Source organism: Trachypithecus francoisi, unplaced genomic scaffold (assembly GCF_009764315.1).
Source record: "Trachypithecus francoisi isolate TF-2019V2 unplaced genomic scaffold, Tfra_2.0 Lachesis_group8, whole genome shotgun sequence".
Taxonomy (NCBI): domain Eukaryota; kingdom Metazoa; phylum Chordata; class Mammalia; order Primates; family Cercopithecidae; genus Trachypithecus; species Trachypithecus francoisi.
In genome coordinates, this window is record NW_022681473.1 from 106,603,814 (window position 1) to 106,723,418 (window position 119,605).

General features: G+C 42.9%; 5 protein-coding genes across 9 annotated transcripts; 4 read left to right on the plus strand and 1 right to left on the minus strand.

The window, feature by feature from the left end:
• Window positions 1–8,949: 8,949 nt before the first annotated feature.
• On the plus strand, window positions 8,950–20,512 carry CD3E (CD3e molecule). Its single transcript, XM_033206275.1, has 9 exons — window positions 8,950–9,176; window positions 9,294–9,401; window positions 11,688–11,708; window positions 12,817–12,831; window positions 16,547–16,564; window positions 17,006–17,227; window positions 18,072–18,239; window positions 18,805–18,851; window positions 19,809–20,512. The coding sequence occupies exons 2-9, from the start codon at window positions 9,353–9,355 to the stop codon at window positions 19,863–19,865; spliced, it is 597 nt and encodes a 198-aa protein (XP_033062166.1). The 5' UTR covers window positions 8,950–9,176; window positions 9,294–9,352; the 3' UTR covers window positions 19,866–20,512.
• A 22,847-nt stretch (window positions 20,513–43,359) lies between these two features.
• On the minus strand, window positions 43,360–48,491 carry CD3D (CD3d molecule). Of its 2 annotated transcripts, none has more exons than XM_033206276.1 (5): window positions 46,791–46,977; window positions 44,608–44,826; window positions 44,006–44,137; window positions 43,702–43,745; window positions 43,360–43,513 (listed from the first exon to the last, which is right to left on the minus strand). In XM_033206276.1, exons 1-5 carry the CDS (start codon window positions 46,843–46,845, stop codon window positions 43,448–43,450), a joined length of 516 nt encoding a protein of 171 aa, XP_033062167.1. In that variant the 5' UTR covers window positions 46,846–46,977; the 3' UTR covers window positions 43,360–43,447. The 2 variants fall into 2 exon arrangements, with proteins under 2 accessions (XP_033062167.1, XP_033062168.1); XM_033206277.1 differs by lacking the exon at window positions 46,791–46,977 and adding an exon at window positions 47,154–48,491 and having other exon boundaries at window positions 43,361–43,513.
• A 39-nt stretch (window positions 48,492–48,530) lies between these two features.
• Window positions 48,531–57,924, plus strand: CD3G (CD3g molecule). The gene is made up of 7 exons (XM_033206273.1): window positions 48,531–48,698; window positions 53,577–53,600; window positions 54,289–54,513; window positions 55,085–55,216; window positions 56,195–56,238; window positions 56,957–57,040; window positions 57,680–57,924. The coding sequence occupies exons 1-6, from the start codon at window positions 48,560–48,562 to the stop codon at window positions 57,020–57,022; spliced, it is 630 nt and encodes a 209-aa protein (XP_033062164.1). The 5' UTR covers window positions 48,531–48,559; the 3' UTR covers window positions 57,023–57,040; window positions 57,680–57,924.
• Window positions 57,925–63,381: 5,457 nt separating this feature from the next.
• UBE4A (ubiquitination factor E4A) lies at window positions 63,382–107,829 on the plus strand. 4 transcript variants are annotated; one of them, XM_033207012.1, is made up of 22 exons: window positions 63,424–63,475; window positions 65,667–65,858; window positions 69,379–69,404; window positions 69,743–69,904; window positions 73,349–73,522; window positions 74,147–74,259; window positions 76,224–76,376; window positions 77,222–77,381; window positions 77,801–78,003; window positions 78,209–78,418; window positions 79,660–79,993; window positions 81,386–81,506; window positions 84,625–84,929; window positions 86,620–86,752; window positions 87,738–87,925; window positions 90,119–90,219; window positions 90,316–90,429; window positions 91,901–92,075; window positions 97,868–98,048; window positions 98,660–98,807; window positions 100,820–100,977; window positions 104,928–107,829. In XM_033207012.1, the coding sequence occupies exons 4-22, from the start codon at window positions 69,784–69,786 to the stop codon at window positions 105,052–105,054; spliced, it is 3,219 nt and encodes a 1,072-aa protein (XP_033062903.1). In that variant the 5' UTR covers window positions 63,424–63,475; window positions 65,667–65,858; window positions 69,379–69,404; window positions 69,743–69,783; the 3' UTR covers window positions 105,055–107,829. The 4 variants fall into 4 exon arrangements, with proteins under 4 accessions (XP_033062900.1, XP_033062904.1, XP_033062901.1 ...); XM_033207010.1 differs by lacking the exon at window positions 65,667–65,858 and having other exon boundaries at window positions 63,390–63,475; XM_033207009.1 differs by lacking the exons at window positions 65,667–65,858; window positions 69,379–69,404 and having other exon boundaries at window positions 63,382–63,475.
• A 2,190-nt stretch (window positions 107,830–110,019) lies between these two features.
• Window positions 110,020–119,173, plus strand: ATP5MG (ATP synthase membrane subunit g). Its single transcript, XM_033207014.1, has 3 exons — window positions 110,020–110,342; window positions 116,585–116,745; window positions 118,972–119,173. The coding sequence occupies exons 1-3, from the start codon at window positions 110,291–110,293 to the stop codon at window positions 119,068–119,070; spliced, it is 312 nt and encodes a 103-aa protein (XP_033062905.1). The 5' UTR covers window positions 110,020–110,290; the 3' UTR covers window positions 119,071–119,173.
• Window positions 119,174–119,605: the final 432 nt, after the last annotated feature.

Sequence of the window (119,605 nt, forward strand, 5' to 3'; positions counted from 1 at the left end):
GAGGTACTTACATATTTTGAATGCAAGTCCCCTGTCAGATACACATATTGTAAATTATTTCTCCTAGTCTGTGACTGACCTTTTCATTTTAACAGAGTCTTTCAAAAGACAGAAAAGTTTTTAATTTTGACAAAGTATAACTTATTCTTTTTTTCCTTTTATGATTACTATTTTTGTATCCCAAAATATCTTTGTCTACTCCAAAGCTATAGTGATATTATCCTATGTTTTCTTCCACAAGTTTTATAGTTTTAGCTTTTACATTTAGGTCCTTATTTCAAGTTCTCTCTCTCTCTCTCTCTCTCTCTCTCTCTCTCTCTCTCTCCCCCCCCCCCGCATAGTTTGAGGTAAGGATTGAAATTCATTATTTTCCTTACGGATTTCTATCTAGCTTTTCCTAAACCATTTGTTGAAAAGACTACCATTTCTCCCATTGTATTATCCTAGCACTTTCCTTGAAAATCAATTGTTTATATATGTTAGGGTCTTTTTCTGTGCTATCTACTGTGTTTTATTGAATTATGTCTATCCTTAATGCCAATTCCAGCAATACACTTCAAAATATCCCAAGAGTCAAAGATAAATCAATGGAAATTAGAATGTATTTTAACTGAATAAGTAAAATACAACATATTAAAATTTGTGGAACACAACCCAAACAACAAAGTATAAGATTTGCAGACACCTAATGTTGACCAAAAGACACCAAACACAAAGTATGAGTGATTTCATTTACATAAAACTCACCAAATAGGAAATGGAAATCAGTGTTTAGAGATGCATGCTGTAGCACCTGCATGCTGTAGCAGATGTTGTTGGCGCCCCATCGCATCCCCTTCACCTGCTCAGTGCACCCATCCCCTGGCTTCTGTGAGTATTGACTGCTAATAGCTTCACAGCAGCACTCTTCACCTGAGAATTGCCCTCCACCTCCAGGAAGCTGCCTTACCTGGCATCCTGCAGCCAATGACTGACAGATAGGGGAATACAGATTTTTAGTCTCCTGCCTCTAGGTGGGACAACTCAGTGGGGGCATTCTTGCTCCAGAGCTCCCCTGGAGATCAGATTAGGGCTAGACCTCAGCTCAACCCACATTTTGAACTAGCTTTTTCTCCTCTTCTAACGTGCCATCCAGTGCCATCCTTACTCCCTTACAGAACTCACCTGAGGGCGCTCCCTCACCAAATCACTTGAACAAGAACTGCAATCCCAAACTCTGCTGCTGGGGGACCAATCCTAAACTAGTTGGTTCTAGAAGTGGTCCTTAAAAGTAGATTTTAAAGATGGGATTCTGGAGTTGAATATCAGATGGCAATGAAGACCCCATCATCAATGGTAGGAGTAGCTACAGTCCCTGTGGTGAACTGGGCCAAGATTAAGGTGGAAGGAATACACTGGCTTATGAAATGCCCCTGGTATGGGAGAAGTTCAGGTAAATAGTAACTATTAAGATTCTGAAATTGGGTGGCCATTGCTTAGAACCACTGACATGTTAAAGAGAGAAAATGACAAGCTCATATCAATTAATCACCAATTTAAAACAAAGTGAGCCGGGCGCGGTGGCTCAAGCCTGTAATCCCAGCACTTTGGGAGGCCGAGACGGGTGGATCACGAGGTCAGGAGATCGAGACCATCCTGGCTAACACGGTGAAACCCCGTCTCTACTAAAAAGTACAAAAAACTAGCCGGGTGAGGTGGCGGGCGCCTGTAGTCCCAGCTACTCGGGAGGCTGAGGCAGGAGAATGGTGTGAACCCAGGAGGCGGAGCTTGCAGTGAGTTGAGATCCAGCCACTACACTCCAGCCTGGGGGACAGAGCGAGACTCCGTCTCAAAAAATAAAATTAAATTAAATTAAACAAAGTGAATCAGAGGCTGGCTTCCTTAGCAGGATTTAAAGAGGACCTCATCTCCTGCAGCTAGAGGCCACTCTCCATAAAAGTGGAAGAATTTCAGAGGAGGAATTCTTAGCCTAGGTAAGTTGCTTACGCCAAAATCAGGGTCATGATAAGGAAGATATGGGACCCTGAGGCTGAGCAAATGTGATCAAGACCACTGAACTTCCAGTTTCCCCTGAACCCGCTGGACCTAGGCTTCATATAAGAAGGTACCTTACAAGACAACATTATTAGCCTGTCTCAGAATCTGCCCTCACCTCCCCTCCTGGCCATCAGCTCAATCACTAGTCAATTCTCAAGATGACCCAACTGAGGAAGTGCTGGGGCTGCTGAGACAAGAGAGAGATTGATACGCCAAGACCACTGCAGGACCCCACTGATGTGGACTGGCAAGACCTGGGGCATTTGCCTGTGGGCGGCATGTGGATCAAGTTGGGTAGAATGTAAAACTGAATGGAAGAGGCTTTGTCAATGTGGGGGCACTCTCATGACACGAGATTTAATACCTGGTATGCGCCCTAGGAGTCTGATTTAATCTGCTGCTAGGAAGGCTCTTGAAAGTTTGGTAAAAGTGGTGGCCCACATTAAATGAAGTAGAGTGTCTGAAATGCTGTGGCAGACTATGGAGAAAGGACTGAAAAGGATCAGAGAGTGAGCATGCTAGAATGAATCTACTCTCAAATACCAGAAAACCCACCAGCTGACTCTGTCCCTCAGGAGGGCCTAGAGGATTTGCCAATGCATTCTAATAAATGAGCACCAGCATTATTTTTTTAAGTTTTTTTTTTTTTTAATTTTTGTGGTCACATAGTAAGGTATATGTTTATGGGGCACATGAGATGTTTTGATAAAGACATCCATGTGAACAATAGCAAAGACTTGGAATCAACCCAAATGTCCATCTGTGACAGACTGGATTAAGAAAATGTGGCACATATACACCATGGAATACTATGCAGCCATAAAAAAGGATGAGTTTGCGTCCTTTGTAGGGACATGGATGCAGCTGGAAACCATCATTCTTAGCAAACTATCACAAGAACAGAAAACCAAACACCGCATGTTCTCACTCATAGGTGGGAACTGAACAATGAGATCACTTGGACTCGGGAAGGGGAACATCACACACTGGGGCCTATAATGGGGAGGAGGGAGGGGGGAGGGATTGCATTGGGGAGTTATACATGATATAAATGATGAATTGATGGGTGCTGACGAGTTGATGGGTGCAGCACACCAACATGGCACAAGTATATATATGTAACAAACCTGCACGTTATTCACACGTACCCTAGAACTTGAAGTATATAAAAAAAAAAAAAAAAAAAAGACATCCGTGTGAAATAAGCACAGCCTGAAGAATGGGGTATCCATTCCCTCAAGCATTTATCCATGCGTTGCAAGCATTTCAATTACACTCTTTACGTTTCTGCTTTTTGGTTTCGATTTTTGTTTTTTTGAGACGGCGTCTCACTCTGTTGCCCAGGCTGGAGTGCAATGGCATGCTCTCAGCTCACTGCAACTTCTGCCACCTGGACCCAAGCGATTCTCCTGCCTCAGCCTCCCAAGTAACTGGGATTACAGGTGCCCACTGCCATGCCCGGCTAACTTTTGTATTTTTAGTACAGACAGGGTTTCACCATGTTAGCCAGGCTGGTCTTGAACTCCTGACCTCAGGTGATCCACCCACCTCGGCCTCCCAAAGTGTTGGGATTACAGGCATGAGCCATCACGCCCGGCCAGGTGTCCTTTTTAAGAGTGCAAGGTCTTGGACCATCCAGGCCATTTCTTCCAAAGTAGAGGCTATGTTATTGTACCTTGCACCATCCCCACCATTAAGAAAGACAATGCCTTATAGGCCTCTTCATTTCCAAGTGACATAAAGCTCTTACAACTTTGAATGGAGCCCAGAGCAGTAAAGCGCTCTGCAGCAAGTCCATGCTGTGGTACAAACAGCTCTGCAATTTGGGCCACATACCAGCAACCCTGATGGCAGTTAGAAGTATTCGTGGTGGGAAAAGATGGCTTTTGGAATTTATGGCAAGTTCTAGTAGGAGAATCACAATGTTGATACCTAGGGTTCAGGAACAAGGCCACTCTACCTGCAGCAGAGAATTATATGCCATTTGAAAAGCAGCTCTTGGCATGCTACTAGAGTAGATACACAGGAAGAAGTTGAGTAACTGACAATGGGACATCAACTGACCATTAAACTTTATCTGCCCATTATAAGCTAAGCAGTATCAGACCCTCCAAGTCATGAGGCTGGGTGGGCGCAACAATCCACTGCAAGATGGAAGGAATGCAGTCTGGCTGAGGCATGAACAGTGACAGAGGACACAAACAGCAACTGCAAGAGCACAGGGCCCAGACTCCTCCATCATCCACCACTACTACACTAATACTTCACCTTCAGTTCAACCTGTGGCTGCCTGGTGGGCTATTCTTGAAGACAGCAGACAGAGGAGAATAAAGCCTGAGCTTCCTTGACAGATGTCATCTTAGTATGTGGATGCAAGCCAAAAATGGAATGCTGCAGTCCTGCAGTCCTGCATTCCCACTAGGGGCTGACCTTGAAAGAGTAGTAAAGGGAACGGGGTGTGGTGGCTCATGTCTATAATCCCAGCACTTTTGGAGGCCAAGGCGGTGGATCGCCTGAGCTCGGGAGTTCAAGACCACCCTGGGCAACATGGTGAAACCCGGTCTCTACTAAAATACAAAAAAAAATAGCTAGACGTGGTGGCACGTGCCTGCAGTCCCAGCTACTCGTGAGGCTGAGGCACAAGAATTGCTTGAGCACCGGAAGCAGAGGTTGCAATGAGCCAAGATGGTGCCACAGCACTCCAGCCTGGGCAACAGAGTGAGACTCCATCTCAAAAAAGAAAAAGAAAGAGTAGTAAAGGGAAATCCTCTCAAAGGGCAGAGCTTCTGCCACTGTACATGGTCATTCGCTTTATGTGGAAAGAGAACTGGCCTAATATCAGAATATATAGAGATCCATGGGCAGGGGTGAATGGCTTGATTTATTGATCAGAGGCCTGGAACAAGTAAGAATAGAAGATTGGGGACAGAAAGTCTGGGGAAGAGGCATGCGTATGGACCCACGGGAGTCATTACCAGGTGTAAAGATCTTTGTGTCACAGTGAACACCAAGCAGAGAACATCCGTCTTGGAAGAGGCACCACAACGCAAAGTAGAAGAAAATGACTTGGCCAGTTAAAGTCAACTAGCCTCTGTCCATGGCCATCCCAGCACTCAAACAGTGGGGTTATGAATGTAGTAGCTATGGTGGCAATGGTAAATGCTAGACCTGGGCACAACAGTGTGGGCTCCCACTCACAAAGCTTGATCCAGCTACTGCCACTGCCAAAACAGAGTTCAGTGCTGAGCCTCCAATTTGGCATCGTCATTAAAGGAAACCAACCAGTCATTTCTTGGCAAGTGGATTACATTGGACCCTTTTCAAACCAAAATCTGGAAAGGGCTCATTCGTTGACAGGACAGATCAATTCCTTTGACATATTCTGGGTATGAATTTGATTCTCTTACCCGCAGTGCCTGAGCTAGCCGTACTATCCAAGAGTTCACATAGTGTGTGACCCGTCAGCATTGGATCTTCCATAGCATCACAACAGACCATGGGACCCACTTAAAAGCAAAGATGTGTCAGTGGACATATGACCATGGGATCCACTGGCCCTATCATATACCACACCACCCAGAAGCTGCCAGCCTGATGGATCTGTGGAATAGTCTTTTGAAGACATAGCTAAGGTATCAACTTAGAGATGACACCCTGCTAGGATTGGGCGCTATCCTTCAGGATGTGTGATATACATATTAAGCCAATGACTGTTATATGATACTATGTCTCCAAAAGGTATGCATGTGTCCAAGAGCTAAAGGTTAGAAGTAGGGATATTCATGCTTACCATTACTTCCAGTGACCCACTTAGGAAATCTGTGCTTCCTGTCCCGCTAACACTAGGCTCTGAGTTTCCAGGGGCCATGGTTTCCAGAGGCAGAACACTTTCACCAGAGCACCCATTAAACTTTAAACTACACCACTGCCAAGAGACCAGCGTGCAAAAAAAAAAAAAAAAAAAGATCTGCTCCCCCAGCAGAGTGAATCTCTCCATATCTGATGATAAGGAGGAGGCAGGGCTGCAGAGACAACTCAGATAGAATCCAAGGGATCCCCTGGGGCATCTTTTAGTGCAATTTTGATGGTAAATGGGCAAGTGCAGCAGACGCAGCCTGAAAAGACCACACGGCCAGGGGCTCAGACTCCTCAAGCTGTGTCTTCCCTGAGGTCAGCAGAGGTGCTAGCTGAGGCTAGGAGCAATCCGGAGTAGGGAACAAGGGTTGCCTATCAGATGTGCCCTGGGACAACGGTGCTAATGGGGCTGTAATTTGTCCTGTTAGGAAACTTTCCTTTTTAAAGCTTCTCCAAGAAAACAGATAACCAGAATCCTGAAAAGGCTGTTTAAGGATGGGATGAAATTATTATATGAAGCAAATGGATCCAAGCAGTGCAAGGGTTAAACTGCATGGATACTGTGGCTGCACCCAGGTCACCACCCCAGGGCTGCTCCCTCCCCCAGCTGCTGGGATTCTTGTACTTGAGGACTCACAGTTGAGGTCTTTCAAATGCATTGCCCTCAGCAAAAGCAGCTGCCTCACCCAACTTCACAGACCCTCAATTCATAATACCTAAATACCAGTTCAGGTATTTTTCATGGTCCCTTTGCTCAATTTAGGATAACTTGGGAAGGTGATCCCAGGCTGAGAACTCCCCATGGCTCTGGCTGAGGCTCCTGATATGTCTCATCGCAGTTCACCTCTCTCTGCCCGATGCGGCCTCTCTCTCCCTTACAGATAATGCTCTTGTGCTTCCTCAGAGAGCCACCTGCACAAATCTCCATCGTTGTTTCCCAGAGAACCTGATGGATAGCAATGCACATTTACAGACACGAAGGTAACCACCAGAAAAAAAAAAAGTTGAAAAACTTAAAAGTTGTTTTCCCTAGGGAGAAGTGTAGGGGTGAAGTAAGGTAGAACAGGGGACTATTGTTATACAGCCCTTCTATATTCATTGTTTTTAACATGCACGTATTACTTCCGTCATTAAAACTTTTTTCGTTTTGGCCAGGCATGGTGGCTCACGCCTGTAATCCCAGCAATTTGGGAGGCCAAGGTGGGCAGATCGCTTGAGCTCAGGAGTTCAAAATCAGCCTGGGCAACATGGTGAAACTCTGTCTCTACCAAAAATACAAAAATTAGTTGGGCATGGAGGCGGGCACCTGCAATTCCAGCTACCTGGGAGGATGAGACAGGAGGATCGCTTGAGCCCAGGAGGGGGAGGTTGCAGTAAGCCAAGATCACATGATTGCATTCCAGCCTGAGCAACAGAGTGAGACTTCGTCTAAAAAAAAACCCAACTTTTTCCATTTGAATATTATAACAATTTGATACTGTCACTATTTGAATACTTCCTACAGCCCTAAGAAAATCCTTAAGAACCCCTAACATAGCTTGCAAATCCCTTCCCATCTGGCCCCTGCTGAGTTTCCTATCTCTCTCTCTCTCTTTTTTTTTTCTTTACAGGGTCTCACTTTATCGCCCAGGCTGGAGCGTAGTGGCATAATCATAGCTGACTGCAGCCTCAACCTCCTGAGCTCAAGTGATCCTCTCACTTCAGCCTCCCGAGTAAGTGGGACTACAGGTGAGCACCATCACACCTGGCTAATTTTTTGGTTTTTTTTTTTTTTTTTTTTTGTAGAGATAGGGTTTCACCATGTTGCTCAGGCTGGTCTTGAACTCCTGGCCTCAAGCAATCTGCCTGCTTTGGCCTCCCAAAGTACCACATCTGGTTAATTTCCTGTATCATTTCTTACATTCCTCATTCTCCCTGTTACCTGCTGTTCTGGACTTTCCATTTCTCTTCCTCATCTCTGGGCTTCAAACATGCTGCTCCCTCTGTCTGGAATGCTTTCCACTCCACCTGGTTCATTGCTGTTCCTCTATCAGACTTCAGCTTAGATGTCACCTGCTCAGGGGGACCTTCTCTTCCCCACCCCACCCCAGACTATCTTAGTTCCCTTCTATCACTCCCACAGCACCTGAACGTCTTCTTTCTTAGCATCAATCTCCTGAAGTTATCTGGGAGTTTTTTTAGAGCTGGAGTCTCATTATGTTGCCTAGGCTGGAGTGCAGTGGCTATTCACAGGCACAGTCACACTCACTACAGTCTCAAACCCCTGGACTCAAGCAATCCTCCTGCCTCAGCCTCCTGAGTAGCTGGAAATACAGGTGTACACCATCATGTGGGGCATGGTTATTGGTTGTGAAGTTATCTGTTTAATCTCCACATTTCCTTTTTTATCCAAGAGAACTATTTATCTTGTTACTCCTGTATTACTAGCACCCAGCATATAACTACAGTACAGTAGACAGAAAATGTGTATTAAGTAAGTGAATTTCATCAAAATGATTTCTAGAGTCCCAGCTCTGTAATCTGCAACTTAGATAACCTGCCTGAGCCTTAGTTTACTCAAGTATAAAATGGAAATAAAAACAAAAATAATACTTACCTTCGAGGGTCGTTTTGAGGATTAAATATGTCAGAAAAGCTCTTAGAACAGTGCTTGGATATAGTAAGCATTTGATTGACACGTGCTTAAACATAAAGAAAAGTTACATCAATTCACACTCATACCAGCAGACTTTGACACTATCACTCCCTGTTCAACATTGAGTCTTGTGTTTTTAAATATTTTTGTAAAATTATAGGCAAAAAAATGGCATCTTACAGATTTAAGTCAACATGTATTTTCAAGCCAACAAGTTTTGTTAATAAGATGGCTGCACCGTGCTGCTCCATGCCCAATCCACCATAAAGAAAGCAAATGTTCAGTGCATCTCCCTCTTCCTGTCAGAGCTTATAGGGGAAGGAGGACCCCACAATGTGGAGGCATATTGTATTACTATTACTTTCAATGGCAAAAACTGCAATTACTTTTGTGCCAACCTACTACATGGTCTGGACAGCTAAATGTCATGTATTTTTCATGGCCCCTTCAGGTTTTGTCAGAGTCCTTTTGTTTGACCTTCTAGGAAGGCTGTGGGACCCAGCTTTCTTCAACCAATCCAGGTGGAGGCCTCTGCCTTGAACGTTTCCAAGTGAGGTAAAACCCGCAGGCCCAGAGGCCCCTCTACTTCCTGTGTGGGGTTCAGAAACCCTCCTCCCCTCCCAGCCTCAGGTGCCTGCTTCAGAAAATGGTGAGTCTCTCTCTTACAAAGCCCTCCTTTTTCATCCTAGCCTTGGGAACAATGGCCCCAGGGTCCTTATCTCTAGCAGATGTTTTGAAAAAGTCATCTGTTTTGCTTTTTTTCCAGAAGTAGTAAGTTTGCTGGCCTCCGCCATCTTAGTAAAGTAACCGTCCCATGAAAGAAAGATGCAGTCGGGCACTCGCTGGAGAGTTCTGGGCCTCTGCCTCTTATCAAGTGAGTAGGGTGGAGTGGAAAGGGTGGTGTGTCTCCAGACCACTGGAAGGCTTACAGCCTTACCTGGCACTGCTCAGTGGCACCAAGGAGCCTCATTTACCAGATGTAAGGAACTGTTTGTGCTATGTTAGGGTGGGGGATGAGAGCTGGGGACTAAAGAAAAAGATAGGCCACGGGTGCCTGGGAGAGCGTTCGGGGAGCAGGCAAAGAAGAGCAGTTGGGGTGATCATAGCTATTGCGAGCAGAGAGGTCTCACTACCTCTAAGAACGAGCTCATTCCAACTTACCCAGCTCTCCAGAACTAACCCAAAAGAGACTAGAAGAGCAAAGCTCCACTCCTTGTTTTGGGGAGACCCGATAGTTGCACCCAAACTCTGCACAGGGCATATATAGCAAGTTCACTGTCTTTGAGACCATAAAACGGCTCGTAATTTTTAGTCCTTTTCAAGTAACCAACTTTCAGTTTATTTAGTTTTTTCGAAGCAAGATGGATTATAAATTGATATATAACCAAGAGCATTTATATATCTCATATGAAATAAATAATACAAAAAAGTTGCCATTTATTGAATGTCAGATACTATGTAAAGAAAAAATTATTTAGACGTGTTAACTGGTTTAATCCTACTTCCACCTGGGAAGAAAGGTGTTATATTCTCTTTTTAAAATTCTTTTTAACTTTTACTATGTAAACTGATAAGTCCTCTACTTTACAGATTAAGAAATTGATACTCAAAAAAGTTAAGTAACTTGTTTTAAAGAATATAGTAAGTGATGAAGCTGATCTGTGAGACCAGGACTGTTTGTGCTCTAAATGGCTGCACCACATGAGGCAAAATGGCTCCTGATGGTTTTATTTCAAAGACCTAGAAAACGCTATCACAGCTGGTGCCCCGTCTCAGAGCCACAGCCATGATGTCTCCACTTCCTGCTTCATCTTAGGTTTCTCACATCTTGAATGTGCACACAAATCACCTGGGGATCTTGTTAAAAATGCAGCTTCTGTTTCAAAAGACCCGGACTGGAGACTGAGATTCCACATGTCTAGTACGCTCTCAAGTTTATTAATCTGCTAACTGGTCCTAGGAACACATTGAGTAGCAAGTGGCAGGATGTGACTCCTGTAGGGAATGGCCAGGCATATTCTTAGAGATCTGTGTTATAAAGTATGCTTTTCCTTAAAAATAGAAGGAGGAGGAGGAGGAGAAGGAGGAGGAGGAGGAGGAGGGGGGCCAGGTGCAGTGGCTCACGCCTGTAATCCCAGCATTTTGGGAGACCAAAGTGGGAAGATCACTTGAGCTCAGGAGTTCAAGACTAGCCTGGGCAACATAGTGAAACCCCATCTCTACAAAAAATTAAAAATTAGCCAGGCGTGGTGGCATACGCCTATAGTCCCGCTACTTGGGAGGCTGAGGCAGAAGGATCACTTGAGCCCAGGAGGTCAAGGCTTCAGTGAGCCATGATCAAGCCACTGCACTCCAGCCTGGAGTGTCTCAAAGAATATATATAAATAAACAAACAAATAAATAAATAAATAGAAAATAAAAGAGAGAGTATCAAAGACCCAATCACCCCTAGACGTCTGGCATCATAGGAATGTGTCCAATCTGCTCTGGGGATAGGAAAGTGGGGATCCTATCTCCCCCTGTGTAGAGGTTTCAGTAAAAGAAAGGCCTAGGTGTGCAGAAAGCTTTCAGGCAATGCCAGGGAAACTGATCATTGTAATGAATCCAGGGTATTGCTGAGTGAGGGCATCCTGGAGGGCCCGGTGGAAATGTGGTCAGGCTCTTCAACGCACAGGCCCTAGATGATGAGTAATCAGGGTTTCAAATATTTCCATCTCTGTCTCAAGCAGAAAACAAATGGAAAAACTGAACCACCAGAAAAGCAGAGCCAGAGATGGAACAAGAATCCCAGTGTTTGTACCCAACCAAAAGTGTGTTTTTCTTCCACAGAGACCAATGTTCAAAATGGAGGCTTGAGGGCAAAATTCTTTTGCTATGTCTCTTGTCATCCAAAATTATGGTCCTAACTTTTTCTGACTCCCACTTGTCAGAAATTGTGGACTCGTAGTTAATGCTAGATGCTTCCTTCCTCTATTTCCTCCCAAATTTCCTGGGAACCCCTGGTCAATACCAGCAATAAGTTCTACTGTTCTACAGCAACTGGGAAGGACATCAGATGTCGTCAGTGGTCATACTGCAACACAGCCCTTTTTCTGTTTAGGAATGCAGGTACCCACAACATTTACTAACACTTTTTTTTTTTTTCTTATTTATTTTCTAGTTGGCGTTTGGGGGCAAGATGGTGAGATATGCTTTCTTTCTTTTTTATGAAATCACCCCATCATTGTTTGTAGTTATGAGTGGAGCTTTCTCTTAGGCCTCCCACAGAACTTCCACAGAGGTCAGGAAAAGGAGTTTCTGCCATCTACCCCTTTGACTCTCCTCACAAGTCTGGAGATATTTCTAGCCCAGAAGGGGGAAGTAACAGAGGGAGAAAATAATGAGTCTTAACTCTACAAAAGAAAAATTGAGGCTTAAATGCAGTTGAAAGCACGAACAGTTTTCTTTTGTCTGCATCTCATATTTGATGTGAGATTCTGCAGAGGAGATGTAGCCAGAATGCATGCACAGGGTTACTCTGGATAAGCTGCTGGGGCAACATCTGGGTGTGTGTTCAGAATCACATGTCTGAATGCATGTGTGTACACGTGTGTTTATGCGAGTGCACGTGCATATGAGTGTGCATGGCCTGAACTTACTCTCTCAATCACAGCAGTAGAGTCAGAAGTGTTCCAACATTGGAAGCCCCTCTATTCAATCAGCTCTTCCAAACGGAGTGAACCAATGTTGTATTTAATGGCAACCGTGGCTGGACATCGTGGCTCACACCTGTAATCCCAGCACTTTGGGAGGCCGAGGTGGGCAGATCACTTGAGGCCAGGAGTTTGAAACCTGGCCAACATGGCGAAACCCTGTCTCTACTAAAAATACCAAAATTAGCCAGACATGGTGGTGCACACCTGTAGTCCTAGCTACTCGAGAGGCGGAGGCAAGAGAATCACTTGAACCTGGGAGGCAGAGGTTGTAGTGAGCCAAGATTGCACCACTGCACTCTAGCCTGGGCAACAGATTGAGACTGTCTCAAAAATAAAAATTAAAATAAAGGCAACCACTATGCCAGCCTAGATTCTGCCATGCTGCCTAATTTGTAGTGTCCTTAGGAGCCATTTTTGTAAATAGTCGTTAGATAAGACGTAAGGCCCAAAGCAGCTTTTTATATGCAGCCAAGGAAATTGGAAGTTCCATTGTTTCCTAAGGGTTGAGGGAAGAGTCCCAACCCACAGGAGCAGGGTCTGATCTTCGTTGCCAATAGAAACATTACTAATGGCTTCTTACCGTTTTCTTTTCAGGTTATGAAGAAATGGGTAAGAGGATTTCCACTCTATCTAGCAAAAGTTTTCAAATGTGGAATGAAATGGTCATAGAGTACAATCACCATTAACAAACACTGAGAACTAAAACTATTAAAGGGAAAATACAAGTATCTTTCAATGAGATCTGTATGAAACGTGCCTGTATTTGTTGCTAGCTGTCATGTCAGATTATAGCTGTGCATATATGTATCTCTGATCATACACTTATGGGTGTGGGTTGGAGCTACCATGTGTTTGTGTATATGTTTTTGAAATCTTTCAAGGCAGAAGTGTCTCACTTACCTAGCCCAGCGTCTGGCACATAGTAGGTGCTCAATAAATATTTTTTGAATGAATAAATGAACAAACGTATGAACACATTGCTAATTACCTCCCCTCAAGAAGCTGATGGTCTTGTGTGAGACACAAATAATTGAAAATATAGTGAGTTGCATGTTATAATATGGGTAGATACAGAGTAAAATGAAGTGTAAAGAGGGGAGTGATCAACTCTACCGAGTGTCGTTGGGAAAGATTCCCTGGGGGAGGTGATCCTTGAGCTGAATTTTAAAGGAGAAGCTTTTGTTTTAGGGAAGAAAAATATTTTATGCAGAAGAGATAAAGCTCTATAGTATGAGGGCAAGAGTCTAACTGAGCTAGACCAGAATGTTTGAATCTTGGCTCAACTCTCTACTTGCTGGGTGTGTTTGAGTAATTTACCTAACTTTTCTGTGCCATAGCATCATCATGGTATGATGGAAATAATAGTGCTACCTAACTTGTAGGGTTATTACGAGGACCAAATGAGTAATTTATTTAAGGCACTTAGAACATCTGACACAAAAGGCAGTAGGTGGGCCGGGCATGGTGGCTCACCCCTGTAATCCCAGCACTTTGGGAAGCCGAGGTGGGAGGATCACCTGAGGTCAGGAGTTCAAGACCAGCCTGGCCAACATGGTGAAACTCCATCTCTACTAAAAATACAAAAATTAGCCAGGCGTGGTGGCAGGTGCCTGTAATCTCAGCTACTCAGGAGGCTGAGGCAAGAGAATTGCTTGAACCTGGGAGGCGGAGGTTGCAGTGAGCTGAGATTGTGCCATTGCACTCCAGCCTGGGCGACAGAGCGAGACTCTGTCTCAAAACAAACAAACAAACAAACAAAAAACAGGCAGTAGGTGAATTTTAGCTATTAATACATGAAAAGCACACTGACTATAGATGATAAGCATTAAAGTTTACTGAGCACGTATGTTTTAGGCATTGCTCTAAATACTTTACTTCAATATCCTCATTTAATTCTTCTAACACTCCTATTGTGCAGTGAAGGAAACAAAGGCTCAAATAAATACAAAAATAAATAAACAGTCCAGTCCTAGAGATATAAATGCAGATTTAGGCCAGGTGCCGTGGTTTATGCCTATATTCCCAACACTAGGAGGCCAAGGCAGGAGACTCACTTAAGCTCAGAAGGTTGAGGCTGCATTAAGCCAAGACTGTGCCACTGTACTCCAGCCTCTGTGGCAGAGAAAGACACTGTCTCTGAAAAAATTAATAAATAGAAATTTAAAAATAAAAAAGTTTTAATGCAGATTTATATGATACTGAAGTTCATTTTCTTAACCATTATGAAATACTATCTCTGGATGTGTATAAAATCTTTGTGAGCACACATATCTTTTTTTAATTTAACTTGCATTTTAAATTCAGGGGTACATGTGCAGGTTTGCTATCTAGGTAAACTTGTGTCATGGGGGTTTGTTGTACAGATTATTTCATCCCCCAGGCATTAAGCCTAGTACCTATTAGTTATTTTTCCTGATCCTCTCCCTCCTCCCACCCTCCACCTTCTGAGCGGTCCCAGTGTGTGTCATTTCCCTCTGTGTTCATGTGTTCTCATCATTTAGCTCCCACTTCTAAATGAGAACATGTGGTATTTGGTTTTCTGTCACTGTGTTTGTTTGCTAAAGATAATGGCCTCCAGTCCCATCCATGTTCCTGCAAAGGACGTGCGTGATCTCATTCTTTTTTATGGCTGCATAGTATTCCATGGAATTCCATAATATTCCATGGTGTATATGCAGCACATTTTCTTTATCCACTCTACCATTGACAGGCATTTAGGTTGATTCCATGTCTTTGCTATTGTGAATAGTGCACAATGAACATACGCGGAGCACATTTCTGTCTAAGCATAGACATCTAGACCCTTGTGTGAGCATGAGTTAAGTCTAAGCTCTGCTACTGAATTTGTGCCAATAAAAGTTGTGAGCAATTTTCTTTACATTTTTTTCAAACAAACACACCCAGCAAAGTATAATGTCTATGTACTTTATTGATGACTTCTAGTTCATTTAACATGTCTAAGAAACATCTGTGTTGAAAAATTATTTATAAATTAAAATAATATAAACTATTTACTGTCCTTTTACTCAGCTCCCAATTATAAGCAGGTGGAAAAACCTGGAGAATGATTTGTTTACATTCTGTGCAGTCTTTGTCAGAGGGCTGCCTGAGCAACTGGGTCAGAGTTCAGTTCTGTGCTGGGAGCAGCAGGACCTCAAGAAGGAAAGGAGGAAAGGAAGTAACTTTTTCTTGAGCAACTGCTATGTGTCATCCACTTCCACCTTCATAATCCGTTTAATTTGCACAAAGACCTTGTGAGGTTGCTGTTTTATCTCCATTTCCCTGATAAAGAAGTTGAGGTTCAGCGAAGTTAAAGGACTTGCCCTGGGTCACACAGACTAGGGCAGATCTAGGATTCAAACACAGGGCTTCTGATGCTTCAGTCCAGAGCTCTGTCCCTAACAGCCGCACCACCGCCTCTCCTCTCCTCCAGCTGTCATGTCCAGGCTGTAACATAACCCAGTGTTCCAGCCACAAGTTTTCCAGGAAATAAGAAAGGACTCCTAGCTCCACCTCCCAGGGCAAAAATGGCTGCTGTGGGAAACGTGGCTGGACCTGCGAATGGCATTAGTGGTTTATTAGTTGATTTCAGTTGTCCACACTGATGGGCCTCTCTCTAACAAAAATAATTGAGAGCTGATTATGCTCAGATACAAAGTAAAGTGAAACCACTTTTTATTGGAAGAAACATTCCCTCAAAATGTGTAGAGTATTTCACATTATTTAAAGACAAACAGAGAAAATTATATGGAATAAGAATAAAGGTGTTTCTTCTCTATTATGAGGACTCAGTTCTGAGAAAGAATTTCTGAATTGTAAGAAATAGGTAAGTCCACGAATCAGTGATTCGGTGGAGAGCTTTATTTCTGAGAAAGCCAGTAGTGCTCCCTTCTGACAAGCAAATCTAAGGCCTGAATGACAGATGACTTCCTACATTTGGGTGGTTCGTTTGTCATTCATACCTATCTGTAATACAGTTCTGGCTAATGTAAGAGGATAAGCTTGAAGATCTCTGGAATTTTTTGGCTTTAGGACTTTAAGGCTTTCTGAGCTTCAGTAGATCTGGATCTAGGAGCACACGCTGGTATATTCTGAATCCAATGTATCTGGGTTACATCTATGAGCTATTTAAAAAATATATCTACGAGCTACATCTCATAGGCTAAGCATGAACCTCACCTCCAAGACTCAGGGCTTCTAAGTGGATGAGACCCTCTTTGGGAAGTCTTGTGGGCAGTGTCTAATTCCACTAGAAAACTTTTACCTACAATTTCAACTTAAACCAAGATGTTTTCTTACTGCTGTTTCCTTTTTTCATTTTCAGGTAGTATTACACAGACACGTGAGTTTATTGGTCTTTTATTTATGCCCTGTCTGAGGATGCAGATTGGTGGGTAGACAAGAAGGAACTGATTGAGAGAAATTAACCCCAAGAATCTTCCCAGCATTGCATTCTCAACCCCATTTTAGAAAGTTTCCAAATAGGGACTTTTATGGGTTTTTCTTTATATCCATCTTACCTTTCCCAAGTCCCCATGTCCCTGCGTAAACCCTAAAGCCACCTCTCAAAAGGTTCTCTAGTTCCCTTCAGGTTCTCCAGTTCCCTTCATTCCACATATCTCCTCTTCCACACCCTCCAGCCAGTAGAGCTCCCTTTTGACAAGCAAATCTAAGACCTAGATGACAGATGACTTCCTGCATTTGGGTGTTTCTTTTGTCACTAATTTGCCTTTACTAAAAATTGTCCTGGTTTCTTCCATCAATTTCCCTTCTTTCTCCCCAGCATATAAAGTCTCCATCTCTGGAACCACAGTAATACTGACATGCTCTCAGCATCTTGGATCTGAAATACAATGGCAACACAATGGTAAAAACAAAGAAGATTCTGGGGATCAGCTGTTTCTGAGGGAATTTTCAGAAATGGAGCAAAGCGGTTATTATGTCTGCTACCCCAGAGGAAGCAATGCAGAGGACGCGAGCCATCATCTCTACCTGAAGGCAAGAGGTAATCCAGGTCTCCAGAGCAGGCACCACCGGCTCTTTAGGGAGGACCATTCAAAAGGGCATTCTCAATGATTTCCCCTAACCCAGCTCACAGTGCCCTGGTGTCCTTGTGCTTCCTCCCACACTCAGTCCTGGACTCTCTGGTACCACACAGCATCAGTGTTTTCTGGAATATAGATTAAACACAAATATGAGGCTTTGGGGTAACCCCAGTCTGTGCAAGATCTAAAATAGCAACTCCCTAAGAGACAGGACTGGGTCATTTGCACTGCATCACACCCAGGTTCATGGCATACCAACATGAGTTTATCTAATGCTTCCTCCAGAAATAAATTTTTCAGAAAAGTTTGCAAAAAAGACTCAAGTCCACTCTGATAAAATGGCATAAGCTAAGGTATAATAATAAAATAATAACATTAGCTAACATTTATTGAGTGCTTATTAAGTATCACTCAAGCACTGTCTATATCCAACACTTACCAAGGATTTTTTTTTCATATAATCCTCTCAACAACCATATGGGTTAAATACCATTTTATTCCCATGAGTAAAGGGATGAGGAAACAGAGCGTCTGTGAATTGAAAACACATTTCACGCTTCTCACAGCTAGTGAGTAATAAAACTGGTACTCAAACCCAGGGCTGTTTGACTCCAGTGCCTCTACCCACAGCCACCACTCTTTGCTTGTCGATGTTGTTCTAAACATATTGAAGCGGGGGCTCTGGCCGTGGCAAGTGTGTGAGTAGTAAGGGGAGAATGGCCTTCACGCACTCCCTCCTCACCTCCAGCGCCTTGTGTTTTCCTTGCTTAGTGATTTCCCCTCTCCCCACCCCGTCCCTGACAGTGTGTGAGAACTGCATGGAGATGGATGTGATGGCGGTGGCCACAATTGTCATAGTGGACATCTGCATCACTCTGGGCTTGCTGCTGCTGGTTTACTACTGGAGCAAGAATAGAAAGGCCAAGGCCAAGCCTGTGACCCGAGGAGCAGGTGCTGGCGGCAGGCAAAGGGGTAAGGCTGTGGAGTCCGGTCAGAGGAGATTCCTGCCAAGGGGGACGACCAGCCTGGGCCAGGGTGGGTGGCAAGTCCACAGCTAGGTCAGAACAGCTTCTCTAGAGCTTCTATGCACAGCTTCCAGTACTGTGATGACAAGATCTCAACAGAGGGTTTCAAATCTCATGTCACTCCCCTCCTTCCATCCAATAAAAGTGCAAAAAGGTTGATGAACGTGACGGGCTTCCTCACATGCCTGTCAATGCCTGCAGTCATCCGATTCTGTCCCTAAGCTGGGGGAAGAGAGACTTTGATATATTAGCTCCTGCCTTTTCCTTTCCCTTCCCCGTGGAGAGAAACAATGGGAGGACCTTGAGCTGAGGAAAGTCACAAAAGGATGAGAAGAGCGTAGGGTCCTTAGAGATAAATGAAAGAAAACAAGAAGAGAAAGAACGTAAAAGGGAAGTGGTCGAGGAGAGAACAACGGGGCTTGCCATTCTCTATCCGGGTCTCACTGGCACAGACAGTGCTGCAAGGTTGGTTCCCTCAAGGGAATGAAACGTTTCCCCTCCTTCCTCTGCAGGACAAAACAAGGAGAGGCCACCACCTGTTCCCAACCCAGACTATGAGGTAACGGGGGATAGAAATGGGCCAGGAGGCTGGAGGGGATGCCCCTCCGGGGGGAAAGGGAACAGATGGGATGGCCCATCTCGTCTGCCAGATGCTTCAAAGCCCCTCACTCAGGGCTTCCATGATGACCCTCTATGTGCCACCTCTGCCTCCTTCATGGTAAAACAGGACTGTCTCAAAGGCTGCATGGCTTCCATAACCATGGAGAGGAGGAAGCTTGCGAGAGATATACGCCTCTTTCTCTGGCTTCTTCATTATCTGGGATACAGCCATGGAGAATATCATATGTGCAAATTCTAACACAATAAATTCAAGGCTGATATTCCACCAGCATGTACCAGTATAGCCAAATGAGTTATTGAAATATTAAAATTATATAAATATTATACAAAAGCTATTGAAATATTAAAATACTTCATTGGAAAATGGCCCCAAACTTTGCTCACCCCAACCCACGCTTACACGCACACACACACACACACACACACATGGCCAGGCATCCCAGTCCCTACCAGGCTGTCTCTTGAGTTGGGGTAACTAAAGAGTTGATGCCTGGCATGGCAGAGGATCACCAGGATTGTTCTTGTTGATTGGTATGTGTGCACTACTAGTTGTTAAATATTTTTACCCTCACACCTGGATATACTCAACAAATATTTGTTGAGCACCAGCCAAGCACGTAGTATTTACTTTAGCATAAGTGAATTATTTAGCCCCGACAGAAGCCCTGGAAGGTGGGTCTTTAAGTTCCTATTTTTGAGATGGGAAAGTTGAGGCTCACGGAAGGAGGTGATCAGTTGAAGTCTCCTACCATCCGAGCCAAATTAGAATTCCAGCCTGCCTCCTGACTTCAAGTCCAAAGCTCTTTCTATGCACTAAAGCTAGATCTTCAGCGTCCTTTCTTAGGAGGTACTTCCTCCCCCACCACTGACCACCCCCTCTCGACTTCACTCCCAGCCCATCCGGAAAGGCCAGCGGGATCTGTATTCTGGCCTGAATCAGAGACGCATCTGACCCTCTGGAGAACACTGCCTCCCGCTGGCCCAGGTCTGGCTCCTCTCCAGTCCCCCTGTGACTCCCTGTTTCCTGGGCTAGTCTTGGACCCCACGAGAGAATCGTTCCTCAGCCTCATGGTGAACTCATGCCCTCCAGCCTGATCCCCAGCTCCCTCCTTCCTGCCTTCTCTGCTGGTACCCAGTCCTAAGACACTGCTGCTGCTTCTTCCTTTGAAACATCATTAGTAGTCACATCCTCACAGCTGGCCTGCTCTCTTGCCAGGTTATTTATTTCTGCTATTCACTCCCTTCCCCTTGGATGTAACTTCTCCGTTCAGTTCCCTTTTCTTGCATGTAAGTTGTCCCCCATCCCAAAGTATTCCATCTACTTTTCTATCTCTGTCCCTTTTGCAACCCTCTCTGGGGATGGACTGGTAAATATTGACAGAGGCCCTGCCCCGTTCACAGATCCTGGCTCTGAGCCAGCCCTGTGCTCCTCCCTCCCCCCACACTCCCCACCAACCCCCCAACCCCCTAGCCCTCCACATCCCCACCTCCCCCCGCCTTGTCTCCACTGTAAGCCACTGGATGGTCATTTGCATCTCCCTAAATGTGCTTGGCTCCTCTCAGCTGAGAGAGAAAAAATAAATTGTATTTGGCTGAAAGGGTTGCTGTCCCTCTTTTCTGAGAAGCCCTGAGAGGCTGCCTTAATTCCCAAGACCATTCAGGTTCTCACTACCTTTGACTAAATTCTCAGCTATGACCCCAGATGCGAACACTCTCTGTTTCCACAGCTGGTAGGGCCGTTACCTGAAGCTCTCTTTAGAGAGGGCATAAGGGAATAAGAAAAAAGAAAAAAAGCCCAGGCGCTGTGGCTCACGCCTGTAATCCCAGCATTTTGGGAGGCCGAGGCGGGCAGATCACGAGATCAGGAGACTGAGAACATCCCCATCCTGGCTAACACAGTGAAACCCCGTCTCTACTAAAAATACAAAAAATTAGCCAGGCGTGGTGGCGGGCGCCTGTGGTCTCAGCTACTTGGGAGGCTGAGGCAGGAGAATGGCGTGAACCCGGGAGTGAGCTGAGATCACGCCACTGCACTCCAGCCTGGGCAACAGAGCGAGACTCCATCTCAAAAACAAAGAAGAAAAGGAAAAAGAAAGAAAGAGTAAAGGGAGGAGAGAGAAAAGAAAAAGAGACGGAAAGAAAAATAAAAGGAAAGGGAAAGAAGGGAGGGATTGAGGAAGGGAAGAAAGAAAGAGGATGGGAGGGAGAGAAAGAAAGGAAGTTTCACCAACTTCTCTCAGAGGAAGACATCAAAGGTGGCAGAGAATGACTGATGGCTCCCTGATGGAGTGGTTGGTAGAAAATGGGCAAGACAGAACCAGGCCTTGAAAAACAGATGAAGTTACGGAAGAAGACGGTGGCGGTGGAAGCCCGGCTTGGGGATGGGACACAGATTTCCACAAGTTGCCAGGAAAAGCTGCGGAGCCAGGGCTGGAGAAGTGAAGGAGGGAGGTGTCTCAAGCAGGCACACCCCCACCCTAAGGCAGCCGCCTGCAGCCAGAGGCGGGCTGTGGTTAAGCAGCGCAGGATGTGGGCTGCACTGCTAAGCGTGGCTCCTGGGAGTGAGGGTGGGAGAGGTACAGCGGCAGCTGGGCGGAGGCCAGTGTGGGAGTGCTTTGTTCTCAGTCTCCCACAGCACACTCTGCTTGCAGAGAGAGGAGGCCGGAGCATCCAGGAACTGTCCTAATCCAGCTCAAACCAGCGGGCTCTATTCTCTCCCTCTCTGCACTGACAGCAGGGCTATTTACGAGTGCGACCACCACTAAAAAGGCCGTTTGTGACCAGCAGCCTCCACATACTGTTCCCCCTCAGTATGGGGGAACATAGCTACAGCTATGAGCTATAGCTACAGCTTCTATTTGTTTTTGGTCCCTGTTGAAGAGTCACTTCCTTCACTCTAAGCATCAACACTTAGGCTCAGAAGACGCCTCCATGATGTTGTCCATCACTAGCTTCTGATCAGCAGGCTAGCCCAGGGATGGCAGTTTTGTCCCAAGTATACTTGATTGTGCCCTGTCAAGGGGAGGCATGGCTCAGTGTAATACAGGCAATCACAGCTAACATGTATTGAACATTTACTCAATACAGGCTTCAGAAATTGTACTTAGCACTTTACCTGCATTATCTCATTTAATCTTTATGTTGACACAGCAAGTTAGATGTCAGCCTCACTTTACAGATGAGGATACTGAGGCTCCGAGAGGTCAAGTCATTGCCCAAGTCACAGATGGGGTGGGGCAGAGCTGGAACTAGCAGCCAATTCTAATGGTCAGAGCATCTATTCATTACTGACTGTGATCATAAAGAATGCTCCCCATTGTCACACACTGGGGCCTGTCAGGGGCATGGGGGGCAAGGGAAGGAAGAGCATTAGGACAAATACCCAATGCACGAGGGGCTTAAAACCTAGATGATGGGTTGATAGGTGCAGCAGATCACCATGACACATGTATATCTATGTAACAAATCTGCACGTTCTGCACATGCATCCCAGAACTTAAAGTAAAATTTAAAAATAAAAATTTTAAAGAAGAATGTGTCGGGCACGGTGGCTCACGCCTATAATCCCAGCACTTTGGGAGGCCAAGGCAGGCGGATCACGAGGTCAGGAGTTTGAGACCAGCTGGCCAACATAGTGAAACACTGTCTCTACTAAAAATACAAAACATTAGCCAGGCATGGTGGTGGGCGCCTATAATCCCAGCTATTTGGGAGGCTGAGGCAGGAGAATCACTTGAACCCAGGAGGCAGAAGTTGCAGTGAGCGCAGATCGTGCCATTGCACTCCAGGCCAGGTGACAGTGCAAGACTCCGTCTCAAAAAAAAAAAAAAAAAAAGAATGTTTCTCATTGTCATGACTTAAAAGCTCTGTATTTAATTGTTTATGCATTCCTTCAATTAGTGCTTTTCTAATCACTCATGTGGCTATCAGCACTATGCTAACTGCTAGGAGGATATCAATAAACAGTTCCTGTCTTCAAGGAGCTTGCAATTATATAAGAGTAGTCAAGCATGCAAAAAGTTAAACAGCAACACAAGGACAGATGATGCGATTAATCACTCATGCGTGCTACAGACAGTGTTGCAGGTATTCAGAGGCAGAGAAAGCTCCATGGAGGAAAGACTTTATCTAGGCCTTGAAGGGAAGGACGAATAGAACTTGGAGATAAAGAAGGCACTCCAGGCCGGGCATGGTGGCTCACACCTGTAATCCCAGCACTTTGGGAGGCCAAGGCAAGTGGATCATGAGGTCAGGAGTTCAAGACCAGCCTGATCAACATAGTGAAACCTCATGTCTACTAAAAATACAAAAATTGGCCGGGCATGGTGGCATGTGCTTATAGTCCCAATTACTCGTCTCTCCCACGCTAAGATAAGCTATCCCTTGACCCTGCATGCCTCCTGCCCAGATACTTCCCTTTCTCTCTCTACCTTTTTAAGCCCCAAAGAGAAGTCTACTAGGCCAACTTCCTCATTTCCCTCCGATCCTCAGCCCTCTACAGTCAGGCTTCCTCCTCTACCACTCCAGAAACTCTCAAAACATCACAGTGCCCTCCTTCTTGCCAAATCAAAGAAGCATTCCATGAGCCTTTCAAGAGCAGACCTCTCAGAGGTATGTGAAAGATTGACTGCTCACTTCCTTGGCTTCCATGACATCATCTGCCCCTCCTTACCTCTCTTGAAATTCCTCCTCCACCTGCTCCTTAAACATTGGTGTTCCTGGAGGTTCTGTTCTCATTCCAATACCCTTCACACTTCACCTATTTTTCTTACTTTCCCATATCTCTATCCCCAGACCTAACCAGATCAGATATCCTCTTAGGCTTCAGACATATTCTGGATGTATTCATTTGGGAGCCCACAGACTTCACAGACATTTCAAATTCAAGATGTTCAAAATTGAAGTCACCATTCCACCCCCCACCCACCCTCAATCCCTCAAACCATCTCCTCCACCTGCCTGTCCGTCCCCAGCAAAGGGTACCACCATCTACACAGTGCTGCTGGATCAGAAACCCTGGAATTGGCCTGGATGCCTCCTGCACCCTCATTTTCCACATCCAATTAGTCACCAAATGGCACTCCCTAAATAGCTCTTCAAACTGATTTCTCTCTGTTTCTGCCTCCAGAATTAGGTGTGCCATATCACTTCCTGCTTGAAGCTCTTCAAGGATGCGTAACCTCATACAGGAAGAAGCCCATACCCCCTACTTAGCCTTATACTCCAGGTCTTCTGCCTTTGGATCCTTACCACCTCTCCCTTATTGCTAACACTCTGCAACTTGAACTTCATGCTCTAGTAAAACTAAATCTCTTGAAATTCTCCCTGCTCTCCACCTCTGTGTCTTTGCTCATGCTTCCTTCTCTGCCTGGACTGTTCTTTCCTTGCCTCACTTTTCTTTTTTTTTTTTTTTCTTTTCTTTTCTTTTTTTTTTTTTAATTAAGCAGACTTTATTTGAGCAAAGAAAATTTATGAATTGGGCAGCACCCTGAACCAGTAAAGGTTCAGAGTGCTTCACCCAGCAACATGGGCAGGCCGAATTTATTGGAAGTAATACACACAAACAGTTTGATGGGGTACAGCTCAGCATTTGCCTTATATGGACATGGTCTGATCAGTTGGCAGCCTGTGACTGGTTAAAGTACAGCAGCTGTGACTTGCTGAGATTCAGCTGTTTGTTACAAGAATATGGTCTCAGTTGGGAGGTAGCTGACTTAAATACTAAGTTGGGTTGCAGTTCAACAGATACGCCAGCAGCTTTGGGCCAAATTTAATTTAAACATTTCTGCCTTTTGGTCAGCATCTCAATTTTGAGAGATTGACCAAAACTTTGGCCCTTGACCCCATTTTCCATCACCATCATAATGGACTTGTTTTGTTTTAATATTGAACTCACAATTCACAACTTCACCTTAGTTGGATGATTCTTTGTGCTGCTTTCTTCATGTTTTTGTTATTCTAACCCTAATAGACCAGTTGATGTATAAAGAATGACTGCATAGGAGCACTTAAGACTTCCCAGGGGAAGCAACACATCAGAGAGACTATTATTGTTATTATTATTTTTTATTATTTTTAAGATGGAGTCTCGCTCTGTCACCCAGGCTGGAATGCAGTGGTACAATCTTGGCTCCCTGCAACCTCCACTTCCTGGGTTCAAGCAATTCTCCTGCCTCAACCTCCTAAGTAGCTGGGATTACAGGCGCCCAAAACCACAACCGGCTAATTTTTGTATTTTTAGTAGAGTTGGGGTTTCACCATGTTGGTCAATCTGGTCTTGAACTCTTGTCCTCAAGTGATCTGCCTGCCTCGGCCTCCCAAAGTGCTGGAATTACAGGGGTGAGCCACCGCACCCAGTCAGGGAGACTATTATGATGACTATGAGTGGACAATGCCAAGAAACTGAAGTACGCTCCTTATCAGGAGTTTCCACAAACAACTAGTCAAAATCAAACAACTCAGTCCATGCAATAAACATAGTTCAATAGCATTTGAGTCCAGCTGGTCAGTCTTGGTTCAGGAGATGATGTTGATTAGGGCTACAGTTCACTACAAAAAGACCTGATTTAAACTCACCTCATTAAATGAGAGAGCTATATTAGAGAGTCTCAGAGACCTCCACCCAGCAACAGTGGACAAGTAGTGTTTATAAATAGAAAAAGGAAATGGTATTGGATATAGCCTGATCGGTTATAGATCAGCCTTTGCCTAATTTAGACACATCTGATCAGTCTACAGTCTGCCCCTGACTGAAAGCTGGCTGCTATGATTGGAGGAGACTTCCTTTCTTCTTACAAAAATATACTCTCAGGTCAGGTTGTAGTTTGTTTACATATTAAATGAGGTTACATCCCAGTCAAATCCTCCCTACAAAGTATCCCCTATTCTGACCTCTATCACCATAGACTAGTTTTGCTAGTTTTATAGCTTTAAATAAATGGAATCATACAATTAAAAAAAAGAAGAAGAAGAAAAGAAAAAAGGAGGTTGCAGTTCACTAAATTACAGCATTTTGGAGCAAATTTAATTTTTTTTTTTTTTTTTTTTTTGGACAGGGTCTTGCTCTGTCACCCAGGCTGGAGTGCAGTGGCACAGTCTCGGCTCACTGCAACCTCCACCTCCCAGGTTCAAGTGATTCTCCCCCTTCAGCCTCCCAAGTAGCTAGGACTACAGGCACCCACCATGACCAGCTGATTTTTGTATTTTTACTAGAGATGGGGTTTCACCATGTTGGTCAGGCTGGTCTCAAACTCCTGACCTCAGGTGATCTGCCCACCTCAGCCTCCGAAAGTGCTGGGATTACAGACATGAGCCACCGCGCCCAGCCTGGAACACATTTAATTTAATTTAGCAGAACTTACTCCTTGTGCCCAGAGGAAGTGGGGGCAAGAGTTGCTTCCCATGAAGAGTGCACCTGATGAGAAGGCAGCTCCAGATGACTCAAAGGAAAACCAAGAATCAGGAGAGAAAGAGAAGTGCAGTTCTTGCCTACTTCAGGAGAGGACCCCAAACTCCTGGTTAATAGTAGGGACCTACTTCCCTGTGCACCCCGGCTCCCTCTCCACTGTGCAGTTGCCTCCTGGGCCTGGCGACCACAACTTGGGGCCTCCTCTAAGGCCCAGAGTTCACAAAGTCAGATGACGCCCAGCTGAAGTGGTCTGGGCCTTGTGGCAGCACCAGATCCAGGGCGAGGTCACACTGCTGGTCCTCAGAGTACATAGGCCAGTAGCCCTGCAGCTACAGCGCGCTGCCACATACATACTGCATGCGCAAAGGGCAGTAGGTGGCAAAGACCTTGGTGAAGGGCAGCGCGTGACGCCGGGCCTGAGAGACGTTGAGCTCATTCCTAGACAAAGTCTAGAAGGCCTCAAGTGGCCAGCCTATCCCTGATCTATGGGTGATGTTGTGGATCCAGGCCTTGAGCTGTGGCGTGACTCACCTTGCCTCCACTTCTCACGTGACTTCTATTCACGCATCAAAACTAAACAGATGATGATTTCCTCCAGGAAGCTTTCAAAATCCCTCTCAGATGAGGCTAAAAACTACTACTTCTTGGTGCCAAACAACTCTGTAACTCTGTTTATAACTCTGTCATATTCCTACCATCATATTAGATGTATCTGTATGTTTATTGAAAGGATGGATGATAATGGATGGCTGGATGGGTGAATGGATGGATGGATGATGAGTGGATGAATGGATGAATAGATGATGGATGGATGAATTTTTTCACTACTAGATATGAGGACAGAATCTGCATTTTTCTTTGATGTACTAGCTCCTACATAGTTCAGAGCCTAGTTCATAATATATCCTCAATAAATGTTGACATGAACTGACCTTGAAGATGATGCTGATGGAACTTCCACAGAAGACCAATAAGATATCGATGGGAAATACAGATATTACTAACATAGATAGAAAAATAATCAAAATGAACATACTGAAAACTTGCAAGCACAGCGTCCCTACTCAAAGGAACCTGCTATTCCTCCAACTGTTTGGCTTGGATTGATGTCTAGGAACAGCCAGCTAAAATCAACCTCATCCTAGGTAAAGGTACTTTGATTTGCAGTAGAGAATAAGAGAAAAAGTTTGGTGTGGAAAGAGAAGAGGTAAGAGCTTTCTTTACTGGGTGAATCCATAGTTATAGATTATTCAGAAAGGGATGCTGTCTGAAAACCAAGCGTCCCTTTTCAGATATGTTGACTCTTAGTTCCTTCAGACATCCCTGGTACAAGTCTTGGCCCCATCCCAGAGCTGGGACATGATTAGGAGACAGAGATTTGCCCTCCTGGCATTTGCCCATTCCTTGGTCCTGTAAAGTACAAGCAACTAGATATAATGACAAAAATATTTCCCAACTTTTCTCAATGAGTTCTCGAGCTATTTAACCCTGAACACTTATTTTATTTAAGAATACCTCAAAATGGAAGAATTGGAGATGATGCTGAGAAGCCAGGGAAACCCTAATAACTCAGAGACAATTCCAACAATGCAGTATAACTATCACTGCATCATCACACCCTGTTCACTCAACAGGCTATGGACTCAGGGGTTCTATTTACCCTAATCCCATATTCCTCCTCCCAAATTTAGAGCCGACCAGAACAACAGGTCTCTTAATTCCCTCTTTAGCTAAGAATTTCTAGCCCTGAGAAATGCAAAGCAAAACCACAATGCATTACCACCTTACTCCTGCAAGAATGACCATAATCGAAAAATTAAAAAAAAAAAAAAAGATGTTGGAGTGGATGTGGTGAACAGGGAACACTTCTACACTGCTGGTGGGAATGTAAACTAGTACAACCATTATGGAAAACAGCATGGAGATTCCTTAAAGAACTAAAAGTAGAACTACCATTTGATCCAGCAATCCCTCTACTGGGTATCTATGCAGAGGAAAAGAAGTCATTATATGAAAAAGATACTTGCACATGCGTGTTTATAGCCGCACAATTAGCAACTGCAAAAACATGGAGGCAACGCAAATGCCCATCAATTAATGAGTGGATAAAGAAACTGTGGAGTATGTGTGTATGTATGTGTGTATGTGTGTGTGTATATGTATATATACATATACATATATACATATATACACACACATATACATGTATACATATATATACATGTATATATGTACACACACATACATATATATGATGGAATACTACTCAGCCCTAAAAAAAATGAATTATGAATTAATGGCATTCACAGAGACCTCGATGAGATTGGAGACTATTATTCTACTCGATGAGATTGGAGACTATTATTCTAAGTGAAGTAACTCAGGAATGGAAAATCAAACATCATATGTTCTCTCTCATAAGTGGGAGCTAAGCTATTAGGATGTGAAGGCATAAGAACAACACAATGGACTTTGGAGACTCAGGGTTGGGGATAAAAAGACCACAAATTGGGTACAGTGTGTACTGCTCAGATGATGGGTGCACTAAAATCTCACAAATCACCACTAAAGAACTTACTCATAGCCCGGCATGATGGCTCACGCCTGTAATCCCAGCACTTTGGGAGTGGATCATGAAGTCAGGAGTTCAAGACCAGACTGGTGAAGATGATGAAACCCCGTCTCTACTAAAACTACAAAAAATTAGCTAGGTGCGGTGGCAGGCGCCTATAATCCCAGCTACTTGGGAGGCTGAGGCAGGAGAATCGCTTGAACTCAGAGGGTGGAGGTTGCAGTGGGCTGAGATCATGCCACTACACTCCAACCTGGGCAACAGACTCCGTCTCAAAAAAAAAAAAAACAAAAGAACTTACTCATGTAGCCAAACACCACCTGTTCCCCAATAACCTATGGAAATTAAAAAATTTTAAATAAAGAATTTCTAGCCCTGAACATTGGTCTTATTTATGAAGTCCGATCCCACAGGTACCTGTTGCTTACTGACATCATGGGCAGAGATGTCCTAGCAAATATCCTTGGAATGACAGGTGGAAGAGTTGGAAGTGGAGTTGAAATCCTGAGAACGTTTCCTACTTGGACAGAGGCAGAGTAGTGCAGGATAAATGTAGATGCTGAAGTGAGAAAAATAAGCGGATGAGGAGACTGTAGATTACATATGGGATGCAGAGGACAGGAGGGATACACATCATAGAAGGAACACCACATTGCAGTTGAATGCAGTGTATGGGGGGAAACAGTGGAAAGGAGGAATATAGAATAAAGGAAAGATTAAGAGTATAGAAGAGGAGCTCAATTTCTGCCTCTGGCCTAGTTGGAGTATCAGGAATTGAATTTACCCTTCTGCACGAAACAATTAAGACGAGATAAAATAGATGAAAATAATAGGTTTTAAGACATTGGATTTCAGGCAAAAATAGACAGTGATCTCTGAGAGGTGGGAAAAAAACAAGGGAAGCCCTAGGGTTGCCCCAGCTTACAGCCTGGAGAGAGTTCCCAGCCTATGGTTCATGGCAGGAGAACCCAAGCAGAGCAGAGATGAGCAGAGTACTGAGGTGAAGAGACAGAGATTACAGGCCAAGGTTTCTAGAGTTTATAAGAGTACAATAGAGGACAGAGACGCCCTCAGAGACAACTCCAGAGATCTGCAGAGGCCCCTCAAATCTTCAGCTAAGTAGTGAGCAGTGTGTGCATATGAAAAAAGTACAAGATGCCAAATTCAAAAACCACTTGAAAAGATTAGAGAGAATAGTCCTTGGAGCTCACACAAGGCCAGAAAGAGTTCCTGTGTGGCCAGGCGCACTGACTCACACCTGTAATCCCAGCACTTTGGGAGGCTGAGGCAGGCGGATCACCTGAGGTCAGGAGTTCAAGCCCAGCCTGGCCAACATGACAAAACCCTGTCTCTACAAAAAATACAAAAATTAGCCAGGCGTGGTGGCAGGTGCCTGTAATCCCAGCTACTTGGGAGGCCGAGGCAGGAGAATCGCTTGAACCCAGGAGGCGGAGGTTGCAGTGAGCCGAGATTGTACCACTGCACTCCAACCTGAGTGACAGAGCAAGACTCTGTCTCAAAAAATAGTAATAATAAAAGCTCCTGTGCCCTCATAATTCATGGAGTGTGGGGAAGAACGTTCAGAAGGGTTTTGCCTCAATAATGAGGACAAATGAACCCTGCATAAACGTTGTGCTGGTCCTACCTAAGGAAGCTTAAAGGCAAGGCCCAAAAGATCAAACTCTTTCCAAGTGAGTAATTGCATCTTAGAACAAAGCTCAAGGAAATGTATAGGAACACAAAAATATGTAGCATCTTAATTTTATGATTTCTGGCATTTAACCAAAACTTACCAGACAGGCAAAGAAACCAGAAAATGGGACTTGGAATGAGGGAGAAAAATCAATTCATCAAAACCAATCCAGAAATAATATAGATGATAGAATTACTAGGCAAAGACATTAAACAAGTGATTCTATATGTTGAAGAAGCTACAGTAGTCCTCCCTTATCTATGGGGGATACATTCCAAGACCTTCAGTGTATGCCTGAAATCAGATTATAGCAAACTCCATCATATACTATGATTTTCCTATACATACATACATACAGTAAAGTTTAATTTATAAATTAAGAACAGTAAGGGATTAACAACAATAATAATAAAACAGAATAATTGTGATCATATGACAGCATCACTACTCCTGCACTCTAGGGTCATTATTAAGTAAAATAAGGATTATATGAGCACAGCACTGTCACAGCACGACAGCTAATCTGATAACCGAGACAGCTACTAAGTGAATAAGGGAAGGTAGTATAGACAGTGTGGATATACTGGAAAAGAGGATGATTCACTTCCTAGGTGGGACAAAAAAGGGCAATGGGAGATTTCATCATGCTACTCCAAGTGGCATACAACTTAAAACTTACAAATTGTTTGTTTCTGGAGTTTTTCATTTAATATTTTCAGATCTCAGTCGACCATGGGTAACTAAAACCAAAGAAAGCAAAACAGCAGATAAAGGAGCACTACTGTAAAGGAAACATTGAACATGTTAAATAGCAACATGAATAACATTTTTTAAAAGGCCCAAGTCAAACTTGTAGAGATGAAAACTATGATATCTGAGAGGGGGAAAAAATGCATTGGCCATATCTGGCCGGGCATGGTGGCTCATGCCTGTAATCCCAGCACTTTGGGAGGCCAAGGCAGGCAGATCAGGAGTTCTGGAGTTCTGAAATCAGGAATTCAAGACCAGCCTGGCCAACATGGCAAAACCCCGTCTCTACTAAAAAATACAAAAATTAGCTGGGTGTGGTGGTGAGTGCCTGTAATCCCAGCTACTCTGCAGGCTGAGGCAGGAGAATTGCTTGAACTTGGTAGGCGGATGTTGCAGTGATCCAAGATTGCTCCACTGCACTCCAGCCTGGGCCACAGAGGGAGACTGTCTCAAGAAAAAAAGAAAAGAAAAAAAATGCATTGGCTATATCTAACAGCAGATTTGATATTACAGAAGAAAAGATTAGATTAGTAGGCTTGAAGATATAACAATAAAAACACAAAGATAAAATGAAACACAAAGAAAAAAAATAAAAGAATAGAAAAGAACATACCATGCTAACACTAATCAAAAGAAAACCATAATTAACATCAGACAAAGACATACTTCAAAGACCAAAGAATGTTACCTGGAATGAAGACAAATACATGTCATGTCACAATGACAAAGGAGTCAAGAGAATATAGCAATTCTAAATGTTTATGCACCTAATAACAGGGATACAAAATTGGCAGGCATGGTGGCTCACACCTGTAATCCCAAAACTTTATGAGGCCGAGGTAGGCAGATCACTTGAGGCCAGGAGTTCAAGACCAGACTGACCAACATGGTGAAACCCTGTCTCTACAAAAAATACAAAAATTAGCCAGATGGAGTGATGGACATCTGTAATCCCAGCTACTTGGGAGTCTGAGGCAGAAGAATCACTTGAGCCCAGGAGGTGGAGGTTGCAGTAAGCCGAGATCACACCACTGCTCTCCAGCCTGAGCAACAGAGCAAGAGTCTGTCATCAAAAAAAAAAAAAAAAAAATTAAAGCAACTCACCACAAATCAATGATAAGTATTTGAGGTAATGTTTATATTAATTAGCTTGATCTAGCCACTCCACACGATATACATATTTCAAAACATCATCATGCTGCACACCTTAAATGTATACAATTTATATTAGCTTGTTAAAATTAAATAAATAATAAATCTTTAAAATAAAAAACCCCAATTACACAATTTAAAAATTGAAGCAATCCCAGCACTTTGGGAGGCCGAGGTGGGCAGATCACTTTAGGTCAGGAGTTTGAGACTAGCCTGGCCAACATGGTGAAGCCCCATCTCTACTAAAAGTACAAAAATTAGCCAAGCATGATGGCGGGCACCTGTAATCCCAGCTACTCTGGAGGCTGAGGCAGGAGAATCGCTTGAACCCTAGAGTCGGAGGCTGCAATGGGCTGAGATCATGCCATTGCACTCCAGCCTGTAACAAGAGCGAGACTCCATCTCAAAAAAAAAAAAAAAATTAAAGCAGAAACTAATGAAACTTCAAGGAATCATATACAAAAATCACAATTGTAGTTACAGATTTCAACATCCCTTTTTCAAAAGGTAGTAAAACAAGTCAAATCAACCCTCTCTGTCTGAGGGTTTCACATCCATGGATTTAATCAACCATCAATCAAAAATACTCAGGACAAAAGTGGATGGTTACATCTGCACTGAATGTTTATGAACATTTTTGTCATTTTTTCCTAAACAATACAGTATAATAGTTATTTACATGGCATTTACATTGTATTAGGTGTTATAAATGATGTAGAGACGATTTAAAGTACATGAGAGAATGTGCATAGGTTATATGCAAATACTATGCCATTTTGTATAAGAGACTTGAACATCCATGGATTTTGGTATCTGAGGAGGATTCTAGATCCAATCTCCTGTGAATACCGTGGTACCACCATAGACCAAAAATCAGTAAGATACGTAAACCAAATTCACTTGATTAACGTTTATAAAACCCCACACCCACCACCAACAGAATACACAGCCTTTTGAAGTGCATACAGAACATTTATCAAAATTGATGATATTTGGGGTCATAAAACAAATCTCAATATATTTTAAAAGGTTAGTCACATAATGGAATTAAATAAGAAACAAATAACAGAAAGATAAACTAGGGATGTTAGTCAGAATAATGCTTCCCCCAAGTATGTCCACATCCTACTCCCTAGACCTAACAAGAGGTCACCTTACATGACTGAAGGGACTTTACAGACATAATTAAAGTTAGAGACTCCGTGATGGGAATATTATCCTGGATTATCTGGGTGCACCCAATATAATCATATGAGTCTTTAAAAGTGGAAGAGGAAGACACAAGCGTGAGTTGCAGAGAAGAAACAAAAGAAGAAAAAGAAAAGACACAAAGTGTAAGAAGGCATCAACTCACCATTTCTGGCCTTGAAGATGGAGGAAGGAGGCCATGAGGCCAAGGAATGTGGGTGGCCTCTAGAAACTAAAAATAGTTCTCATTTTACAGCCATTGAGAAAACAGGGACTTCAGCCATACAACCACAATGAACTGAATTCTGCCAACAACTCAACTGGGCAGGAAATGGAGTCTCCTCTAAAGCCTCCAAAAAGGAATGCAACCTGCTGACACCTGAGTTTTAGCTCAGTGAGATCCATACTCTACTTCTGACCTATAGAACTATAAGATAATAAACTTGTATAGTTTTCAGCCACTAAATCTATGGTAATTCATTACGGCAGTAATAGAAAACAAATACACTGGGAACTCTCGAAATATTTGGAAAGCAAATAACACACTTCTAAGTAGCCCATGGACAAAAATCAAATCAATGGAAAAATGGAAAGTATTTAAACTGAATGATAATGAGAACAAAAGGTATCAACATCTGGGGGTTCCTGCTAAAGCAGTATTTAGAAGGAAACGTATAGACAGAATTAAATGTATCTTAGAAAAGAACAAAGGTCTTAAACAATGAGCACAGCTTCCACCTTAAGGAACTAGAAAAAGAAGAGCAAATTAACTCAAAGTAAACCCCCCCAAAAAAGAAAGAAAGAGTGAAGATTACTGTTCACAATAGCAAAGACGTGAAATCAACCTAAATGGCCATCAACAGTAGACTGGACAAAGAAAATGAGGTACAAACACACCAGGGAATACCATGCAGCCATAAAAAAAGAATGAGATCATGTACTTTCCAGCAACATGGATGGAACTGGAGGCCATCATCTTTAGCAAACTAATGCAGGAACAGAAAACCAAATACTTCATGTTCTCACTTATAAGTGGGAGCTAGATAATGAGAACACATGGACACAAAGAAGGGAACAACAGACACTGGGGGCTATTTCAGGGTGGAGGGTGGGAGGAGGGAGAGGTTCAGAAAAAAATCTATTGGGTACTATGCTTAGTACCTGGGTAATGAAATCATCTGTACACCAAACCCCCAAGTCACAAGTTAACCTATATAACAAACCTGGACATGCACCCCTGAACCTAAAATAAAAGTTAAAATTTTTTTTAAATAAAACAAAACCACATATAAATGAGAAAATAATTTTAAACAATTACAAACAAAGTTTAAACAAAAATAAACAATATGAGAATAACCATGAAAAATAAAATAAAATAAAGATCAGAGCTGACATCAATAAAATAGGAAACAGAAACGCAACAGAAAAAGCAATGAAACATTTCAGAAATAAATAATCCATAAGTAAAAAAAAATCAATGAGACCAAACGATGGTCCAGAGACCAATAAAACTGATAAATTTCTAGCCAGATTGATCAGGAAAAAGCAGAAAATATATAAATTATTAATATTAGGAATGAGAAATAACATCACCGTTCCTACAGGTATTAAAAGAATAAGAAGTCAGGCACTGTGGCTCACGCCTGTAATCCCAGCGCTTTAGGAGGCTGAGGCAGGCAGATCACCTGAGGTCAGAGTTTGAGACCAGCCTGGCCAACATGACAAAACCCCGTGTACTAAAACACAAAACTTAGTCCGACCAGGTGGCTCATGCCTGTAATCCCAACTACTCAGGAGGCTGAGGCAGGGGAATAGCTTGAACCTGAGAGGTGGAGGTTGCGCTAAGCTGAGATCATGCCACTGCACTCCAGCCCAGGCAACATAGTAAGACTCTGTCTCAAAAAAAAAAAAAGAATAAGAAAGGAATGTTATTGTCTTAGTCCATTCACCCTGCTGTAACAAAAATATCATAGAATGGGTGGCTTGAACAACATTTATTTCTCAGTTCTGGAGGCTGGGAAATCCAAGATTTCCCAGATTTAGTATCTGGTAAAGACCCACTTCCTGGTTCATACCTTCTTACCATATCCTCAAATGGTAGAAGGTGCTCTCTGGGGCCTCTTTTGTAAGGGTACTAATGCCATTCATGAGTGCTCCACCCTCATGAGCTAATCACCTCCCAAAGGCTCCACCTTCTTTTTTTTTTTTTTTTTTTTTGAGACTTGCTCTGTCACCCAGGCTGGAGTGCAGTGGTACGATCTCGGCTCACCACAATCCTCGCCTCCTGGGTTCAAGAGATTCTCCTGCCTCAGCATCCTGAATAGCTGGGATTACAAGTGCACACCACCACACTCAGCTAATTTTTGTATTTTTAGTAGAGACAAGCTTTCATCCTGTTGTCCAGGATAGTCTCAAATTCCTGACGTCAAGTGATCTGCCCACCTCAGTCTCCCAAAGTGCTGGGATCACAGGCGTGAGCCACCATGCCCCACCTTCTCCCAAAGGCCCCACCTTCTATCACCATCACAATTCAAGGTTAGGAATTCAACATAGGAATTCCGGGGGAACACAAACATTCAGCCCATAACAGTTATGAATAATCGTGCCAATAAATTTCACAACTTGGATAAAATGGACACAGTCCTTGAAAAAGCTCACTGATGATGAAATAGATATCCCAAATAGCTCTTTATCTATTAAATAAATTGAATTTGTAGTTTAAAAAAAAATTCAGACCTAGGTAGCATCACTGGTGAAATCTACCAGACATTTAAAGAAGAAATAATACCAATTCTACACAAACACTTCAAGAAAATTGAAGAAGGAATTATTTCAACTCGTTCTCTGGAGACCAGATTTAACCTGTGTTGATTACCCTGGTTAATTTTATGTGTCAACTTAGCTAGGCCCAGATATTTGGCTTAATACATCAGTATGTTGTTATGAAAGCATTTTTGGCCGGGCGCGGTGGCTCAAGCCTGTAATCCCAGCACTTTGGGAGGCCGAGACGGTCGGATCACGAGGTCAGGAGATCGAGACCATCCTGGCTAACACCGTGAAATCCCGTCTCTACTAAAAAATACAAAAAAAAAAAAAAACTAGCCGGGCGAGGTGGCGGGTGCCTGTAGTCCCAGCTACTCGGAGGCTGAGGCAGGAGAATGGCGTAAACCCGGGAGGCGGAGCTTGCAGTGAGCTGAGATCCGGCCACTGCACTCCAGCCTGGGCGACAGAGCGAGACTCCGTCTCAAAAAAAAAAAAAAAGAAAAAAAAGAAAGTATTTTTATTTATGAGATTAACATTTAAATCAGTAGACTTTGAGTAAGGTAGATTACTCTCCATAATGTGAGTGGACCTCATCCAATCACTTGAAAGCTTTGAGAGAAAACAGACTGAGGTCCTGTGAGTAACAGGAAAATCTGTCTCTAGATTGTTTATGGACAGTTGCAACAGCAACTCCCTTGGTCTCCAACTTGCCAACATACCCTGCAGATTTTAGACATGTCAGCTACATAAGCCAATTTCTCTAGAGAAACAGAACCAATAGGATACATACACAGTTGTCCCATCCCTTGGTGGGGGATTAGTTCCAGGACCTCCCCATGGCTACCAAAATCCACAGATGCTCAAGTCCCTTACGTAAAATGATGTAATATTTGCATATAACTTGCACACATCCTCCTATATACTTTAAATCATCTCTAGATTACTTGTAATACCTCATACAACATAAATGCCATATAAATATTGTACTGCATTGAGTTGTTTTTTCTTTTTTTAATTATACTTTAAGTTCTAGGGTACATGTACACAACATGCAGGTTTGTTACATATGTATACATGTGCCATGTTGGTGTGCTGCACCCATTAACTTGTCATTTACATTAGGTATATCTCCTAATGCTATCCCTCCCCCCGTCCCCAACCCCACAACAGGCCCCAGTGTGTGATGTTCCCCACCCTGTGTCCAAGTGTTCTTGTTCAATTCTCTCCTATGAGTGAGAACATGTGGTGTTTGGTTTTCTGTCCCTGTGATAGTTTGCTCAGAATGATGGTTTCCAGCTTCATCCATGTCCCTACAAAGGACATGAACTCATCCTTTTTCATGGCTGCATAGTATTCCATGGTGTATATGTGCCACATTTTCTTAATCCAGTCTATCATTGATGGACATTTGGGTTGGTTCCAAGTCTTTGCTATTGTGAATAGTGCCACAATAAACATACATGTGCATGTGTCTTTATAGCAGCATGATTTACACTCCTTTGGGTATATACCCAGTAGTGGGATGGCTGGGTCAAATTGTATTTCTAGTTCTAGATCCTTGAGGAATTGCCACACTGTCTTCTACAATGGTTGAACTAGTTTATAGTCCCACCAACAGCGTAAAAGTGTTCCTATTTCTCCACATCCTCTCCAGCACCTGTTGTTTCCTGACTTTTTAATGATCGCCATTCTAACTGGTATGAGATGGTATCTCATTGTGGTTTTAATTTGCATTTCTCTGATGGCCAGTGATGATGAGTATTTTTTCATGTGTCTGTTGGCTGCATAAATGTCTTCTTTTGAGAAATGCCTGTTCATATCCTTTGCCCACTTTTTGATAGGGTTTTTCACTTTTTCTTGTAAATTTGTTTAAGTTCTTTGTAGATTCTGGATATTAGCCCTTTGTCAGATGGGTAGATTGCAAAAATTTTCTCCCATTTTGTGGGTTGCCTGTTCACTCTGATAGTATGTACTGTATTATTTAGGGAATAATGACAAGAAAAATTCTGTATATGTTCAGTACAAGTGCAGTCATCCTTTTATTTCCAAATATTTTTGATCTTCAGTTGGTTAAATCCACAAATACAGAACCCATGGATTCAGAGAAACAGACAAACTGAACCAATGGGAAATAGATATATTTTTATATATTTATATATATATATATATATATTTATATATATATATATTTATATATAAATGTATATATATAATATATAAATAATATATATTTATATATAAATGTATATATTTTATATATAAATATATATTATATATAAATGTATATATTTTATATATTTATATATAAATATATATTTATTTATATATTTAAAGTAGACAAAGAAATAATAAAGATTACTATTCACAATAGCAAAATGGGATACACACACACATACGTATGGATTATATATTGTATATATCACATTGATTCTGTCTCTCTGGAGAACCCTAAGATACTGATACCAAAAACAAAGACATTACAAGAAAAGAAAACTATAGACAAATTCTCTTATGACATAGAGGTAAAACTTCTTAATAAAATTTTAATAAATGTAATCCAATAACATACCAAAAGAATAATACAAAATGACTAGAGTTTTTTCAGGAATACAAGGTTAGTTTAACCATACCATGCCATCAATGTAATTTACCATATTAACAGACTAAAAAAGTAAAACCATATTATCATCTCAATGGATGCAGGGTAAGTGCTTGACAATACCCAACACCTATTTTTGATACAAATTCTCAGCAAACTAGAAACAAAAGAACTTCCTCAACCTGCTAAAGGACATCTAAGAAAAACCACAGCTAACATACTTAAAGATGAAAGACAATGCTTTCCTCCTAAGATCATGAACAAGGCAAGGATGTCCTCTCTCCACTTCTATTCAACATTGTACTGGAGGTTCTAGCCAGTGCAATAAGCCAAGTAATAGAAACAAAAAGCACCCAGATAAACAAACTGTTTTTGTTCACAGACAACATGATTGTCTATGTAGAATATTCAACGGTCTTACAAAAGAAGTTACTAGAATTAATAAGTGAGTATAGCAGTTTTGCCTTTTGTTTTGATTAATATACAAAAATTAATTGTATTTTTATATATAGCAATAAACAATTGGAGATTTAAATTTTAATACCATATATAGCCTGGTACAGTGGCTTACACCTATAATCCCAGCACTTTGGGAGGTCAAGGTAGGAGGATCGCTTCAGTACAGAAGTCCAAGGCCAGCCTAGGCAACATAGTGAGATCCCGTGTCTACACAAAAATAAAAATATCCAGGCATAGTGGCACATGTCTGTAGTGCCAGAGCTACTTGAGAAGCTGAGGTGGGAGGATCACTTGAGTCCAGAAGTTCAAGGCTGCAGTGAGTTGTGATCATGCCACTGTACTTCAGCCTGAGTGACAGAGCAAAACCCTGCCTCTAAAAAAACAAACAAACAAAAAAGCACATACAACAGCATCAAAAATATAAAGTATTTAGAAATAATCTGGCAAAATATATGTTCATGTATGAAAAGACTCAATATTGTTAAGATGTTAATTCTCTCCAAATTGATCTAGAAATGCAATACAATCTTGATCAAAATCCCAGCAGGCATTTTTATAGTAACTGAGGAGCCAATTAAAATGGACTTAGAGTAGCTAAAACTCCCTTTAAATGTTTGGGGCCAGGCACGGTGGCTCATGCCTGTAATCTCAGCAGTTTGGGAGGCCAAGGCCGGCAGATCACCTGAAGTCAGGGGTTTAAGACCAGCATGGCCAATGTGGTAGAACCCCGTCTCTACTAAAAATACAAAAATTAGCCAGGTATGGTGGTGGGCACCTGTAATCCCAGCTACTCAGGATGCTGAGGCAGGAGAATCACTTGAACCTGGGAGGCAGAGGTTGCAGTGAGCCAAGATCAGGCCACTGCACTTCAACCTGGGTGACAGAGTGAGATTCCGTCAAAAAAAAAAAAAAAAAAGTTTCACCTTGCCCGGTGTGATGGTTCATGCCCGTAAATCCCAGCACTTTAGGAGGCTGAAGAGGAAGGATCACTTCAGACGTAGGTAACATCACTGGTGAAATCTATCAAACCCAGGAACTCAAGACCAGTCTGGGTAACAAAGCAAGATCCTGTTTCTACCAAAAAAAAACTTCAAAATTTGCCAGGTGTGGAGATCACTACTCCATCTTTGAACTCCTGGACTCAAACTATCCTCTGGCCTCAGCCTCCTGAGTAGCTAGGATTACAGGTGCACACCAGCACACTCAGCTAGCATGACTGTTTTTTGTTTCTGTTTTCTTTTTTGAGACAGGGTCTGACTCTGTTGCCCAGGCTGGAGTGCAGTGGTGAAATCATGGCCCACTGCAGCCTTGACCTCCCCAGGCTCAGCTGATCCTCCCACCTCAGTGTCCTAAGTGTCTGGGACTACAGGTGCGCATCACCACACCAGCTAATTTTTTTGTGTATTTTTGTAGAGATGGAGTTTCTCCAGTATTGCCCAGGCTGGTCTCGAACTCCTGAGCTCAAGTGATCCACCCACCTCAGCCTCCTAAAGTACCGGGATTACAGACATGAGCCACTGCACCTGACCAGGCACCAGTGTTTTTAAAGCTCCCAGGAGATTCCAATGTGCAGCCAGTGTTGAGAACTGGGGAATGAGGGATGTAAAAGAATTTGAGGAATACAAGGTATTATGAGTGTGTGGAACGTGGGAAGGATCCAGAGTGTTGGTTAGATACAAGCCATGGAAGGGATGATCAAGGTAGAGAATCCAATGGGAAAGTAGGATCTTGGGTTAGGACAACTGCAGGAATAGGGATAAAAAGGATAGGGATAACTCAGAACTATGAATGAAACATGTGAATTAGACATTCGTTCTGTCTCTCACGAAATTAGGGTCTCTATGTATCTTGAGAAGATGGTGGGCAGAATCATCCAATTCTCTGGCTATGTGGTTACTAATTCTTTTCTCCTTTGGGAACCCAGGTCTAGGAAATTCTCAGTCATTAAACTTTCCAGAGGCTCTTTAAATTATTTGTGTAATCAGAGAACAAAAGAAGGAATCCCCTGCTCTGGGATCCAGGAACAGGCATAAAGGACATAGGAGAGAAAGTGGCCTCAATTCTTCCTCTAAACCAGAGACTCTCTGAATTTGGGCTGTTTCAGAATCATCTGGAAACACCCTGCCTAGAGTGCGTCTCTAGCACTTTTTAAATTTTATATTTTTTTTTTAATTTTTTTTTTTTGAGACGGAGTCTCACTCTGTCACCAGGCTGGAGTGTGGTGGCGAAATCTCAACTCACTGCAACCTCTGCCTCCCGGGTTCAAGCAATTCTCCTGCCTCAGCCTCCCAAGTAGCTGGGATAACAGGCGTGCATCACTATGCCCAGCTAATTTTTGTATTTTTAGTAGAAACAGCGTTTCACCATATTGGCAAGGATGATCTCAATCTCCTGACCTTGTGATCTGCCCACCTCAACCTCCCAAAGTGCTGGGATTACAGGTGTGAGCCACCACGCCCAGCCACGTTTATATTTTTAATAAATCCCTCAGGCCTCCAAAGTTTCAGAACCACGGCTGTTTTTTTTTAAGATAGGGTCTCACTCTGTAGCCCAGGCCAGAGTGCAGTGGCACAATCACAGCTCACTGCAGCCTCCAATTCCTGACCTCATGCAATCCTCCCACCTCAGCCTCCCAAATAGCTACAACTACAGGTGCCCACCACTGCACCCAGCTGATTTATTTATTTATTTATTTATTTATTTGGTCGAGACAAGATGTTGCTATGTTGCCCAGGCTGGTTTTGAACTCCTAGGCTCAAGTGATCCCCCTGCCTCTGTCTCCTAAAGTGCTGGGATTATATGCATAAGCCACTGTGCCCAGCCTAGAACCACTACTATTAGAAGTAATAGAAGATGGCATCTATTGAAAATATCCCTGTCTCAGCCAGGTGCAGTGGCTCATGCCTGTAATCCCAGCATTTTTGGAGGCTGAGTGGGTGGATCATTTGAGGTCAAGAGTTTGAGACCAGCCTGGCCAACATGATGAAACCCTGTCTCTACTAAAAATACAAAAATTAGCTGAACTTGGTGGCACATGCCTGTAATCCCAGCTACTCGGGAGGCTGAGGCAGGAGAATCACTTGACACCAGGAGACAGAGGTTGCAGTGAGCCGAGATCATGCCACGGCACTACAGCCTGAGCAACAGAGTGAGACTCCATCTCAAAAAACAAAAACAAAACAAAAAAAAAAAACTGTCTCAAACTCCTGTTTTCCAGGTAGATGGAGCAGGATAATGTGCTTTAATTGGTGAACGGTTTCTGATCCCAGTTTATAATGCAGAAGGCAGGAGTAAGCCAGGAACAGGTCCTGGTAAAAGGAAGCTAAAATGGTGCCTATGATACAGAGGAAGGGGATACGAAAGGGGCTTAGGTAAGACCTCCTTACAGCTAGTGGCACCTGGTCAGCAGGGCCATAGAGTTGAGGTCATCCCCTTAGCAGCAGTGGGACTTTGTCACACACACCCTCTGAGTCTTGGTGAGAAACTAGTCCCAGGGCCCCTTGTTGTCTCTGCCACCCCCGTTCATGACGTCATGGAAAATTCTGTGCGCCTGGGCTCCTGAACACAGCAGCCTGCCCTCAGCTGGATGAGGCAGCCAAAACCCAAAAAGGGTTGTGATAGGGACTGGAGTCAACAAGTAACTGTGGGAATGTGGTGGCGCAGACCCTTCACCCAGGGAGCCCTGTGAGCTAGAAACACCAGACAGCCAGGATGTGGCGAGAGTCACCCAACACACTGTCTGTGTGGGGCAGAGGAAGGAAGGAGATGAAGGAAGGAACACAAAGGTAGGAGGGCGAGATCCCAGACAAATCAGGACAACTCCCATGCCTTGCCCAGGAGCCTTAAGAAGTCCAGGCACCTGCTGAGTGAAAGAGGATATATTTATTGGCTGAGAAAGAAGGGAAGGTACAGTTGGTAATGGATGCTTCTAGAAGCCACCAGTCTCAGGGTCACTTGTTCCGGGCCCAGTTTCCTCCAAGATGGCTGTACTGAACATCATCTCGATCTCGGAGGGGCTAAGAGAGGAGAAGAGCAAACGGTCAGGAGGCAGGGTTAGAACTCTCGAGGAAGGGCCCCAGCAGGCCCCGACGATGAGAGTTCCTGTCTGACCTCTCCAGTCACACCCAGCGATGAACTCCACAGTAGGACCCTTCCCACGTGCAAACAGCATTCAGTGTCAGCCCTCCTTCCCCTCAAGGCTCACCTGATAGACCTGGTCATTCCTCAACAGAGCTTGTGTGTCAGCAGCTAGAAGAACCAGAGAGAGACATCAACGGCCGAGCAGATGGGACAGTGAGATCCACCCTCCCACACCCTCAGAAGTCTGCATGAGTGATATGAACACACAAGTTCTCTCAACAGTCAAAGTTCTAGGAGTCTTTAGAAGATTGCAAGAGTAACTCCCAGCTGAGACTAAACCTACCACCAGCCCCATTCCTTAACTGGTGCATAAGTTCACTGGTATACACACACACACACACACACACATGCTCAGCTCTTCCACTAACCCCCAGAGAGCCTTCCAGTCTCATGTCCAGCAAAGCAGAAGACTCCCAAAGCAAGGAGCAGAGTGGCAATGACATCAGTGACAATGATGCCAGCCAGGGTGGCTGGATCCAGCTCCACACAGTTCTGGCACACTGTGGCAGAAGGGAGGAGAGAGGAGAGGTTGAGAGCCTTTAAGATCAGGGAATCATCTCTGCCTCCTAGGGCAACACTTAGATCTCTCATGCTAAAATCCAAACTTCAATAAGACTCTGGGAGAAAGGCCTGGTGATGGCCTTGCCACACCTTCCTCCACCCTGCATCCCAAGGAATCCCTGAGAAGAGCCAAGAAGCAATCTCAGCTTTGCGGGGGACCTTGAACAAGGTGGTGGGCCAAACCTCTCACCCAACCGAGGCTGCAGTAACATGACCCCTACTGCTCTGTCTTGCTGAGTTAAACTCTCTCTTCCACTTTGAAGGTCCCCAAATCTGGCTCGTACCATTACAAGAGTGGCCTCACTTTGTTTAGAGAACAGATGGGCTCACCACAACCCTCTCTAGCCAGAAAGTTCTCATGTCCAGAAGCCCCATCCATTCCAACCCAAAAGGTTCAGGAAGCACATACTTCGATAATGAACTTGCACAGTAGATTCTTTGTCCTTGTATATATCTGTTCCATTACACCTATATATTCCTCGTGGGTCCAGGATGCGTTTTCCCAGGTCCAGTCTCGTATTATTTGTGAGCAGTGTTCCCACCGTTCCCTCTACCCATGTGACGCTGGTATTGCATTTCACAAACACTTTGTCCTCAAGTTCCTCTACAGATATCTTGAAGGGGCTCACTAAAGGGGAAAAAATATCACAATTGGAGATAGCTCTTTGGTCTGCACCAAGCCCTTTGTTCTGCGGAAGCTCATACTTAACAGAGACCATTTTCCTGGTCCAGGACAGTTTATGGTTTCTATCAAGAGAGACGGAAGTCCCAAGAAAAAGCCTTCAGAAAGTTTCCCACCAACTGCAGGGGTCAAGGGGGACATGAGGATGCCATTCAAGCAGAGGACAGGTATTGGGGCCTTGGTGCAAAAGAGGACCCCTCAGAGCAGGGTTGATCCAAGCACTTTCCTGGAAAGGAATCCAGACCGCTGATGAGGAGTAGGGGGAGCATGGACCACTGAAGCACCCGGAAGATATGGAAAGACAGAAGAACATTCTTTGGTTGGAAATGTCTGCATTTTTTCTTCAAGGAAACATCTAATTCTACTTTCCAGCCATCTACAACACTCCCACTTCAGCTTCTTGTCCTCATCGTTCCTCACTGCCCCTGCTCCATTGACAACCAAGAAAGTGGAGCTCTCAATACTGAAGGCTTTCGCAGGGTCAGGGATGGCTGTGGATGGAGACCAGCTGGTTTACCAGTTCCTGAATTACCAGCCCAGTGGTCCAGAAGGGGACCAGGGCAAATCCCATGTACAGTTTTCCACCCTTGGTTAGAAGGAGGAGAACAGGAAAAAAAAATTTATTGAATCCATCCCTAGAGCTCCTCACAAGTCAGGTGTTGTGGGAGACTTTTAGGGCTGGAGGTGGGTGTAGCAACATTTCAGATGCAGTGAGTTCCTTTGAAAGCCTGAGCACATCTCCACAGGCCACAGAGGCACTACAGTCTACGCCTCCAAACACGGAAAAGTAGAGTCTACATTCATTCATCCTGGGCTTCACACTCAGTCACAAATTTGGATACAAGAGCATCTTCTAGAAAACCCTGAAATAGCTGCTGCTCACACTTCTGAAGCAGGTTGGAAGAGTATGCATGTATGCTCAGGGAGACACAAGCACATCAAATGTTTCACATCCTACAGTCACGTCCTCTTCAGGGATCTGTCTCCAGTGGAAATCCTGAGTGTCCTAGTGCAGTCGACTATCAGGTGACCATTGGACCCAGTTTGCTTAGCATTGAAGGGGTTTCTGGGACATGGGACTTTCCATTTTAAAACTGAAATTGGCAAACTGAGATGAGTTAAAATCCTCCCATGTAACAACCCCTCAAATCTTCCCTCCCTCCTGCTCAACCTAAAGTTAACTTCTGTCTCAAAGCAGTCCCATGAGTGCTAGGACATGCCTCCAGGGGTGACATAATCATGGCCAAACGAACAAGAGTCCTGATTCCCGAGGCCATCAGCCCTAAAAGGAGTAGTGCAGGAAGTTGTGCTCCCATGGCCAGTCCCAAATTCAGGTACATACATACTGAGCTATTTCCTACAGATCTCTGGCCTAAGGCCTTCTGAGAGACATTCTAGGCCCACATGCACCCGTGGCTGGAGTCAGTCAAAGCCAAGAGCCTGTTTCCCAGACTCTATGCTACATCCTGGCCCTGCCCTCCTGACACCCTGGGGTGCCTGGTGAATTGAAGCTAGCACCGAGAAGCACTTTTTTTTTTTTTTTTTTTGAGATAAGGTCTCGTGGGGTTGCCCAAGTTGGAGGGCAGTGGCATGATCACATCTCACTGAAGCCTTGAAATCCCAGACTCAAGTGACCCTCCTGCCTCAGCCTCTCAAGTAGCTGGGACTATAGCTGTGCACCACCACGCCTGGCTCATTCTTTTGTTTTTTGTAAAGATAGAGTCTCATCGTGTTGCTCAGACTGGTCTCAAACTCCTGGCCTCAAGGGATCCTCCCACTTCAGCCTCCCAAAGTTCTGGGATTACTGGTGTGAGCCACCGTGCCTGGCAAGAAACACTTTCAAGTGGGCCTCACTCCCAACAGTAATGTCCCTCTCAGGTCCCTTCCCCCCGCACCTGGAGTAGCCTTACCTTGGGAGAGAAGGGTAGTCAGTACCAGGCCAGACAGAAACATGCTATGTTCCATCTCCCAGTGGAACTCATCCAGTAGATAAAGCCAGGTCACCGAACTATCAGCCTTGGTGAGAGCTGCCCTCCCCCAGCTGACTCACAGGTACCGGAAAGAGAAGAGTGGGGGAGGAACTAGAAGATGTCTGCTTCTCTGCTTTCTGCCGTTGATGATGGGAAATGGTCAGGGTGGGGGTGGGCTAGGGGTAGGGTAGGAAGGAAGCAGGTGTAAATTGCTCTATCTCTGAGCAGGGAGCTGGTAGAGAACATGGAAAAGGTAGCATGAACTTTAGCGTCCCTATTGACAATGCAACTACATTTACGCACCACCTAAAAACCGCCGCATCTCGAAGTCCCTTGAGAGAAGCCGTCGGCCCCATAGCGCAAGCCGCAGCAGCTCTACTTCTCATGGAGGTTGATCTTTCTCAGGACCCTTCACTAGGCAGCCAGGGACACCAGCTCTAGCAGCTTCTTGTCAGTGGGAGGCTGGGCTTTAGGGACCCCAGCCACAGATTTGAATCCTGGGTCCAATACTGCCTACCTGTGGGGCCTGGGCCAGCCATGAAATTTTTCAGAGTCTTATTTCATTAGCACCATTATAAGGATTCAAACAAGATGTTTGCATGGTGCCTCACACATCATATGTGCTCAATAAGGGGTAGTTATTAATAATAATATAATTGACTCACAGGCAATATTGAGCCTCCCGGGGAGACAAATGGACGTTTTTCCCCTGTGGCCTACGAGGATCTGAAACTCTTCACACTACTGCAGTTAGACTGTCACTTATCTGGGAACAGAGTCATGCCTGTCTTACTCACTGCTATATCTTATGCCTGGCACATAATGGGAGCTCTGCACATTTTTGTTGGCTCACTGACTGACTAGCTGAGGGAGACAGGGGCCTGAGATCCTAGACATTCAGTCCGGGCTCTGGCCCCTGAAAATGTGCTGGCCTGTCCTCAGAATTGTTCCACCGATTCCCTTCCAGGCACCTATTTCATGATCTCAAAAGAACAGTGAAGCCAGGTGCCGTGTCTCACGCCTATAATCCCAACACTTTGGGAGGCTGAGGCAGGAGGATCACAAGGTCAGGAGTTTGAGACCAGCCTGACCAACATGGTGAAACCCCGTCTCTACTAAAAATACAAAAATTTGGTGGCGCGTGCCTGTAATCCCAGTTACTCAGGAGGCTGAGGCAGGAGAATCGCTTGAACCCAGGAGGTGGAGGTTGCAGTGACCTGAGACAGTGCCACTGCACTCCAGCCTGGGCAACAAAGCGAAACTCTATCTTAAAAAAGAAAACAAAAAAAAGTGAAAAAAATTCCCGAATGAAGGCCTGGACTGAGGTGGCTTTCCATTCGGAGGTCCAGCCCCAGGAAGCTGAGAGTTCCTCCTAAATTCATTACCTATAGCAATAACAACTAACAACGAGTAACAACTGGCTACAATCCTAACAACCAATGACAGGGACACTTATCCCCCTCATGAAGAAATGGTCCCAGTACCATCTCCCACCCAGCATCCATTGCAGTTCCCTGTGCAAGATGAGTCTCTGAGTGGGAATCCAGCACTCTCTCCCTCTCCTTCCCCACCACCTCCACCCTCCTTAACGGAAAAATAAAAGGCATCTGCACCTGCAGCCCTGCTGAGGCCCCTGCTACCCACACTTGCAGCAGAGGGTGGAGGCTCTGGGTTCTTGCCTTCTCTCAAGGGCCCCAACCCGAACGGTGATGGGTGGAGCCAGTCTAGCTGCCGCACAGGCTGGCTGGCTGCTAAGGGCTGCTCTGTATTTTTGCCAGAGGACAGAGACTGACATGGAACAGGGGAAGGGCCTGACTGGCTTCATCCTGGCTATCATTCTCCTTCAAGGTAAGGGCCTACTAGGGGTCTGGCAGCCTGGGGAAGGGCTCAAGGGAAGAACCCATCACTACTGAGACAGGAATATTGGGATCCCTAACCTTGAGCCTACTTCTGCTGTCACCTTAGAGTTCAAAGAAGGGCAAAACGGAGCCTCTTAACTGTTCTCTGCTAGAGAGAAACAGTGTCCCATGGAGGAGCAGGAATCCTTGTCTCTGAAAAATGCAAACAGAGTACTTCACTGGCTAAAGAGAGGACCCTGTTACCGCCATCTTAGATTTGAACGCAGCCCAAAAGGGCATAGGCCAGGAAACTAAAAGAAAAAAGTATATGTTCCCTACTTCAGAGCTGGGGGTTAGCAGTCGACCTATGAAACGTCCATTCACTCAGTTGGGCAGTTGGCCAACTGGTCAACAAAGATGGGTGAGATCCTAATACGTGATATGCCATGAGGAAATAAAAATGAATAAAACACTTATGCTCCACAGAACCACAGTCTCATTGGAGAGATTAGTTTTCATGGTGCCAGACTGAGTGTATGGTACAGCATAGGTGCCTGCATGAATACTCCGTTGGAAATATCCAACAGGAAGTGGATGAACTGGGTTGATGCCTGGAGTCTGGACATACTGGGAAAGTTAAAACCATGGAATTTGCTGAAGTCACATAAGTACTATATGAGGAAGAGGGGACTGAAGATGGAACAGTGCGGGCACCAATTTTAAGGGGCAGTTAGAGAAAAAAAAAATTCCAGGAAAGAGATAAAAGGAGAAACAAAGAGCTGAAATAATCAAATGTATGCACTACCTTGGAAACCAAGGGAGTAGAGAGCTTCTAGAAGGAGAGAATTACCAAGAGTATAAAATGTTAAAGAGAGCCCACTAATATAAGAATATATTTAAAAGTTTAAGTCTGTGGGATGTGGCAGAATATGCATCATGGGTGATTTAGCACAGTTTCCGTGGGGTATTGAGAGTGGAAGCCAAGTGAAAATTGGTAGAAGGTGAAGGTCAGGTGATGAGGTCAGCAAGTGTAGACTATTCTTTAAAGAAATTTGGATGAGGAGGGAGAAAAGACTGGGTGGTAGGTCGAGGAGGAAGTAGAGTCTAAGAATAAATGTTTCTGAGGGTGAGAGAAACTTGAGCACATTTCTAAGCTAAAGGAGAAGATGATGAGTAGAGCAGGGTCCTGGAGTTGATGGTGGAAGGACAGTGGCAAGAGTGGGGTCAAGGCCGGGCGCGGTGGCTCAAGCCTGTAATCCCAGCACTTTGGGAGGCCGAGACGGGTGGATCACGAGGTCAGGAGATCGAGACCATCCTGGCTAACACGGTGAAACCCTGTCTCTACTAAAAAATACAAAAAACTAGCCGGGCGACGTGGCAGGCGCCTGTAGCCCCAGCTACTCCGGAGGCTGAGGCAGGAGAATGGCGTAAACCCAGGAGGCGGAGCTTGCAGTGAGCTGAGATCCGGCCACTGCACTCCAGCCTGGGCGGCAGAGCGAGACTCCGTCTCAAAAAAAAAAAAAAAAAAGAGTGGGGTCAAGAGCACAGAGGGGAAGGCAACGTTACCTTACCCTCTAAGACCAGGAGAAAGGAAGTGCAAACGGCGCTGGCCACAGATAGGTTTATAAAGGGAAAGGAAGCTAAAGGAGAAAGGACAATAACAGCTTCCGTGTTCTAAAAAAATCCAGGTGGGAGGCAATCCCACCTGCAGAAACTGAGCTGGGTGATGGCCGGTTGGGAGACTTGAAGAGGACAGTGAGAGTTTAGAATAGAATTATTTCTGAGAGAAATGGGATGAAAAGTCAGCTAAAGACAACACAGGTTGAGGAGCAACTCTCAAGCCTGGGTGAGGTGGCTGCATATCGTGGAAAGAGCATAGAGTTGAGCAGTAGAAAACCTGAGCTGTGGATCCAGCGTGGACACATAATGAGCTATGTGTACTTGAACAACTCCTCCACTGTCTGGGAGTTCTCACGTCAGCCAATCCAGAAATGTGGCAGGGATGGGCGTGGTGGTTCACGCCTGTAATCCCAGCACTTTGGGAGGTCGAGGCGGGTGGATCACCTGAGGTCAGGAGTTCGAGACCATCCTGGTCAACATGGTAAAACCCCATCTCTACTACAAATATTTTTAAAATTAGCTGGGCGTAGTGGTGGGCGCCTGTAATCCCAGCTACTCAGGAGGCTGAGGCAGGAGAATTGCTTGAACCCAGGAGATGGAGGTTGCAGTGATCCAACACGGTGCCCACTGCACTCCAGCTTCTGCGACAGCATGAGACTCTGTCTCAAAAAAACAAAAAAACAAACAAACAAAAAAAAGAAATGTGGCTATATGACATCTTAAGTCCTAAAAGGAAACGTCACTCAGATATGCAACATTAAAAGATGTCAATGGGCCAGGCACAGTGGCTCAAGGCTATAATCCCAACACTTTGGGAGGCCAGGGAGGGAGGATCATTTGAGCCCAGGAGTTTAAGACCAACCTGGGCAAAAGAGGGATACCCTGTGCCTACAAAAACTACAAAAATTAGCCAGGCATGGTGGCATGCACTTATGCCAGCTACTTGGGAAACTGAAGTGGGAGGATTGCTTGAGCCCAGGAGCTCGAGGCTGCAGTGAGTCATGATCGCACTACTGTACTTCAGCCTGAGTGACAGAGCAAGGAAAAAAAAAAAGATGTCTCGAAAAAAATTTTTAAAAACTATGTCAACGATCAGTGCAATCTCCTTTCCTGAATCCAATTTAGAATGAGGGATATCTGTCTTCTCTCAGTCTTCTGACCAGGTGGTCAGGAGAATAACTAGTTAGAAACTTCTTTATCTGTTTGTCTTGCTTTTTCTCCCATTTGCTCATTTATTCATTTGCACATTCATTCAACAAATAAAGTTCCTACCATGTTCCAGGCACTGCACTGGATACTGTTCAAAGATAATCCAGCCCTGCATGAGGTTCTAAGACGGTTCACTTCTTTTATTTCCATTATACTTTGACTCATGACCACCTCTCCCTATCACACACACTCCATGACTAGCCACACTACCTCTCTTGTCCTTTTTCAAAGCTGTATCTTATTCAGCTATTCTTTCTACTCAGAATGCCTTTCTCTGTCTGGTATATTCCTGCTTACTCTTCAGGGCCCAGACAAATGTCATTTCCTCTCTTAAGCTTTCCCTGACCCTCACCCTTGGTCAAAATTAATAGCTTCTACCCTTTTTTCATATGCAGTCATATAAGCACTAAAAGATAATGTATATGTTCTATTAAATTAATTGCATATATGTTTTAATTTTTTCACTTCGTCATAAACTTTGGAAGCAGCAGTTGATTCTTCATATCAGCACTCTTTTCTTTCATAATATCTAATTTTAGGTCATCATAGTGCTCGTTAAATGTTTGGATTAAATCTAATTGAATTGAATCCAAGTGCCAGATCTCTGTAGTATGTCTACCACGCAACTCTACTACCCTAAGGTTTTGTTTGTTTGTTTGTTTTTGTTTTTTCGAGACAGAGTCTTGCTTTGACACCTAGGCTGGAGTGCAGTGGTGCAATCTCAGCTCACTGCAACCTCCACTTCCCAGGCTCAACTGTTCCTTCCACTTTAGCCTCCTGAGTAGCTGGGACTACAGGTGCATACCACCATGCCAGGCTAATTTTTTTGTATTTTTTTGTAGAGACAGGGTTTCACCATGTTGCCCAGGCTGGTCTCTAACTCCTAGGCTCAAGCAATCTGCCCACCTCAGTGTCCCAAAGTGCTGGGATTACAGGCATGAGCCACTGCTCCCAGTCAACTCTGAGTTTTGAGACAGATTTGAGGACTAATTGAATAGCTAACTTCCCTGGGACATCCAGGGTTTCTACAAAAAAAGGATCACCAAGGCTGAAGATTTTATAAGGAACTCAGCCTAAAGGCTTTGGATAGTGCACACCCACTCCTTGCCAGGGCATTAGCTGCTCAGGGAGCAGAGTGTTCTCGACTGGATAGGCAATATCCTTACTTACATACATTACAATACAATTCTGATGCTAACCCCCCAAATTAGTGTCAGACCCTACAGGTTAAGAGCATGGTTCCCAACCAGATTGCCCTCACTTTAAATGCCAGCTACAAGTTCAGGGGACCCCAGACCACTCACACTTCTGACAAACTGCCTACAATCTTAAGGATCCCCATGACCCTTCTCATTGATAATTTGCTAGAATAACTCACAGAACTTAAGAAAGTGCTGTACTTCCTATTTCAGTTTTATTAAAAAATAAAATCAGAACCAGCTAAATGAAAAGGGCAAGGTCCAGGAGGGTCCCGAACACAGAGCCTCCATGCTTTCTCCCCATGGAATTAGAACACATCACCCCCAGCACTCTCCAACACTCTGCCAGCACATTGATGGGTTCACCAACCAGGAAGCTCCACCAAGTTTTTATTGAGGTATCTTTACATATGCATGATTGATTAAATCATTGACCACTTGACTGATCTCAATCTCTAGGTTCCCTTCCTGGGGCTGATACCACTAGTTTCCAAGCTGCAATCCTCTTACCATATGGTTGGTCTTGACCAGCACTATCCTGAGTCATTGCCATGGCATAAACTCAGGTATGGTCTAAGGGTCCACCACAGATAACAAAGCCACTCCTGTCACTCATGAAATTCCAAGGGTTAGAAACACCCTCCCAGGATACCAGGACAAAGATGAGACAAATTATTTATTATCACCTTGAATTCAGTTGGGTGATCTAGTCTACAATACAGATAACTAAGTATAGATACTATAATTTTCATGGATTTGGATCTTTCTTCATGTTGGCGTTAAATAACCATGGAAATACTTCAGGGCATCTGAACAACTCCATGCCCAGCTAATACTCTATCTCTCTTCTGTCTTTACAGGTACTTTGGCCCAATCATTTGAAGGTAGGAGAAATGGCTTATTTCTATACTCAGACTCAGAATATTGATGGAAATTTGGCTTCCTACAAGAGTAGTCCTACATGAGCGAACAGTTTAGAATGAATGAAAGGATGAGTATAGATAGGTGATGTCACTATTGTCAACCAAATCAGTGACCTGACATAACCTTCTCTGGGCAGCTTGCCTGTAGCTAAGCATTTAACTGGTCTCTTACAGGAGAAACAGGACCCTAGTAGCTAGACACATCTCAAACTGTGACCCATGAACCATCAGGTTTTGGTGTCACTTGGGATCCTGACCTCAGTCTCTGTCAATCCTTCTCTTTAGTTCATCTATTCTACCTAAAGTGATCTCATCATCTGGTATGCTGTTAGCAGTTTCTAACCTGTATAGTACCTTCCAAATAACATGCCCCCAAATTCCAAAGTTTTACCACTGCTAATTACAGCAGTCTCTTTTATTCTTCATCCCCTGATGCAGATATTGGCGTCATCTGAGAGCATGTTAGTAATGCAGAATCTCCCCTCCCCAGAACTACTAAATAGCACCTGACATTTTAACAAGATCCCCACGTGATTCATGCGCACATCGAAGTTTGTGAAACGTTACTCTAATGATCTCCTGGTAGGCAGAAGCAGGGAGAATTTCAGAGGCAAGATCCTTAATAGAACCATGGCTTTTCTCATTTCAGAAAACCGCAAGCTTAAGGTGTATAACCAAGAAGATGGTTCGGTACTTCTGACTTGTCATGTGAAAAACACAAATATCACATGGTTTAAAGAAGGGAAGATGGTAGACATTCTAACTGCACATAAAAATAAATGGAATCTGGGAAGTAATACCAAGGACCCTCGAGGGGTGTATCAGTGTAAAGGATCACAGGACAAGTCAAAAACACTCCAAGTGTATTACAGAAGTATGTAATCCCCTTTGGTCTGTTCGTCGTGAAATTAATCAGTATTTGCTGCTCTGGTGAGCTTTTTGTCTGGAGTGAAAGTGGAAATAGATCCTCAACAGTGAGATTATCACCGGCTCTCTTAATTTCAGTTTGCCTCTTTTAAAATACTATAAGATACTTCCCTCACCCTATTTGAAAAAGCACAGCCAGTCCTGTAAAACTTTTTTATCTTTGGATGGGCTCCATGCATTCGAGCCATTCAGCACCTTCTATAAACTGAGTTGAATGAAGGGGTTGGGGAGACAGGGGTGATCATGAGGTGAGCAGCAGTGAGGACTAGAGCACAGTGGAGCATGAAGAGCATCTAATCTTTGTTCCACATACTCCATGGGCTGCCCCAGGAATCCTGGGGAACTGAGGAACATCAAGATGCATTGAGTTTTGGCGCAAGGACTTTCCCTTGCCCTGCCACCCACAAAGGAATAGCCTGCTGCCCTCCACAGGGGCATTATTGCTGATAGGCAGGAGAAAAAGATCCAGGAAAAACAACTTTCACACCCTGAAGGTTTTTCTCTCCTTTTCCCCACAGTGTGTCAGAACTGCATTGAACTAAATGCAGCCACCATATTGGGCTTTGTCTTTGCCGAAATCATCAGCATTTTCTTCCTTGCTGTTGGGGTCTACTTCATTGCTGGACAGGATGGAGTTCGCCAGTCAAGAGGTAAAAGAATGCTCTCAGATGAGAGATGGGACCACCTGAGACCCTCAGCTTTCCTCCTAACATTACATACCCAATAGAAGAGACTGAGTTGGTGCCTCTTGCTAATGTGCATAGTTGGGTGAGGCTGTATTTCTTTGAGACAGGAGAAAAGGATACTTGGTGTTATCACAGCATGTTCACCTGTCTCAAGATACAACTCCCTCTGATTTATCCTCTGTGTTAAAAAAAAAAAAAAAAAAAACTGGCTGGGCACGGTGGCTCATGCCTGTAATCCCAACACTTTGGGAGGCCGAGGCGGGCAGATCATGAGGTCAGGAGATCGAGACCATCCTGGCTAACATGGTGAAACCCTGTCTTTACTAAAAATACAAAAAATTAGCGGGGCATGGTGGTGGGTGCCTGTAGTCCCAGCTACTTGGGAGGCTGAGGCAGGAGAATGGCGTGAACCCGGGAAGTGAAGCTTGCATGAGCCAAGATCGTGCCACTGCACTCCAGCCTGGGTGACAGGGCAAGACTCCGTCTCACAAAAAAAAAAAAAAAAACCTATTTTAAGTAAACCCTTACATACAGAAAAGTGAATCACAAGCATACAGCTCAAAAAAAAAAAAAAAAAAATTCACAGAGCAAACACACCCATGCAGTCAGCACATAATTTAAGAAAGACAATATTACCAATGCCGTGGAAGCCCCTTCTGTGGTCACTCCAGCCACTAACCATCCTCAAGAGTGAGCACTGTCCTGACTTCTAACAACAAGGATTAACTTTGCTTGTTTTTGTTTTTGTTCTTTATGTAAGTGGACTCATATACTAAGTATTCTTGTGAGTAGCTTCTTTCACTCAACAACATGCTTATGTGCTTTATCCATACTCTTGTGTGTATATAAAACTCTTATTGTTATTCAGTATTCTATTTTGTGAATATAACCCAATTTATTATGCATTCTACCTTGTGTGGATTCTGTTTCTTTTTTGTGCAGCTTCAGACAAGCAGACTCTGTTGCCCAATGACCAGCTCTACCAGGTAAGGGGATGAAGAACAAAAGAGACATTGCTGTAATTAGAGGGGCATGTTATTTGGAAGATCCTATACAGGTAAGAAACTGCTAACAGCATACCAGATGATGAGATCACTTTGGGTAGAATAGATGAACTAAAGAGAAGGATTGACAGAGACTGAGGTCAGGATCTAGTGAGCACAAGTTGAAGAACACACTGAGAGGGACATACAAAGAAACTCTCGACAGGCCGGGCACTCACTATAGACAGGCCATGGCTCACGCCTGTAATTCCAGTACTTTGGGAAGCCGAAACAGGCAAATCACCTGAGGTCAGGAATTCGAGACAAGCCTGGCCAACCTGACGAAACTCTGTCTCTACTAAAAACAAAAAAAAAATTAACTGGGCGTGGTGATGCACACTTGTAGCCCCAGCTACTCAGGAGGCTGAGGCAAGAGGACCACTTGAACCCAGGAGGTCGAGGTTGCAGTGAGCTGTGGTTGCGCCACTGCACTCCAGCATGGGCAACGGAGTAAGACTCCATCTCAAAAAAAAAAGAAAAAGAAAAAGAAAAAGAAAAGAAAAAAGACAGAGCCTCCATCTCCTTTTCCTCTTTCCATCCTCAGGACCATGAAGTACTACCCACTCCAAACTCTCACATATAAAAACATTCAATAAACATGCATCAAATTAATTAATAGAGGATGGAAAAAATGACCTTATGACTATACTGTCCTTTCCAGCCCCTCAAGGATCGAGAAGATGACCAGTACAGTCACCTTCAAGGAAACCAGTTGAGGAGGAATTGAACTCAGGACTCAGAGTAGGTGGGTTCTTCAATGCCAGTTCTAATAAAGGACCCTTGCATCAACTGCCCTCCCAATTGCTTCTAAGTCTAGCTCCCTTCCCTAAGCGGCTATAAGGATCAGACTCTGGGGATCAGGGATTGGGAGGTGGTTTGGGGTACTCTTTTATAAAAATTCTGGGGCCATACTGATTGTCTTGGCCTAGGAAAATATGAATTTTATGTATCTGTAAATCCTGTCAGAGCAGGGCCTCAAGCCATAGAGATGCTGAATATTAATCTTAACCTACATTAGAATTTATTTCTCATTATCTATACCATTAACATTTTGGGCTAATAATTATTTGTGATGACGGGCTAACCTGTGCATTGTAGGAGTTATGGAAGCATCCCTGGCCCCTCTCCACCAGATGCTGGTAGATTGTCCAGTGTGACAATCAAAAATGTGTCCAGACATTACCAAATGTGTCCAAACATCACCTTCAGGGCAAAATCACCCCTGGTTAAGAACCACTAACCTATATTAACCTTCCAATCAACAAGTCAATCCGTCAGAAGTTACGATTCAATTAATCTTTCTGAAGTTTCTATCAGGAAGACAGGGTGGAAAGCATTATTTGGTTTTTTTGAACCAATTGCAATTTTTCTTTTTTTAATCCAGATGTTCTCCTTCTATTGAGTTCCCAGAATCAAAGCAATGCATTTTGGAAAGCTCCTAGCAGAGAGACTTTCAGCCCTAAATCTAGACTCAAGGTTCCCAGAGGTGACAAATGGAGAAGAAAGGTCATCAGAGCACATTTGGGGTTTTCTCAAATAAAATAAAAATAAAAATAAGTATGGTGTTTCGGAAGCGCCACCTATTGGAGAAAATTGTAAAAGAAAAATGAAAAGATCAAATAACCCCCTCGATTTGAATACAATTTTTTATGTTGTGATTTTTATTTCGTTTTTGTATAGACCATAATTCACATGGCTCAAATATTCAGTGAAAGATCTCCACCACCATCCCCTGCGACCTAGTTGCCCTCTTCAGAGACATACTATTTTTCTTTTTTTTTTTTTTGAGACAGTCTTGCTCTGTCGCCCAGGCTGCTGAAGTGCAGTGGCACCATCTGGGCTCACTGCAACCTCTGCCTCCTGGGTTCAAGCGATTCTCCCGCCTCAGCCTCCCAGGCAGCTGGGATTACAGGCACCACCATCACACCCGGCTAATTTTTGAATTTTTAGTAGAGCCAGGGTTTCGCCCTGTTGGCCAGGCTGGTCTGGAACTCCTGACCTCAAGTGATCCGCCCACCTCAGCCTCCCGAAGTGCTGGGATTACAGGTGTGAGCCACCATGCCCGATCATAAAACTAGCTCCTTATATATCTCTCTGGAGGTATTCTAGGCATATATGAGCACATTCTCAAATACATACTGTCCTCCCTTCCCCTATCTTTTAGACAAATGATATCAAATTATACATCTTGTGAGATTATTGCATACCATTATATGAAGAACTCCTTTTTAATAGAGCCATATTGTACAAATAGACTATGATTTATTTAACCCATTATCTATCAATGGATATTTAAGTTGGTTCCAATCTTTGGCTCTTACAACAATTCTGCAATGACTAACCTTGTGAAATATCACTTTTAAAAATAATTGCATTGAAGCATAATTTACATGCCATTAAATCCACCCATTTAAGTGATTTCACCTGTTCTCATAAATTTTTAGTAAATTTAAGTAACTGTACAACCATTACCATAATCCGGCTTTAGGACATTTTCTTTTCTTTTTCTTTTTTTTTTTTTTTGAGATGGAGTTTTGCTCTGTGGCCCAGACTGGAGTGCAGTGGCGCGATCTCAGCTCACTGCAACCTCCACCTCCCAGGTTCAAGCAATTCTCTTGCCTCAGACTCCCCAGTAGCTAAGACTACAGTCACGCGCCACCTGGCCCGGCTAATTTTTTTGTGTATTTAGTAGAGACAGGGTTTCACCATGTTGGCCAGGCTGGTCTCGAATTCCTGATCTCAAATGATCTGCCTCCCTCGGCCTCCCAAAGTGCTGGGATTACAGGCGTGAGCCACCGCACCAGGCCCATAACTGTATTTTAATATAGCCATTCTATGGTTTTAATATGGTATTTTATTATGGTCTTAATTTGCATTTCCCTAGAGACTAACCATGCTGAGTATCCTTTCATGTGTTTATTAACCATTCATATATTTTTAGTGAAATGTCTATTCAAATCTTTTGCCCATTTTTAAGTTGGCTTATTTGTCTTCTTTTTTTGCATATATTTTTGATATAAGTCCTTTATCAGATATATGATTTGGAAATATTTTCTACCAATCTGTGGTTTGTTTTTGTTAATGGTGTCTTTTGAAGAGCAAAAGGTTTGAATTTTGAAGTACATTTTATCGATTTTTTTCTTCTATATATTGTGCTTTTGGTATCATGTCTAATAAATTTTTACCAAACCCACAGTTACAAATATTTTCTCCTGTCTTCTTTTTATACTTTTTACAGTTTTATGGTTTTAGCTCTAACAATAAGTCATTTTGAACATACATAAGTCTATTTGTAACAAATACAAATAAATTGAATTGTTGGACACTTGTATTTGCATTTTTAATTTTATTATCTATTGCCAAATTTCACTTTATAGCAGTTGTAAACACACAATACACATACACACAAGTGTATATATATGACACAAGTGCGTGTGTGTGTATATATATATATACATATTTGACAGGGTCTTGCTCTGTTGCTCTGGCTGGAGTGCAGTGGCATGACATTGGCTCACTGCAGCCTTGACTGCCCAGGCTCAAGCAATTCTCCTACTTCAGCCTCCTGAGTAGCTGAGATTTCAGGCGTGTGCCACTATATCCAGCTAATTGTTTAATTTTTTTTTTATATAGAGACAGGGTCTCACTATGTTGCTCAGGCCAGTCTCAAACTCTTGGGGTCAAGTGATCCTCCCACCTCATCCTCCCAAAGTGCTGGGATTACAGGTGTGAGCTACTGTGCCCAGCCAGGTTGTACCAATATATACTACCAATAAAAATAAACAAAAGTGCCGGTTACTCCATACATGTTCCAACAGTGTATTATTAACCTTTTGAAACATGCCAACCTGAATGGCCTCTCACTATAATTTCAGTTTACATTTTTCTTATTAAAAATTGGAGGCTGGGTGTGGTGGCTCACACCTGTAATCCCAGCACTTTGGGAGGCCAAGGCGGGTGGATCACCTAAGGCCAGTAGTTCGAGACCAGCCTAGCCAACATGGCGAAACCCTGTCTCTACTAAAAATACAAAAAATAAGCTGGGTGTGGTGGTGGGTACCTGTAATCCCAGTTACTCAGGAGGCTTAGGCAGGAGAATTGTTTGAACCTGGGAGGTGGAGGCTGCAGTGAGCCAAGATTGCACCATTTGCACTCTAGCCTGGGCAACAAGAGTGAAACTCCGTTTCAAAAAAAAACTGGAGTAAACCATTTGTTTTTCCTTCTCATGATATATAAGTTCACATCTTTGGTCTTTTTCTTACTGACTTACACTAACCCCTTACATATTTGGGAAACTAGGTCTTTTGTGATATTAGTTGCAAGTCTTTTTCCAACTTTATGTGTTTCTTAACTTTGCTTATGGTTAGTTTTTCATGCACATTTTATAATTATTTGCATGTAGTAGAATTCACTGGTCTCTTATGACCTCTGGGTTATGTTTAATATTTAGAAAGTCTTCCTCCATTTTAAAATTATCCTTTTTTAAAAGTTCCCCCATGAATTCCTCTAGCATTTTTATGGTTTTATTTTATGCATTTATATCTTTGACCCATCTTGAATTGATGTTAGCATCAGATCTAATGTAGTAACCAACTTTAAATACAGATAGTTACCCAGTTATTCCAGAAATATTATTGAATGATTCATGTTGTGTCCATCAATTTTAAATGCTGTTACAACCCAACTTACCAGATTATAGCTCCAAGAAGGAAAAGACTTATATTTTTTCACTACGGTATCTTTAAGAACTAGAACGGTGGTAGTCACATTAAGACTGCCCAGGGCTTTTTGTGTGTGTGTAGTAAAAGATATATAACCTAAAATTTACCATTTTAATCTTTTCCTTTTTCTTTTTTCTTTTTTTTTTTTTTTTTTTGAGACAGAGTCTCACTCTGTCATCCAGGCACTCTAGTGCAGTGGCACGATCTCGGCTCACTGCAACCTCTGCCTCCCGAGTTCAAGTGATTCTCCTGCCTCAGCCTCCCAAGCAGCTGAGATTACAGGCGCACATCAACACGCTCAGCTAATTTTTGTATTTTTAGTAGAGGCAGCGTTTCACTACGTTGGCCAGGCTGGTCTCGAACTCCTGACTTCAAGTGATCTGCCCACCTCGGCTTCCCATAGTGCTGGAATTACAGGCACGAGCCACTGCACCCAAACCCATTTTAACTATTTTTAAGTATACCATTCAATGGTATTAAATATATCCACAATGTGTAGCCATCATCACTACCCATTTCAGAACTTTTTCATCATCCCAAACAGAAACTTGGTACCCATTAGACAATAACTCACATTCCCCTCTCCCTCCAATCCCTGGTGACCTCTATTATACTTTCTCACTCAAGGAATGTGCCTATTCTGGGTACCACATATAAATTGAATCAAACAGTATTTAGCCCTTTCTGTCTGGCTCATTTCACTTAGCATAACATTTTCAAGGTTCATCAATGTTTCAGCATGTATCAGAACTTCATTCTTTTTCAAGGCTGAATAAGTCATCTGTAGCTATATACCACATTTTGTTTATGCATTCGTCTGTTGATGGACATTCTGGGTTGTTTCTACCTTTTGGTTATTATGAATAATGCTACTGTAAACATAGGTATACAAGTATCTGAGTTCCTGCTTTCAGTTATTTTGAACATCTATGTCAAAGCGGAGTTGCTTGATCATATGGTTATACTATGTTTAACTTTTTGAGGAATCATCAAACTGTTTTTCCAAAAAGTCTGGACTATTTAACATTGCCATGAGCAATGCATAGGGTTTCAATTTCTCCATATCTGCCAACAATTCCTTTCCTTTTTTTATATATAATAGTTATCCTAGTAGGTATTAAGTGGTATCTCATGATTTTTATTCTCATTTCCCTAAAGACTAGCGATGTTGAGCACTCTTTCATATGCTTATCCACAATTTGTACAGTTGGCCTTCCATATCTGTGGACTCTGCATCTATGGATTCAACCAACCATGAATTGGAAATATTCCAAAACAAATTTCATCTGTACTGAGCATGTACAGACTTTTTGTCATTATTCCTTAAACAATACAACACTATTTAGATTTACATTGTATTAGGTATCATAAGTGATCTAGAGATGACTTAGTCATCTCTAGGATGACACAGGAGGATGTGCATAGTTTATATGCAAATACTGCATCATTTTATATAAGGAACTTGAGCATCCATGGATTTGGGTATCCAGGGGGTCCTGAAACAAATCCCCCACAGGTACCAAGTGGACAGTTATTCTCTTGGAATGTATCTTCTCTGGAGAAATGTCTATTCAAGTCCTTTGCCCTTTTTTGAACTGAACTGTTTGGGGTTTTCTTGTTCTTGTAGTTCATTATATATTTTAGATACTAATCATTTATCAGATATATGAGTTGCAACTATTTTCTCTCATTCTGTGAATTTTCACTTGCACAGCCCTTTTAACTCTTGAAAATTATTTCCTTTATTATTTATGTGTATCCTGATCTCTTGCCCTCGTGATCCACCCATCTCGGCCTCCCAAAGTGCTGGGATTACAGGCGTGAGCCACTGTGCCCGGCCATTTATGTGTATTTCAAAAACAACCTTGTAGGATGTACACCGTCTCCACAGAGAAGAAAACTGAAATCCAATCAAAGATAGCACACTCCAAAGATTGCTCCGAAGACAGCACAATAACAAACTTTTAGTTGTTATTGCTGTTAGTGTCATCCCTTTGAATAATAGAGAGTAACAGAAGCTGCTTCAAAAAGGTATAGGACTGGTGGGAAAATAAGACAGCAGACCCCCAACAGAGGTTGCGAGCAGAGCCAGGAATCACAGAGTTTTATCTGCCCTCGGTACGCTGGTTTCCAAAACCCAGCCTCATATTCCACACTCCAAAGCGCACTGCCAGGTGGACCCACTCCCGTCCCCACAATCCTACCTCAAGGCCACTTCCTGCCACTTCCGCCCCGCCTCCAGTCCGCAGCTATACAGCTAGCGCATGCGCTGTAGGAGGATTTGCACACCAGTCCCCCCGGGTGAGCCTGCACACGGTGCTTCCGGCGCGGAGATAAACTTCCACGAGCCCCGGCGCTTGTTGATGATGTAACTTCCGGTTGCTGTGCTGAGTCGGAAGTGGGAACCCTTCGGCCACTGAGATTCTGTCGTGTCGTCGCTGCTGGTCCTTCAGGCTCTGGTAAGACAGGCGATAGCTTCAGGGGACGGGGTCATTGACTTTGCGTTGTGATATTTTCTGCTAGTCCAATGCCAATTCATGCCTGTTCACTCTTATCTTCTCCAAATTCCTTCTTCTGTGCTTTCCTAACCAGGCACCTTCTCTTTCTTGAACTTCGACCCTGTCTGATTTGGAACCCCTTACAGTGCCCCAGCTTCTGATGTCTCTCTGTACATTTCTGTCCCCATCTTTACCAAGCCACTCCTGGACAGGCCGGAGCGCTATCATTGCATTATCTTTTGACTTAATTCCTCTAGAACGTGCCCCAGGCGGGCGGATCTCCCTCCTTCCTGCGAATCCCTTATGGAACATGGAAGGATCAATTATGAAGAATAGATAACAGATAGGCAGATGCCAAGAAGATAAGATTAATCGCGAGTCGTAAGCAAACCAGTTGAATGCATACATCAGGGTGTTGACATTTCTTAAGGCAGGTGATGAGTTCACCTCAGATCTTGGGTCATTCTGCTTCATGTGTCCTTGGGTTTAGAAGACACTTCTAAAATTGAGTGACCATGCCTCATAACCTTATATTTGATGAGCCTTCCCTTTAGGTTCAGTTGTATGCCCTGAGAGCAAGCATGTGTTTAGTCTCGCTGTCATTTACTGTTTTGGCCTGACGTGGAAGCCCACCTGCGATAAAATGGGATCCAAGAAGGACTGCTGTCTGCTTTTTGACTTGAGATCCTTCTAGGTTGCAAATAGATGTGTTGATGGAATTTTGTTGCCACATTCGTCTGGCCTGATAGTGTTAGGTGAAACATATGACAACGAAAATTGTTTTTTAATTTATATTTTAAATTTATATTTTAATTTATATTTTAAATTGATATATGTATTATTTACCAGGGCACAGACCTTATGGGAGAATATGATTTGATAGAGCTTGATTTTGACAATCCCAGTTTTACAAAGTGTTCCAGATATTTCTGTTTAAAAACAATACCGGCCGGGCGCGGTGGCTCACGCCTGTAATCCCAGCACTTTGGGAGGCCAAGGAGGGCGGATCACGAGGTCAGGAGATCGAGACCTTCCTGGCTAACACAGTGAAACCTCGTGTCTACTAAAAATACAAAAATTAGCCGGGCGTGGTGGCGGACGCCTGTAGTCCCAGCTACTCGGGAGGCTGAGGCAGGAAAATGGCGTGAACCCGGGAGGCGGAGCTTGCAGTGAGCCGAGATCGCGCCACTGCACTCCAGCCTGGGTGACAGAGCGAGACTCCTTCTCAAAAAAAAAAAAAAATACCAAGTCTGATGTTAACACAGTTGTGTGTTCTTGAGAGCTGACAATGGTCTCTTTAAAGGATTAGTGGTACTATTCGTAAACAAAAGCTTGAATCAGGAGGAAGTGACAGAATTTTGTAGGACAGCTATTATAGATATAGATCTTTGTAGCAAGTATATCAGAGTGAAACTTGTTTTCAAGGAGGACATATTTTAAAAGAATCAAATCCAAAAGCTTCTAAGGATTGGTAGTTGTACCATCCCAAAGTGTCTGACAACAGGATAGTGTTGTATCTCTGTATGGCGTTGAAAATAGGAAAAAACATGTATACATATATATATGTGTGTATATATATTCACACACATATATACATATATGTGTGTGTGTGTGTATATATATATATTTTTTTTTTTTTGGGGGGGGGCGGACAGAGTCTGGCTCTGTCGCCCAGGCTCTGCTCTGGAGTGCAGTGGCGTGATCTCAGCTCATGGCAACCTCCATCTCCCAGTTTAAAGTGATTCTCGTGCCTCAGCCTCCCAAGCAACTGGGATTACAGCCTGGCTAAGGCGTGGTGGTGTGCGCCTGTAGGATTTAGTAGGATTTCACCACATTGGCCAGGCTGGTCTCAAACTCCTGACTTCAAGTAATCTGTCCACCTTGGCCTCCCAAAGTGCTGGAATTACAGGCATGACATATTGCACCCGGCCCTGAAAATAGGAGATTATAAATCCCGAGTGACATTATTGAATATTAAACAAAATATTTAGGTTTCATTTTATCAGACCTTTAGAGTGGGTGATTATCTAGGTACTCTTATTTACTTTGGTAAGTCCATTGAACAAATCTAAAGTTTGTACACAGATTTGACGTACCTGTGAAAAAGATGAGCTTAGTGAAAGGTAGGTGAGAACCTTTTTGATTTTCACAGATAGTAGAAATGACAACAGAGACTTATTTCCATCCACCATTCTACACATGCCAAGATACCAAAGAACCAGCGTCTAGCCTGGTAGCTTGACCTTCCACTGCAACCTAAGACAAGTAGTAAAGCCCTTACCTTGAAGTAGGATCATGGTCACGGTGATGCTGTTGATTACAAGGAGTTCAGAAAGAACTATGTGTAAGATTGAAGCCATTCAATAACTACTTATTTAGGATTGTGTGATTGTGATGTATAATGCTAGACACAGAAGAGAGAATAATCAGATATGAACATGTAATCAGAAGAGCTTACAGCCTAACAATACAGAAGATCTGCTTAGAAATACAATGCAGAAAGTTTAAACTCCTAGTAAAAATAGAGGTAAAATGTAGAAAGCTAGCTTCTTTATACAGTACAACAGTATAGTATTGAGAAAGAAGGAAGTAATGCAATTTATGGTGATAAATTCTTCTTGTTTATCTTGGTAGTCTTTTTTTTTTTTTTTTTTTTGAGACAGTTTCCCTCTGTTGCCTAGGCTGGAATGCAGTGGCATGATCTTGGCTCACTGCAACCTCTGCCTCCCAGGTTCAAGCGATTCTCCTGCCTCAGCCTCCTGGGTAGCTGGGATTACAGGTGCACGCCACCACACCTGGCTACATTTTTTTGTGTTTTTAGTAGAGGTGGGGTTTCACCATGTTGGTAAGGCTGGTCTCGAACTCCTGACCTCATGATCTGCCCACCTTGGCCTCCCAAAGTGCCGGGATTATAAGCATGAGCCACCGTGCCCGGCCTTCTTGATAGTCTTAAGAGCTTCTCTGTCATATATGCCGTATTCCTGGCTTTCAGCTTTCTTTCTGCTTATGTGTTGCAGGTGATCCATGTCCTTTGTAATAATCTGGCCACTTTTCAGTTGTGTTTTAAAAAACATCAAACTGGTTTAGGTATTTAGGGAAATTTTATTGGTTTTTATAACTGAAAAGTCCAGACTTCTCTTTCCATCTCTCAATTCTATTTTCTAGTGTATGTTGGCTTGGTTTTAGGCTAGGCCTTTTCTAAATGGTGTAAAGATGGCAACTCTAACTTACCGGCCTAGCATCTCAAGCAGGAAAAAGCTCACTTTTCTGTAGGTTCAACTGAAGTCATGAAGCTGGTATTCACTGACTCTGTTAGGCCTCCATAGTGTCTTTTGCCCACTCCTGGATCAATTGCTTTGGCCGGAAAATGCTGTATTCTTTTTAGCCTAGCCAGACTTGTATGTTCATTCCTGGGACTAGTGGGTGAAGTCAACCCCTTCTGAACTGGTCAACCTCTTCTGGATTGAGTGGAGTGGATACCCAAAGGAAAAAATGAATGTGATGTTTTAGAGAGAAAAATAACAAGAGCTCAGTATACTTTTTAAAAATACCTCTGGGATTTGAGGTATTTTAGGATGGAAGTAGAAGGGTGGTCAGCTAATAATAAGACAATTCTTGGTGGTTTTACATTAACTAGAGGAAATAATTAAACTTATGCAGTAATTACATGGGGAAAAGCCCCCTCATTAATTTCAATACTAAATATGGTATCTTTCCCTTTTTGCATTATTAAGCTTGACTAAAATATACACAGCAGGCTGGGCGCAGTGGCTCAAGCCTGTAATCCCAGCACTTTGGGAGGCCGAGGCGGGCGGATCACGAGGTCAGGAGATCGAGACCATCCTGGCTAACATGGTGAAACCCCGTCTCTACTAAAAAAATACAAAAAACTAGCTGGGCGAGATGGCAGGCGCCTGTAGTCCCAGCTACTCAGGAGGCTGAGGCAGGAGAATGGCGTAAACCCGGGAGGCGGAGCTTGCAGCGAGCTGAGATCTGGCCACTGCACTCCAGCCTGGGTGACAGAGCGAGACTCCGTCTCAAATAAAGAAATAAATAAAGCGAGACTCTGTCTCAAATAAATAAATAAATAAAATATACATAGCAAAAAATAAAATACAGAAGGCTAAGTACAGTGACTCATGCTTATAATCCCAGCACTTTGGGAAGCCAAGGTAGGAGGATGACTTGAGGTCAGGAGTTCAAGACCAGCCTGGCCAACATGGTGATACCCCATCTCTACTAAAAATCCAAATAACAGTTAAATTCCTTGAAGCAGTAAAGCTTTGAGCTGCACTGAGAGGAGACTAGACTGCCTAAGTCATTACAGCTAATTAGCCGTTAGCTCTTGTGTGGAAAAAATGGCAGAGGAGCATGAAGCAAGTGCTGAAGATGCCTCAGAATTGTCAAGAAATGTTATAAATCATCTCTTTCTCTGGTAAATAAGGGTAACTTTTTCGACCACATTAGTTTTTGGGTTTTTTGTTTTTTTTTTTTTTTGAGACGAAGTCTCGCTCTGTCACCCAGGTTGAAGTGCAGTGGTGCAATCTCGGCTCTCTGCAACCTCCGCCTCCCAAGTTCAAGCAATTCTCCTGCCTCAGCCTCCCGCCTCCCAAGTAGCTGGGATTACAGGCACCTGCCAGCCACCATGCCTGGCTAATTTTCATGTTTTAGTAGAGATGGGGGACCAGCATGTTGGCCAGGCTGGTCTTGAACTCCTGACCTCAGGTGATCCACCTGCCTCAGCCTCCCAAGGTACTGGGATTGCAGGCATGAGCCACTGCACCTGACCCACATTAACTTTTGTTACTATGATCCTGTAAGGAGTCTTGCCTCAATAAACTAAAGGTAGATCAAATGTTCTTTTTTTCTTCCTTTATACCCCTACCCCCACTATTTCTAAGGTCTCTGTCCTTGTAGCAATTCAAGATCCTTGTGAGCAAAACGTTCATGCCCTTTGTCTCTTCCCACCCTTTTCAGGGTTGTATTTAATATTTCTTTTTTTTTTTTTTTTTTTGAGACGGAGTCTTGCTCTGTCACCCAGGCTGGAGTGCAATGGCGCGATCTCCACTCACTGCAAGCTCCGCCTCCCGGGTTCACGCCGTTCTCCTGCCTCAGCCTCCCGAGTAGCTGGGACTACAGGCGCCTGCCACCGCGCCCGGCTAGTTTTTGTATTTTTAGTAGAGACGGGGTTTCATCGTGTTAGTCAGGATGGTCTCGATCTCCTGACCTCATGATTCGCCCGTCTCGGCCTCCCAAAGTGCTGGGATTACAGGCGTGAGCCACCGCGCCCGGCTTGTATTTAATATCTCTATGTCATGGCTTTAAAATTTCAGAAAGGGGAGAAAGCCTTTCAGGGAGCCCTGCTTATTCTGTTGTGCCACTGAGTTCCCTTGGTCTCGAATGAGGAAATGTAATCAGAAGAGTGTGAATGCAGGCTCAGTCAGCTCTACTAAACACCTTTGAGGTGTATATATTTCATATTACACAGTAGACCTGACCGTTGAAATTTGTGTTTCTTCAGTATTATTTTAAGAAATCAGGTAAACAGTGAAGGTTAGATATAGCATGAAGCAAAGACCATTTAATTTTTAATGGAAGAAATATCAGTATTTTTAAGCCTAGAAATAAATAGATTGCTTAATCTATGTTAAAAACCCACAACATACAGCTAAACTGCTTCCAGACCTGATTGCCAGAGTCCAAATCTAAGACATGGCTTTTACTTAATTTATATGTAGCTGAGGAATTTCCAGCCCCAGCCCTAAGTCATAGAAGTGCCTTGTCCTCGCCCCAGTTAATGAGAACTAGACTGCCAGCTTAATAATTCTTGGGAAATCCATAATTCTTGTCTTATTATTTTTCAGTGCCACATTGTTATTACGATTAGTAGGTGAGTTCTCTCTTTGACTTCAATAATTCTTTCCACTTAACCTATTTTCTTAAAGGTATAGCAAATGAAAGCATGTCAACAGACAAATGCATTCCAGCTGAACATGTTTTAGACTTTTTAGTTTTAGCTATCCCCAAATCAAGCCAGTGAGTCCAGCTGGTAGGTTTGTAACCATTTTGCCAAAAACGTCTTGAGTTTGGGGACAGGAATTGGAAAATCTTAACCCAAAGTCTTTTTAAATGTGTTGTATTTGAGAAATGGGAAAAGAAACAATCATGGGCATATTACAGTTATTGTGTTATCTGCCCTCTTGTGTCTAATACCTGTCCTTTGAACAGCCCCTCCCCCTAGGTCTGGATGGAGGATACCTTAAAGTGAAATGACAGACCAGGAGAATAACAACAACATCTCAAGTAACCCCTTTGCTGCTCTTTTTGGCTCCCTGGCTGATGCCAAACAGTTTGCGGCAATCCAAAAAGAGCAGCTGAAGCAACAATCTGGTAAGTAGAGGCGCCAATAGCAGCAGATACGATGACCTAGAATGGGGTCTTTCCAAATTAAGTTTCTTTGAGTCCTTAATTGCAATTGGAATTTAAGTTTGGGACAAAAGTTGGTTTTTGTTTGTTTGTTTAGAGCAGAAATTGGGGTTTTTTGTTTGTTCGTTTTTGTTGTTGGTTTTATTTTGAGTCCCTCCCCTCCCCTGTCCTCTCCACTGTGCAAAAAGAGACCAGATAACAGGTGGTTCCATAGTAACAGATGCCAGTTGTGATCCCAAAGCTGTCAGGCTGTTTTCTTTAAAAGAAAAAAAAAAAAAATAACCTAGTAAAAGCTATTTAAATAAATGTTTTTAACATAGGACACTGAGGTGGTAAGTGTAGGTGTAGAAAGCAAGTCATGTGTAGCTATAGAAAGTAGATGTAAAAGGAAGAACTATAAAAGCTTTTTTGACCTGTAGGCAAATGAGACTTGTTCTTAAGCTCAGCACTTCAAAGGCCCTCCCAAGCAAAGTGCTTCTTCTATTCCAATGAGTGGCATCGTTTGTAGCTTAGTCCTGTTAGGACAGACTTTTAAAAAAATCTGATCCTTAGCCTTACTGTGAAAAAAATCAGAATAACATCTCACTAATCAGAAAAAATGGTTTTCTTTCTGGGACCAAATTTAAAATCAAGTCCAGCTTCCTCCTATAAGGAGCATATACACTAGAAGAATTAGGATTTTTCTCAAATATGTTAGTCTTCTGGAGATATTCACAATCTTTCAAACCAGAAATTGCTCCCTTTCTCTCTCTGAAAAGAATAATAGTGTTTTTCTTTTGAGAGAAGGAGACGTGTTTGCATTTTCCCTTTGTTTATTTTTTTAAAAAAACATTCAGGTGCATAGCTGACTTTTGGCCTTTCAGAAAGGGCTGAAGAAAAAAGAGGTAAAGGCAAGACAGTGAGTGATGGATGCAAGGGAAAAACAAAGTCAGTGTTGATTTTTTTTAAGATGATGTTTTCAGTCTCTGAAATCTCTCCCAGAATTCTATGATACGGGCCCAGAATGGGAAACTGGTTTAGAAGATTGTAGGGGAGAAAGCAGAGTGAAAAATAGGAAAAATAAGGAATGAGAAAGTATGATTTATGAGTATGTGGCTGAGGGAAATTTTGCCAAACAGATTCTTAGCTTCTGTCACCATTGGAGGTCAGAGAAGAACTCAACAGTGTAGCAGCTGAGCAACAGAACGCTTGTCCTTCTGGCTATAAACAGACATAAATCTGGCTAGAGTTGGAAGCATTGCAGGCACATGCCCTTCTGTTACTATTTTGGCACCTCTTCATCTTAGTTTGTTTACACTGAGTTTATCATGCCACCAGAGCCAACCTGTTTCCACTAGCAATTAGTACTTTGCCAAAACCTTTGGCTTCCTATATTGAGCTTATACTCACCACACTGAAACAACTCTTACTTTGAGAGTTTTACATGGACTTTCAGAGTAACCATTCTGTCAATAGAGAAAAGTAGATATAGACTCATATGTGGCGTATAGTGAATCACATTACTTTTATGTAGTCATTCAACATGAATGATGGGGCCGGGCACAGTGGCTCGCGCCTGTAATCCCAGCTCTTTGGGAGTTCTAGGTGGGCAGATCACTGGAGGTCAGGAGTTCGAGACCAGCCTGGCCAACATGACAAAACCCCATCTCTACTAAAAATAAAAATTAGCCAGGCGTGATGGCAGGCGCCTGTAATCCCAGCATTTTGGGAGGCCGAGGTGGGCGGATCGCCTGAGGTCAGGAGTTTGAGATCAGGCTGGCCAACATGGTGAAACCCCATCTCTGCTAAAATTACTAAAATTAGCCAGGTGTGGTGGTGGGCGCCTGTAGACCCAGCTACTTGGCTGAGGCAGGAGAATCGCTTGAACCTGGGAGGCGGAGGTTGCAGTGAGCCAAGATCACACCACTGCACTCCAGCCTGGGCGACAGAGTGAGACTCCATCTCAAAAAAAAAAAAAAAAAAAAAAAAAACGCAAAGGATGGGAGCAGATTTTGAGGACAGAAGTTTTTTTAAAAAAATAAAAATAGAAGGAATTTCATCAATAAGAAAAGAAGAACAAGAAAGAAAAAAAGGTACAAAAGATGTGACAGGCAACTTATAACCAAATGATTAAAAAATTTATTATCATCAATCATTAGAGAAATGCCAATTAAAACAACCATTAGTTTTTTTACCTATAAAATGTGTGAAGATTCAAACAGGCACTCTCTTATATACTGTTGGGTTTGCATGCAAATCAGAACAGTCTCTTTGAGGGTAACTTGGTAGTAAATGTTAACTTTTTTTTTTTTTGAGACGAAGTCTCGCTCTGTCACCCAGGCCGGAAGGCAGTGGCACGATCTCCGCTCACTGCAACCTCTGCCGCCCAGGTTTAAGCGATTGTGCTGCCTCAGCCTCCCAAGTAGCTGGGACTACAGGTGTGTGCCACCATACCTGGCTAATTTTTTGTATTTTTTAGTAGAGATGGAGTTTCACCATGTTAACCAGGATGGTCTCAATCTCCTGACCTCGTGATCCGCCCGCCTTGGCCTCCCAAAGTGCTGGGATTATAGGCGTGAGCCACCGTGCCTAGCAGTAAATGTTAACTTTTTAAAAGTTCAAGCTGTTTGATCCAGCAGTTCTGCTACTGTGAATTTATCCTATAGAAATACTCATACAAGTAAACAAAAAGAGTTAAGTTGTATTCAGTGCAGTATTTAAAATCATGAAATATTAGAAACAACCCTATTGTTCATCAGTTGGAAAGTAGCTACATAAATCACAGGGCATGCAAGAGATGTGATACAATACAGCCATTAAAAAGAATGAGGTAGGCCTCTAAATGGCCTAACAGGGAAAGGCGTTGGTGCTGATTAAAAGGCAAGCTGAAAAGAGCTATGTATAGTATCCCATTTTTAAAAAAAAATTAAAAAGATAGTAATGACTATTAGCACCAGAATAGAAAAAATTCCTGAACACTGTTAAGTGTCTTTAGGGAATTGGTTCAGGAGACTTTCTCTACTATATTTTTCTGTACAGTTAAGAACTATTAAAACAAATGTGATCTCTTAAAATCAGGGAGAAAAGCCATACATTTAAAATAATTAAAGGCATTTTGATCTATTAGGCAATTCTTTGTTCACTAGGATTCTGTAGAGAAGATAACATATTGCTATTTCTGGCAGTGTGGAGTATAATTTTGGATAGAAATAAAACTTTTGCTTTGTAAAATGTGGTAGGATTTATAGCCAGGAATTTCAAAACCCTATACTTAACTTCCCTGACTTGAGATGTTCACTAATTAGATGATTAGCTTGTTTTACATCCAAAATTATCATCCTCTTGGTTACATTTATTATTTTTGGTAGTATGCTTGATTCTCTCTTAAAGAAAGGGTTGTAACATTAAACAGTATACATTTTCTGGCAGATGAACTCCCAGCTAGTCCAGATGACTCGGATAATAGCGTGTCAGAGAGCCTGGATGAATTCGATTACTCTGTGGCTGAGATTAGCCGCTCATTCCGATCACAGCAAGAAATATGTGAGCAACTCAACATCAATCACATGATCCAAAGGATCTTCCTTATTACTCTGGACAACAGTGAGTTATAAACTGGTAGCCAATCTCTTCATGATTCTATCCTTCCTATTTGAGCGTGGGCTAGGGGCTTGCTCTTAGAAACCGATCACAGCTAATGGTTAGATACAAACCTACTCACTGCACTCCCTGAAACTCAGGCTTTATATTTCAGTGAAACTTTTGGTATGACCTAAAAACAGTATTTAGACATAGATCTGTTGTTCCCATTTCAATACTGACTGCACTATATAGCTACTTGCCTTTACTACCTTAAAAGGGACATGGAATGGTAGCCAAACTGATTTTCTTCTCAGAGGTAACCTGAATATTCAGATGGGAGCCCTCAGAGGCATCAGAGAGCATTTGCCCTCTGTGCCCTGTCTGTGGTTAAACCCCAAGGTTGGTACTAATGTCTGGGATTTACTCTTTAAATGTCATGATGCTAGGTTTATAACAAATCCCATTCTCTTATGACTAGAGGGGAAAAAAAAAAAGATTTGAATCTTTAGATGTTGCTTTGTGTATCAGGATCATTCTGGTATTCCTGAGTCAGATTTGCAGTTCAAGAGTGATGCTGTCAAGATCAGTTGTCTGTATAAGACAAAAGCGTAATCCTTAACCTATCATATTGAAACTATTTCCCAGGTGATCCCAGCTTGAAAAGCGGGAATGGCATCCCCAGCCGTTGTGTGTATTTGGAAGAAATGGCAGTAGAGCTAGAAGATCAAGACTGGCTCGATATGAGCAACGTTGAGCAGGTAATATTCTTATGTTCCTAATGTGTACCCTTAGCAAAAATTAGCTATGCACCTGAACTCTGCTCACTGTTCTCCAACTTATGCTTGTGTCGATATGTCCATCCCGGTCTCTTTTTTTTTTTTTTTTTTTCACCAGTAGAAGGACAATTAACCTGGATGTGCATCTCTAACATTGTGGTGTTCCTCTTTTGGAATCTTTTTATCTACCATGGCCACATGTCCAAATCTACCCATCCTCTGAGAACCAGTTAAAATGCCTTCTTAATTACAAAACCTTGGCCAGGCACATTGACTCACGCCTGTAATCCCAGCACTTTGGGAGGCCGAGGCAGGTGGATCATGAGGTCAGGAGATCGAGACCATCCTGGCTAACACAGTGAAACCCCATCTCTACTAAAAATACAAAAAATTAGCTGGGCATGGTGGTAGGTGCTTGTAGTCCCAGCTACTTGGGAGGCTGAGGCAGGAGAATGGTTTAAACCCAGGAGGTGGAGGTTGCAATGAGCCGAGATCACACCACTGCACTCCAGCCTGGACAACAGAGCAAGACTCTATCTCAAAAAAAAAAAAAAAAATTACAAAGCCTTGCCAAATAAAAGTGTTACTCCCTTCTCTGGGTACCTAGAATAATCAGCCTCTGAATCTCTTATGGGAATTGTCACTTTCTATCTCATGTTGCAGCTTTCTTATGTACCTGTCTTATGTCCCCTATTAAACTTAAGTTCTTAAGGACAAGGCTCATCACTTTTTCTTCTTTATATCCTTTCTATCTTAGTCTCTTTTGTGTTGCTATAAAAGAATACCTGTGACTGGGCACAGTGGCTCACACCTGTAATCCCAGCACTTTGGGAGGATCTCTTCAGGCCAAGAGTTACCAGCCCTGGCAACACAACAAGACCATGTTTCTACAAAAAATACAAAGAATTAACTGGCTGTGATGGCATGTACCTGAAGTCCCAGCTACTCAGGAGGCTGAGGTGGGAGGATTGCTTGAGCCTGGGAGGCAGAGGCCGCAGTGAGCCATAGTCACACGACTGCACTCCAGCCTGAGCGACAGAGCAAGAAAGACTTGTCTATAGAAGAAAAAAAAAGAACACCGAAGCAGTAATTTATAAAGAAAGGTTTCTTTAGCTCACAGTTCTGCAGGCTGAGAAGTTTCAGGGCATGTCCCTGGCCGCTGGTGACGGCTTTTGTGCTGCCTCACAGTGTGGGAGAGGAGGTCAGCAAAGGACACATATGATGAGGACACATGCAAAGAGGAGAAAACCTGAGAGTTGTCCTGGCTTAATAAGAACCCACTCTGGAGGGAATTTATCCATTCCTATGAGAATTAATCCAGTCTTGTGAGAGCAAGAACTCATTCACCACCTTGAGAATAGCACCAAGCAGTTCATGAGGGATCCGCTTCCATACCCAGATACCTCCCGCGAGCCCCACCTCCAACAGTGCCACATGGGGATCAAATTTCAACATGAATTTTGTTGGAGACAAACATGTAAACCACAGCACTTTAAAAAAACAGTGCGTTGTACCTTGCAGGTGCCTGAGTAACACTGAAAGAATAAAAGTTTGGTAGGAAAGACAGTTGACACCTTGCAGTTTAACTTCACATTTAGAGTATCTTTATATAAGTCTGAGTGAGATCAGCAATCACACAGAATAGTAGATTTCACATTTAAGTTTAATCACTGATCTCAGCACCATTCAACAAATAGTCTTTTAATGCCTGCTCTATGCTGGGGCTATATTAGACACTTGAGGCTTGGTTTAGGATAACTTTATATATACCATAGTTTTCTGATATTTTATAAAGTAAAAAGATACAGGGCCCTTTTTTTCTCCTTCACTCTACATTCAAATCTGTGATTCTTGCTAATAACCTGTATCAGAATTACCTTTTACATCTTAATGTTCTAAGATTAATTTTGCAATAGTTTAGTATTTTTGTTTGTTTTTCTTTATAGGCCCTCTTCGCTCGCTTATTACTTCAAGATCCAGGCAACCACTTAATTAACATGACTTCTTCTACAACACTAAATCTCTCTGCTGATCGAGATGCAGGGGAGAGGCATATTTTTTGTTACCTTTACTCCTGCTTCCAGAGAGCCAAGGAAGAGGTAAAGGAATAATCCCCATTGAATACCATATTGTCCTCTTGGGTATGACTTTAGCATGTAGGCCAGAGTTGGATCAGTCTTTATATCAATTTATATATGTCATAGTATGTCTAGAACTGAATATCAGGGACAGTAAATGTTTTATATCAATTTATATATGTCATAGTATGTTTAGAACACTGGATATCAGATGCACTAAAGCTTTAGTCTCTGCTTTCTGTATCTTGGGGTCCACCCTTCTTCCCAGTTAACTAGTGCCTCCTGTTCTCTATAAAACCTCTTTAGAAATCGCATCCTTAAAAAAGTCTCATGAGGCTGGGCACAGTGGCTCACTCCTGTAATCCCAGCACTTTGGGAGGCCAAGGCAGGTGGATCACATGAGGCCAGGAGTTCGAGATCAGCCTGGCCAATGTGGCAAAACCTTTTCTCTACTAAAAATACAAAAAGTAGCCAGGCGTGGTGGCACACGTTTATAATCCCAGCTATTCAGGAGGCTGAGGCAGGAGAATCACTTGAACCTGGGAGGTGGAGGATGCAGTGAGCTGAGATCACACCACTGCACTCCAGCCTGGGTGACAGAGCGAGACTCTGTCTCAAAAAACAGAAAAGGACTCATGAATTCATTTCCACTGAGATGTAAATATTAGAGTAGGCTAAGCCTGACATTTCCAGGATTGGAATTTTAAATAGGCAGATAGATGATTCCTTAAGCCAAGGATTGAATCTCTAAGTCATTTTCAAGCATCCACAGGAGACCAGTCTGTCTCTTCTATTCTATTCACTATGTCTACTTTCATTCCAGATTAGAGTTAGACTATTCGCTCTTTTCTTCATGCTGTTTACAGATTACCAAAGTTCCAGAGAACCTGCTACCCTTTGCAGTGCAGTGCAGAAACCTCACTGTGTCTAATACCCGAACAGTTCTTCTCACCCCGGAGATCTATGTTGACCAAAACATCCATGAGCAACTGGTAGATTTGATGTTAGAAGCCATCCAGGGAGCCCGTGAGTACATGAGCAAAATCTGTAAGCTTCTACATTTTGATTTTCAGATTTAAAATTTCACTAATTGCATTAGAAAGTCTCAGAGCCATTATGGTTCTGGTACAGATTAAGGAAGAGGGCTCGCATCTTGATCTTTGAGGTTGAGTACCAGTAGAATAAAGCCAGCCATGGTAGGACACCCCTGTAGTCCCATCTACTCTGGAGGCTGAGGCAGAAGGATTCCTTGAGCCCAGGAGTTTGAGGCTGTAGTGTGCTATAATCACACCTGTGAATAGCCACTACAATCCAGGCTGGGCAAAAAAGCAAGACCCCCATCTCTTAAAAAAAAAAAAAAAGAATTATTGAAAGTAAAGAGCTAGCGTGTAAAGGCATATAAAAATTCTTGTGCCCTCCTTTCTCTCTCATTTGTCTTCTGTTAGATTTTGAAGATGTAACTGAATTTCTGGAAGAGGTCATTGAAGCCTTGATATTGGATGAGGAAGTTCGAACATTTCCAGAAGTCATGATTCCAGTGTTTGATATTTTATTGGGCCGAATAAAAGATCTCGAGCTCTGTCAGATCCTTTTGTATGCATATCTGGATATTCTTCTCTATTTCACTAGGCAAAAAGATATGGCAAAGGTAGGTCTGAAAGATGATATATATTCAGTTGAGCTAGATGTGTAATACATTATGCTTCCCTATCCTGAAGACACTGTAATATTACCTATAAAATAAGAAAAAGATAGCTTGGTTGTTGTATCAACTTAACTGTTCTGAGGCCCTCCCACCGCATCACCTTATCTTACCATGCAGACGAATAAGCAGGACTTGTCTTCTCTTACAGGTTTTTGTAGAATACATTCAGCCCAAGGACCCTACCAATGGGCAAATGTACCAGAAGACCTTGCTGGGAATAATTCTGAATATCTCCTGCTTATTAAAGACTCCGGGTGTTGTAGAAAATCATGGCTACTTTTTGAATCCATCTCGTTCCAGCCCCCAGGAGATCAAAGTACAGGAGGCCAACATCCATCAGGTGGAACTGTTTACCAGGGTATCCCAGCCCCCTGATCTTAAAATAGTTTTCTCAGAAAGCAGATACAGATAAGGCTGCTCAAGCCTCTCTGGGAAAGCAAATTGATCTAGTTGGCTTTTACATCACATAAATAAATTAAAGCTGGGTGTGGTAGCTCAAGCCTATAATCCAAGCACTTTGGAGGCCAAGGTGGGAGGATCGCTTGAGCCTAGGAGTTCAATTTGAAACCAGCCTGGGCAACACAGTGAGACCCCCACCTCTGCAAAAAAATACAAAACTTAGCTGGGCGTGGTGGCAAGCATCTGTCGTCCCAGCTACTCGGGAGGCTGAGGTGGGAGGATCACTTGAGCCTGGGAGGTCAAGGCTTCAGTAAGCCATGATTGCATCATCACGCTCCAGCCTGGATGACAGAATGAGACTCTGTCTCAAAAAAAAAAAAAAAAAAAATGCCCTCTTTTTAACATATGCTAAGAACAGAGGATAAACCTTTGTGTGGGGTAAGAATGAGCTGCTGCTACTGCTTACCCTTTGCTGTAGCACTGCTACGGCTACTTCCCCACAACCCTCATTTTTCTCACTGAGCTATACCTTTAGCTCTGAAAACCTTTTGACTGAACTCTAGCTTATAAACCCAGTTTTTCTTCCTTTTCCTGTCTAACCTATGCCCTCTCTATTTGGGCTTCTTCACATAAATTATAGTAGAGGTCTGGCCAACATGAGGCATTTAAATGATTGAATTGGGGATTTAAGTCTCTTATTTATTAGTTTAAGTCTCCTATTCATTAATCATTACACCTCTCTAAGGCAGGGCATGGCAAACTAGCAGTGGCCAAATCTGGCCTGCCACCTGTTTTTATAAATAAAGTTTTATTGAACATAGCCATAGCCATGCCCATTAGTATATGTATTGTTTGTGGTTTGAATTCACGCTACAGTGATAGAGTTGAATAATTGCTACAGACACTGTATGGCAAGTAATGCCAGAAATCCTTACCATCTAGCCCTTTGCAGAAAAAATTTACAGACCTATGCTCTAATACTATGTAATGCCATCTACAGTTCGGCAGCCGATTAGAAAATCTCTTATAAGTGCCCAGAAATATATTTTAAAATCAAATTAGGGGATAAGGCACAGAGAGTGAGGGGAAAGATTAGGATTAGCATCTTTTTAGAAACTGCCAGTTGCTAAGGTTTGGGAATAAAAAATATTAGGATTGTGAAACTGGAACGCTCTGTGGTTGTGTTTTCTGGTTGAACAGTTCATGGCTCAGTTCCACGAAAAGATCTACCAGATGCTGAAGAACTTACTCCAGCTCTCTCCAGAAACCAAACACTGTATCTTGTCCTGGCTTGGAAACTGTTTGCATGCAAATGCAGGCCGCACTAAGATTTGGGCCAATCAGATGCCAGAAATCTTTTTCCAAATGTATGCCTCGGATGCCTTCTTTCTGAATCTGGGTGCTGCTCTCCTGAAGCTGTGCCAGCCATTTTGCAAACCCAGATCCTCTCGGCTCCTCACCTTTAATCCCACATACTGTGCCCTCAAGGAGTTGAATGATGAAGAACGAAAAATTAAAAATGTACACATGAGAGGTAGGGTTCGAGAACCAGGCTTCTCAAAACTGTGTGTGTGTGTATGTATGTGTAACGTGTAAAGCATTCACTCCCTTATCCTTTTTCATAGAGTTCCTTTCTCAAAAAAAGATGAGGCAGAAACAAGAGCTATCTAGATTTTTTTTTTTTTTTTTTTTTTTTGAGATAGAGTCTCACTCTGTCGCTTAGGCTGTAGTGCAGTGGCGCTATCTCGGCTCACTGCAATCTCTTCCTCCCGTGTTCAAGCAATTCTCCTGCCTCAGCCTTCTGAGTAGCTGGGACTACAGGTGCGTGCCACCACACCCAGCTAATTTTTTGTGTTTTTAATAGAGATGGGGTTTCACCATGTTGGCCAGGATAGTCTCGATCTCTTGACCTCATGATCCACCTGCCTCAGCCTCTCAAAGTGCTGGGATTACAGGCGTGAGCCACTGTGCCCGGCCGGAATTTTTTAAAGACAGATTTTTGAGAGGAAAAAAAAACACCTGGTAGCTTTTAAATGTTGTACTTTAGTGAGACCTTCTCTCTGGATTTGGCAGTGTTGCATGTTCATTCATTCATACGTCATAAAAATGAATAAAGCAGAGTCCTCATCCTTTTTGAACTCAGGCTCCAGAAGGCAGATATATTAACAGATAATTATAATGTGGTATAGGGCTAAGCTGTGTGAGCACAGAGGAGGGAGTAAACAATCAATTCTGCAGAAGTTGGAGGTCTTCATAGCTGAGTCTTGAGAGACAAGTTAGGTTTTACCAGGCAAAGAAGCAAGAGGGTCCCTTTATACAGAGAGAAAAGCAAGTGTAAATGTATAAAACTATGGAAAGTCTTGACTAAGGAATGGTGAGAGGCTCAATGTGGCTAGGGCAAGGGGTAGATGGGGTTGAGTTGGGGAGAAATGGGTCAAGGGAGGAAGGTAGTTGGGGCTGGATTGGAGAAAACAGTACAGAGAAATGAAAAGAAAATAAATGACTCATAATCCTACCCCTGTAAGTGAAATCACTCTTAATTTTGGTATATTTCCTTCCAGTTTTATAATTCTAATTGTAAACTTGATAACTGCTCAAAAGCAAATAATCAAATTCAGAAAAACACAAAATAAATACAAATGATCTATTGCCTATCACTTGAAACAATCTATAGTATTATTCCTTTTAATTTTTGGTAATTTCATGGTCAAGTGAAAAAGATTTAACTGTATTTCTGTAGACGGTGAGAAGCCAAAAGATATATTTAGACAAAGAACTAGTATGACAAGATATGTTTTTAAGAAGATATCACTGCTAACAGTATGGAAATTGAATGAGTGTAAGAGGAGACTGGAGACCAAGATGGATGTCTGTGACAAGACATTTACCCTTGTTTTGTCTTTTTTTTTTTTTTAACCTCTTTGAGGTTTGGACAAAGAAACCTGTTTGATCCCAGCTATACAGGAGCCAAAGTTTCCACAGAACTACAACCTTGTAACAGAGAACCTTGCCCTGACAGAGTACACCTTGTACTTGGGATTTCACAGGTAACTCCTCTGATGTCATTAGGAAAAAACAGTTGAGTTGTGTTGATAACCGAAAGGTAGAAATGGAGTCTTTGGCCAGGCACAGAAGCTCACATCTTTAATCTCAGGATTTTGGGAGGCCAAGGCAGAAGGATTGCTTGAGGCCAGAAGTTTAAGACCACCAACCTGGGCAAGAAAGACCCCCACCTCTACCAAAAAAAAAAAAATCGCCAGGCATGGTGGCATATGCTTGTAGTCCTAGCTGCTCCAGAGGCTGAGGCAGGAGGTTTGCTCTAGCCAAGGAGATGGAGGCCACAGTGAGCTATGATTGTGCAACTGTACTCCATCCTGGGTGACAGAGTGATAACCTATCTCTTAAAAAAAAAAAGAGAGGGAGAATCTTAGAGATATAATCTGAGCTTATTCTAAAGGCTCACATTAAAATCTAATAGAAAAGGGGCATTGTATGAATTTATTTGTGTTTCATGAATCAGCTTTGTCCAGATTCCTTAAATTTGTTTTTAACTTTTATTGTTGGATATTCGCTTTTATCACCTTGGTTGGAGTACTGTGGCACATTCTCTGCTCACTGCAACCTCCACCTCCTGGGTTCAAGCAATTCTTCTGCCTCGTCCTCCCAAGTAGCTGGGATTACAGGCATGCACCACCATGCCCAGCTGATTTTGTATTTTTTTTAGTAGAGATGGGGTTTCGCCGTGTTGGCCAGGCTGGTCTCGAACTCCTGACCTCAGATGATCCACCCACCGTGGCCTCCCAAAGTGCTGGGATTATAGGCATGAGCCACTGTGCCTGACCTGTTTTTAACTTTTGACCTGTTAAACTTTAAAAATTAAATCACTGTCTTTCTGTTATGATCTGGGAAAGTGGAATTGTTTTCATTTTATATTACACTTTCTGCTCTTAGATTTTCATTACTGGCCAGGTATGGTGGCTCATGCCTGTAATGCCTGTAATGCCTGTAATCCTTAGCACTTTGGGAGGCCGAGGCAGCCTGATCACTTGAGCCCAGGAGTTTGAGAGCAGCCTGGGCAACATGGCAAAACCCCGTCTCTACAAAATATACAAGAATTAGCTGGGCATGGTGGCATGTGCCTGTAGTGTCAGCTAATCGCGAGGCTGAGGTGGGAGGATCTCTTGAGCCCGGAATGTTGAGACTGCAGTGAGCTGAGATTGCACCACTGCGCTCCAGCCTAGGCAACATAGTGAAACCCTGTCTCAAAAAAAAAAAAAAAAAAAAAAAAATTCATTACTACTCCTGGTGATAAAAGATGAAGTTTGGCCAGGCGCAGTGGCTCACGCCTGTCATCCCAATACTTTGGGAGGCCGAGGCGGGCAGATCACAAAGTCAGGAGATTAAGACCATCCTGGCTAACACGGTGAAACCCCATCTCTACTAAAAATACAAAAAATTAGCCTGGCTTGGTGGCACGTGCCTGTAGTCCCAGCTACTCAGGAGGGTTAGGGTTAGGGTTGAAGAAGGAGAATTGCTTGAACCTGGAAGGCGGAAGTTGCAGTGAGCCGAGATCATGCCACTGCACTCCAGCCTGGACAACAGAACGGGAATCTGTCTCAAAAAAAAAATAATAATTAATTAATTAAAAAAAAAAAAAGACCAAGTTCTAACTCTACAGAGAGACAAAAATGGCAAAAATTAAGGAAATGTTTATAAGGGAGTCTGATGAGATCAATAGGACCACAAAAGACATTAGATAAAGAAGATTCTAGAATATGTGAAGATTTTAGAACTAGAATGTATGACTTCCAAAAACAGTTCTGGTTCTGGCTGTACATTATTCTGTAATTTGTTTTCCTCTGATTTAGCTGATTATGACATGTATAAGTAGAGGGAGAAAACAGCAACGCAGTCATAGAAAGGGACACTAAGAATAGCAATTTTAATACCTTCTCAAGATAGCTGAATTGATGCAGAGCATTTTTCTTTTTTTTTTTTTTTTTTTTTTTTTTTTTTTTTTGAGGCGGAGTCTCGCTGTGTCTCCCGGGCTGGAGTGCAGTGGCCGGATCTCAGCTCACTGCAACCTCTGCCTCCCGGATTTACGCCATTCTCCTGCCTCAGCCTCCCGAGTAGCTGGGACTACAGGCGCCTGCCACCTCGCCCGGCTAGTTTTTGTACTTTTTTAGTAGAGACGGGGTTTCACCGTGTTAGCCAGGATGGTCTTGATCTCCTGACCTCATGATCCGCCCGTCTCGGCCTCCCAAAGTGCTGGGATTACAGGCTTGAGCCACCGCGCCCGGCCGCATTTTTCAAAACTACTCAGTCAACACATTGCTGGAGGAATGAAATTATATCTTTAGAGAGAAATCTCCATCATAGACATTTTAAATAAGACAGTAGATAAAAGTTCAGCATGTGTTTAACCTGCTCAACTGCCTAGGTTCAAACAAAAAATGAGTATCATTTAGTTTCCCAATATTAACTAGCCAAGACATTATCTACAGAGCCAAAGGAAATGATTTTGGACTATTATCCATAACTTTGAATTATGTGTCTTCCTTTCAGTAGAGAATATTAGGCTGACCTTTTCTGAAGAATAATTTAATTTAATATTGAACAACAGAGTGCTGGAAGCTGCTCTTAGATTGCATCTCAGGTGGCTACTAGTTTATATGTGGTCATTACTAATCTAGAGTCCCTTTTCACCAGCTTAGTTTTCTACTAACCGAAGAAAGACTATCCATATAACCCCATCAAAGTATGATCATTGCATCGAAGTATGATCATTGCCCTCATGTGATGTAAAACTATCCTGCTGGGCTTCTTGTACTTTGATTTATTTTATGTAGTAACAGCCCATTCTACACCCTACTCAGCCAAGCTGCCTTTCTTTGGATAGTGTATTTCAACTGAAGCCTGCTAACTATTTGCAATTAGCTTTGATTATGTTGAATACATTGCTGTGCACCCTGCCTGTGTCCTGTCAAAAACTTTTGTGAGTGCCTTCTGTGTCATTGCAACTGCAGCTCCCTACTATCCTTAAAGAGAAGACTAGATAAATAATTGAGGTGGTTTTTTTTTATTTTTTGTTTGGTTTTTGTGTGTGTGTGTGTGTATGACTTTCTGTTTTCCCTGACCCACTCTCTTCTGCTTTCTTGGGGGCAGGTTGCATGATCAGATGGTAAAAATCAACCAAAATCTGCATCGGCTGCAGGTTGCCTGGCGGGATGCTCAGCAAAGTTCTAGCCCTGCTGCTGACAATCTTCGTGAGCAGTTTGAACGATTGATGACCATCTATCTTTCTACCAAGACTGCCATGACAGAGCCACAAATGCTACAAAACTGCCTAAACTTGCAGGTGTCCATGGCTGTTCTACTGGTTCAACTGGCCATAGGCAATGAGGGCTCACAACCAATAGAGTTAACCTTTCCTTTGCCAGATGGCTACAGCTCTTTGGCTTATGTGCCAGGTAAGCAGGCTCTCCCTTGGGAATGTCCTATTTATAGCCTTCTGAGTTTAACTGGGTCAGTTTGGAAGTTTAATCCTCAAAATACCCTTTCTTCATTGTCATTCAGTGGTTTTTGGAGAAACAACTCAAACTTAGATAATATCTACTGGTCAAAGTATTGGGTGACTAACAACTTGTTCCTCAACCTTGTGTCCCCACTGCTATGCATATCAGAAAATCATCTTCAAAGGATTAAGTGTAATCAGAGTTTTCAGAGCTGTTAGTTTCTATCATTAATATTTGTTCAACTTACACATTCATCTAACTTTTCCTGTCAGAGCTGTTAGTTTCTATCATTAATATTTGTTCAACTTACACATTCATCTAACTTTTCCTGTCCTTTTCATAGAAAAAAAATTAGCTCCTATTGGTTAACTCAGAAGGGAAAGAGAGAGAGAGAGGGTTTGTATGTGTGTGTATGTGTGTATGTGTCAGTGAGTCATTGAGGGGTGGGCAGGTGTTGCCAATCTAATCAGGTTATGTGTTCTTAACCATTGTATTGGTCATATCATGCTGTATAACGGATTACCCCAAAACATAGCAGCTTAAAACTACAGACCGGGTATGATGGTGCATGCCTGTAATCCCAGCACTTTGGGAGGCCGAAGCAGGATGATTACTTAAGCCCAGGAGTTCAGGATTGGCCTGGGCAACATAGGGAGACCCTATCTCTACAAAAACTAAAAAATTAGCCAGGCACGGTGGTGCACACTTGTAGTTCCAGCTACTCAGGGGGCTGAAGTGAGAGAATGGCTTGAGCCCAGGAAGTTGAGGCCACAGTGAGCCATAATTGCACTACTGCACTCCAGCCTGGGTGACAGAGCAGGACCCTGTCTCAAAAAAAATAATAATAATAAACAAAATAGCAACAACAACACTGCAAACAGCTTACTCAGCTGCATGATTCTGACTCAGAGTTCCTCAGGAAGTTATGTAGCCAAGCTGTCAGGGCCTTAGGAATCTGAGGACTCTGCTAGGCTGGAGGATCCACTTACAAGCCCAGTCATGTGGTTGTTGACAGGCCTCAGTTGCTTGTGCTATTGACCAGCAGCCTCTTTTCTAGGCCATGTATGTGTCTTCTAAATACTACTCATGATATGGCAGCTGGCTTCCCCCGGAGCAAGTGACTGTGAGCAAAATGGAGACTGTAAGCTTTTATACCCTAATCTTGGAAATGACATAGCATCACATCTACTGTATGCCTCAGAGTTTATCTTCTACTCTGAAAGAGTGAATATAGGAGAGGACTGCATAAGGTCATGAATACCAAAAAGCAGTGATCATTGGAGGACCATCCTGGAGTCTGGCTACCGCCATCACCTAACATGTTAATCTTTATTAGGGCATCCTCACACATCTGAAGGGTTTAAACCACAGTTAACCTTGAGACTAAAAATGTATATATTAGTATACTGGTGTGTTAACATTTTGTGTCATTACTGTTCATATATTTACTTGAATAAAAATTTAAATTGACTTACATTTAAAGGAGATTTTACATTTATTGACTTACCACCATCTCTAGTACCAACAAAACATTTAGTTTTTTTTTTTTAACCTTCATTAAGTAGGGTGAAAGGAATTTAAATGTTGTTTATTAGTACAAATATACAGATGTTTGGCTAATTCCAGTGAATATTTTCTTTTTCAGAATTTTTTGCTGATAACCTGGGTGATTTTCTCATTTTTCTCCGCCGCTTTGCCGATGACATTTTGGAGACATCAGCAGATTCCCTGGAGCATGTCCTTCACTTTATCACCATTTTCACTGGAAGCATAGAAAGGTGAAGTGCTGTAAGCTTGGTTCTGTCACTGTTTAGGCTGTAAAACATTCAGAAGACTTCTAAACCAAGAAATAAACAAGCCTGAATCATAAGGGGTTGCCTTCAGAAGTTATGGTAACATTAATGAATCACCTGACCATCCATATGGGTAGCCAGAAACCCCACTGTTGAGAGGTATAATAAACAATGAACTTTGCCCACAGAAAATTTAATCCTGCATATAAGGTATCTTATGGAAATTCCACTGCTAGTCCATGGTTAAAGTAGTTAACATAATGCCAGAGTTGGATGAGCAGTAAACTTAAGTCAATGTTATTTCTCATTTCAAGTTTTCTCACTCATAGCTTCCAGACCTCTTTTCCAAAGGAAGATACTGTGACTTGTAGAATTGCTTCCCTGATTTTTTTGATGCATAGGCTAAAGGAAATGGAAACTCTGTACAAAAGTGAAGATTTGCTGCACAATGAAGAGAATGACCCACAATTCCCTGAGCCGTATCAGTGATAAGTAGAGAGAAGCCAATTCTTCACTGAGCTGAGCATACCTAATGAGAAGTCATAAGTCAACAAGTATTATGCATACACTGTATGCGTCATGGGTAATGTAGCATAATTATATTCTAGTCTTTACCCTCAGAAAGCTTGAAAAGGCAAGTTTATTCCACATGAAACTGTCAGAGAATAGTAAGCAGTAAATAATGCATTATTACAGAGAAGTAAACAATGGCTAAGCATTCAAAAACTTAAGTGCTCACCCTCATAGTTGGTAAGCTGTCAACTCAAGAGTTAAATGATGTACCCTGCATCACCACCTCCTACCCTCCACCCACACCAAGAAACTGACAAACTTAAAACTGCAGAAGTGGATCTTTTTTTTTTCCTATAATGATGGTTTAGGGTGGATTTTTATTCTTATATGGAGAGAACAGCGTCATAAATTTGGAGTTAAGCTTATCTGCTCATCTTGCTTTTTTCCCATTTTGCAGAATGAAGAATCCCCATCTGAGGGCCAAACTAGCAGAGGTGTTGGAAGCAGTGATGCCCCACCTGGATCAGACCCCAAATCCTTTGGTATCCAGTGTGTTCCACCGGAAACGTGTGTTCTGCAACTTTCAGTATGCACCCCAACTTGCAGAGGCTCTAATCAAGGTTTTTGTGGACATCGAATTTACAGGTAAAGCAGTCATGAAGCTGAGCCCAGAACTGAGAAGCTGATACCAGTGGAGTTTTATAGTTTGATCCGTATTTGGATATCAAAGAAATGTCAAGCCATTACTTATTGAATACCTACTATGTGCCAGGCTTGATGATAAGTGCTTTTTTTTTTAACATTATCCCATTGTCACCATCTGAACACTTTCACTCTATTATCCCTGTTTTATTTATTTATCTATTTATTTTTAATTATCCCTGTTTTACAAATGAAGATATGACTGCCCAAAATATCAAATTATTTGTCCATGTCATGACATTCACTACCAAGTGGTAGAATCAGGTCTGTGTCACCTGAAGAAATCTACGTATTCCAACACCCTTATTATGATGCTTCATCAAATCAGACTCAAGTTAGACTTTTTGATTAAAACCTGGGTCTTTATATTTCTCTGCCTTAAAATTACAGAATAATGCATAAAGAGGCAGTGTACTGGTTGACAGATTCTTTTATCTTAACCAGACTATCTAATTCTCCAATAGTCTAATGGTTCGATTAAGAATACCAGCAGGCGGCCAGGCACAGTGGTTCATGCTTGTAATCCCAGCATTTTGGGAGGCCGAAGTAGGCAGATCACTTGAACTCATGAGTTTGAGACCAGCCTGGCCAACATGGTGAAACCCCATCTCTACAAAAAATACAAAAATTACCCAGGCGTGGTGGCGGGTGCCTATAATCCCAGCTACTTAGGAGGGAGAGGCACGAGAATCGCTTGAATTCGGGAGGCGGAGGTGGCAGTGAGCTGAGATTGCACCACTGCACCCCAGCCTGGATGACAGAGCAAGAAATCCCTCTCAAAAAAAAAAAAACACCAGTGGGCAACATTCCTTCTCTATCTAACCCTGAGCCCCTGTGTTTGTTTAAACAGTACCCTGTCTCAGTCAGTAAATAAGATATGTCAAGAAGTTGTTGAAGACCATTTTTTAAAGGGATGTCTACCATCCAATGATAAATACAACTAACATTTAAAGAGGCATTTAACATTTTACTGGCCGCCTTTCCATATTTGGATTCTGGTTTTTTTAATTCGCTCACCTATTAGCCTTAGTTTCCTCATCTATAAAATGGGTCAAAGTGATGATTAAGTGAAAGAATACATGTAAATCTTTATAATGCATAAGAAATTGTATAATAAATCACTGCAGTTACCTCATTATGTGACCATACGACCAAAGTGTTGTAATGGAGTACAATTTCTGTTTTATTTCTGAGGAAGTGGAAGCTGAAAAAGATTAAGAGACTTAGATTAAGCAGAGCCAGAATGAAAACCTAGGTCTTTTGACTCCAAATCCTACACTCTTCCTTTATTATGACCCAGCCTGTGGAGCTCTAATAATACCTTTGGTATTTCTTTTTTTTTTTTTTTTTTTTTTTCTGAGACGGAGTCTCGCTCTATGGCCCAGGCTGGAGTGCAGTGGCCAGATCTCAGCTCACTGCAAGCTCCGCCTCCCGGGTTTACGCCATTCCCCTGCCTCAGCCTCCCGAGTAGCTGGGACTACAGGCGCCCGCCACCTCGCCCGGCTAGTTTTTTTTGTATTTTTTAGTAGAGACGGGGTTTCACGGTGTTAGCCAGGATGGTCTCGATCTCCTGACCTCGTGATCCACCCGTCTCGGCCTCCCAAAGTGCTGGGATTACAGGCTTGAGCCACCGCGCCCAGCCACCTTTGGTATTTCAAAAGCAGTATAAGCCTCAGAGTTTTAGCTCTTGACCTGATTTTTCAGAGTAATCAAGAACCTGTTGGCTACACAGTTGGGATATTGTCTGTGAAGAATGTGGGAATTGCTTAGTGTCCCATCCTGTACATGGCTTTCACTGCCATAATGGCCAGCCCTGAGCCCTCATTTAAAGCCTGAGAAGTACTCATGTTTGGATATGGAAGCATTTGTTTCCCTTGACTTTTGTTTTATAGCTTGGTACTTGTCTCTTGCAGAGTAAGGTATCCTTTATCTCTGTCTCCCCTTTACTTGGTCAGTAAGGAAATGAGCAAACACTTGGCCATAACTTTAGACCTCTAGAAACTCCAGGGCAGATTTTGTTAGTAGTCTTAACACACTCAAAAGCAAATGACTACAAAGCCAATGACTACACATAGGCATAAGCTCTTCCTCTTATGACACCACCGTTGCTGATACTTTGCTCTTGCCTTACTCCAGGAGACCCCCATCAATTTGAACAGAAGTTTAATTACCGTCGTCCCATGTATCCTATCCTAAGATACATGTGGGGGACAGATACCTATCGGGAGAGCATTAAGGTGAGAGAGTTTCTGATGAAACCTGTTGCTTTATATAAGCCCCAATGAGTTGTAATTCAGTACTAAAATGGTTTTCTTGTGGGCTGGGACTTACAGGATTTGGCTGACTATGCCTCTAAGAATTTAGAAGCCATGAATCCCCCACTTTTCCTCCGCTTTCTTAACCTGCTAATGAATGATGCCATCTTCCTTTTGGATGAAGCCATACAGGTGAGAAAAAAAGATGTAACTGCCCCATACCATCAAATCATTATCAGTACATACATTTTACCTTTTAATCATAATAGAGCAGTCCTTATGCCCCTAGTACCAGACTTGAACACCAAAAATGTGTGGTTAGTAGTGTACCACCAAGCTTGCCATTACAGAGCTTTCTAGTTCATTCCATTAGAGACCAAGATCAAGGGTCATTGAAGCGTCATGAGATGGACATTTTGGCAGAGATGAAAATACCATATGGTGAAGCCAAACTACATTGTATTGGCAGGAATAATTCATCAGGCCGGCACAACAGAAAGAAATCAGAGGAGCTAACTTTTGGTCAGTGAAACCCTTTTAATCCCAATGTGTCAGTAAAATATCTTACTAAGACAATGACTTTTAACCCACTTTCCTAAAAGATTCTGATTTTTGCACCACTACTTGAAAGAAAATCTCTGATTTGGGATATTTTTTCATATAAAGGCTCCAAGTTGTCAATATTTCTCATATTTCCACTGCCTCCTAAATTCTTAGCTATATTGTGAAACAAACGTTTCACAAAGTATAAAATGCAGCTGGGTGCCTCTCAGCTCCTTCAGTGTATTATTTCCTTAACCTTCCCTGGTGGATCTGCTTACTTCTCCCTTAAAAACTTTGCTATCTGTAGAGCAAAACTTCCCTTACCTGTGATGGGTATAGGATGGACAGGGCACTGACCTAAAGGGAGATGAAGCAGGTAAATCCTGAGGGTAGCCTTTAGACAATCATGAGCTCCTCATTGTGATCAGCAGTCCCCTGAGTAGCTTGTGTTTAATTTGTGAGAAAGGTTTGATCTGATTTCTTCATAATCCTACACTTTAGGGTTTAAGATAGGTTTTCTTCAAAAGTGAGAATAGGTCCTGTTACAAACAGACCCTTTTAAGCAAGAGGTGTGTGACACAAAGTATGAAGCAGATGGTATTTTCATGAGACTAAGTTTAACAAGTTGTTTGCTACAACAGGAAGGATGACATGGGGTAGAGTTTTAAATAATTATGTTCTTCCACACATCTTGCATATTTGATAGAGCTTTGATTTTTTGTAAGCAATTTGGCAGGCGGGATTTGTTTTCATCTTTCAGGAAGGAGTCATTGTTTTTTCACTATAGTGTGGGGTTTTTTAGTTTTTTTGTTTCTTGGCCTGGGTTTCATATATTAAACTCTTCATCCTTCTTTCCATTTAACAATGATATACTATTTCTAAGGGAATTACCTGTGAATCTACCCAAGCTGAAACAAATCTGTGTGAAGCCACAATTTCTTTTTTTCCTGAAAGTTCTTTTGAGCTTCAGCCCTATGCTGAGAAATAAAAGCTGATGTCTCTTACATGGTCCCTTGTTTTCCCAGCTTAGTTGACTGGATTTTTAATAGGACCTCCTAAATGTCACATCCCTTCAACTGTACCTTTCTTCTCTGATACATCCCATCTCTGGTTTCTGCAGTATTTGAGCAAGATAAAGATTCAGCAAATTGAGAAGGACCGAGGTGAATGGGATAGTCTGACTCCAGAAGCCCGCCGAGAAAAGGAGGCCGGCCTACAGATGTTTGGACAGCTGGCACGTTTCCATAACATCATGTCCAATGAAACAATCGGTACTCTTGCCTTTCTCACATCAGGTAAGGATACAAAGTACTGCTTTCCCCCAAAAAAGTAATGGCCAAGATCTGCCTCACTTGAGGGATCAGCCTAGCTGAAACTAAGAATTCAGACCCTGGTGACAGTATCCTCCACATCTGGGAGGGAAACGAATCACTTGAGAAGCTTCAAAAAGAATGATAATGCCTATTATTGACATGGGAATGAAGAAATGGTCACCCTCACACAGCTGCCAGAGAGCATAAGGTCTTTCTGGAGGACAAGTTAGCCATATAAATATTTGTGTGTCTATACACACACACGTACATATATATATGTTAATCTGAGAAATATGCTTGAATCCTGGTTAAATATGGTGGCTGTAACAGCCATTTATCTCTACTCCCTCTATAGCTCCACTGTCCAATTCAGTAGCCACTTGCCACATGTGGCTTTCAAGGATTTAAAATGTAGCTAGTCTGAATTGAGATGTGCTATAAGTATAAAATATGCACTGCAAGACTTAGTGTTAAAATGTGAAATCTGTCTATTTTTATACTGATTACATACTGAAATTTTCATTTTTAATGTCTCAGCTAAATATGATATAACAATAATCACCATTTGAGGAAATCCTCTAATGGGAAAAACAAATAGGTGAAAACTTTGTAAAAACTTTTTAAAAAAACTTTTTAATCTCAGAGGGATAAGAGAAGATATAGCAACCAAAAAACAAGATCAAAGAGGCAATGAAAGAGATTATTTAAAGAATAAGAGGCCGGGCGCGGTGGCTCAAGCCTGTAATCCCAGCACTTTGGGAGGCCGAGACGGCGGATCACGAGGTCAGGAGATCGAGACCATCCTGGCTAACACAGTGAAACCCCGTCTCTACTAAAAAATACAAAAAAATTAGCCGGGCGAGGTGGCGGGCGCCTATAGTCCCAGCTACTCGGGAGGCTGAGACAGGAGAATGGCGTGAACCCGGGAGGCGGAGCTTGCAGTGAGCTGAGATCTGGCCACAGCACTCCAGCCTGGGCGGCAGAGCGAGACTCCGTCTCAAAAAAAAAAAAAAAAAAAGAATAAGAAAGAGCTCTTGGATGTTGAAATTTTTACCTCAGAAATGTTAAATATTCAGTAAAAGGGTTAGAAGATATAAATTCAAGGAACTCTTCTATGAACGTAGAACAGAAGGAAAAAGATGGAAATTAAAAGAGAAAGGATAAGAAACAAAGGATGGATCTAGGAAGTCTCAAAAGAGAAAAATGGAGGGAAGGAAGTTATCAAAGATACCAAAAAATCCCCAAGACTCAAAGATAGCCTCTAAATTGAAAGGGCTTGCCAAGGGCCCTGCACAGAGAATTTTTTAAAACCCACACTGAGGTATAACATTGTGAAATTTTAGGAAATCATGGTAAAAAGAAGACCCTAAAATATCCCAGAGAAGTCAGGTAATGTTACCATAGTTTAAGTATCAAAATGGCTTTGCACTTTCAACAGTGTCATTTGAAGCGGAGACACATTTCTGAGGGAAAGTAAACCTAGGAGGAGGAAGGTGGAATTCAACACAAGGGAGACGCAAAGGAGATTCCCAGGTTGATGGTAAAAGGAGCTTGTGTGACCACTACATAGCAGGCCTGTAGAGCAAGCAGTCCAGGTTGGAGCAAAGGATAGAAACATCCAGAAAGAATGTTTCCAAAAACTAATCAGCAGCTAGAATGACCGTGTTGAGAGTTTTAAATTCCAATGGAGAGTTTGGAAAGAATTTAGTGATAAGAGGCTCTGAAAATAAGCAAATAAGCAAAAAGTTACACTAAAAAGGAACTATATACTTATTAGGACAGCACATGGCTCTGCTGTGAATAATATTTACATAATTTTAATAACTAAATTATTTAACCAAAAATTTGACTATATATTGAGGGATTTGTGATAATGACTGAAACTGAAAAATCAACAACTATCAGTACCAACCAAACATAGCATTATGATACTGTCTGGCTTGTTAAATTTGACATGTATAAATTTATTTTTTTTTAATTTTTGGAATTCATGCCCTATGACATAGCAGTTCCTTACACATTTCTTAAGAAGAAGCGATAGGCCGGGCGCGGTGGCTCAAGCCTGTAATCCTAGCACTTTGGGAGGCCGAGGCGGGCGGATCACAAGGTCAGGAGATCGAGACCATCTTGGCTAACACGGTGAAACTCCGTCTCCACTAAAAATACAAAAATTATCCAGGCATGGTGTCAGGTGCCTGTAGTCCCAGCTACTCGGGAGGCTGAGGCAGGAGAATGGCGTGAACCCGGGAGGCGGAGCTTGCAGAGAGCCGAGATCGCACCACTGTACTCCAGCCTGGGTGACAGAGCGAGACTCCATCTCAAAAGAAAAAAAAAGAAGAAGAAGCAATAGGCCTGGCGCGGTGGCTCACACCTGTAACCCCAGCACTTTGGGAGGCCGAGGCAAGCGGATCACGAGGTCAGGAGTTCGAGACCAACCTGGCCAACATAGTGAAACCTTGTCTCTACTAAAATTTCAAAAATTAGCCAGGTGTGGTAGCACGTGCCTGCAGTCCCAGCTACTTGGGAGGCTGAGGTAGGAGAATAGCTTGAACCCAGGAGGCGGAGGTTGCAGTGAGCAGAGATCACACCACTGCTCTCCAGCCTGGGCAACAGAGTGAGACTCTATCTCAAAAAAAAAAAAAAGCGATGAGTCTACAAGATGTATCCACACTGAAGTTCATTGATAAGTGTAGGAAAAAACTGAAAATAGTAAAAATGTCCACCGGTAAAGACGTTAAATAAATAACTTATGGTGCAGTTACAACTGGAAAAGTCAGCCATTAAACATGATGTAAAACAGGCCAGGAGCAGTGACTCAAGCCTGTGATCCCAGCACTTGGGAGGCTGAGACGGGCGGATCACGAGGTCAGGAGATCGAGACCATCCTGGCTAACACGGTGAAACCCCGTCTCTACTAAAAAATATGAAAAACTAGCCAGGCGAGGTGGCGGGCGCCTGTAGTCCCAGCTACTCGGGAGGCTGAGGCAGGAAAATGACATGAACCCGGGAGGTGGAGCTTGCAGTGAGCCAAGATGGCGCCACTGCACTCCAGCCTGGGCGACAGAGCAAGACTCCGTCTCAAAAAAAAAAAAAAAAAAAAAATGATGGAAAACAGCCTGGTTACAGTGGCTCACACCTGTAATCTCAGCAGTTAGGGAGGCCAAGGCAGGAGGATCACTTGAGCCCAGGAGGTTGAGACTGCCTTGAGCCATGATTGTGCCACTGCATTCCAGCCTAGGCAACAGCAAGACCCTGTCTCAAAAAAATAAAACATAATTTTTTTAAAAAATGATGTAAAACAGCTGGGCACAGTGGCTCACACCTGTAATCCTCTTAACACTTTGGGAGCCGAGGCAGGAGGATCACTTGAGCCCAGGAGTTTGACACCAGCCTGGGCAATATAGTGAGACCCCATCTCATTTTTTAAAAAGATTATGTGAATCACCCCTATTCTATAGAACTTTCTGTGATAGGCCAGGCGCGGTGGCTCAAGCCTGTAATCCCAGCACTTGGGAGGCCGAGACGGTGGATCACGAGGTCAGGAGTTCGAGACCAACCTGGCCAACATAGTGAAACCTTGTCTCTACTAAAATTTCAAAAATTAGCCAGGTGTGGTAGCACGTGCCTGCAGTCCCAGCTACTTGGGAGGCTGAGGTAGGAGAATAGCTTGAACCCAGGAGGCGGAGGTTGCAGTGAGCAGAGATCACACCACTGCTCTCCAGCCTGGGCAACAGAGTGAGACTCTATCTCAAAAAAAAAAAAAAAAAAGAAGAAGAAGCAATAGGCCTGGCGCGGTGGCTCACACCTGTAACCCCAGCACTTTGGGAGGCCGAGGCAAGCGGATCACGAGGTCAGGAGTTCGAGACCAACCTGGCCAACATAGTGAAACCTTGTCTCTACTAAAATTTCAAAAATTAGCCAGGTGTGGTAGCACGTGCCTGCAGTCCCAGCTACTTGGGAGGCTGAGGTAGGAGAATAGCTTGAACCCAGGAGGCGGAGGTTGCAGTGAGCAGAGATCACACCACTGCTCTCCAGCCTGGGCAACAGAGTGAGACTCTATCTCAAAAAAAAAAAAGCGATGAGTCTACAAGATGTATCCACACTGAAGTTCATTGATAAGTGTAGGAAAAAACTGAAAATAGTAAAAATGTCCACCGGTAAAGACGTTAAATAAATAACTTATGGTGCAGTTACAACTGGAAAAGTCAGCCATTAAACATGATGTAAAACAGGCCAGGAGCAGTGACTCAAGCCTGTGATCCCAGCACTTTGGGAGGCTGAGACGGGCGGATCACGAGGTCAGGAGATCGAGACCATCCTGGCTAACACGGTGAAACCCCGTCTCTACTAAAAAATATGAAAAACTAGCCAGGCGAGGTGGCGGGCGCCTGTAGTCCCAGCTACTCGGGAGGCTGAGGCAGGAAAATGACATGAACCCGGGAGGTGGAGCTTGCAGTGAGCCAAGATGGCGCCACTGCACTCCAGCCTGGGCGACAGAGCAAGACTCCGTCTCAAAAAAAAAAAAAAAAAAAAATGATGGAAAACAGCCTGGTTACAGTGGCTCACACCTGTAATCTCAGCAGTTAGGGAGGCCAAGGCAGGAGGATCACTTGAGCCCAGGAGGTTGAGACTGCCTTGAGCCATGATTGTGCCACTGCATTCCAGCCTAGGCAACAGCAAGACCCTGTCTCAAAAAAATAAAACATAATTTTTTTAAAAAATGATGTAAAACAGCTGGGCACAGTGGCTCACACCTGTAATCCTCTTAACACTTTGGGAGCCGAGGCAGGAGGATCACTTTGAGCCCAGGAGTTTGACACCAGCCTGGGCAATATAGTGAGACCCCATCTCATTTTTTAAAAAGATTATGTGAATCACCCCTATTCTATAGAACTTTCTGTGATAGGCCAGGCGCGGTGGCTCAAGCCTGTAATCCCAGCACTTTGGGAGGCCGAGACGGGTGGATCACGAGGTCAGGAGATCGAGACCATCCTGGCTAACATGGTGAAACCCCGTCTCTACTAAAAAATACAAAAAACTAGCCGGGCGAGGTGGTGGGCGCCTGTAGTCCCAGCTACTCGGGAGGCTGAGGCAGGAGAATGGCGTAAACCCGGGAGGCGGAGCTTGCAGTGAGCTGAGATCCGGCCACTGCACTCCAGCCTGGGCGACAGAGCAAGACTCCGTCTCAAAAAAAAAAAAAAAAAAAAAAAAGAACTTTCTGTGATAGCGAAAATATCCTATAAATCTGGGCTGTCCAGAACCATACTTAACTAGCCACATGTGGCTAGTGTGACTAAGGAATGGATTTTTTAATTTATTTTTAATTTTAATAGCCACATATGGCCAGGGGCTGCTATGTTGGACAGCACAGGGATGTACACTTAATAAAATGGTAAAGTATTTGCAATATAGTTACTGAAAACAGTAAGTTTCAGAATATGTAAAATATGATCATTTTTGTTTTAAAAATGTCTGTGTATGTGTAAATATGGACAGAAAAGCTAGAAGGACAAAATGTTAAAATAGCAAGATGTTAACCGTGTTTATCTCTGGGTGGTAGTTTTTGTCTTTTCTGTTTTGTGTTCGGTTTTGGTTTTTGCTTGTCTGTATTTTCTGCAGTGAAAATGAATTACTTAGTTTTTTAAAAAGTAGTTCCTTCAAAAATTTTAAAAATAAAATAACAGTAGTCCCCAGAGGTCTCCAAATAAATTATACTTAATAAGAAATAGAGTGCTAATGGATTGAGTTTTCAGAGACTTTGGATTCTTTTCCAGAGATCAAGTCACTCTTTGTGCATCCCTTCCTGGCTGAGCGCATCATCTCCATGTTGAACTACTTCCTGCAACACCTGGTTGGCCCCAAGATGGGTGCCTTAAAAGTCAAGGACTTCAGTGAATTTGACTTCAAACCCCAGCAGCTTGTATCAGATATCTGCACTATCTACTTAAATCTTGGGTACCTGAGATTGAAATTTGTCAAGCCAGAGGGGATGCTAATGTTTTGATTTAGGGTTTTGATAGTAGAATGACCGGTTGGTAATTATGTGAAAATAGAAAAGAAATGATTCATTCCTAGTTGGTTGATGAAGGAATCTTCTGTAGTTTTAAGTAAGGAGATTTATCTGGGCAAGGTGTCGTGTGCCTGTGGTCCAAGCTATTTGGGAGGCTGAAGTGGGAGGATTGCCTAAAACCAGGAGTTTGAGACCAGCCTGCACAACACAGCAGGACTCTGTCTCTAAAAACTAATAAGATTTTGAGTGACCCATGGGACATTAAGATTTCCAATATTCTGCTTTGATCTGTGCAAAGATAAACTTTACTGATTGTACCACTGTTTGGAAAAGTAGCATTCTTTTAAGGTCACATGATACTTGATAGACTTCCTAGAAAGTCTTTCTATATCAAAAAGTATATATATAAAAAATATATATTAAATATATAAATAATATATATATTAAAAGAATGTTCATGGCTTTTAAGTGGTGAGACTACTTGTTCTGCAGCCTATTGTCTCTTCCATTGACCTACCCTCTGGTGAGCAGTTTTTTTCTGATGCTAACCTTCCAGGGATGAGGAGAATTTCTGTGCCACTGTGCCCAAGGATGGACGTTCCTATTCCCCAACTCTCTTTGCACAGACAGTTCGAGTCTTGAAGAAAATAAATAAGCCTGGGAATATGATTGTGGCTTTCAGCAACTTGGCGGAGAGAATCAAGGTGAGGAAGAGGAGGATTTGTTTGCTGATTTCATTAAGAACCACATTATCAGCCAGGCATGGTAGCTCAAGCCTGTAGTCCCAGCTACATAAGAGGCTAAGGCTAGAGGATTGCTTAAGCCCAGGAGTTTGAGGCTGCGGTGTGCTATGATCATGTCTGTAGATAGCCACTGCACTCTAGCCTTGGCAAGATAGCAAGACCCCATCTCCTAAAAATCCACACAAAAAAATCAGATTGTCGCCTCAGCTGTGCTGCTTTTTACCCTATTTCAGGGAGGAAAAGAGCATTGCCATGAGAAAATATAAACAGATGGTTCTTTTTGGTCACTTAGAACTATAATATTCTTAGTTTTATTCTTGTTTTATTTTTATTTATTTTTTTTTTTTTGAGGCGGAGTTTCGCTCTGTCGCCCAGGCTGGAGTGCAGTGGCCGGATCTCAGCTCACTGCAAGCTCCGCCTCCCGGGTTTACGCCATTCTCCTGCCTCAGCCTCCCGAGTAGCTGGGACTACAGGCGCCCGCCACCTCACCCGGCTAGTTTTTTGTATTTTTTAGTAGAGACGGGGTTTCGCCATGTTAGCCAGGATGGTCTCGATCTCCTGACCTCGTGATCCGCCCGTCTCGGCCTCCCAAAGTGCTGGGATTACAGGCTTGAGCCACCGCGCCCGGCCAGTTTTATTCTTGTTAACATGAGAGTGAAAATAGACATTTAAGAAATCTGCTGGGTGCAGTGGCTCATGCTTATAATCCCAGCACTTTGGGAAGCCAGGGTGGGCAGATCACCTGAGGTCAGGAGTTTGACACCAGCCTGGCCAGCATGGTGAAACCCCGTCTCTACTAAAAATACAAAAATTAGCCGGGCATGGTGGAGTGCACCTGTAATCCCAGCTACATGGGAGACTGAGGCAGGAGAATCACTTGAACCTGGGAGGCGGAGGTTGCAGTGAGCTGAGATCACACCACTGCACTCCAGCCTGGGCAACAGAGCAAGATTCCATCTTCAAAAAAAAAAAAAGAAAGAAATTTAAGAAACCTCAACTAGAAGAGAAGAATGTGCACATTTATGTAAGGTGTTTTTACGAAAACGTTTATGCACAGAGTTGCCAATAGATTTTAAAACCTAGGGTGTTAATACAGAATAACTTCTTTGGAAAAAAATACAAGATGAGTAGTTTTCAGTCACTAATTTTTATTTTCATTGTCTCTATGTTTGTAGTTAGTAGTTGGCTTCTATTGGAATGTGCATACATTTTAAAGATTAAAATACTATATTGTATTTAGCTAAATCCCTTTGGTTAGAGTATGACAGCTCTGTTAGCAGTTAAGAAGAAGGAAAATCATGGCACAAAAGTCTAATAGAAAACCTTCCTTGTTGCTGTCAGTCTTCCCTTCATTGAGTTTCTTTATTGAGTTGGACTTCATCTTTGGTTAGAGCTTGTTGCTGTCAGTCTTCCCTTCATTGAGTGTCTTTATTGAGTTGGACTTCATCTTTGGTTAGAGCTTAGCTAGGTGGATCCCTGAGGAACTCGAGTTGTGAAGGAATTAAATGTTGAAACAACTTTAAAATTCCTATACCTATTTGTATCAAAAATCAAAAACTTCTTTTCATACACAGGCTGCATGAGTGACTCTAATTATGCAAACAATACCCTCCTCCACTTCCCCTTCTCCGTCCCCTTTTGAATTATGGCATTTATAACAGAACTATTGCCAGATGGATGTTGTATGTGATGTATTTCTTTTCCTCCTAACATTTCAACCCATTTCCAGTGTGACTGCCAGCAGCTGAGCCAACTTAAAGGTCCAGAGTTGGGGCTCAATGCTTAATTTGTTCCCAGAATATCTATCTTGGCTTGTTTTTGAGAAAATGAAGCTCACATGTGTCACTATCACTGTCAAGGGTTATTAATGACCTGTTTTTTTATTTTTGAGACAGAGTCTCACTCTGTCATTGAGCACACTGAATTCAGCTGCACTGTGAATTCACTTTAACTACCAGATGTTGTATACTCAGTCTCTTGCAGACCTCCAACAACAGGAAGAGGAAACCTATGCAGATGCCTGTGATGAGTTCCTGGATCCCATTATGAGCACACTGATGTGTGACCCTGTGGTGCTGCCATCTTCCAGAGTCACTGTGGATAGATCCACCATTGCAAGACATTTGCTCAGGTAAGCCAGTCCCAAAAAGCAGACTCAAGAGCACAGATATATATTAGTTTGCTATCTTTCTCTCCCAGGCACCTAATACAGTACTTTGCACTCAATAGATACCACATATTATTAATTTACTGATATGTTGGAAGGCATTTTGGTATCAATTGCTAGGATATAAACATTTCACAACAAAACATTCTGTTAAGAAATGCTAACTTTACCTTACCTCTTCCTGCCTTAAGAAAACAATTTCTGGCTGGGTGCAGTGGCTCATGCCTGTAAATCCCAGCACTTTGGGAGGCCGAGCTAGGCGGATCACTTGAAGTCAGGAGTTTGAGACCAGCCTGGCCAACATGGTGAAACCCCATCTCTACTAAAATACAAAAAAGTTAGCGGGGCATGGTGGTACGCACATGTAGTCCCAGCTACTCGGGAGGCTGAAGCAGGAGAATTGCTTGAACCTGGGAGGCAGAGGTTGCAGTGAGCCAAAATCACACCACTGCACTCCAGCCTGGGCTCAGGTGATCCTCCTGTCTCAGCCTCTGGAGTAACTGGGACTACAGGCATGTACTAACACTCCCAACTACTTTCTGTATTTTTTGTAGAGACAGGGTTTCACCATGTTGGCCAGGCTGGTCTTGAACTCCTGGGTTCAAGTGATCCACCCGCCTCAGCCTCCCAAAGTGCTGGGATTACAGGTGTGAGCCACTGCGCCTGGCCTGTTTTTTTTTTATTTTTGGGACAGAGTCTCGCTTTGTCACCGAGACTAGAGTGCAGTGGCGTGATCTCAGCTCACTGCAAGCTCCACCTCCCAAGATCAAGTGATTCTCCAGCCTCAGCCTCCTGAGTAGCTGAGACTGCAGGTGCATGCCACCACATCTGGCTAATTGTTGTATTTTTAGTAGAGATGGGGTTTCACCCTGTTGGCCAGGCTGGTCTTGAACTCCTGACCTCAAGTAATGCACTCACCTCAGCCTCCCAAAGTGCTGGGATTACAGGCATGAGCCACCTCACCCAGCCTGCTTTTTCTTTTTTATTTAAGGTTTTACACTCTATTCACCGTGTGGGTTTACTCACGTTCTGTTGCTGCTGTTGTATCAGCCGTGGTAACCATGAATTTTCCCCAGCCTGCCTATTCTTTGGACAGTCTGCCCCATGATAACTATAGAAAAATCAAGAATGAAGCAATAAATGGTAGCTTATTAGCTACTGAATGGGCCCCTTAACTGTTTTAGTCCAGCATTAGATAGAAATGAGTGCTGAAAGACTCTGCCTATTTATAGATTTATCTATTTTTTTGAGACAGGGTCTTGCTCTGTCACCGGGCTGGAGTGCAGTGGCATGATCTCACCTCACCCTCCCAGGCTCAAGCGACCCTCCTACCTCAGCCTCACCAAGTAACTGGGACCACAGGCCATGCACCACCGTTCCTGGCTTATTTTTGTATTTTTTGTAGAGAAGGGGTCTCTGTATGTTACCCAGGCCAGTCTCAAACTCCTGGGCTCAAGCAATCCAGTCACATCAGCCTCTCAAAGTGCTGGGATTACAAGCATAGCCACCTTGTTTGGCCTCTCCATATTTAAAATTAAGTTATATTGAGCCAGGCACAGTGGTTCATGCCTGTAATCCCAGCACTTTAGGAGGCTGAAGAAGGTGGATCACTTGAGATCAGAAGTTTGAAACCAGCCTAGCCAACATGGTGAAACCCCATCTCTACTAAAAATACAAAAATTAGCTGGGCTTGTGGCATGCACGTAATCCCAGCTACTTGGGAGGCTGAAGCAGGAGAATCACTGGAACCCAGGAGGCAGAGGTTGCAGTGAGCCGAGATCACACCACTGCACTCCAGCTTGGGTGACAGAGCGAGACTCTGTCTCCAAAAAAAAAAACATTAAGTTCTATCTCTACAAAAAATTATTTTTAATTCGCCAAGTGTAATGGCACATGCCTGTAGTCCTAGCTCCTCAGGAAGCTGAGGCAGATCGCTTGAGCACAGGAATTCAGGCTGCACTGAGTTATGATTGCAGCACTGCACTCCTGCCTGGGCAACAGAGCAAGACACTGTCTCTAAATAAACAGATAGATACATTTTGTATACTTTGACCCAAAGTTAAGGAAATTTTTTAATATTAAAAAAAATGAATTTTTGGCCAAGTGCAGTGATTTACGCCTGTAATCTTAGCACTTTGAAAGGCCAAGGCAGGTGGATCACCTGAGGTCAGGAGTTTAAGACCAGTCTGGCCAACATGGTAAAACACTTGTCTCTACTAAAAATACAAAAATTAGCTGGGCGTGGTGGCACACGCCTGTAGTCCCAGCTACTCAGGAGGCTGAGGCAGGAGAATCCCCTGAACCTGGGAGGCAAAGGTTGCAGTCAGCCAAGATAGCGCCATTGCAACTCCAGCCTGGGCAACAGAGCAAGACTCTGTCTCAAAAAAAAAAAAAAAAAAACTTTTCACCTCTTGGTATTTGGTACTAAACATTCACTATATGGATTATGCTGTGCTAGATGGTATGTCTTTTGCAATGAAAATTTATATTTTATAGTGGCCTCAATGTAGAGAAAAGGTATATCAGCCCTTAAAGTATGTCATAAACCAAGGTTGTCCAAGCTGTGTGTGTAGCCCAGGATGGCTTGAAATGTGACCCAACACAAATTCGTAACATTTCTTAAAACATTATAAGAATTTTTGGCAATTTTTGTTTTTTTAGCTTATTAGCTATTGTTAGTCTTCATGTATTTTATGTATGGGCCAAGACAATTCTTCCATTGTGGCCTGGGAAGCCGAAAGATTGACACCTGTCATAAACCTTCTTACGTGTCAGGAAGCCATAATCTGCATATACTTGCATAACAATCAGCTGACTAAATCAAATGTTGGTCTACAAGGCTTTATTCCTTAACATCTTATACTGTCCTAAGAATCTGTCACTATAATTACAAATAGTTCTTTACACTGACATGAATGTACAGTGTCTCTGTCTTAGAGAAATCTAAAGGTGACAGAAGCATAGCATTTTTTAAGCCACTGTACAGACAGTGGCTTAAATATCATCTGAACAGCAGTGTTGAAATAAAATAAAAATAAAATAAAATAAAAATGAAATAAAATTTATTAAGAAATAGAGGCCAGGTGGGTGGTTCACACCTGTAATCCCAGCACTTTGGGAGGCCAAGGCCGGTGGATCACTTGAGGCCAGGAGTTTGAAAGCAGCCTGGCCAACATGGTGAAACTCTGTTTCTACTGAAAATATAAAAATTAGCTGAGTGTCGTGGTGCATGCCTGTAATGCCAGCTACCCGGGAGGCTGAGGTTGGAGAATGGCTTTAACCCAGGAGGCAGAGGTTGCAGTGAGCAGAGATCACGACACTGCACTCCATCCTGGGTACCACTGCACTCCAGCCTGGGTGACAGGGCAAGACTCTGTCTCCAAAAATAAATAAATAAATAGGCCGGGCGCGGTGGCTCAAGCCTGTAATCCCAGCACTTTGGGAGGCCGAGACGGGCGGATCATGAGGTCAGGAGATCGAGACCCTCCTGGCTAATACAGTGAAACCCCGTCTCTACTAAAAATACAAAAACTAGCCGGGCGAGGTGGCGGGCGCCTGTAGTCCCAGCTACTCGGGAGGCTGAGGCGGGAGAATGGCGTAAACCCGGAGGCGGAGCTTGCAGTGAGCTGAGATCCGGCCACTGCACTCCAGCCTGGGCGACAGAGCGAGACTCCGCCTCAAAAAAATAAATAAATAAATAAATAAATAAATAAATAAATAAATGAGCAAAGTAGCTACAAAAACTCCTGAATCATCTTTTTCTCACTCTTTCTAACCCTGACTTGGCATTTGACTCAAAGTTATAATGCGCTCTGGTTTCATTCTTAAGATGCGATGCCCAGGTGTTCTATTTTTGGCTTAGAATGTTAGAACTTACAGAAATAACCCTGTTTCCCTTTCTCTCTTCATCCCAGTGACCAAACAGATCCCTTTAACCGTAGTCCCCTCACCATGGACCAGATCCGTCCAAACACAGAACTAAAAGAAAAAATCCAACGGTGGCTTGCGGAGAGGAAACAACAAAAGGAGCAACTTGAATAGATACTGTGAACTAACCAAACCAAAACCAGCCCCAGAGTGCAGATAAACAATTGTTTGTGGTTTCTCTCTTTCTGGTTCTGTTCCTTTCTTTCTTTTCTTTTTCTTTTCTTTTTTTTTTTTCTTTACTAAATTAGAGAACTGCTCCTGCTGAAATTATGATAGTTAAGATTCCTAAGAACTTGACAATGCTCCCCTGGCTTGCAGGAAATTATACTTATTATAGCATCACCAAGTTTAGAAATCATCACTCATTTCACCTTTTGTTGTCTCTTCATATTCTTCTTCCTTTTCCTAAATGAAATTATTTCAGCTACTAAAACTTCCTGTCACCCTGCTATTTCTCTTCCAATTACTGTTCAAACATTTTTGGTGAGTGCTGCTTTTATATGATGTCACATATTTCAGTTGACAGCTGATGTCATCAGAAAATCCTGTGTTATCCTGTGTATTTACTAGTCCTCATGATCTAGATCCTTTTCTGTGTTACACAATAACTTCACATAAAAGCAGATACCTTGAAGTTTGTGTAGACTTTTGAATAAGATGATAGATGAGAATTTTTTTGAAAAAAAAAAGGAATTTAAAGGAATCTTGTGCAACTTCTGTTGATAGCTCGTAATTTTGTTATACAGTCCTTTTAATGAGGATTGGTAGCGCAATCCTACCAATTGATGGGGGTGAGGAGACTGTTGGGCCCTTATGCTCTTATGAAAATCTGTTTCTACAAGGACTAGGCCTAAGCAGGTTTAGGCAATGAATATCATATCCATGAAAAATGTCATTTTAAGACACTAATATCAACAGTATATCTCAGTGTGTGAGATATATACATCAACACATATACCCCATGTACTTTTTCATGTTGGTTTAGTGTAAACTGAGTACCACTTTATATTTTCTCTTCCACAGTAAGATGTATGCAGTATGTGGCCATGTTTACTAACATACTCATTGTTGACAAAATGCTGAGATTATAAGATGTATATAGTTAATATTTGTTTGGGCTTGTGACCTGACTTCTAAGAGCTACTTCTAACACAGCCTTAGGTCTTCAATTAACAAAGTAGGAATTTGGGCACAACCTTGTCCACAAGCCATTTTAAATATCCACTTAGTCCTGCGTAGTTAGTAGGTGGATGTTCACCACTTTCATTAGTGAAATTGAGCTCACTACTCAATTGTGCAGCTTAATATGCTGACTAGGGACATTCCCCCTATGGACTGTCTTTATATCACTGTCTTTCTAAGCCCAGAGATGTCATAAGTGACAAGAAAAGTGATAGGATCAAGAAGTGGGTGTCACTGCTTCATTTGGAACATGTTATTAACTATGGTCTCTTTCAAATAAAATAGTAGTTTTACATTTCAACACAAGTTGCTATAAGCAGTCCTTGATGTGTTTTCGATTGCATCACCTGGAAAGCCTCAAATCTAAGAGGGCTTCCCACCTGAGATATAAACTAGGTGTTGCCTATTGCTGTGCTTATAAATGAAAAAGGAAGTTGAAGACACTTTTGCAAATGCCAGAATGTAAGATTCATTCGGTGTGCTCCCTGGGCCTTTACGGCATGGATTGACAGGATTTGTTTTATTTTCTAAAATTAGCTTCATTCAATATTTATCATCCTCCTTTGCCTCTCTGAGAATGAACTATGTATAAAATAAGCTTCTGCCTATTTGCATTTATCCTTCAAACCCAATCTAGTAGGATGTTTTCATTTTAAAAACGAGGGGAAAAGACCAGAGTTTTTCAGGAGAAAACTGGAGGAAAATGGGCACAAAAACTCAGAAGGCAGCTATTCCCAGCAGCTTCCTAGTTAACAACCCCCATGCTGCCTCCAGTCTCTGTCTGTATTCTTCTGTATTTAACCTTCAGATTATAAGCCTTTTCTGGCAAGCTTTTCTTCTTTTTTTAACTATTTTCCTGAAACTTTTTATGAATGGCTGTGGCACCATTAATGCTGCTGAATATCTTTAAACTCTTTGCACAGGCAAGTGTGTAGCTTAAGGCCACTACTGGTAAGGAAACCAAGTGTCCTCTGTGCCTTTTTTCTTTCTGTGAAGTAATTTAAGGACATCCAAAAAAATTAGACTTTAAAAAGTTATCCTGGTACAACACCGTGTGTATATATACACTTGGAAGCTTAAAAAGGTGTCTTGTCTGGAACTTAGAAGCAGCTCTAAATCTAGTAGAGCAGACTTTCTAACATACCTAGTTTTGTGTGTTGGCTTTGCTGGAGTATGATAGCAAAATGAAGACTCTTACACTCAGCTCTGGTATTGCTCATAACTTAACAAGAGGCTAATACTAAACTTGGAAAATTGTTTAAGTATGTTTTATCAAGCAGTCTGGGTTTTGTTTTTTACTATAGTTTTTAATGGATATGTGAAAACTGAAGGAAATGTTAAAGGTTTTTTTAATGGTGCAAGTGAAGGTGCCAGTTGCTATTTGGTATCACACTCTACAAAAGCTTCATTACTTTATTTGATGGTGGTTGCTAAGCAGCCATTGCACAGAGCATAAGTCTGCTGGGTGCCTTTACAAGCCAGAGGCTGATGCTGCACTGTTGTGATGTCATGTGAGGAAATAATGCACATGCTCTAATTGCTCAACAGGAAATGAACCTAGAAACAGAAAATGAAAAGGTTGATTGAAATAAAACTTGATCAACACGACTGTATTTTGAAACATTCCAGGAAGGTTACTTCTTGTTAAACTTGCCTGGCAGTGTTTGTTCAAAACTTGTATTTAATAAATGAACACCTGACTTACAACCTTTGTTATCACTTTATTCCAGTATTAAAAGCTAGTGGCAGTTTCAGAAATCCCCCTGAAAACTTAGAGGATTCTGATGTTTCACTTTTTTTTTAGGTAAGTAACATCAAATATGTATGACCTGGCTGATCCAGCCTACCTTACCAGGCCTCTGGAGGGGACCCTGGGGTTACCCTCAGGAGATGAATCTCACGGTATGGTTTTCCTAACCAGCTCTCTTTTGGCTTCACTGTTTTTCTTTTTCTGGCCTGAACCCCAGGTCTCTGTAATCATTTGCTGTTATCTTCCCCTTTCTTCCTCCTTGTTTCCATGCCCCTGCCATGCAAGGTGTCAGCCTAGATCAACTCAGCCATTCCCCTCTGCTGCAATATCCAAACTGCAAACCATTGTTGGAGGAAAAACACAATTTTTAGAATGGTGCAACCACAAACTTATCTCTAATGTTGCCCAACAACCCTTCTGTGTGTCCTTCAGCTATTCCAAACTTTGGCCTCCTTCCTTAAATTCCTTCCCATCCCCCCCTCCCATTTACCCCTCACAATCCAATGACTTTGCCTTCATGTTGCTGGGAAGATAAGACTTCAGAGACTTTGAAGACTTTCAAACCTCTCTCCCATCATCACATCTGTGGAAAAGGCCCCATAGATCCCTGGCTAGTTCTCCTTTCCTGCCTCATCAGGAAAGGATATTGCCTCTTCTCAATATCCCTTCTCATCAGGCAGGATGGCCTGTGCCTGTAATCCTAGAGCTAAGCAAGAGGCAGCAGTGGGATGATCTCTTGAGGCCAGGAGTTTCAGACCAGCCTAGGCAATGTGGCAAGACGCCATTTCTAAATAAATAAATGACTGCCTCTTCTCTGTCTTCAATTTCTCCCCTGAGTTCCACATCCCCCTTGGGTTTTCTGACTTGTAATCCTTTACAGCCATATTTCTTCACCATTCACCCTGGCTTCTATCCTAATTTTTTGAAACTGCGCTAATTAAAGATTGCCATATTGCTAAATTAACTTTCCCATCCTTAATTTGACTTTTCTGCAGTATCTAGGGCAGCAGAATCACTCCTTCACTGAAAAGTTCTTAGTTCCTTGATACCACTTCAAATTTTTCTTTCCACCCCTCTAACCATTCCAAAAATCAGATATTTACTTCTGCTCAGACTTCCCCAGGATACATTGTAGTTCTGTTCCTCTCATCAAATGCCACTTCCCTACATACATCTTTTCCTTCTCATATTAAACTATGAAGTTTCAGCCCTCTGCAGTATACAGCTGTTCTCTTACACATCAGCTCAAGGATCTTCTCTAGGAAGTATGCTGAAATCACCACCACGCCTAATCTGATAGAATGCCCCCTCTCTGAGTTTACATTGCAGCTTCTTCAGATCTCAACTCTGCCACTTCCAAATTGTGTGGCCATTTTTCAAGACCAGTCTCAATGGGGATAATGCCTTACAGGCTTTCTTTAAATTCCAAAATGCCTGGCATAGTGTGGGCGTTCAATACAGGAGTTTTTTCCCTCACATCTGCACAACTCCTTGTGGCTAACTAGGGAATTAGGGGAAATGGATTCCAATCCTGATACAGGACTTTGGGGAGACTGGGATTACAAAAAAAATCAACTTTAAAAAGGGCTATGGGGCCAGGCGCGGTGATTTACGCCTGTAATCCCAGCACCAAGGCGGGCGGGTCACTTGAGGCTAGGAGTTCGAGACCAGCCTGGCCAACACGGTGAAACACAGTCTCTACTAAAAATACAAAAATTAGCCAGGCGTGGTGGCAGGCGCCTGTAGTCCCATCTACTCGGAAGACTGAGGCACGACAATCGCTGGAACCCGGGGAACGGAGGTTGCAATGAGCCGAAGTCGTGCCACTGCACTTTGGCCTGGGCGACAGAAAGACTGTCTCAAATAAAAAGGGCTATTATGGGTTAAGCCTAACAGGTTGTGTGGTGCTTGCTCGGCCCCTAACTTTGTATGTTTGGCCTTGGACCCTCTCTACCTCTGTACAACGATCGTGTGGGACTAGAAGAATCTCAGCGAATGCTTCTGCAGCACCGACTTCATAGGTTCTCAGAAACGCAGCTACAGCACCAGACGCGAAATAGCGGAGATCGGCGCCAAGAAAAGCACTGAAGGTTCAGGGCGCATGCGCATTTGCGCTCCTTGCCGGGTTTCCGGACCTCTGCTAGTGGCTGCCCAACAAAATGCCTGCTTCTCTGCGGAATCCCACTGTTCTTCACATGCTCTCTAATATCATCTTTTCATATCCACTTTCTCTTCCATGTTGAAAAAAGTAAGTGGACAGACTGGATTCTACAAAGATCTTTGGACATTTAAATATCCTCGACCGGCGCGAAAAGAGGCGGCCTGACCTTGGAAGTGGGATGGGGTCCTGCAACGGGTCCTTCCGGCGAGTGACATTCAGCCGGCCGTTGCGTCCGACGGACTTTGCATCCCAGCACCATGGCCCAATTTGTCCGTAACCTTGTGGAGAAGACCCCGGCTCTGGTGAACGGTGAGCGCGATGTGAGACCGCCGAGGTGGGCACACGGGCGGCAGGGAGGCCTGCGATGGCCTGAGAGGAAGAAGCGGGAGGCGAAGACCCAAGGGGCCTGCGGGTGCCGGGGCGGGATGGCCTGCAGGTGGAGGAAGCAGGAAGGTTGGCGACTCTCCTCTAGGCTTCCGCTCGCCTCACCTGCAAATTGGGTTCTCTACACAATCTAGAAGTTCCTGAAATCCAGCCACCACCGGAAGAGAGGTAGTGTGAAGGATGCCCGGCGTTGCCCTGCAGCTCCGCCATTACGCCCCCTGAGATCGCTAAGGGCAGGAATATAGAGGGCATGGCTCTGTTAGGAGAGCTAAGAAAAGGAAGGGCAGAAACGTGTGAAAGTACATCAATTCGGCGTCATCACATGGTGTGGTTGTCAGTGGAGTATTTGGAAGTCAACAGAAATGTCGACTTTGCTTTCTGTCCTAGACGGATTCTAAGATACTTCCACTTTAATCCGAGGGAAATTTTAGGTAGAAATGGGCTTCATGGATGAGTATCCGTGCCCCGAGAAACATAGAACGGGATCCGTATAAACGGTAATCCTTGTTATTACAGCTTAGCATTCGTGGAATTTTTTTCGGCTTGAAGAGCCTCACTGGTAGACCGCTGTATTTCATAACAACCCTGAATAATCACAGCCTCTGAGTACTAGTTTATTTGGCCAGTAAATATTTCAGTTGTCTTCTCAGTGGCAGGCTATTCATTTTATTGGTGAAGCGAGATAAGATAAATTGACGTGAGGTTTTCCTAAATGTGCTGTATTCCAGTAAGTGACTGAAGGTCGGATCTCTAACTTTCGCCCAGATTTCTGAAATGTGAATAGAAAGCAGAACTTCAAAAAAAAAAAAAGTAATACTTTTTAGCCTCTTTTGCTGTGTTTGAGTTTGATTTGGGTATTTTCTTTTTCTTTCTTTCTTTTTTTTTTTTTTTTTTTCCTTTTTCCTAGAAGACAGGGACTCTCACTCTGTCGCCCAGCTTGGAGTGCTGTCGCAGATCACAGCTCACTGCAGCCTCTGCCTCCCAGACTCAAGCGATCCTCCCACCTCGGCCTCCTGAGTAGCTGGGATCACAGGCGCGCCACCACACCTGGTTAATTTTTGTATGTTTTAAAAGACGGGATTTCACCATGTTGCCTAGGCTAGTCTCTTAACTCCTGGGCTCAAGGGATCCTCCCGCCTCGGCCTCCCAAAGTGCTGGAGTTACAGGCGTGAGCCACAGTGCCAGCCTGGTATTTTATCCATTCTATCCTCCCTTCCCTCCATCACCAGCCAAACTATGAGTTATTGAAGGCTCTCCTGCAGAACCTCACAGCCTACTAGTGAAACATTTTACACATTTTCCCAAAGAATTTCTTAAGCTTGCAAGAAAATCTTTTACTTTACTAAGATTGTTATCTGTCATAGAGCTCTACAATTTTATATTAATCAAAAGAGATGGCCCTGCGGCGGTGGCTCATGCCTGTAATCTCAGCACTTTGAGAGGCCGAGGCAGGCAGATCACTTGAGGGCAGGAGTTCGAGACCAGCCTGGCCAACATGGTGAAACCCCATCTCTACTAAAAATACCACCAGGCCTGGTGGTGGACGCCTGTAATCGCAGCTACTTGGGAGGTGGAGGCAGGAGAATCGCTTGAACCCAGGAGGCGGAGGTTGCAGTGAGTGGAGATCACACCACTGCATGCCAGCCTGGGAGACAAAGCGAGGCTCAGTCTCAAAAAAAAGCCTGGACACCGTAGCTTACGCCTGTAGTCCCAGCACTGCGACGCCAAGGCGGGTGGATCACCTGAGGTCAGGAGTTCGACACCAGCCTCACCAACATGGTGAAACCTCATCTCTACTAAAACAGAAATTAGCCAGGTGTGGTGGCGGGCTCCTGTAATCCCAGCTACTCGGAAAGCTGAGGTAGGAAAATCTCTTTAATCCAGGAGGCAGAGGTTGCAGTGAGCCAAGATCGCGCCACTGCACTCCAGCCTGGCGACAGAGGAGACTCCGTCTCAAAAAAAAAAAAAAAAAAAAAAAAAACAAAAAAAAAGGATTGGAGGCTTCACTCTGGACTTCGTGGATGATTTAAGGCACAATTCTCAATATTTCAAGTGGATTTTTTTTCTGGTGTGGCTTTCACATTTTTTAGGTGGCGCATATTAAGGAATTGCAATCTAGTTTTTATGATAAAATCTAAAAAGAAAAGTAACACCAAGGTAATTTTTTTGTTATGAAATATATAAACCCTTCCCTCTGTTATTGTAAATAATTGAAAGATAACTTGTTATTCTTCCAAAAGTACTTAGAAAGGAGGACTCAGCTGGGCTGAAATGTTAACGTGGAAATACACTTTGCTTTATAACATATACAGGCTAGTGTATTAAATGTGAATGTTGGCCGGGCGCGGTGGCTCAAGCCTGTAATCCCAGCACTTTGGGAGGCCGAGACGGGCAGATCACGAGGTCAGGAGATCGAGACCATCCTGGCTAACATGGTGAAACCCCGTCTCTACTAAAAATTTAAAAAACTAGCCGGGCAAGGTGGTGGGCGCCTGTAGTCCCAGCTACTCAGGAGGCTGAGGCAGGAGAATGGCGTGAACCTGGGAGGCGGAGCTTGCAGTGAGCTGAGATCCGGCCACTGCACTCCAGCCTGGGCGACAGAGCGAGACTCTGTCTCAAAAAAAAAAAAAAAAAAAAAGTGAATGTTAAATATTTAATAAAAATTACTGACTATATCTGTTAATTCCCCTGGGGGCCAAAGAAGCTTATGGAAATAAGTAAATTTATCATCAGGCTTGCCTAGGAATCATAGAGTCTGATTTTTTTTTCCCCTTAACTGTAGACTTTATTTCTATTTCAGTAGTTTTTCCAGTAATCTTCCCATTCTAGGATCCAATCCAGTGTACCACATTGCATTTAGTTTCTGGGTCTTTCCAACTTCCTTTGGTCCAGGACAGTTTCCCAGTCTTCCTTCATCTTTCCTGACCTTGACAGTTTTAAGGTATCTAGGTATCTTGTCTGTCTAGGTATCTGTCTAGGTATCCTGAAGAATTTCCCCAATCTGGATTTGTCTAGTGTTTTTCTCATGCTTAGTCTAGAACTATGGATTTTGAGGAAATATCACAGTGATGAGATGCCCTAATCACGTGTCAGGAGGTATATGATATTCATGTGACATCTCTGGTGATACAAGCTTTCATCACTTGGTTATAGGTTCCTCCACTGTAAAGTTACTGTTTTTCTCTCTGTGTTCTATTCTTTAGAAGCAAATAACTAAGCCTATCTCATAAAGGCAGGGTGTGATTACAGTGGGGGATTCCATCTCCTGTAGGAAGGAATATCTACATAAATTAAATAGAATTCTTCTGTGAGAAAGATTTGTCTCTTCTCCGTTTATTTATCCAGTCACTTATTGTATGGACTTGTACATTCATTTCATACTTTGTATATCAAATACTGTATTATTGCTCAAATTATTTCACCCTTGGCTATTTGGGAGCTCTTTCAGGTTAGCACCTCTGTCCCTTTGACATGCTGCCTCCCTTTCTGATACTACAAGATGCTTCAGATTTATATTGTATTTTCCCTGTCCCAGCCTTAGAATCAGCCATTTCGCCAAGGAACCTTAATTCCTTTTATTGGACAATAGAATTGAGAAACTAAGGTCTGGGTGCTGTTTATGTTCCTTGCTACTAGAACATCACTACTTCTAGGTCCTCTCAATTGACAGAGATATAGATAGGTATCCGTATAGATGTGTGTATATGCATACTAACCCATGTATATGCATGCATATATGTATATATAATTATTTCTGAGTCTATCAGTCTGTGTATATATTAAGCTAAACCTGAATCCAACTCTAACCTAGTACCGTGGGGTTTATTCTTGCTTCTTTTCTTGCTTACCTGTAACATTACTCAACCTCCGCTGAGAAACCTAGCTCCCATCATCTACCATTCATTATGTTTTATCTCTTGTATACATGTAAAGCAGTTTCAAACTCTTTAACCTGTATCCCCTAAGAAACAAATTTACCACCTAAAATAGTGTTTATGTACAGTAAACTGATTCTTTTTTTTTTAAAGGATGAAATGTCTGTGTGTTGGAGATAATATTGACAATTGGTTGACTGTTCCACAAGACTGTACTTTTTTTTATTGTCCCATCTTACAGGCATTGGCAGTTCTATTTGGAACCATCTCTTAGAGCTTTGTGTCTGCTTGAAGGTATGCCCATATCCTTGGCCGGGCACGGTGGCTCACACCTGTAATCCCAGCACTTTGGGAGGCCGAGACGGGCGGATCACAAGGTCAGGAGATCGAGGCCATCCTGACTAACACGGTGAAACCCCATCTCTACTAAAAATACAAAAAAAAAAGGCCGGGCGCGGTGGCTCAAGCCTGTAATCCCAGCACTTTGGGAGGCCGAGACGGGCGGATCACGAGGTCAGGAGATCGAGACCATCCTGGCGAACACGGTGAAACCCCGTCTCTACTAAAAAAAATACAAAAAACTGGCCGGGCGCGGTGGCTCAAGCCTGTAATCCCAGCACTTTGGGAGGCCGAGACGGGCGGATCACGAGGTCAGGAGATCGAGACCATCCTGACTAACACAGTGAAACCCCGTCTCTACTAAAAATACAAAAAAAAAAAAAAACTAGCCGGGCGAGGTGGCGGACGCCTGTAGTCCCAGCTACTCGGGAGGCTGAGGCAGGAGAATGGCGTAAACCCAGGAGGCGGAGCTTGCAGTGAGCTGAGATCCGGCCACTGCACTCCAGCCCGGGCGACAGAGCAAGACTCCATCTCCAAAAAAAAAAAAAAAACAAACAAAAAAAAAAATTAGCCCCGGGCGAGGTGGCGGGCGCCTGTAGTCCCAGCTACTCATGAGGCTGAGGCAGGAGAATGGCGTGAACCTGGGAGGCGGAACTTGCAGTGAGCCGAGATCGCAGCACTGCACTCCAGCCTGGGCGATAGAGCGAGACTCCACCTCAGAAAAAAAAAAAAAGGTATGCCCGTATCCCCAAACACAGAAGATGAGGGAGACAGTAATTCAGAAATACTCAAATGGAGGCCATTAATACAAGGAAAACACCAAGAGCCTTGGGTCATCTGTCTTTGAACAGTAGACACTTTATGGGCCTTCATGCTATTTTTATTACGTTTCTCTTGTAATTTTTGAAACAAAGTCTCATTCTGTCCCCCAGACTGGAGTGTCATGGTGAGATCTTGGTTCACTGCAACCTCTGGCTCCCCTGTCCAAGCAATTCTTGTGCCTCAGCCTCCCGAGTAGCTGGGACTACAGGCGCACACCACCATGCCCAGCTAATTTTTACAGTTTTAGTAGAGACAGGGTTTCACCATGTTGGGCAGGATGGTCTCAAATTCCTGGCCACAAGTGATCTACGCGCCTTGGCCTCCCAAAGTGCTGGGTTTACAGGCATGAGCACTGCACCTAGCCTCTCTTATAATTTTTTAAATAAAAAATGTCTTCCTCTTTCTGAAATCACTACTACATTCTCACAACTACCCTGGTTGTTAATGGTCTCTTCTCTTGAAATAGTGAATACCTTGAGGAATTCCAGCTTGGTAATAGATTCTAGTTTGGGCTCTTAACGATACATGTAGGTTTTACTTTTATTATTTGTGATGTCTTTGAAAGAGGAGCAGCTGTTCTTTTGTCAAGAGAAAGATTTAATCCAGCACATATTGATGACAATACCAAAATGGGTACCAGTTGTTTTAATTCCATCTGAACTTGTATATAATATTATAACTTTCCATCTTGTTCTTAAGAGTGCCATTCCAAATCCTTCATCCCTTTCTTCGCCTTTTTCTTCAAATTTACTTATCTCTCTACCAAGAAAATATGAATAAATTGACTGTTCTCTTGTTTCTAAATCCAACTTCTGGCATCTTTACAGTTAGCTAGATTTGCCATTCATAAATGAAGTACAGTACTAGCTGGCCACTAGTGAAGTACTGGCATAATCGAATGTGCTTATAGCATCCTGCCTGATTGAACACCCCTGTGGCACAGGTGTTCTGCATCTTTAAAAGCCTCTTGTTACCAGGGAGCAGCTTTGACTTTTCACACCGGGTGCACATTTGGTACAAACAGTGAATGAAGGTGATGCATGAATAAATATTTGTGTCCAGCCCACACATCTGCTTCTTTCGGTCTCTAGTGAGTTCATCCTGGTTTTTTTGTTTTGTTTTGTTTTCCAGCTGCTGTGACTTACTCGAAGCCTCGATTGGCCACATTTTGGTACTACGCCAAGGTTGAGCTGGTTCCTCCCACCCCTGCTGAGATCCCTAGAGCTATTCAGAGCCTGAAAAAAATAGTCAATAGTGCTCAGACTGGTAGCTTCAAACAGCTCACAGTTAAGGTAACCATGGGCTAAATGAAAACGGATGTGCATAACAGAAAATGTCTTCCCTTGGGATTTTTCTGATTGTTTTGATTAATATATATGTTTCCAATGTGGCTGAATCCAACATAATGAGGAAAAAAATTCTGACTGCTGAGGAAGATACTTACTTTTCTAATTTTGTTACCTGGGTAGAAATAATTAGCCCATTTTATGTCTTAGTTTTCTAACAGTCTTAAACCTAGCAAAAAAGTGACTATTTTTATTGGGAAATTTTTTTTTTCCTTTCCTATATTAGACAGTATACTAAAATATGATGGCTTGCTTTGCTGAGTCTGTACTTTTTTCATCTGTAGTCCTGAGATTGTCCCCAGTTCAGCCAAAACATCTCTTGAACTATGTCACAGTCAGGAAGCTAACACTTCTTATATGTAAGATAAAAATACCAAACCTGGGTTATTGAATTGTGTGAAGATAAAATCTAAAAACTGGGCCGGGCGCGGTGGCTCACACCTGTAATCCCAGCACTTTGGGAGGCCGAGACAGGCAGATCACGAGGTCAGGAGATCGAGACCATCCTGGCTAACACCGTGAAACCCCATCTCTACTAAAAATACAAAAAAAAAAAACTAGCCAGGCGAGGTGGCGGGCGCCTGTAGTCCCAGCTACTCGGGAGGCTGAGGCAGGAGAATGGCATAAACCCGGGAGGCGGAGCTTGCAGTGACCTGAGATCCGGCCACTGCACTCCAGCCTGGGCAACAGAGCGAGACTCCGTCTCAAAAAAAAAAAAAAAAATCTAAAAACTCTAAGAATTGGAACTTGTGGCCACGTGCAGTCACTTCCTGCCTATAATCCCAGTACTTTGGGAGTCCAAAGTAAGTAGGAGGATCGCTTGAGGCCAGGAGTTCAAGACCAGCCCAGACAACATAGCAAGGCCCTATCTCTACCCAAAATAGTGAAAAAAATGTGCCAGGTGTGGTGGCATGCACCTGTAGTCCCAACTACTTGGGAGGCTGAGGCGAGAGGATCGCTTGAGCCCAGGAGTTAGAGGAGGCAGTGAGCTATGATTGTGTCACTGCCTGGGTGACAGAGTGAGACCCTGTCTCTTAAGGAAAAAAGGCCGGACCTGGTGGCTCACACCTGTAATCCCAGCACTTCGGGAGGCCGAGGCGGGCAGATCATGAGGTCAGGAGATCGAGACCATCCTGGCTAATACAGTGAAACCCCGTCTCTACTGAAAATACAAAAAATTAGCCAGGCGTGGTGGTGGACGCCTGTAGTCCCAGCTCCTCGGGAGGCTGAGGCAGGAGAATGGTATGAACCTGGGAGGCAGAGTTTGCAGTGAGCCGAGATCGCACCACTGCACGCCAGCCTGGGTAACAGAGTGAGACTCCATCTCAAAAAAAAAAAAAAAAGGAAGAAAAGAACTGGAACTTGGATTTTATTTGTATGATCCAAGCACAGAGTACAAAAAGCTTAAATGATTGCAATTTTAGAGCCTACATCCTGGGAAGTATGGTTGTTTTTCAGAAGACTTCCATAAACTTCTGGTCTAATTTGATGGGGAAAATTCACTTCCAGAAGTACTGAAAGGAAAAGGTCCAGTTTTGTTATGGAAAGTTATTTTTTCAACTAGAATTTCAAGATCCATATTCTAGCTCCATGTATTAATAACAGTGCTTTCCTGAACCAGATGTGTATATTTCTCCTTGGGGCAGTAAAATGTTGATATGAATACCAGATACTTAGTCAGAGTTAAGTCAAATACTAAATGAATAAAAATGAGGTCTAAAGGGGGAAGACAGCACTTCATCTTTCAGCAGATTTTCTTTTGCCAGACAAAAATGTCTATTTAGAGACTCGGCCTTCCTAGAGCCATCCTTTCATATGAATGCCCTATCTAAATGCACCAGCTATATCCAGGATGTGGGTTGTTTTAGGGCCCATAAAGTGTCTCATAAACTTATAATGAAAGGGTTAAGTCAGTTCAGGTCTGTAAAGAATGCTTTGAAAGAATTTATAAGCTCTAACTACTTACCTTACAAAATTGAAAGTTCAAGGGTTCTCAGCAGTTGAACAAAAGTAATGTTAGGAATTCTCAACTTTGACTAAAACTGCCTTCTAGTTTGAATAGTGTCTTTATGTTCTTTGTCTCCTTAATTCTGGAAAAGAATGGTTTCAAATATATATATATATATATATATATAAATAAAGATACCTTAAAATGTATGCTTCTTTTTTCAGGAAGCTGTGCTGAATGGTTTGGTGGCCACTGAGGTGTTGATGTGGTTTTATGTTGGAGAGATCATAGGCAAGCGTGGCATCATTGGCTATGATGTTTGAAGACCAATCTTTAACATCTGGTTATATTTGATTTATTATTTGAGTGTTGTTGGACCATGTGTGATCAGACTGCTATCTGAATAAAATAAGATTTGTCAAAACAGTGTTTTTTCCATCAAATACTCCATGAAAGGTCACACTTTCTCTTGATATTAAGCTGGGTTGTCTTTAAACAACTCTAAATGCACATCTGTTTAGCCCAAAATTAGAAAAGATGTGTGTGGCGATATTAACCTGGTACATGAATATATGGGAATAACATGTTAATTTAAAGGTTTGGAATATATATATTTAAGCTTTATTTCCAGAACAGTGAGGGTTAGGTCTTGGGAAAACTAGAACTTGCCACAGTAGGAGAAATGGTAGTACCATATGCCAGTGATAGAGATGAATCATGTCAGTAGTTAGAAAGAGTAACATTTCAACTGTTTCTCTTTGCTAAAATCACAGAAAGACCCTATTAACAACATCTATGTCTGTAAAAATGTTAGAGTACTTGTCATCTTGAATATAGCCTCCCCCAGAGAGAACAGGG

Coding starts and splice junctions, on each gene's coding strand:
- CD3E (XM_033206275.1), top strand. CDS start 9,353: ATGCAGTCGGGCACTCGCTGGAGAGTTCTGGGCCTCTGCCTCTTATCA. Junction 9,402..11,687: donor GGGCCTCTGCCTCTTATCAA/GTGAGTAGGGTG, acceptor TTTATTTTCTAG/TTGGCGTTTGGGGGCAAGAT. Junction 18,852..19,808: donor TTCCCAACCCAGACTATGAG/GTAACGGGGGAT, acceptor CTTCACTCCCAG/CCCATCCGGAAAGGCCAGCG.
- CD3D (XM_033206276.1), bottom strand. CDS start 46,845: ATGGAACATAGCATGTTTCTGTCTGGCCTGGTACTGACTACCCTTCTC. Junction 43,746..44,005: donor GACTGGAAGGCTCTCTGGGG/GTTAGTGGAAGA, acceptor TGGTTCTTCTAG/CTGCTGACACACAAGCTCTG. Junction 43,514..43,701: donor GGAATGACCAGGTCTATCAG/GTGAGCCTTGAG, acceptor CTCCTCTCTTAG/CCCCTCCGAGATCGAGATGA.
- CD3G (XM_033206273.1), top strand. CDS start 48,560: ATGGGTGGAGCCAGTCTAGCTGCCGCACAGGCTGGCTGGCTGCTAAGG. Junction 53,601..54,288: donor TTTGGCCCAATCATTTGAAG/GTAGGAGAAATG, acceptor TTCTCATTTCAG/AAAACCGCAAGCTTAAGGTG. Junction 56,239..56,956: donor CCAATGACCAGCTCTACCAG/GTAAGGGGATGA, acceptor TGTCCTTTCCAG/CCCCTCAAGGATCGAGAAGA.
- UBE4A (XM_033207009.1), top strand. CDS start 69,784: ATGACAGACCAGGAGAATAACAACAACATCTCAAGTAACCCCTTTGCT. Junction 73,523..74,146: donor CCTTATTACTCTGGACAACA/GTGAGTTATAAA, acceptor ACTATTTCCCAG/GTGATCCCAGCTTGAAAAGC. Junction 78,419..79,659: donor AGGTGGAACTGTTTACCAGG/GTATCCCAGCCC, acceptor CTGGTTGAACAG/TTCATGGCTCAGTTCCACGA.
- ATP5MG (XM_033207014.1), top strand. CDS start 110,291: ATGGCCCAATTTGTCCGTAACCTTGTGGAGAAGACCCCGGCTCTGGTG. Junction 110,343..116,584: donor GACCCCGGCTCTGGTGAACG/GTGAGCGCGATG, acceptor TTTGTTTTCCAG/CTGCTGTGACTTACTCGAAG. Junction 116,746..118,971: donor TCAAACAGCTCACAGTTAAG/GTAACCATGGGC, acceptor TTCTTTTTTCAG/GAAGCTGTGCTGAATGGTTT.